The following is a 139,396-nucleotide window of genomic DNA, read 5'->3' on the forward strand; positions in this document are numbered from 1 at the left end:
TTAACTCCTGGAAATGTGCTGGAAATGGCCCACCTTGATTATCACTTCAAAAGATTTTCTCTCCCCCCACCCCACTCTCCTGCTAGTAATAGCTCATCTTAAGTGATCACTCTCCTTACAATGTATGTTTTTTCATGGTCTGTGTGTATATAAAATCTCCTCACTGTACTTTCCACTTTATGCATCCGATGAAGTGAGCTGTAGCTCATGAAAGCATATGCTCAAATAAATTGGTTAGTCTCTAAGGTGCCACAAGTCCTCCTGTTCTTTTTGCGGATACAGACTAACACGGCTGCTACTCTGAAACCCAGACTCTGTCTGTCAAAAGCAGTGGATCTCAACCCGAGGTATGCATACCCCTGGGGGTACGCAGGGGTCTTCCGGTGGGTACATCAACTCATCTGGATATTTGCCTAGTTTCACAACAGGCTACATAAAAGCCCTAGCGAAGTCAGTACACTCTACAATTTCATACAGTGACTGGTTTATACTGCGTTATGCACTATCCACTGAAATGTAAGTACAATAGTTATATAATCCAATTGATTTATTTGATAATTGTATGGTAAAAATGAGAAAGTCAGCCATTTGTCAGTTTTGTAATACTGTGCTGGGACACTTTTGTATTTTTATATCTGATTTTGTAAGCAAGTAGTTTTTAAGTGAGGTGAAACTTGGGGGTACACAAGACAAATCAGACTCCTGGAAGGGATACAGTAGCCTGGAAAGGTTGAGAGCCAGGGATCTTTGTAGCAGTGGTTGTCAACCTGTGGTCCTTGGATCCCTGTGGATCCACAGACTGTGTGTAAGATTTCCAAAGAGGTCCAGGCCTCCTTTTGAAAATTTTAGGGGTCCACAAATGAAAAAAGGTTGAAAGCCGCTGATCTATAGCCAGGAGAACTGTTTGGAAATGGATGCTGTGTTTCATAAGTTTTTTTAAAGCTCATTTTCCAAATTTTCAAAAATCCACAGAAAATTTTGACCCCCAAAAACCCAAAAATGTTTTAGTTTTTTAGTTGTGAGGGCAGGAATGGTCTCTTGCTATGTGTCTGTGCAGCAGCTGGCACAACGGGGGCCCTGATCTCCGTCAGGGTCTGTGCAGCACCTGTGTTTGGCGAAAGCATGTTTTCTGGAAAGGCATCCACTCTGGATCCGAAGACATCAGAGACAGAGAAGCTGCCCCTTCCCTTGGTAGTCTGTTCCAATGGCTATTCACCCTCACTGTTAAAAATACCTGCCCTAGTTTCTAACTGGAACGTGTCCAGCCTTCCTGTCCAGCCGTCAGCTTCTGTGCTGCCGGTGGGAGTACTTACCCAACCTGATCAAGTCACCACATTTGTGGTCGTGGGTTTGGAGCTGAGTTAAACCAACCTCAATGCCAGGTCATTTCCTGCCCAGTCACCCAGCTCAGAGTTCCCCATCAGAGCACCTGCAAGGAAGGTAGGTTTCTGAGTCACCACAGCAGCAGGGCCCCCAGGGCCAAAGCTCCAGTTCAAAATCCGTGAAACTCCTCATCGCTCACATCTGCCATGCTGAACCTGATAACAAGCTAGGCACGCTGCAACTGCTGCTCCTGTTTGGCCAAGGATCGGGCCCATCCAATTCTTCCTGTAAAACCAACTTCCCTGCCCCCCACCCCCACCCCCCAGCGTCTCATTTGTCTCACCCACCCTATTACCATATAGCTCACCATACATGAGGCAGGAAAGGGATTTTATGTCAATTTCACAGTTGGGGAAACCGAGGCATAGTCGCACATACACTCCCGCTATAGAAAAAGGGGAGAGCAGAAGCAACTTTGCCAGGGCTGCAGACAAAGTCTGTGACAGAGCAAGGAATTGAACCCAGTCTGCCTTAAACCCCAGGCTAGTGCTCTAACCATTGGACCACTCTTCCCCTTTCTTTTCTGCTTTGTCTACTTGAATCAGAAGCCCTTCGGAGTGGACCTGACATTTTCTATGTTTGTCAGCACCTAGCACAGCTGCAGCTCTCTGTGGTACTGTTTACTGTTTAAAAATTTAATAAACAACAACATACTCTGGCATGTGAGAGGCAGTGGGGTCTAGTGGCTAGGGCATGGGCTAGGGACTGAGAACCTCTGGGTTCTAATCCTGCCTCTCCCGCTGTCCTGCCAGGTGGCCTTGATAAAGTCACGCCCCTCTCTGTGCCTCAGTTTCCCCTCCCTTTGTCTGTTTGGAAGGGGAGCCCTTGGGGGTGGGGTCTGTGTGTAAGTGCCGCATTGAACTCCCTGGAGTTCAGCTGATTTACACCAGCTAGGGAGTTGGTCCCCAGGTCAAGGCTGGCGATTGCAGCCCCCGGGTGACCTAATAGTGACAGCATCATCCTTCCTGACGCAGAGATTACTCATGGCCCCGGACACGGTGCTGCTGAGATGAGAGTCAGCCAGCTTCTCTCAGCCTCAGCTCTGTTCCAGGCTGACACAGTCATGGTAACAGCGGGGAAAGCTGTCAGCAAGCACCAGCCACCTGTCCAAGAAACTCATTGGAAAAGTCAACCCACTCCTTCCAGACCCAGCTGCCACCAGCCATCTGGCCCGTTGTTCCTGCTTCAATCCTTGCTGGGCTCCTACTTCCAGAGTCTTTTATAAGGGAAAAGCTCCTTTATAAGGCCGTGATCTGATCTCCCAAGCGAGGTCGGGCTGGATCCGACCTGGGATGGGGAACCTTGCACTAAAGAGAGTGGTGAGGGTGGTTCCGAAGGGGGCGCTCTCCATTCCGAGTCAGCGCTGGCCCCACTACCCCAGGGCAGCACTAGGGGGCGCTGTGCTGCAGGGAGCAGAGTGGGTGGGTGGCTGGCTCATTCAAGGGGGCTTTCCCCTCTGAATCAGTTCCGATCCCAATCCCATAGCCTGGTGGCAGGGGGGGCTGTGCTCCAGGGAGCGGGGTGATGACTCAGTAGGGGGCGCTCTCCCCTCTGAATCAGTTCCGATCCCAATCCCATAGCCTGGTGGCAGGGGGCGCTGTGCCGCAGAGAGCAGGGTGACGGCTCAGTAGGGGTCACTCTCAGCCTCCACACGGACCGCAGTGCTGCGGCATGGTGGCAGGGGGCGCCATTCAGCTTCACACAAGAGATGGGAAGGGGGGATACAGGGAACCCGTTGACCCAGAGGGTGGGAAGCAGTTCTGGCTGACACACAGCAACAGGCAGTGTGGGATGGAGCCGAGGGGGGCTGTGCACAAGGCCCTGGTGACAGGAGGTGTTTCGTGCACTGGCACACACATTCACACTCAAGCCGACACCAACCCATAGTTACATTCACACCAACAGTCCTAGAGGAGTGGTCACATCTACCGCACAAACAGCAGCCCTCGCCGTGGCTGTGCTTACACCCTCACCCCCCATCACACCCACACCAGCTGCCCCTCCACAATCGGACTCACAATAACTCATAATCACGCAGGCTCCCAAACACACTTCTCACACCTTCAAGGCTACACAAACACACTAGCACCCAGGCACACTCGAAACACAGACTCACAAAGACAACCCAGCTGACACCCACAAGCCTACCCGAGGACACTAACGTGCCATTACACCAATGTACACCCAGAAATCAGTCAGACTCACAGACATACCAGCTCACACTCATACTCTTCAAACTCACACCCAAAACACACAACCAGACTCACCATCTCAGTCACAGAGATACACTCAAACTCACACCCACTATCACATCCAAAACACAAAACCCAACTCACCATCACACAGATACATTCAATCTCACACTCACTAACACACCCAGAATACACAATCCAACTTAGCAACGCACAAACTCAGTCACATACACTCCAGTCACACCCAAAACACACAACCAGACTCACTTTCTCACAGTCACAGAGATGCTCTCAAACTTACACCCACTATCACCCCCAGAATACACAACCCGACTCACCAGCTCAGTCACACAGATACATTCAAACTCACACCCACTAACACACCCATAATACACCAGACTCAGCAACACAAACTCACAGTCACAGAGATACACTCAAACTCACACCCAGAACACACAACCAAACTCACAGTCACACAGATACATTCAAACTCACACCCACCATCACACCCAGAACACACAACCCAACTCACAGGGATACACTCAAACTCACACCCAGAACACACAACCCAACTCACAGCCACAGGGGTACACTCCACCTCACTCCCAGACTCACAAGCGTTCCCCACCTCACATCGTCACCCCCACAGCCCCTCACCGTTGCACGCAGCCCCGCCCACACCCACAGGCTCGCAACCCCCCCGGCTCCGGCGCCCCTGCCTGCTCCCGGGCTCCGCTGCTCCCGGGGGTGGGTCCGGGCCCTGGGCGGAGCCGCTGCCGGGCGCTGGAATGTGCGGAATGGGGAGAGCGGCGAGCCCGGGGCTGGCGGGGACCTGCCGGGGCTGGAGGGAGCCGGAGCCGCGCACGGGACCCCCAAGCGCAGCGCTGCGCCCCAACCGCTCAGGTACGGGAGAGACATTGGACACCCACCCCTGCGCCTGCCCTGGCTGGGGGTGGCCAGGAAGGGGGAGCCCTGCGGGGGGGCGGGGGGTCTGCAGGGGACCCGTTGCTTCTGTTTGGGGGAGCGGCTAGAATCGGGGGGGGGAGGTGTATCCTGGAGGTGAGATCTGGGTGGGTGCCCTGCCCTATAGGAAAGGAAATGAGCCAGATCGGGGTGGGGGACTGCCCGGGAGGTGAGATGCGGGGGGAGGGGACCTTGCCCATAGGAGGAGATCCAGATGGCGGGGGTGTCCTGGAGGTGAGATCTGGCGGGGGGAGCCCTACCCTATAGGAGGTGGCCAGGGTGGGGGGCAGCTATCCAGGGCGTGAGATCTTGAGGGGATGCAGCCCAGTAAGAGGTGGCCAGGATCTGGGAGGGGGGAATCTCCTCTGGGGACCCCTGCCCTGGCAGTGACATGGGAGACGTTCCCACTGGCTCCTGCCCTGATGGGGTACCCAGTTACAGGGGTGGGAGGAGATTTGTTTGCGGGGAGTATGTTAGCAAAGACCTTCTCCCCCACCCCTCAGAGCCTAGGAGGAATCTTATCTCTGTTCCCCACTGCCATTTTTCAGACTGTTTCCCCAGAGAGACTGGAGCTCTCCCTAAATCCCCTGCATACCCTGCCCACACCCCAACACCCTTTGTTTGTTCGTTACCCCCCAACACACACACAAACACACACACACACAACCTACAGCTGGCTTAAAAGCACCACCCCCCTTATCTAGCCCTTGGAAGAGGGGCTTTGGCTGCACGATGATCTGTCTGCGGGCAAGATAATTGGGGGGTGTAGGGGCTGGTTCAGCCCCGACCCCGTGGCAGTCGGAGGGGGACCCTGGATTTACTCTGGGGTATCTGAAATCAGCACGTGGCCAGCATGTGTCCTGCCTATGCTGTGGTCAGGTGGCCCACGGTGCCCACGGAGCCCTGGCAGAGGTGAGTCAACAGGCTTTGCTGGTGGCGGTGGGCCGTGGCTGATCGGAACAAATACACGTGTCACGTCACTTATTTGGGGTGACCGGCTTCCTTCCCCGGCGGTCGTCCAGTCGTTGGTGTCCATTCCCTTTGCCAGTTTTCCTTTTGGCCCCGGGTACATGGGCGTTGCTCCGCGGGAGTTGATGGGGCCAGATCCCCGGCTGGTGTAAACTGGCTCCGCTCCTTTGGAGTCGTGGCTGATTTACACCGGCTGAGTTCCCCGGGGAGTGTGGGAGGAGGATCCAATCCCTGAGCCTGCCTCAGCGCTGGTGGTGTTCCAGCAAACCGGGCCTGCAATGGCCGGGGGCGGGGGGAAGCACGCCAGGGTGGAGGATTTCCTCCCCATTGTGTGGCCGCCCAGCCCTTTGTGTTTGGATTCCCAGGGATGGAGCCACAGGGCCGGGGTTTCCATCTCCTGAGCCGGGCGTGCAGCTCCCGTCCAATGGGGCTGCGCTGGGGGATTAGAACGGTGGTGAGAGCCAGGAAAACTACAGCATCACCAGGCCCCTGCATTGCCGCTCACCTAGTGCCATGGAGTTCAGGGGCCAGGACTCAGGGACTGTCCTGCAGGATCAGGCCAATGGGCCCATCTACCCCGGTATCCTGCCTTCTCCCTCCCCGCCCACACCATGGTGCCAGGTCAGGCCAATGGGAGCATCTAGCTCAGTGTCCTGCCTGCCCCACCCTGGATCAGCTCCATGGACCCATCTAGCTCTGTGTTTCCTCACCCTTGATGGGCCCATTGGTCTGAGCTGTCACAGCCAGCCTGGTATCCTCCCCCCTCCGCCCCCCAGTCCCTGTTGCATTAGATCCAGACAATAGTGTCAATCCGGGGATGTCACTGAAGTGACTCTGGATTTACACCACCCTAGCCGAGGCCAGAGCCCGGCCCTGCGTCTCCCCATTCTCCGTGGAGCTTGGCTGGTGCGCGCGCCTGGCTTAGCTGCTTATTTGGTCTGTCCCACGGATAAAGATCAGGACCCAGCATGTGCCATCATCTCCCTGTGATCTTTTATCTGTCTCTCTAATTCTTTGCTGATGAAGACACCGGGGCTCCGGGTCTGGGCCCAAGAGCTTGGGAGCCGCCCCTCCTTTCATCTCACTTGACTTGCCATTCAGTTTCTTCCCAGGGGGCTTTTGATCTGAATCTCATACCCTTTTAGGAGGAAGCATCTCTGTGGGGGGTTGGCGTGAGCCCTGGAGGGTGGAGACCCAGTGGTGAAAGGTCCTAGTGGGTTGGATGCCCCGTCAGACTGGGCATCCCCTCACGTGAGGCCCCGGAGTTGCCTGTACATCGTAGATTCTTGTATCCCTTGATCAGAGTGATTCAAACCGGCCTGACTCTGAGAGAATTAAGCAGCCTGATTTATTTCGGTTAAGAGGTGACTTGATCAAAGCCTAGAAGCACCTATGCTAGGCAGCTCTGACATTTAGCAGGAAGAGATGCAGCGGCTGGAAGCTGAGGCCAGACAAATTCATGCTGCAAATAAGAATCACATTTTTAACAGTGAGGGGGAATTAGCCGCGGGGGAGGTCATGTCATATCTGGGCTTGTGATTTACAGAGCTGGGAAGCTGCACTGGCTGGCTCTGGTGTAGGGGGCTCAGCCCTTCTGTAGACGGGGGCCTGTCCCTGACCTTGGCAGGAATTTTGTCTTGGCAGCTCTGCTGCAAGGATCAAAGGAAGCAGAGGGCTGGCTGGCTGAGCAGGGGATATAATCAGAGCTCTAACACGGTGCTTTTCACAAGCAGATCTCAAAGCCCTTCACCGTCTTTAATATATTTATCCTCCCAACTCCTCATCTGAGGCAGGACCCTGCTGGTACCCCCATTGTACAAATGGGGAAACTGAGGCTCAGAGAGGCTACGTGATTTGCCGAAGGTCACCCTGGGAGTCTGTGGCAGAGCAGGGATTAGAACGTGGGTCTCCCAAGTTCTAGGCTAGGGCCCAAATTATTGGAACATCGTTCCTCTTGGAGCCTTTTCCTCTCTGATTCCAGCGCAGGTCTGTAGCAGCTGGTGCCCACCCTTGGCAGCTCAGCAGCACCTGTGTTGAATGAACGGGTGGGTCTGAGCCCTGTTCCATATGGGCTTGTGTCCCTCCTGTGGGAACCCACTGTCAAGATTCAGGGGGGCAGAGCATCCTGGCATCTGCAGGATGACGGCCCAGGGGGTGAGTCACCGTCCTTTAGGTCTCCAGGAACAGCCTGAGGTCCAAATTAGGACTGTGGGGTCCTAAATTGCAGGCCATTGTGCCACATGCTTGTGCCCATGTGGGAAAATGCTCCCTCCCAGTCCCACGTGTGAGTGGTGTGGACGGTCGGGTAGCTAATGCATGGGGCTGGGAGTCAAGAGAACGGACCGCTGCCCACACTCAGGGCCTGATCCTAGACCTGTTGCCATCAGCTGCAGAATGCCCACGAGTGGGATCAGGGCTGGAGGTAGAGCTTTTCTGATGCCAGAGCTGGGGGGGGTGGCCCATGCTGCAGCACCCCACAGCTGGAGGTGGGATACCACGGGGACCGGTGCTCTAAGGAAGTCCAGAGATGTCTGGCTGGTGGGTCTTGCTCACCTGCTCAGGGTCAAATTGATCGCCAGATCTGAGGTCGGAGAGGAATTCCCCCCCTGCCCCGGCCCAGATTGGCGGGGACTTGGGAAGTGACGGGATTTGCCACCTTCTGCAGCATGGAGCGTGGAATGCCTGCCGGGGTCACCTGGGCATGTCCCCATGCCCTGATCATTTTGGGCCCCTAGCTTGTCGGGCCGAGGAAGCGGGTTAAACTGCAATCGCTCCTCTTTCGCCCAGCAGGATCCTTGTGCCGGATGGGCCTGTCCTCGTTAATTGCATTCGAGGCAAGCAGACTTTGCGGGCGCCTAGTCCCCTGCGAGGAGGCTTCAGACCAGAATCCCAGTCGGCGGCTGTCTCACGTCATCTAAAGGGGGCAGAGCGTCCGTCCGGCTTGGGTGTGGTACCTGCAGGTGCACAGATGCGCTAAGCCTAGACAGGGGTTCTCAAGCTTTTTCTTTCCGAGCCCCCTTCCCCTCTCCCCCTGCCCCATGCTATACAAATTCCACGGCCCACCTGTGTCACAATGGTTTTTCTGCATATCCAGTAGATTAAAAGCCAGGGCGGAGGTCAGGGGGTAGCAAGCAGGGCAATTGCCCGGGGCCCCACGCCCCACAGGGAAGCCCCCGTGACGCTAAGTTGTTCGGGCCTCGGCTTCAGCCCCAGGTGGTGGGGCTCGGGCTTCGGCTTCCTGCCCTGGGCCCCAGCGAGTTGAACGCCGGCCCCTCTCTGGTTCGTTTTGGCGGGCCCCGCTGAAACCGGCTCGCAGCCCCCCGAGTAGAGAACCACTGCTCTAGGGTTCCCGTCGTGGAGACGCACCCAGGCCACAGGGAAGGACGGTGTTTGGGGCCAAAGGGGCTGGGTGAGCCATGTAGCCGTGGCACCGGGAGCTCAGAGTCTCAGTGACCCACCGAATTTGGGATCCCTCTGCTGCCTCTGTTGTAGAAGTACCAAGGTAGGAAATGTAGGCTACCCCAGCCCTGGCCTCTCCCAGCAGGGGGCGCTGTGGGGAGCGGGGCAGGAGAGCTGGCTGTCGTGGGAGCTCCTGGCTACTCCAGTCCCAGTCTCTCCCAGCAGGCGGCGCTGTGGGGAGCGGGGCAGGAGCGCTGGCTGTGGGGGGAGCTCCTGGCTACTCCAGTCCCAGTCTCTCCCAGCAGGGGGTGCTGTGGGGAGCAGGGCAGGAGCGCTGGCTGTGGGAGGCACTCCAGGCCACTCCAGTCCCAGCCCCTCCCAGCAGGGACTAGGAGCCCCAAGGTGCAGCCCCTAACTGGAGGGACCACAGCTGTGAAGAGTCATGTGACTTATTGGGGGTCTCTGTAAGTAGAAGAGGCTGGGTGTCCGGGGTGGGTGGAGGAGACGGGGTGCTTGTGGGGGCTGGGGGAAGTCACAGCAGGAGCAGGGGCAGGAGTCCAGCAGCAAGGCTAGCAGGGGGTCCTGATCCGAGGGTGACCGAAGCCCTGGGAAAGGACTAGACGGACGTGGGGATCCTGGATCCAAGGGCTGAAGGTGACTGTTTTCTGTTCAGTAAGATGAATTAACCAGGCTCTGGGAGGGCAGTGGGGTGTAGTGGTTGGTGGGGAGACTGGATGAGAACCCAGGAGTCCTAGCTCTGGAAGGGGAGTGCCAGGCGCGCTGGGGAGTAGGACTCCTGCATTATGTTCCCAGTTGCGTGGCCTCTGAGTGCCACCACGGTGAAGGAGGAGGGGAAACTGAGGCACACACGCAACCAGGGTGCAGTGACCTTGTGGGGCAGGGCAAACCCCCAGCTCCTGCAGTGCCCTCTCCCTCTCCTCCGTAAGCAGGAGCGCAGACTCGTATCGAACGGCCCCGTCCCCTGTGCTGAGGGCTCTTGCATGCCAGCCGGTTGGAGCTGCACCACGGGGCCCGCTCGCTGGGCTGGAACTCTTCCGGCCTGCCAGGGTCACGGGCTGCTGGCGGGCTCCCAGTGCCGCTGACTCAGAGCCCAGGCATCCCAAGGTGTGCTCGGCGTCTGATAACCTGCCTAGGCAAGGAGCTGCGTGAACCGGAAGGAACCGCCCCGAGCAGGCAGTCCGGAGGAGCCAGCGTTGGGACAGGAGGATCTGATCCCGAGGACTAGACTCCTCCGGGTCCGGGTGAACAGCCAGGCTCCTCGCAGGGTAAAGGGATCGGAGAGGGTTACATGCCTCGGCTGCTTTTGGCACTTTGCTCTTTCCACTCCCCCCCGTCTTAACGTCTTCCCCTCGTCTTCCCGCTCTTTGCACAGCCATCCCGGGCCCCACCCGCAACGTTAGTGGTGATCTGACCGTAGGTTCTAGAGCAGTAGTTCTCAGGAAACCACGGGGGGGCCATGGAGTTTTTATAGCATGTTGGGGAGGCCTCACAAAGGAAAAAGTTGAGAACCCCTGGTCTAGAGGCCCCGATCGGGATTGGCTCCCCCTGCCCCCCGCCATCGGGCTGGGTGCTGTGCAGGCCCCAGTTGAGACTGGGGATGCCCCGGCCATGCCGGGTGCTGCTCAGCCCTGAAGAGCGTCTCTGCCCTGAAGAGCTCACAGACTAAAGAGACGCAGCGAGAGGAAGGATTGGTATCCTGCATTTTACCATTTTGTCTATTTCTCGTTGTCTGCAGCGTCCGGCACAGCGGGGCCCTGATCTCAACGGGGGCATGGACATGCAGGGGGTGGGACTCGGTGACCTCCTGTGGTCCCTTCCAACCCGAATAGTCTGAGATTCTATGACACTGCCCTGTCCTGAGGTCAGAGGCTGGGAGAGATCAGGCTGCGTGGGTCTGGGGGGGGTGGGCTGGAAGGTCAGAGTCCGGGGGCGGGGGGGGGGCACTAAACCAGTTGCTGGGAGGAAGATGTTGCTGCTGACCTGTGACCCTTTGCCGCCCAGGAGGCCTACGCAGAGGTGACCATGGAGTTGGCCAAGGAGAAGCTCAGGAAGGAGCTGGAGGAGGAGCTGAAGCTCAGCACGGAGGAGCTGCGGAGCCACGCATGGTACCACGGCTGCCTGCCACGGGAGGTACCCACGATTCCGATCTATTAGGCGTATTATGGTAGTGCCCAGAGGCCCCAGCTGAGGTCAGGCCCCATTGCCCTGGCTGCGGCATAGATCCCATGGAGCTCAGTCCCACCAGCCCAGGAGACTCGGTATCCCTGGTTTACGGAGGGGGACCCAGAAGTGCAGGGAGGGGAAGTGACTTGGCCAAGGTCACGCAGAAAGTCAGTGAAAGAGCCAGGAATGGAACCCAGGAGTCCTGACTCCCAGCTCCCTCTCTCCCGGCTCTAACCACTTGACCCCGCTCCCCTCCCAGAGCCAGAAATGGAAAGCAGGAGTCCTGACTCCCAGCCCCCGCTCTAACCACTAGACCCCGCTCCCCTCCCAGAGCCAGGAATGAAACCCAGGAGTCCTGACTCCCAGCCCCCGCTCTAACCACTAGACCCCGCTCCCCTCCCAGAGCCAGGAATGGAACCCAGGAGTCCTGACTCCCAGCCTCCCCCCCCCCCCCCCCCCCGCTCTAACCACTAGTCCCGCTGCCTGCCATCCCCACCAGTGAACAGCCCTTGTCTCCCCAGGAGGCCGAGTCCCTGCTGGGGGAGGACGGGGATTTCCTGATCCGGGACTCAGGCTCCAGCCAGGGGGACTATGTGCTGTCCTGCCGCTGGCTGGGCGAGACCCTGCACTTCAAGATCATCCGGGTGGTGCTGCGCCCTCGCCAGGGCTACTCCCGCACCCTCTTCCAGTTTGAGCAGGACCAGTTTGACAACGTGCCGGCCCTGGTGCGCTTCTACGTGGGCAACTGCAAGCCCGTCTCGGAGACCTCGGGCGCCGTGGTCTCTCGGCCCGTCAACCGGGACGTGCCGCTGCGCTGGCTGCAAGAGCGCTACGGGGCCACCGGCCAGCCCCGTCTGGACGAGCAGGCGCCGGCCGAGGGGGACGCGGCTCCTGCCCACAGACTCGGCCACCACAGACTCACCGCTGGGGAGATGCCGACAGAGGGGAACCTGCTCCGGTGAGCGCTGGGATGGGAAATGGCACTGGTTAGAGCTGGGGCTGGGAGTCCGGACTCCTGGGTTCTCCGCTCAATTCCAGGAGGGAAGTGGGGTCTAGTGGTTAGAGCCAGGGAAGGGCAGGGAGTCAGGACGCCTGGGTTTGGTTCCCAGCTCTGGGAGGGGAGTTGGGGGGGGGGGGGTTTGTGGGTTTGAGCAGGGAGGACTTGGAGTCAGGACTCCTGGGTTCTATTCCCGCTGTACCATAGAGTCACAATGTGACCTCGGGGGAAGCCCGTTCCCCTTTCCTTGCCTCAGTTTTCCCATCAGTGAAGTGGGTCTTCTGATCTTCTCACCTGGAGATGGGTTGTGATGCTAAATTCCTTGCTAAGCGCTTTCCGAACCCAGGGGGATAGGGGCTGCCCTGATTATTAACCCTGTGTCTGCCAAACTGCCCCCCCTGCTGTGGGCTGGGTCTCAAAGGCCGGTCCCTGGTGCCGTGCGTGACTCACACGAGTGACTCGGGCTCCAAACTGGCTTCCCCACGAATGATCACGTTCCATGAAGTTGCCCAGCCCTGGCACAGAGGGCAGGATCCCCGATCCAACAGCTGGGCACATTACTCCGGCATCCCCTTCATTCTGGGCGTGGGCCCTTTGCAGCTTGGGGCTCTGCAGCGGCCTGGGGCTCACGGTGTCGCCGCTTCTCCCTGCAGGGTGAAAGACAGGAGCGGGAGCCAGCCCACCGGGCTGGATCAGCTGGGCCGGCGCCCCCTGCTCTACACTGCGCAGTCAGACAGTAACCTGCCGACAGGTGCGTGGTAGCTGGGGCTGGAGGGCAAAGGCTGCCTCCACTGGGGGGAGGGGTATTAACCCCTTCCGCCACCTGGGGGGGTACAGGGCAGGGGTTGGTTTGGCTGCTACCTTCAATGCAGTTCATCTGGATTTACGCCGGTGTAACAGGATTTGTGCAGCCTCCTAGTGCAATGCTCCCAGGTGGTACCGTAATGCACCTAATAGATAATGTACAGTGCCTAGCACGCTCCTGGTCCATGAGCGGGGCTCCTAGGTGCTACCATAATGCATCTATTAGATGCCTTAATATGCAGAAGGTTTAAAACAAACAAAAGGAAGTATTTTTTCACACAACACACAGTTAACCTGTGGAACTCCTTGCCGGAGAATGGTGTGAAGGCCAAGACTATAACAGGGTTAAAAAAAGAACTAGATAAGTTCATGGAGGGTAGGTCCATCAATGGCTATTAGCCAGGATGGGCAGGGATGGTGTCCCTAGCCTCTGTTTGCCAGAAGCTGGGAATGGGCAACAGGGGATGGATCATGTGATGATTCCCTGTTCTGTTCATTCCCACTGGGGCACCTGGCATTGGCCGCTGTCAGAAGACAGGATACTGGGATAGATTGACCTTTGGTCTGACCCAGTGTGGCCGTTCTTATGTATAATGTACAGCGCCTAGCACACTCCTGGTCCACGAGCAGGGCGCCTAGGCACTACCATAATACATCTAATAGATAATGTACAGTTCCTAGCACAACAAGGTTCTGGACCATGACAAGGGCTCCCAGGCATTACCGTAATACACCAAATAACGGACTCCTTACAAGCCAGATCCTCAAGCTGGTGTAAATTTGCATCTCTCCATTGACTCCAATGGAGCGATAGCCCATTTCTGCCAGCTGGGGATCTGGCCCTGCTGCATATCACCATCGCTCTTATTGCCACCCCGCTGCTTTCACGCCGGTGTAACTCCCCTGTCCCTAGGGGAGCGACTCCGGATTCACACCAGTCCTGGCTGAGATCAGAACCAGGCTCTGTGGGAACCATGTGTCCGGCTGCTCCGCTCCCAGGGTCACGGGCTCCTTCTGACATGGTCCCGTCTCCTTCTGCAGGCAGCCCGGAAGCTCCAGCCGGCACCCAGGAATGGAGCAAGCTCCCGCCCCCCTCGCCCGTCTTCCGCACTGGCAGCGACCCCGTGCTGCGGCCCCCCGCCCCCCGGTGCCTGGACCTCGAGGGGGGTGCAGCCCTGAGCGGCTCGGAGGGGCAGCTGCACTCCAAGGCTCCCCCCAAGCCCCTGCGGGCCCCTTCCATGCTGGTGAGTGACGCCCCCCAGGAGCAGCCCAGCACCTACTGCGAGCTGGTGCCCAAAGCCCCGGCCGGCCTGAGGAGCCACGTGGCTCGGCTGCACACCGAGGAGAAGTGGCGTGGCCGGGCCCGGGCCACGGACACGGCCTTCGGCTTCCTCGAGGACGAGGGGGTGCCGCTCCCCCGGCCACGCCACTACGAGGAGGAGATGGGGGACTTTGTGCGCCCCCTACTGGAGACAGCCTCCTCCTTCCAGCCCCACAGCTTCCCCTCGCTCCTCCTGCCCCCCGACAACAAGCCCCTGGAACCCGGCGCCCTCAAACGGCTCAAGGACCTCTTCACCCGGCATGACTGCCGGACCATGGCCCTGCATGTCCTCTACATGGACTGTCTGGTAAGGGGGAGCTGGGAGCCAGGATTCCTGGGTTCTATCCCTAGCTCTGAGAAGGGAGTGGGGTGTAGTGGTTAGAGCAGGAGGGTGCTGGGAGCTAGGACTCCTGGATTCTGTCCCCAGCTCTCAGAGGGGACTGGGGTCTAATAGGGGGGCAGGGTGCCAGGATTCCTGGGTTCCAGTCCCAGCTCTATTGCCAACTCACTATGCAACTATGGCCTGTGCCTCAGTTTCCCCCATCTGTATGGTGAGGGGGATGATAGTGCCCTCCAGGGCAGTGGGGTGCGGGGAGGTGAGCTGGTTGTGAGGCTTTGAGATCCTTTTTGTGGAAGACCCCACAGAGCCATAGAATTTAAGGCCAGACAGGATCATTGGCCTGGATATCACGGGCTACCAGCGCCACGGTAGCCAGTGACACCCAGCACCCAGACACTGAACCCGACCGGCATGGGTAAGTGGGTGGCATTACCCCCTGCCTCTAACAGCCCTGGACCCCTCGACCCCCTGGGAATGCAGTCGGACCCTGGGGGTAAAAACTGGCCACTGGGGTCTGTGCACTTGTACCCCAGCCATGCCCAGCGGCTGCTCCGCTCTCCCCCGGGAGAAGCTCGTGGGGCTTGTTATCCTGCGCGGGTGGCCCCATCTCATACCTCTCCAGCCCAATTAATAGAGAGCTCCTCTCCTCTCACGCCCCAGCCCCACCCGTGGTCCTCACTCTCCCCCCTCCAAGCCCCCTCCATTGGACTGGCCCTTCCCAGAGCTGAGACCTTGCCAGCTTAGCGAAGCTGCAGCCTGTGGGTAGAAAGGGTTAAATATTGAGGGGAGGGGGGGATTGCTGGGGGGGGCAGGGGATCTCGGGGGGCTATGGAACTGTCCCCACCCCCACCATAAGGGGAATGGGTAGGAGCCCCATAGCTCCGATGGGAAGCAGCCCTGGAGAACAGGAAGTAGGAGATTGGGGTAGTTATAGCGGGTTGGGGTCGGCACTGCCTGTGGGGGGAGAGCGCCCCCTCCTGAGCCCCCCGCCCTGTTCCTTTGTAGCACAGCACCCTCTAGCATAACTGTGTGGGGAGAGCGCCCCCTACTGATCCCCACTCCCTGCAGCCCAGCGATCCTGGAGATGAGTAGGGGGTGGCTTATGGACCGACGGGGACCCACCCTCCCTGGTCTTTGCATGGGCCTGCTTAAGCCTGGCTGGGGGTACTGCTCGCTCCCCAGCGAATGTGGAATGGGGGGATTGGAGTATCCATGGGCTCTCAGTGTAATAAGACAAGCCCCTGTCCCTTGGGGGACCCAGTGACCTCGCTCCCCCCCCGCCGGCAGGAGGGTCCCTTTGTCCCGGCAGATCTCGGGCCCTCACCCCTGCGCTTGTTTGTTGCTTGCACCAGGTTGGCAGGATCACCAGGGTGCCCAGGGAGCAACAGCAGGCGATGGGGGTAAGCTCGGGTCTGGAGCTGATCACCCTGCCTCACGGGCACCAGCTGCGCCTGGACCTGTTGGAAAGGTACCGGCCTGGAGGAGCAGGGTGTGGGGATGGAGGCTGCGGGATGAGGTGTAGCAGTGTTGAACTGCGGCTGCCTCTGGGTGAGGGCGCGAGGGTAGCACAACAGCTCAGCAGGATTTGCACTGGCAGGAGGAGGAGCTGGAGTCTAGTGAAAGCCGCGGGGGACAGTTAGAATAAAACGTGGCCGGGGCATGGCTGGGTAAAGCCCTTTACTGACCACAGAATAGGTTAAGACTGCACTTAAGGGCTCGTCTGCATGAACATTTAGTTTGCGGCAAGCTAGGGTGGGAGCCTACCCCCCCTCCCCCCGGCCTGCACGCTCTGTCCCTGTGCACCCAGGTGACGTGCGACATGCAGTACCAGCTTGTGAATGTGCTTTGAAACACGACTGGATCAACGCACACTTCCAGTGGGCATCAGCCGGGGGGCTGGTGGTGGGGGGCAGTTCACACCCCTGGGTGCCAGAGTTATAGGTGTGTAGCGGAGCCCAGATCTTAGAGCGTGGCCGGCTGGGGTAAGTCCCCAGCCCCAGCTTGCTGGGGACTAAATGTTTGTGTAGACAAGCTCGGGGCCTCCGGTGAAAGATGGCAGAGCGCCTCCTAGCACTGCAGTGTGGTACTGAGGTCTGCACTGGCTGCCAGGGGGAGGGCGCCCCCTGCTGAAAGCCCCACTCACTGCAGCAGACCCCAATAGCACCACGCTGGGGCATTCGGATCTGCGCGGGCTTAGAGCATGTCTACGCTACACGCCCTACGGCTGCAACGTGGCCCCCCCCCCGGCACGACAGAAGGGGTTTTTCCCATCGCCAAGCCACCCCCTCCAGCGGCTGTAACTAGGGCAACGGAAGAATTCTTCTGTCACCCTAGGGTGTTTGCACTGGGGCTTAGCTTGGCTTATCTAGATCATAGGGGGAATGGAGGGGGGATTAATTTCTTACACGTAGGCGGTTAACCTATGTTTTAAGTGGAGACCAGAGCTCAGCGGGGAGCGCTCCCCCTCCTGAGCCCCTCCCCACGTTACGCAGGGCGTGTTTCCCTTGCAGGTCTCCCATTTGACACACGCCCAAGCCCAGACCTGCTTAGCTTGCCCCAGGTAACGCCAGCCTCCCTTGAGCAGCTACAGTCCCACCGCCCGCCCTGCTAGCGAGCGGTAGGGCTCAGCCCCTTGCGGTGTCTCTGCCCCTTCCAGGCACCATCTCATGGCCCTGGGCATCACGGTGGACATCCTGGGCTGCACAGGGGGCGTGGCGGAGCGAGCCGCCACCCTGCACAAGATCGTCCAGCTGGCCGTGGAGCTGAAGGGCTCGGCCGGGGACCTGTTTGCTCTGTCGGCCGTGATGAAGGGCCTGCAGCTGCCCCAGGTGAGGGGTGAGCCGGGGGGGGGGGGTGACTTAGCTCCTGCTCCCCATGGAGGCCGGCCCTGGCCCCAGCCTGTAAGGCAGCCTTGATGAGGCCGACAGAGAGGGATGGTTCGGGCTGGCCCATAGAGAGGGGCGTATGGAATTGTCTCCTCACGGGATGGGCTGTGAGCCCTGGAGCTTGGGTGGTTGGATGGAGCCCTGGGGAAAAAGACGGGAGGGAGCAGAACTGCCTTGGTCCCCATTAGTGGGGAGGAGAGGGAGGGTTACGGGGAGGTAACGTGTTAATGGACTAGGGAGACCTGTGACCTTGGACAAGTCGCTTCGCCTCTCTGGGCCTCAGTTTCCCCTGCCCGCACTGTGCGTGTTCACAGTGAGCTGTGCAGGGCAAGGACTGCCTATGGGTCTGTACAGCACCCAGCCCACGGGGGAGACCCCGATCTCAGCCAGCACCTGAGCAACACCTGGCACCAGGTGGCCCCGACCTTGGTCAGTTGGTCTGTGCAGTGCCCGGTCCAGTCTTGAGTCGCTCCATCGTAATGGGATCCAATAGGCCTTGATCTACCCCTAAGGAACGGGACCCCCATCCATCTGGCGAGCGGCCAGCGTCTGGTCCACGACGCTTGCCCCAAGGCATGGCACCCACCGTAGCCCGCCCCCCAATGTCTCACTCCTGTCCCTGCCCCCGCCCCCCACTCTGCAGGTTGCGCGGCTGGATCAGACATGGCAGAAGCTGCGGCAGAGCCACACCGAGAGCGCCATCGCCTTCGAGAAGGACCTCAAGCCCTTCGTGAAACGCCTCAACCGGGGGGAAGGTGAAGCATGGCCCGCTGGGTGCCCAGTCCGTAGACCTGAGAGGGGATGGAACAAGCTGGGGAGGGATCTGCCTGGGCAAGGAGGGGACATGGTGGGAGCATCATGGGGGTGAATCTCGCCCCGGGAAGAGAGGGCTGCAGGGGGTGGCTGACACCTGGAGAGGTGGGAATTAGGCTGGGGCAGGGGGGTATGGACGGATGGCCTCACCTGGGCTTGTGTGCCACCAGCCTGGGCTGGCTCAAAGCCAGGCCCCCTTCCCCCACCTCTGATGCCAAATGGTGCAGGTCCCCTAAATGTGCTGCTCTTCCCCCCCCACCCCGCAAATACCCTTTTATGCCAGAGCCCTGGCCCAGTCCAGGAGGATGGTTTTCCCAGTGGTTAGAGTGCTGGCCTGAGACTAGGAAAAACCAGCTTCAAGTCCCGGCTCTGCTCCAGTATCCTGGTGGACAAATCACATAGGCCCTCTGTGCCTCAGTTTCCCCATCTGTACAATGGGGATGAGAGCCCTGCCTCTCTGGGGGTGGTGAGGATAAATGCATTAATGACAGCGAGGTGCCCAGCTGCTAGGGTGGTGAGTGCCAGGTCAGTACCTAAGCTAGAGTGGACACCCTTCTTTCTGTCCATGCGGGGGAAGAGGATTCCTGTCTCAAATGGGGTCCGATCCTCTTCTTCTCCCAGCATCCCCTGCACTAAGCCTCAGTGCTGGCCATGGATCCACCCTTTACACCAGGGCTGCATTTCACCCTCCATGGCCAGTCCTCCTTACTCTAGCCCCAGCCTGCAACAGCAAAGCATCATTCAGGTAGAAGGGAGAGAATCAGACCCTCCCCCCCAGGCCCCATACTGACTAACGCTAGGTGTGACGGGTGATGGCTGGAAGCATCTACAATCACGTGGGAGGGCGCGGGTGCCTGGCCTCCAAGGCACAGGCTGGATACGCGACCCTGCTTGGAGGTGGCTCTCTGACCCCTTGTCCCCCTACTGCAGGGAACTCCTCCCCTGGAGAGGTCGCCGTCCCTCACCTCCTGCCTCTCATCAGCCTCATGGAAGGGGAGCAGCTCTGGGACGACCACGAGGAGAGCTGCGACCTCCTCTTACGGACGCTGGAGTCCGCCCGCTCCATCGCCACCAGCGCCGGGGCGTACAAAGCCACCGCAGAGGCCAAGCTCCAGGGTAGGGCTGCAGGGAGCCCTGTCTATCTATTGGGGCAGGCTGAAGGTTTTCCAGAGCCTCAGTGGAGTTGTAGTTCGGTTACCTCGTCATGCTCCCTATTGTCTCTGGGCTGCGTTCCCCAGCTGGACTACATCTCCCATGATGCCCCCCTGACCTGGGACTCCCATGATGCCATTGCTTCACTGCACCATGAAGTGATGCTGTAGTGAATCATGGGAGATGTAGTCCAACGAGGGAGCCCTGCCCCTAGAGGTGGTGGTGGATATGCGGCCACTGCACTGCAACTCCCACAAGGCAGGGCCGAGGCAGATCCAAACAGTAATATTCTCAAACCCAGCTGTGATGGAAATGGTTTGAGTAGCCCCAGTGGATGTAGAACTCGGTCTCGCCTTCAGTAAAGCCAGTTCTTAGTCCCCAGGCCTGCGATTACACAAACAGCATAGGAAGCTGGGGGAGGGATAACTCAGTGGTTTGAGCATTGGCCTGCTAAACCCAGGGTTGTGAGTTCAATCCTTGAGGGGGCCATTTAGGGATCTGGGGCAAAAATTGGGGCTTGATCCTGCTTTGAGCAGGGGGTTGGACTAGATGACCTCCTGAGGTCCCTTCCAACCCTGATCCTCTGATTCTCTATGAAGGAATGAGCCAGAGCTCCAGCCCCAGCCCTCCTGCACCTCTCAGCCCTTCCCTGGTATCTTCTCTCCTCTTGCTAGGATTCCAAGCCACGCCGGAGCTCCTCGAAGCTTTCCAAACCGAGTTTGCACTCCGCTTATTCTGGGGCAGCAAAGGAGCGGCCGCGGACCGGGCCGAGCGCTACAGGAAATTTGACGCCATCCTCACGGTGCTGTCCCAGAAACTAGAACCAGCGAGGAAAACGGAGCCCTGAGTTTCCTCCACGGCCACGGCCCAGCCCACGAACAATGGCTTGCAGAGCTAAGACAGGATGGAGGAACGACAGCGCCCCACTGCCTGGAGATCTCTCCCCTAGCCTGGCCGCCAGTGCCGGTAGCAGGATGGGGGCAGGGGAACGAGCCCGAGCCCAAAAGCCTCCCGGGCCCCACCGCTGCAGAGGACGGTGGGGGGGGGTTACAGAGATTTCAGCAGCTTATGCCCAGGCAGTATTCTACCAGCCCCCGTCGCCCGCCCCGCTGCTGGAGGCGGCTGCTCCGTGTGCAGAAGCTTGCGGGAGTGAGGAGGATTGGTGGACCCATTGCACCCACGGCTTTTTAAATGCAAAATGCCACTGCAGCTGCAGCTTCCCCCGCCTCTTTGCCGGCGTGGGAGGGTGTGAGATGGTGAAAGGGAGCAAAGGAGCAGGGGGGATTCCCCCGCCCAGCAAAGTGTGTGTGGGAGGGGTGGTGGTTGTAGCAATAGTAATAAACCAAAGCCTTCCAGCTGGTTTTGGTAACGGCTGCAAAGGGTTGCTCCAGGCCCTGGGGTGCTGCAGTTACGCAGGGGCGGCAATGCAGGGCTCTGGCAGAGGGGGGCGAAGTTGCAGCCTGGGGCAAGTTGGAGTGGTGCAGGAGGAGCGGGGCTAGAACTCTCAGCCTGGGGCTTGAGGGCTGTTGCCTTTCCCAGGACAGGGCAGGGCGGTAGACACCCATTGGGCCCTTCACCCCCATTCAGGGGGTGCCCTAGCCTGAAGGGGGATCCACACCCTGCCACCTTAGAATGACCACTGGAGGCTTAGAGGACGTTAAAAATCTCTGCCCCTACCCCCTCCTCCCCTGAAATGAAGCGGTTTTGTGCTGCCCTCAATGCATTGGGGGAGCTCCTCTGAGCGGGGGTGGCAGGGGGGCTGTTATCTCTGCCCCAGAGGTGAAGAATTGCCTAATGGTTACAGCAGGAGACACCTGGGTTCAGCAGCCAGTCCTGGCAGGAAGCACCCTGCAGCAGCAGGAGCAGAAGGGGTGAAGACCCAGGAGAGGCTGGCCAGGAGTTAGACTAGGACCCTCGTAGCGTCCCCACCCCCACCCCGGTCCCCCAACCTGAGCCCAACACGCTCCTCAGCCGAGGGGAAGTGAAACCAGACAATACACCACAGAGGGGAACAGTCCGAGCCAGGCTGTGGCATCCCCCCCAAGTCTATGCTCATGTGAGGGGAACCAGCTTGAGCTGGTGCCCCCCCCCCCCCCCCGAGTCTATGCTCATGTGAGGGGAACCAGCTTGAGTTGGTGCCCCCCCCCCGCCCCCAGTCTATGCTCATGTGAGGGGAACCAGCTTGAGGCGGTGCCTGTCCAATGCCCTAAGGAGCGGCTGACCAGGAGAGTTATGCCCATGAGAGCCTAAGCTGGGAATTTAAAAGGAGGGTAGTTACAATGGGGCTTAGCCCTGTGTGGATGCTCTGAACTCAGGCCAAGCCCTTGTCTATGGGGGAAGCCATACCACTCCAAGTGAGGGTGTGAATTTAAGCCCCCTGCTCTCTGTAAACCAATGCACACTCCAGCTCAACTAAACTGCTCTTCCATTCATGGGGCCCCCTCTCTTCCCCACATCCACTGTGGAGTAAGAAGGGGGGTGGCTAGAGACAGCACAAGTGTGACTGGCCCCCTGCTCTACTCTAGCAAAAATTAGCAATTGAAATGTTTCCTCTAACACACTATTGAGAACTTCCGAATGGAAGTAAAAGTACCATGTCCCTGACGGGGAAACTGAGACAGGCCTATAGTCACACAGCAAAATCAACGGAAGGCAAAGATAGGACTCCACACCTACTTGAGCCCATGCCCCTCCTACAGCTGAGAATAGAACCCAGGAGTCCGGACTCCCAGTCCCACTCCTCCCCTGGGCCTAGCCCTGCTAATGGAACCCAGGAGTCCTGGTGGCCAATTCCCCCTACTCTAAACCCACTAGCACCCTGTGAGGGCACCTGTGTTCTGGTCTGCCACGGCGCAGCTGGGGGGTTGTCACTGCCTCTGTTTCCCCAAGTGAAAAACAGGGATAATTGTTCCTTAGCTCTGTCCTCACTGAAAAACCAGGATGCATTTCTACTGCCGGGTAGCCGCAGGAGGGCTGGACATCGCATTAGCAGACAGGGTAATTTACCTCACGCGAGGTAGTCCAGAACAACCCTCCAAAGCTGGGGCTGGCCTCAACTAGCTACATAGCATTTAAAAGCTTCCCGGGCCACATCCCCATCCAGGCTCTCCAGCACATGAGCAAAAAAGAAGCGCCCTTAACTCGTGAGCCAACACACTGACGCAAGGCGGAGGTCCAGGGAAGAGCGGGCGTAGCCTCGGAAACCTTAAGCCCCTCCGTAGTTTGTAGCTGGACCTGCTAGGACCTGGGAACACTAGACCCTGCCTCGGCCACACGAGAGCGTCCTCACCTGTATTAGAATCCCTCAGGGTTTGTCTTCGCAGTACAGCTGCATCGCTGTAGTACTGGAGTGAAAACGCTCCTCTCCCGCCGGGAGAAACTCTCCCATCAACAGAGCGCCGTGTACACAGGGGGATAAGTTGGTATAACTGCATTGCTCAGGGGTGTGGATTTTTCACACCCCCTAGATCGACAGAGGGGGCATGGTGTAGACCTCGCCTTAGTGAGGACGAGGACTGGCTGCCTGGCCCCCGGGCCACCACAATGGGGTCCTGCTCTCAGCTGGGGGGCTTCTAGACAGGACAGTAACCTACACAACTAGCCGCGCCCCTCTCCCTAAGAGCAGGGTGGGCTAGGTGGCGCTGGAATAGGGACGAACCGCTCTGCTCCCCTCCCACGGCCGAAACAAACCGAGGCCACAGAGTCTGTACCGTTTTTATAAACTTCTTAAAAACTGCACTGGGGAAGGGAGAGAGAGAAATCAACTATTTACATAAAGTGTAAAAGGCACCAGGCTGCAGTGGAAATACATTCTATGGCTCGGGGGCCACGGGCTCCGGCACAGCGACCCCCCCCCCCCACTTCTCAGAACGGGAGGGGAGACAGGATCTGCCCCTTCCCCCCTCCGTAGGGTGAACAGACGCCAAGACCACTGGGACATTTACACTTATGTTACGGGTTAACTGAGGCATAGGCTAAAACGAGCAGTAATTGGTCACTGTATAAAAGGCTAATATATTAGAGTCCTCTAAAAAAAAAATTACACACAAGGGGTGGGCTGCAGCGCGGACCCCTGGGCTCCCCCCAGCGAGATCAGCCCCCCCACCCCACCCCCCAGGGGACAGATTCATTTATGCAGCAGGCACTTTATGCATATTTTCCCCCCCTTGGCTGGGGGGGTTTTGGAGTCTGGGGAATAAAGTGCATGTCATGGCCCCAGCGGCGGAAGGGGAAGTGGGCTGGAGCTCGGCCAACACTCGAGCTGGTGGCATGAGCTGCAACGGGCACTCGCTCCCCCCCAGGGCCAGGTGAATTGAGACCCACGGGCCCTGGCAGAGAATGGCCGGAGGTTCAGGCCCGGGGGCTCCCGGCCGGCTGGCACCTCTGTTCCATTAACATCTCGGCTGGGGCCAGTCTAAGCGGGGAGCCACAGGTCCTGGGTTCAAATCCCAGAAAGGAAACAACTGACCCAGGATTGAGGTTCGGCATGCTGCTTAACATGCACCTGGAAGACGCCCAGATGCCAGGGTGATGAACGTGGAAGAATCGATGCACTTTCTATTCCATAAGCCCCCCCCCAATGGGCTCTGCCCATCACACCCACACTGAGCCCGGATTCCTTTGCCCTAAACTAGCAGGAGGCGGTGCAGCTCCCTTCACCCCAGGAGACCTCATGCACCCCCCACTCCCCACAGGAGGAAACAACAGGCTCCTATGAGCCCCACCCAGGAGGGGGTGGGGGGTAGCATGGGAACCATGTCCCCATTGAGTATAGAGGGATGGAATCTGAACCATACCCCCTTGTGGACACAGGGATTATTGCAGCCACCCCCCTGGGGGAAATGTGGGGTTCACAGCCCAGGTGCTTAAGAGCAGGGGAGAAGGCGGGGTGCAGCAGATGCTTTTAGGGGGAGGTTGAGTTACTCACTCACTCACGAGGAACTGACAGAGGGGGCACAGTATGGGAGTATGCGGGGCAGCAGCCAGAAACCCAGTCCACCCCTCCCCCCAGCACCCACTGCGACCTCCCCCCGCAAGCCGAGAGGCCGTGCTGAAATGTGAAATGCCACAGAGCTGGGGCTTGGACAGAGGGGTTGGGGGGGGGGTTCTCCTTCCCCTCACAGGCGATCTACTTTGCAAGCGGGCACCACTGCTTGCCCACGAGGGCCACTCGTCTATGCAGGGCCAGGGGCCGCTTCCATGCCTGTACCCATGAGTCCCAACCCCCGGGCTCCAGCAGCGCTGCTCCAATCCCCGCCGCCCCCCCTGCAGCTCCACGAGCCAGCTGCCGCTCTCCAGCCGGGCGGGGAGGCCCGAGCTCAGTTCAGGGTGACCCGCAGGTAGGATGTCGGCACGTAGCCCTCATCGCCTTTGCTCCTCCGCACACGGGTCCAGCCGTCGCCTTTGTCCTCCTCCATCAGGCTCAGCTCCTCCCCCTCCGTCATGGAGATGGTGCCTTCGCTGGAACCTGGGGGGAGAGGGAGGGAGGAAGGGGGTGGGGGAAATCCAGGCAACGGGGTGAGAAGAATCGCTCGTTTCAGAGCTCAGCTAGGTTCCCCTCCCTCATCCCTGTGAAGGGAAAAGGGCCCGCATGTTAGAGCTCCCAGAAGCCCTGGGGGATCACACCTGCAGCAATAGGCCTGGGGGTGGAAGTTTCCACTGGAAGACATGGGTGAATGACACAGACCCTAAATGACCCTTCCTTGTCCCCCATTAGCCAGGAAATATCCCAGTGGACAGCAGTTAGAGGGAAACTTATGCCAAACCCCTACCTGGGGGTGTGGACCAAACAGGGGGTTGGAGATGTAGCCTGCTTGGCGGTGAAGGCTCCAACCCCTAAGCGGAGTTTGAACTCAAGGCCTTTCAGTATTAAAACCTTTCAGTAGGTTCCTACTGTTTGACCTAAAGGAGGAGCTCTGTTAGCAGCCAGCACTAGTAAGACTGTTATCCTCATTGCGCACCAGTCACTGGGGTGTGGAGGGAGGGGGAAGTGGCAAAGGATGGTTAAAAAATTTCCAGCAGAAAATTGGTTTTTGACTAAATGAGATTTTTCAGGTCAAGTAACTGCTTCCCATGGAAATGTCCATTTTCTGTTGAAAAATTACCCAAAAAGCAGAATATTTTTTATGAGGAAATGCTGCCATGATGCCTCATGGGAGTCATGGATCAGGTGTGCCTCATTCTCCTTTCTGGGCCCAACTCCCAAGCGGGACTTCATTTCCCATGATGCACCATGGCCCAAGACTCCCATAATGCACTGCTTTCTCAGTCAAAGAGGGGCAAGACCCTGGTGAATCATGGGAGATGTAGTCCACCCTGGGACCCTGGCTCTGAAGTGTCTTGGGCGAGTACCTTCAAACTGGTACATGGCCACACAGGTGCCGATGGGCGAGGCCAGGTCCTCCTCGAAGTCCTCATCAAACTCTGTGTAGATTGGCTGGTTCAGGGCATCTTGGCTGTCGTCAGAGTGGGTGGCATCAGGGCTGAGGGGGGAATGACACAGGGTGAGCGGTTGTTTCTGGGGGGTAGCTCCAGCCACAGGGAGTCCAGTGTGGCTGTTCAGAAGAAGGAGTGTGGTCTAGTGGTTAGAGCGGGGGTGGCGGGCTAAATTCTAATCCCCATTCTGGGAGCGGTGCAGGATCTAGTGATGAGAACAGGGAGCTAAGGAGCCAGGACTCCTGGGTTCTGTTCAATGAAAAAAATCCTTCCCTGGAGAGACAGACGGCACCCGGCCCAGAGATCCCAAACCACACATGCGGATGAGGATTCAGCAGCACCCACACCTGGGTATTACGGCTGCCTGCTCCCTCTAGCTCCTGGAGGCAGGACATTTCACCTCCTCACCTGTCCTTCTCGTGGGAGCCGTTGTTGTTCAGGGTGGTGGCGTGGTCCAGGTGACGGCTCTGTCTCAGGATGCTGTCCGGCCGGTTACTCAGCATTCTGCTCTCGGCTTCGGCCAGCCATGACTGGGAGGCGCGGGGGAGAAAGAGAGAGGTTCAAGCATTTCATTCCTGCCTCCCCACAGCAGAGATGGCTCGCACACGGGGGCAAGCGTCTTCATTCACATGGGGCTTCCTTCTCTGCTCCTAGGCCTAGTCCCCTGGCAGGGCATGCCCCTCAGCAGCTGTCCCGCTGTGCGGTCTTGGCCCCATCCCTGCCCTCACACTATCTACAGACCCAGTCCTCGGCCAGGCAGTCAGGTGCTTTTCCAGAGCAGCTGCAAGTACCCCGATGGTCAGTTCTGCTCCAGGCTTCACGCAGTCTTTGGGCTCCCCATATTTTGTCTTGCCCGGCCCACCCCGCCCCCAGTGTAAGGTAGTGCAAAATCAGAGCTCAGAACCCAGGAGTCTTGGCTCCCTGCTCTAACCACTAGACCCCCATTCCTCCATGGCGGTGCTAGGCGTAAGCAGACTAAGCAAATGCTTAGGGCCCCAAACGGCTCAAGGGGGACCCGCTTTAGTAATACCCCCAAAATACCATTCACCTTATTTAACAAGCTTATCAGTAATGCGTGTTGGTATATGTGTTATGGAAATACCATTCGTAGTTTTAGCAGGTGGGTGAGGGGCAATGGGGGGGTCCCCCCCTGCCCAAAATATTCCTGTTGAGGGCCCCCAATGGGCTAGCACCGCCTCTGCCACTTCCTACAGAGCTGCAAACAGAACCCAGGAGTCCTGCCTCCCAGCGAGTTTGATACTGGAGTGGGCAGGATGGGATTGTAGCTGAGACATGGGCTATGTATGCACTGTAGGAACAGGACACACCCAAGAGGGTCTGAATCACCGGAGGAAGGGGCGGGGGAAGGTGCCACGACCTATGCTTTTATCAGGTTATGCAAACCCAGCCGACTCATTCATAAAATATACCAGTGGCCGAGAGTAACTTCCTTAGCGAATAAGGAAACTGGGCAGAGCCTTTTAACAGGATTGTCTAGTGAAACGTTCGTCGCTTGAGAAAGAGAAAGCGACTGAAGGCCCAGGTTGTTTCTATGAATGAAACAATACTGGACACTGGGTTACACACATGATTCACCCCAGAATAACTTAGGCCTGACTCAGCTGCTCATAAATCAAACCAGCAGCCTTTGAGTCATAAGGACACCTAACCTGAGAACCAATGCGGTCGTGACACCATTATTTGTAGGGTCTCTGCCTGGTTTAAGATATTTTCTCTTTTGACATTATTCATATTGTGGGTAATGCCTAGGAGCCTCAGTCATGACCCAGGTCTCCGTTGTGCTAGGTGCTGTACATTTATTAGGTGTATTACGGTAGTGCCTAGGCACCCCAGTCATGGTCTAGGTCTCCACTGTGCTAGGTGCTGTACGAACACAGAACAAGATGCTAGTCCTTGCCCCAAATAGCTTCTAATCTGAGTGGGACCCCATTACACCTTAGAGAAGTAGGATGGTGCAGCAGATAGGGTACTAGCCTAGGACTTAAGTCCCAGGTTCAAGTCCCTGCTCTGCCACAGACTTCCTGTGTGACCCTGGGCAAGTCACTTAGCTTCTCCGTGCCTCAGTCTCCCCATCTGTACAATGGGGATAACAGCTTTGTCCTGGGAGGATAAATACACTAGAAATGGTGCGATGCTCAGCTGCAACTGTGACGGGGACCAGATAAGGACCTAAAATACTTAGAATCTCTCAGTAAGACAATGGACAATGAGTGGACCTGGAGCAAGTTGTGCTGGGGACCAGACAGTTTTGACCATGTATTTATGTCGGTTAGGGGTGTGAATTTTTACATTCTTATTGCAATATACAAATGCTTTTGCCAATATCGCTTATTTTGCTTGGAGACCCAGCAGACGCTACCCCACCGAAAGCGCTCCTCTGCCACTACAAACTGCGTCAACTGCATCTACACTAAGAGTAGGCTTCCTAGCGTCCGCTTGCTAGCGTAGGTGAGGCCTTAACAAATGCAGAGTAGCGTGGCCTAGTGGATAGAACACTTAGCCAGGGACTCAGGAGATCTAGGTTTTATTCCCAGCTCCGACACAGGCCTGCTGGGTCAGCCTGGGCAAGTCACTTCCCCGGTGTTTTGCCTCAGTTTCCCCCCCTGTAACATGGGGATAACGCAGCTCCACAGACGAAAAGCACTCAAGAAGAGTGAGGTGCTGTTACAGGGTTCGGCCACTAGAGGGCGATAAAGACCTCCCTTATGGCTTTACCGCACTTTGAACCGGTCCAAAGGAAGGACTGGCCGGACACACGGGGCATCACGTGTGTCTGGAGCCACAGATGGCAGGACAGCAGAGCCGGATGCGTGGATTCCCAAAGGGGCCTGGGGAGCGTGTCAGAGGTAACCCCACCCCGTGACCCCCGCACTCCCCCCTTACCTCGTACTTCTGGATTTCTAGGCGCAGCTTCTCGATGTTGCTAAGGGTCTCCGAGATCTTTGGCTCCAGGCTAGCGGGGTCGCCCATCTGGGGCGTCTTCTGGTACACGTCCTTCATCTTGTTTAAGGCATCTCTGGGGGGAAGCGGGGGGGGGGAAAGAGTTTGGGGAAGGAATTTAAAGGGACAGCACACACAAAATTTCTGCCTTCTGGCAAAGAGATTTGAATGCAAATTGTAGGATGAAAACTGATTGGTTCCCTCCCTTTATATTCTCCTGCATATAGAGAGAACAAGGGGAAGGAGTTCTTCCTAACAGATAGGGCACTGGACTAGGAGCTACATAACATCAGAATGGCCTCACTGGGTCAGCCCAATGGTCCATCTTGCCCAGTATCTGGTCTTCCGACAATGGCCAACGCCCAATGTTTCACAGGCAGTGAACAGGACAGGCAATTATCGAGTGATTAAACCCGTCATCCGCTTCCAGCAAGCAGAGGCTAGGGATGCCCAGAGCATGGGGTTGCGTCCCTGACCATCTTGACTAATAGCCATGGATGGACTTATCCTCCAGGAACTTATCTAGTTCTTTTTTGAGCCCTGTTTAGTTGTGGCCTTCACAACATCCTCTGGCAAGGAGTTCTGCAGGTTGACTGTGCGTTGCGTGAAGAAGCACTTCCTTTTGTTTGTTTTAAACCTGCTGCCTAGTTCTTGTGTTATGAGGAGTAAATAACACTTCCCTAGTCACTTTCTCCGCACTAGTCAGGATTTTATAGACCTCTATCACACTCCCCCTTAGTCTCTTTTCAATTACTGGCTGTGCCCCGACCTGGGGGAAATCATTTCTCCTCCTCCTGTTTTCCCATCCTACCCTGGTCTATTTAGACTGTAGACAAACTGGGGCAGGGACTGGCTCTCACAATGCACGTCCAGCGCCTGGCACAATGGGGCCGCCCATCTCGCTTGGGTTCACTGTACAATGATTATTTGAAGGGGCGATTACAGTGCAAGCGCACACGCCATGTGGAAATAGCATTTCCCTATTGTGCGCAATCTACAGAACTCACTGCAGCAGGAGGCCAGACTGTGGATAAACCCTCAGGGACTAAGAGCCTGGAGAAGGGAGGGGTGGTGCATTGTGGGAGTCCCTGTCCATGAAGCCTCATGGAAGATGTAGTCCAGCAGGTGAGCTGCCACCAGAGAAGGAGAACAAAGACAGGAGGCACCCAAAAGGCACTTGTACCTCTGGTCGATTTCCTTCTGCAGCTCCCGGTTCCTCTCCTCAATCTTCTGCTGCAGCTTTTTCCTCCTCTGCTCTGGCGGCAAGTGGCTGAAATCTTCCGTGATCACAGGCTGGCGGCGGGAAGGGGAAGAAAAGGATACATCAGTTCCCTTCATGATGAAACACCCCCCACCCCCGTGGCCCCCGACTCCTTCACACCATGGGTTGCAGGGGCTGCCGACAGCCCCTGCCCTGACTTGCAAGACGCTGGCCAGTGCCAGGGGAACGTGCGTGTCCCTCTCTGAGGGCCCGGGCCTCCTCAGCCTTCACTGGTCACTGGGAGAGCTCGGTACCTAGCAGGATCGGGACAGCCCTTGGAAGCAGGGCAAGAGGCCGTTCTGCAGCAGTGGCTGGGATCCGGAGATCTAGAGTTGTGCAGCGAAGAGCGCTTGGCACCTAGCTGTCAGGGAGACACCGGCCACGGCCCTGCAGCTTTACACCAACGCGGACCGGATCTCGGCCTCCACCAGCAGCACGGAGGGTTAAGATCCCGGTTCTCTCCGGCTGCAGAACCCTCAGCCCGTGGAGGAGGGGACAGCTCACAGCATCCGCCCCAGCAGTTCCAGCTACGGGGGAAACCCAGCACTGAGCTGGGACTCAGGAGACCCGGGTGGCCTCTGGCAAGTCACTTGGTGGACAGGCCTTGGACAGCGGCGTGCAGTGCTACAGCCCCGCGTAACCAGGCCCAGGCAGAGCAAAGATCAGCCCATCAAGGTCAGGTCCTCGGAAGCATCAGGCGCTGCTCGAGATGCTACTAGCTGGACCGTGGTCCGGCCTGGCAACACTTTTATTCACACGACAAAGTTACTCAGTTGGAGAGCAAGTAATTTCCACCCCTTGCCGAGGCAGCACCAAGCAAAGGCATCTGATTTTTTTTATTTTTAAAAAGCGAAACACACTGGGATCCTGGCACAATAACCACGTGCCCTCAGCCTGGCAGAGTCAGGGCCCCCCCGCGGCATGGAGGGTGAAAGCCATGTGGGCAAGCCCTGGTTTGTGGAGGTGCTCCTATGTCCTGGGAATACCGGAGGTGGCGGGGGGAGAGGGAGAGAGGAGATGAGAAATTGGCTGCTGGATTGGGTCTTTGGTCTCCTGCCTTGCAATGGTTTATTTAGAACAGGAAACGGTTTGATGTTGACTGGGGCTTGACCCCACCCCCACAGAGTCTGTACCCCAAGCAGCAAATGCAGCTTCCTAACAGGAGAAGGCAACAGAAGGGAAGCCTGGAAAGCAAGGGATGGCTTGGGGTTTGATGTGGCTCAGGAGCGGAGGCTGCAAATGCTCCTGGCTGGGGGATGCAAAAGGGGAAGCTCCTGGTTCGGACGGGCAGAACAAGGTGGAATATGGTGCTGTGAGGGGCAGGCGAAGGGCTGGGCTAGGAAGACTGGAAGGAAGGCGCGTGTCTGGGGAGCCGATGTTTTTGAAATGGGTGGAAGCACTGACTGCTGTACCATGCAAGGGAGGCTGGAGCTACGTGGAAAAGAGCGAGAACATGGGGGTTTAAGAAGTGACCAGTAAAATAAGAAATAATTGGGTGCATGCTGGGGCTAGGTGAAAATTCCCATGGAAACTGAATTTTTATGGGAAAAACTTGGATTTGGGGATTTTGGGGAAACGCATCTGCTTTGGGCAGAAAGATCTGATGTTCTCATTGAGCAAAACAAAGACCTGAAACCCAGCGCATTTAGACTTGACTATGCTGCCGCGGTGCCTCCTGGGAGTTGTAGTTCAGTTAGTCTCTGTCAAGCTCCTTCAGCAGGCTACATCTCCCATAATGCACCACAGTCTGCCCTCTTTGTAGGGGGAGGTGGTGCATCATGGGAGATGCAGTCCCATCAGGAGCCGAGTTCACAGCGGAGAACAGGGACATGAAGCAACCGAACTGCATATTCCTGTTCTCCTGTGTGAGCTCGGCTCCTGATGGGACTGCATCTCCCATGATGCACCACCTCTCCTTACAAAGAGGGCACACCATGGTGCACTATGGGAAGTGTTGTCCAACCAGGGAGCCTGGTCCAGAGGACAATGGGCTCATAAGGCACGAGAACTACAGCTCCCAGGAGGCACTACGGTAGCATTTCTGAATAGTTCCATTTTCAGGGGGGTTTTGCCAGAAAGCCAAAGTAGATGCAAAAGGGCCTTAAAAAAAACAAAAACAAAAAAAACCTTTAAGCCTCCTTCCTGCACAGCCCCGCTGTGTTTCTCTCTTTGCAGGTGCCCTTCATAACAGCAGCAACTTCCCCCGGCTTGGTACAAAGCAAAAGACAAGACACAAAACTTACCCCCCGTTTGAGGCTGCGGAAGGAGGCGATGCGGGGTTTGACTGTCTTATTGATCTCATTCAGACAGTAAGACAGAGGGTCCCGGGTGAATTTGGGGGATGGAGGTCCGTTGGTAGCAGACGAGGAGGAAGGAGGAGGGGCAGAGATCACCGGGGAGAGGGGAGGGGGTGGGAGCTAGGGACAGACAAAGGGACAACAGAACACATGGGGACACACAATGGAGAGAACTCTGTAAGAAAATAAACAGGCACGCACACACACACAAAAAAAACCCCAACGCAGCACAGGGAGTAAAGGGGAGAGGGGTCAGGACAAGCTGTACCATCACAACCCACCAGCCGGGGGCAGCGAGGGGGAGGAGAGGGAGGCCCACCACCCATTTTGGCTGTCTCCCATGTGTAGGGAATCCCAGCAGCGAAGGGAAGGGGATTAGGCTCAGAACCCTTTCAAGGCCAGGTATTGTTCAAATGATCCTAAAGGGACCCGAGTCCCATGGGAAGACAAAGGACTTTGGGTGCCTAATTCCCCTAAGACCCTTGGAAATATGCCTGTTTTAAACCCTTGGGGTCCCATCCTGCACCAGGGGTGTGACTGACACCATGGATCGGGCCCCACCCTGCATCCTTGGCCCTTCCTCGCACCCATGTGACTGGGAAGCTTGACACCGAGAAGAGGACCCGGCTTTCGGCTCCCACCTTCCTCTCTTGGTAGAGGGGCACTTTGGTGGGAAAAGTGAACTTTGTTCATGTCTCCCATGGTGCACCACCTACCCTCACAAAGAGGGGAGACCATAATGCATCATGGGAGACGGTAACTTGGGGAGGGGGGGAATGTTACAACAGGAGGTGAGCAACATGAAGGTCCCTTGTCTGCTAAACCAGAGGCTGCTTTGCTCCTACAGGCCTGTGTATAACCCCCCGCCCCACACACACACACACCCCCATCTCGCGCTCTCAGCCTACCTCCCCAAGACCAGCCTGCACCCCTTCCCGTCACAGGCCCCCCCCGGCTAGGGCAGCTTGAAGAGTTTCGCTGGATCCGGGCCTAAATTCCTGCCAGCTTCAGTGCGGACAGTTGGTCTCATTCCCTTTAGTAAACCCCAGCCAGGGTGTGGGGGGAATATCCATTCCCCTACCCCACCCCTTACAGCAAGCTATTAGTCCCTCCACAGGGATCCTTCCATGTGATAACTCCCCCCCCACCCCTTCTTGAGTGCCTTGCATCCCGTGACATATCACCCCATAGAGGGAGCTTTTGGTTAACTGATGCACCCTCACCCCAGAGGTCACCTACCTCAGCTGGATTGGGGGGGGGGGGGGGGGGGGAGGAGAGGGGTGTGGAAATTTGAAGGCAGGAGGATCTGCAGGAAGCATTCATGGGAACACATGGCTAATCAGGGGGTGGGGATTGATGCCCTAAAGTCTCTGCCTTGGATATATGTTCCCTAAGCCTCCTTATCTCGTCACCCTCCTTACCCACCCCTGCATGGCACCAATGCCCCCTGCTTGCCGCATGGCACAATGTGCCCTACCCCCAATGCGGCTCCAGCTCCAGGGGTGAGAAGAGGCGAGATGCTATTTTTATACCCCTGCTGGCAGAGGGGAAATAGGGCCCCAAGCCAGAAACCCCAGATCCAAACCACAGCTTGGGTTTCCCACCAGTGGGCTACCTCCTACAGGGGAGACCCCTTCGGGTTTTCCCCATGCCACCCCGCTCCTGGGCGGACGCAGGGCGCCGAGCATCGATGTCTGCGTGTTGCCAGGTAGGAGTTTTTAGCGCATGCACAAAGCGAAGCAGCAAGCGGCTTGGCTATGAAACAGGTGCGAGACGAGGAGAGCAAGAAGTTCGCTCTAGGGTGGGTGAGGGAGGGAAAACTTGACCCGTCCAGCAGTGCCTGTGAAATGGGCCCAGCACACCCAGGGAGGCCCACAGAGCCTGGGGTGTAGTAGTGGCTCGGCGTGCAGAGTGCTAGAGCCCAGGTCCTTTTCTACAGGCTGCTATAAGCTGGGAGTACCCTTCCAGCTTTGCTGATTGGCCGGGCAGATCTGGAGCAGGGAGGAGTAATTGGCCTACTAACCAATTGGGCTTCACTCAGCCCTTCCCCGCCCCCTTCTCCTGCTCAACTTCCTTCCTGAGGGCCGCTCTAACTTACTCTCTGCTTCCCATAGGTCCCAGGCAGCAGAAAAAGCCATAGCGTGGATCACCCTGGCCATGTCCCCAGTATGCTGGGGGCTAGGCCCTTATGCCAGCTCCATGCTGGCCTGGGAGGTCCCTGAACAGGGTCTTCTCCATCCACATTAAGTCCCCTTTATGCACTGCAGAAAGACCGAGGAGTACTTGTGGCACCTTAGAGACTAATTTATTTGAGCATACGTTTTCGTGGGCTAAAGCCCACTTTATCAGATGCATGCAGTGGAAAATACAATAGGAAGATCACACACACACACTCTCACACACAATGAAAAAATGGTGGTTGCCATACCAACTCTAACGAGACTCATCGATTAAGGTGGGCTATTATCAGCAGGAGAAAAAAACTTTTGTAGTGATAATCAGGATGGCCCATTTCAAACAGTTGACAAGAAGGTGTGAGTAACAGTAGGGGGAAAATTAGCATGGGGAAAATAGTTTTTAGTTTGTGTAATGACCCATCCACTCCCAGTCTTTAGTCAAGCCTAAAGTTAATGGTAAATAGTTTGCAAATTAATTCCAGTTCTGCAGTTTCTCCTTGGAGTCTGTTTTTGAAGTTTTTTTGTTGAAGAATTGTGACTTTTAGGTCTGTAATTGAGTGACCAGGGAGGTTGAAGTGTACGCCGACTGGTTTTTGAATATTATAATTCTTGACATCTGATTTGTGTCCATTTATTCTTTTATGTAGAGACTGTCCAGTTTGGCCAATGTACATGGCAGGGGGCATTGCTGGCACATGATGGCATATATCACATTGGTAGATGTGCAGGTGAACGAGCCTCTGATAGTGTGGCTGATGTGATTAGGTCCTATGATGGTGTCCCCTGAATAGATATGTGGACACAGTTGGCAACGGACTTTGTTGCAAGGACAGATTCCTAGGTTAGTGTTTTTGGTTGTGTGGTTGCTGGTGAGTATTTGCTTCAGGTTGAGGAGCTGTCTGTAAGCGAGGACTGGCCTGTCTCCCAAGATCTGTGGGAGTGAAGGATCGTCCTTCAGCATAGGTTGTAGATCCTTGGTGATGCGCTGGAGAGATTTTAGTTGGGGGCTGAAGATGATGGCTAGTGGCGTTCTGTTACTTTCTTTGTTGGGCCTGTCCTGTAGTAAGGTGACTTCTGGGTACTCTTCTGGCTTTGTCAATCTGTTTCTTCACTTCAGCAGGTGGATCTCTTGTGTGGACTCATCCAGGCTGAGGTTGATGGTGGGATGGAAATTGTTGAAATCATAGTGGAATTCCTCAAAGGCGGAATCATGGTGGAATTCCCCGATAATGTCACAGCAAACCTGGTGGCTGAACTTTGTCCTCACCCACAACTATTTCACATTTGGGGACAATGTTTACCTTCAAGTCAGTGTCACTGCTATGGGTACCCGCACGACCCCATAGTATGCCAACATTTTTGTGGCTGACTTAGAACAATGCTTCCTCAGCTCTTGTCCACTAACACCCCTACTCTACTTGTGCTACATTGATGACATCTTCATCATCTGGACCCATGGAAAAGAAGCCCTTGAGGAATTCCACCATGATTTCAACAATTTCCATCTCACCATCAACCTCAGCTTGGACCAGTCCACACAAGAGATCCACTTCCTGAGCACTACGGTGCTAATAAGCGATGGTCACAAACACCACCCTATACGGAAACCTACTGACTGCTATCCTTACCTACATGCCTCCAGCTTTCATCCAGACCACACCACATGATCCACTGTCTACAGCCAAGCTCTACGATACAACCACATTTGCTCCAACCCCTCAGACAGGGACAAACACCTACAAGATCTCTATCAAGCATTCTTACAACTACAATACCCACCTGCTGAAGTGAAGAAACAGACTTTCTCTACTGTTACTCACACCTTCTTGTCAACTGTTTGAAATGGGCCATCCTGATTATCACTACAAAAGTTTTTTTTTTCTCCTGCTGATAATAGCCCACCTTAATCGATGAGTCTCATTAGAGTTGGTATGGCAACCCCCATTTTTTCATATATGTGTGTGTGTGTGTGTGTGTGTGTGTGTGTCTTCCTACTGTATTTTCCACTGCATGCATCTGATGAAGTGGGCTTTAGCCCACGAAAACTTATGCTCAAATACAGTTGTTAGTTTTTAAAGTGCCTCGTTCTTTTTGCTGATACAGACTTACACGGCTGCCACTCTGAAACCTGTCTTTATGCACTGCGTGACCAAATGGGGCCTCCAAACCATCTTTCACTAGACAGCAGCTCCAGGATCCCCAGCATCGGAGAGACGGACAGCCCTGTGACAGACTGACAGTAATCCCTAATATCCTGGACAAGCCGGACGGAATGAAGAGAAACTTTCCTGAATGAAGCTGCACTTCCCTGTGTTAAGAGTTCATACCTTGGGGGAGCGCTGTATGAAAATGCACCGGGCTGGGTGTGCGTGGGGTGTACCCTCTCTAAGAGGGAGGGGGAATGCTAATTAACTCAGTTGGCCACCTGGGGAGGCATCCATGTCCCTGTTCAAATCGGATTCTCCAGAGCCACATAGACCAGGAAGACAAGATCTGGATAAAAGCCAGGGTTCTAGCTAGATCAGAGCCTTCTTTCTGATCCAACGGACTGGTCCATGGAGGGGCCAGATCCTCAGGGAGCCTTGAAAGGACTTGGCTGACAGAGGCCTCCTAAAGCGGGGGGGGGGGCTGTTGGGAGCCGAAGTGCAGGGAACCGCAAAGGAATGGGTAGGCAGGGTGATACCGAGGGAGCTTGCTAGCGGGCACTTGGGTTCTTTTATTGTTCGTAGAGGCTCTCTCTGTAATGCTCTTTATCTTAAGCATGAAGGTGTAACACAGATCTGAAGCAATCCCTCCGTTCTCAGCAGGGCTGTTCTTGCTAGGAAACGCACAGTGAAGGCAGGGAACCGTGCAGCCTGGGACTCCCCCTGGCAGAAGGGAGCGAGACTTGGGGCTGCCTGCAGAAAGGGGACCGCTGCCGTTGCCCCGAATTGTGACGAGCCTCAGTGAGAGTTATAGAAAAGCCCAGAAAAGCTGAAGGGAGCTGACCGCACCATTGCCCCCATCCCCAAGGATTTCTCCGCCAGAAACGTGTCCCTTCCTCAGAGCAGCAGCCTGCGCTAGCCTCCCACGCAGGCCGGGATGTACAAGGGGAAAGGGGAGAATGCAGCCAGAATGTGGACGCTGGAGGAAGATGGAGCATGCAAAGGACAAACGTGACGCGGGGGAGCAGAGCTCAGAGGACAGCCAGGTCAGCGGTTCGGATCGGGGCTCCGTTCTGGCCTTAGTCTGACCTCCTGTGTCACCCACCCAGCACCTGCACACTAAAGCCAATAGGCCAAATACAGCCCACTAGAGACTAAACTAACACATGCCGCAGGCAGAGAATCGGAGGGACCCCTCCCCTGGGGCCCTGCATCGGCAGGGAATTAAGTGAGAAACCCAGATAAACCGACTCACACCCCACGCTGCAGAGGAAGGTGGAGAAAAAAAAAACAAAACCCAAGGCCGTGGCCACTCTGACCAGTGCGATCTGGGGTGATCTCTGTTCTGCACAGTACAGACGGGACATGGGGGTTAGGACACAGGTAACACATGGGGGAAGAGGACGGAAGAGAAATCCTACAAACACAGACGTGACCCTGGGGGGCGGGTTTCAAAGGGCTGAGACGCATGTGGCTGTGACCTGCTTTTCCTAACAAGCCTCTTGCTAAACCGGGCGTGTTGGGAGACCGAGTTTTTTTTATTATTATTTTGAAAAGGATCCCACACACGAGAGAACTGGCCCGGAGCACGGCCATCATTGATCCTGACCCATTCCACAGGGGAGTGTGTGTGTGTGTGTTTGTGTGTGTGTGTGTGGGGGGGGGGGGGGGGGGAGGCAGGTTATTAATAAACAGCCTCACAGTTATTCAGGGATCCCAGAACCAAGATGCAAAAAACACACCCACCCCCTCCCTGCCCCAAGAGCTCTAACCTGGCGTAAAAGCCAGGTCAAGATTCCTTGTTGGAACAGCATGTTCCCAAGGCTGCTCTCCTGGGGCGCGGGAGGGAGGGGTGCCTTGGACGTGACTCATGGAGGACAAGAGGATTGGGCAGGGCCAGCGGTGGAGGAGACAGAAAGAGAGGGGCTCATGCTGGCTGATTTGCAGCGTGCGCTCCAGAACTGGTTAATTATTAGCGTCTCAGCCTCGCTGGCTCACACCCATCCAGCACTCGAGAAAGACGGGGGCTTAATGCTCTTTTATGGCATCATGCACAGGCAGGAAGATGCAGCCAGGGAGAACGATCACAGACCGGGGTCAAACGGGGGTGTAGCCTGCAGCAAAGGGGGTTGCAGGCACTAGCTACCCGGGCATCTTAGCAGCCCTCGGGCCGGGGGGGGGGGGCAGCAGCTGAGGCCCAGAGCCCCCAGAACTGCATTTGGCAGCTGTTCCTCTACAGTTGATAAGGGATGTGGCCCAGGACCGGCACCTGGTAGCACCTGCCCCTTTGCATAGCTAGTAGGCTAGACAAAGGGGCAGAGGGAGATATGGACGGGCTCATGCCAATTGGTAGTGTAGGAGTGGTGGTGGGGGGGGTGGGGGGGCGCGCGCGGGTCTAGTGGTTAGGGCAGGGAGTCAGGACTCGTGGGTGCTAGTCACAACTCCGGGAGGGGAGTGGGGTTGGGAGTCAGGACTCCCGGAGCTGTGAACGGAACCCAGGAGTCCTGACTCCCAGCCCCCCTGCTCCAGCCACTAGACTCACCCCCTACTCACCTGCCACAGCTGGGACTAGAACCCAGGAGTCCTGACCCCCACCCCTGAGAGGGGACTAGAACCCAGGAGTCCTGACTCCCAATTCAGTGCTTCGACTGCAAGGTCCCGCTCCGAGTTCCAGCCAGGCTGAGCTGCCCCAGCCCGAGCAGTGCCCAGAGCCAGGGACTCAGGGCCTTACTGCCAGTTCCTACCTTATTCTTCTTGCTGAAGAGCCAGCGCTTCCCTTTGTTCTTGCCTAGCAGGCGGGGGTCCAGCCGGCCATCCAGGGTGCCCCGGGGCGTCCCCAGGCTGCTGTCCGAAGAGGTGCGGTTGATAGGCTGGCTGAAGTCTTCGAAGTCCACGTCTCCCGGCCTCTCGAAGCCAGACTTGTGTAATTCGATCAGCACCTGGGAGTCCTGCCGGCAGTGGGGCGAGGGGGAGGGCGTCACCACCGGGAGAACCAGAGCTGCTACCCTCCCCACCTAGCGCCCGCTCCTCCTCGCTGCAGCGTTCCTATCTCCCCAGAAACACTTGCACGCAGGGCTGGGCTCCAGCTCCTTGAAATGGGCTCTTCCCCTGCTCCACATTGATCTCTACAGACCGGACGCCAATCCTTATTCTATCCATGGACACAAGTCCAAATAGGACCCAGGCGTCCTGACTCTCAGCCCTATCCCCCCTCCACTAGACCCCAACTCCCCTCGCAGGGTCCTGACTCCCTGGGTCTGCAAGAGGAGCGGGTGTGGTGGTTAGAGCAGGGTGAGCTGGAGTCAGGATGCCTGGGTCCTTTTCCCATTCCCTAGGACACAAATACCCACAAATCCCTCTGGGTTTGCGATCTGGGGCCAGACTGACTTAACTCCTCCAGGTGAAGTAAAAGCAAAACTGCCCCCATGCTGGCCCGGGGCCCCTAGTGGAGGGGGGAGGTTATGACACCTGGATCCCACCCAGTTAGCCCCGCCTACTTTGGGGGGGGGTCTGCCTTCCTATTGGAGGGCAGGTGCTGTAGCAACTCCAATGGGCTTTCCACTCCTGGGGCACTACATTTAAAGAGACAGCAGGACCCACGTTCTTCTCGTTCACTGAGTCAGCCGCTGCCTTCATGCCATCTAGGCACTTGCCGATGATGGGCATGACTTGCCGCTCAGTCTCGGAGAAGATGCCGTAGCCTTCCTTCAGCCGCACCGTCCGCCTTTCGTCCATCTCCTGCAGCTTCTGCAAGGGGCAGGGAGCAGAAAACAGTGAGAATGATAAAAGCCCTGGAAAAGACTACATTATTAATTATTATTATTAATACCCAGCTCTTATAAAGTGCTTTATCCACAGATCTCCCAGTGCTTTACAAAGGAGGTCAGTGCCATTATCCCCATTTCACGTATGGGGAAACTGAGGCACAGAGAGGGGGGGTGACTTAGAATCATAGAATCATAGAATATCAGGGTTGGAAGGGACCCCAGAAGGTCATCTAGTCCAACCCCCTGCTCAAAGCAGGACCAAGTCCCAGTTAAATCATCCCAGCCAGGGCTTTGTCAAGCCTGACCTTAAAAACCTCTAAGGAAGGAGATTCTACCACCTCCCTAGGTAACGCATTCCAGTGTTTCACCACCCTCTTAGTGAAAAAGTTTTTCCTAATATCCAATCTAAACCTCCCCCATTGCAACTTGAGACCATTACTCCTCGTTCTGTCATCTGCTACCATTGAGAACAGTCTAGAGCCATCCTCTTTGGAACCCCCTTTCAGGTAGTTGAAAGCAGCTATCAAATCCCCCCTCATTCTTCTCTTCTGCAGACTAAACAATCCCAGCTCCCTCAGCCTCTCCTCATAAGTCATGTGCTCTAGACCCCTAATCATTTTTGTTGCCCTTCGCTGGACTCTTTCCAATTTATCCACATCCTTCTTGTAGTGTGGGGCCCAAAACTGGACACAGTACTCCAGATGAGGCCTCACCAGTGTCGAATAGAGGGGAACGATCACGTCCCTCGATCTGCTCGCTATGCCCCTACTTATACATCCCAAAATGCCATTGGCCTTCTTGGCAACAAGGGCACACTGCTGACTCATATCCATCTTCTCGTCCACTGTCACCCCTAGGTCCTTTTCCGCAGAACTGCTGCCTAGCCATTCGGTCCCTAGTCTGTAGCGGTGCATTGGGTTCTTCCGTCCTAAGTGCAGGACCCTGCACTTATCCTTATTGAACCTCATCAGATTTCTTTTGGCCCAATCCTCCAATTTGTCTAGGTCCTTCTGTATCCTATCCCTCCCCTCCAGCGTATCTACCACTCCTCCCAGTTTAGTATCATCCGCAAATTTGCTGAGAGTGCAATCCACACCATCCTCCAGATCATTTATGAAGATATTGAACAAAACCGGCCCCAGGACCGACCCCTGGGGCACTCCACTTGACACCGGCTGCCAACTAGACATGGAGCCATTGATCACTACCCGTTGAGCCCGACAATCTAGCCAGCTTTCTACCCACCTTATAGTGCATTCATCCAGCCCATACTTCCTTAACTTGCTGACAAGAATGCTGTGGGAGACCGTGTCAAAAGCTTTGCTAAAGTCAAGAAACAATACATCCACTGCTTTCCCTTCATCCACAGAACCAGTAATCTCATCATAAAAGGCGATTAGATTAGTCAGGCATGACCTTCCCTTGGTGAATCCATGCTGACTGTTCCTGATCACTTTCCTCTCCTCTAAGTGCTTCAGGATTGATTCTTTGAGGACCTGCTCCATGATTTTTCCAGGGACTGAGGTGAGGCTGACTGGCCTGTAGTTCCCAGGATCCTCCTTCTTCCCTTTTTTAAAGATGGGCACTACATTAGCCTTTTTCCAGTCATCCGGGACTTCCCCCGTTCGCCACGAGTTTTCAAAGATAATGGCCAAGGGCTCTGCAATCACAGCCGCCAATTCCTTCAGCACTCTCGGATGCAATTCGTCCGGCCCCATGGACTTGTGCACGTCCAGCTTTTCTAAATAGTCCCTAACCACCTCTATCTCTACAGAGGGCTGGCCATCTCTTCCCCATTTTGTGATGCCCAGCGCAGCAGTCTGGGAGCTGACCTTGTTAGTGAAAACAGAGGCAAAAAAAGCATTGAGTACATTAGCTTTTTCCACATCCTCTGTCACTAGGTTGCCTCCCTCATTCAGTAAGGGGCCCACACTTTCCTTGGCTTTCTTCTTGTTGCCAACATACCTGAAGAAACCCTTCTTGTTACTCTTGACATCTCTTGCTAGCTGCAGCTCCAGGTGCGATTTGGCCCTCCTGATATCTTTCCTACATGCCCGAGCAATATTTTTATACTCTTCCCTGGTCATATGTCCAACCTTCCACTTCTTGTAAGCTTCTTTTTTATGTTTAAGATCCGCTAGGATTTCACCATTAAGCCAAGCTGGTCGCCTGCCATATTTACTATTCTTTCGACTCATCGGGATGGTTTGTCCCTGTAACCTCAACAGGGATTCCTTGAAATACAGCCAGCTCTCCTGGACTCCCTTCCCCTTCATGTTAGTCCCCCAGGGGATCCTGGCCATCTGTTCCCTGAGGGAGTCGAAGTCTGCTTTCCTGAAGTCCAGGGTCCGTATCCTGCTGCTTACCTTCCTTCCCTGCGTCAGGATCCTGAACTCAACCAACTCATGGTCACTGCCTCCCAGATTCCCATCCACTTTTGCTTCCCCCACTAATTCTACCCGGTTTGTGAGCAGCAGGTCAAGAAAAGCGCCCCCCCTAGTTGGCTCCCCTAGCACTTGCACCAGGAAATTGTCCCCTACGCTTTCCAAAAACTTCCTGGATTGTCTATGCACCGCTGTATTGCTCTCCCAGCAGATATCAGGAAAATTAAAGTCACCCATGAGAATCAGGGCATGCGATCTAGTAGCTTCCGTGAGTTGCCGGAAGAAAGCCTCATCCACCTCATCCCCCTGGTCCGGTGGTCTATAGCAGACTCCCACCACTACATCACTCTTGTTGCACACACTTCTAAACTTAATCCATAGACACTCAGGTTTTTCCACAGTTTCGTACCGGAGCTCTGAGCAGTCATACTGCTCCCTTACATACAGTGCTACTCCCCCACCTTTTCTGCCCTGCCTGTCCTTCCTGAACAGTTTATAACCATCCATGACTGTACTCCAGTCATGTGAGTTATCCCACCAAGTCTCTGTTACTCCAATCACGTCATAGTTCCTTGACATCACCAGGACCTCCAGTTCTCCCTGCTTGTTTCCAAGGCTTTGTGCATTTGTATATAAGCACTTGAGATAACCTGTTGATCGCCCCTCATTCCCAGTATGAGGCAGGAGCCCTCCCCTCACAGACATTCCTGCCTGTGCTTCCTCCCGGAATCCCGCTTTCCCACTTACCTCAGGGCTTTGGTCTCCGTCCCCCGGTGAACCTAGTTTAAAGCCCTCCTCACTAGGTTAGCCAGCCTGCTGGCAAAGACTTGCCTAAAGTCACGCAGCAGGCCAGTGGAAGAGCCAGATATAGGACCCAGGAGTCCTGTATGCTGGACGGGCAGCTAGTTTGATTGAAAAAGGCTAGAGTTGTTTACCCTGGGGATGAGACCCCACAGAAATCCACACAATAATGAGTGGGACTGAGAAGGGAAGATCGGGTAGGGCTGTTCCCACAACACAAGAGCAATGGGATGTGTGTTTTGAATTTTCCACCTTTCAGTTTTAGTAGACGAGGAAGAAATACTTTTCCTCACGTGTGTACTTTGCCATCCTTGAGCAGTGAGTTCTGCAGGCTACGAGACCAGGACCTTCCCAAGATTCACACACAAAAGCTATGTAGTGAAAGCACCACAACTCCGCATAGCGCACAGGCTGTTCTATTCCCATCGAGCTATTTCCTTACTTAGGCTGGAAGCTGTCTGGGGCAGTGATGACAACTTGTTCCATGTTTAGACAGCACCGAGCACAGCAGAGTCCTGGCCCATGGCTTGGACTCCCAACATGTCAAAACCTGGCCTAGTGGTTAGAGCACTGCACGGGGCCTCGGAGACCTAAGTTCTGTTTTTGGCTCTGCCACTGGCCTGCTTGGTGACCTTGGGAAAAATCACTTTCCCTCTCTATGCCTCAGTTTCCCCATCTGTAAAACACGGATAATGATACCTTTTGTGAAGGGCTTTGAGATCCACAGATAAGAGCTAGGCATCATTATTATATTGGTATAACTGGCATGAAGTGGGAAAGAAAAAGAAGGGAAGGACAGAAAGGAGGAGGCAGGGCTAAGATTAAGTAGAAGGGGCTTATATTGATGGGGAGGAGCTTATAGTCAAGGGGAGGGGCTTACATTGAAGATCTGCGGCATCTCCAGGAAGTAGAACTGGCTCTGGTCCCGGTTGAATTTCTGCAGGAAGGAGGCGTATTCGTTCTTGCTCTCTTCCGCCATGTGACTGCGCAGATTGGCCTGCTGCTTCGCCTGCCGGGGTTAGAGCGATTGTCACACCAGGCCCAGCTCCGTCCCCGGGGGCAGACGCAGCCCAGGGAATCCCTTGTATTCAAACCCTGGGCCGGGGGTAAACTCCCCATCCTCAACAGCAAGCCCTGGGGAGGGCCTCTCTCCCGCCTGCTCTTCTCCCCTGCACCATACAGTTAACCCCCCCGCCCCCCATCACTGCACCCCCTGGTAAGGCTGGGGGGGGGGGGCCTGCATCATGCCAGGTGCTGCAGACACGGCCCCTGAGAGGTCAGCCTGAACAGCCTCGGGAAGGATCGTTAGCTCCATCACAGAGAGAGTGAAACTGAGGCACAGATGAAGTGACTGGCCCAAGGTCACCTGGGGCTGGGGGCGGGGGGAGGGGGGAGGGAGATCTATGGCAGAGCCAGGAACTGAACCAAGATCTCTCCAAGCCTGCACCATCCTCCTTCTCTAATGCAACCTCTCTGAACGCGGCCAGTTCTGGATGGTCAGCTCTTTGGGGCAGAAACCTGGTCTTCATACCAATCTGTGAAGCAGCTAGCAAAACCCATGGACTACATCACCCAATGGGTCCCCTCCTATCCTGCTGCACCCATTCCCATGCCGCCTGATGGTTCCCCCATCCCCAACAGGCCCACGCTAGAGGGATTCAAGCCAAGGAGACAGCAGTGTTCCAACCTTCTCCACGTCCGCCTTGGTGGCATTGAGGTCCTGGTCAAGCTTCTCGGCCGCCAGCATAGCTTTCTCCGCCTCCCTGCAGTCCCGCTCGAACTTGCGTTTGCTCTGTGGGGGGCGGGAAGGGGGGACGGCGGGGATACAAGCCAGCGTTACCTTGCTGGAGCGCACAACTCCTTCCCACCCACAGGATTTGGGGGAACCACAGGGGAGGGGGCTCAGGGACTCTCCCCCGTTACAGAGGAGGAAGCTAAGGTGAGAGGTTTAGGGACTTGCCCTAAAGCATGGAGTGAGTGTGTGGCAGAGGTGGGAATGGAACCAAGGTGTCCTGACTCCCAGCTAAGCCACTAGACCCAACTCCCCTCCCAGAGCTCGAAACAGAACCCAGGAGTCCTGACTCCCAGCACCTCCCATTGGTCTAATGCAGCAGTTCTCAAACTGTGGGTCACGACCCTACTTTCGCGGGGTTGCCAGGGCTGGTGTTAGACTTGCTGGGGCCCAGGGCCAAAGCCCGAGCCCCACTGCCTGGGGCCAAAGCAAAAGCCTGAGTGGCGGGGCACAGGTTAAAGGCCCCCTGCCTGGAGCTGAAGCCCTTGGGCTTCGGACCCCACTGACGGGGGACTCTGGCTTTGGCCCCCGCACCCGGGATGGCGGGACTGGGTGCGGGGGGAGGCGCTTCAGCTTCAGTCCCCCCTCCTGGGGTCATATAGTAAATTTTATTGTCAGAAGGGGGTCATGGTGCAATGAAGTTTGAGAACCCCTTGTCTCATGCATCAGAGCCCACTCCCTTCCCTGAGTTAGCAACAGAACCCAGGAGTCCTGACTTCTAGCCTTCCCCCCACCCGAACCACAGAACAGTTTTGCTGCACATGTTCTGGACTTCCTCTGAATAAAGCCCCTTTCATTCTCCTGAAGGCATTTCCTTCCACCAGCTGTGCTCTCTGCAAAGCACCAGCTGACCCGTGCAGCTGGGTCTCGGCGAGTGCCATCCAAAGCTTCCTCGCGGCCAATGGAAAGGCTCCCGGCGGCTCCAAAGAGCTTGGATCAGGCCCAAAGCGAGCATGAACAGAACGTAAACAGCTGGCCCTGTTCCCCGGGACTCACGTTTTCGAGTTGCTTGAAAGAGTTTTCTAGCTGCTGCTGGGCTCGCCGGCCCTCCTGGAAGTGCTGCAAAGAGGAGGAACGTCAGCAGAACCTCGTGATTTTCAGCCGTCTCTCCGTTCTGTGTTTGTACCGCACCTAGCGCGGCAAGGCACTACCAATGAATAACGTACAGCGCCTAGCACCAAGGAGCCCTGGCCTCTACCGTAATACACCTAACTAATAAATTAGCCAACACCAGAACGTTCTTCATCACAACCAGAATTTGCAGAAGTGGCTAGAGATTTGGAAAGTTTGAGACTCCTTAAACTGACCCTGATTTTCAGACAGCACCAAGCACCCTGCCCCAGTGAAAAAGTCGGGGTTCCTTTAAGAAGTCTCAAGGGCCCCAAATCACTAGGCACCTCTGAAAATTCAGGCTGTGATGAAGAATGCTCTGGTGTTGGCTAATGTATTCATTAGGTGTATTACAGTAGCGGCCAGGGCTCCATGGTGCTAGGCGCTGTACGTTATTCATTGATAGTGCCTTGATGAATGTCCTGCTGTTGGCTATTTATTAGGTGTATTACGGTAACACTTAGACAGCCCCAGTCCAGGGACGCTCCTGAACCCCTATAAGCTGCATTAGAGCAGCACCACGGGGCACGTACACGTCCCTTCTCCTCTCCAGGGAGACGGCAATTTTGGTAGTTCCCCAGGTTCTAAAAAAGCTCCTCAAAAGCAGTGTGACTACTGCACCCTACGATGCGCCCACCGATCCCATGTCCAGCCACGTGCAAACCCTCCAGGAAGGCAGAGGTGGCCCCAACTCCCAGAGGGAACGTCAGTCATTACAGCGAGCTGGCCGAAATTCTCACCCAAGGGACGCAGCATCTGCAGGGACTGAACCTGGGTCCCGTTGGAGCTAAAAGCACCCTCCTCTACCACTTGAGCCAAAGGCCCCGGTACCTTACTTCAAGGCAGTAGCAGGCTGTTTCCCCCTAGTGGGTGGGCCCTGCAAAGAGGCACACTTGGCCGGTACCATTACCCAAGCTCTTCAGGCTCAGTGGGGACCCCACGTATGTAACCCGGCCGCAAAGGATGCTCAGGGCTTAGCTGGATCCACATCCCCCACCCCCCTAGATATTACTAAGCCCTGGACAGTTGCACTGCTAGACAGGGAGGGGGAAAGCGTTACCAATTTCCTCTCCTGCTTGAGCTCCTGGGCATTCTTAGAGAGCTCCATGCAGATCTGCGTCATCAGGTTCTCCGCCACCACCTCCCTCTGCCCAGCAAAGTCATTGAGCTCCTTCACCACCTGCAGGAAGGCCTGGTACTGGCAAAACCTGGAGCATGGGCAGAGTTATGGGGCGAGCAACAAGATCATGTGAAGGTCGTTGGTGCAGAGGCTCAGTACATACACCCCCACCCCTCAACCCCCCAGCTCATCTGCCCCAGGCATCTCCAAACTCAGCCTGGATCAGAACAGGTTTCAGTCTAGGCCAGGATCCCGCCTCTGCTAAGCCCGGATGGGAATCTCCATGACGCACAAGGCCGCTCCACCGTGAGGAGGGGCTCAGTGCAACCACCTCTGGAGGGAATCCTCCGGCCTGCAGGACGCAGGAGGTCACGGATTCTAGGTCAAAGACTTCGAGCGATGGAGGATCCACCACATCCCTCCGATGAGTTGGCCCAAACCTGTACCTGGAGGGGTCTACCTAGCTTCATCTTCCGGCCATCAGATCTCGTTCTGTCTTTCTCTGCTAGAACAAGAGGCCTCAGCTACTGGAAACCTTCTCCCCATGTGGCTATTAAATCATCATAACAGTTCATTCTGGCCTTAATCTAGGAATCAATATGAGCTGCCTTAGAGGATGGTGCAAGAAACTCTCAATTAGTGCATGACAGGATAACCTGCTGACAGGGAAAGATGTCTCCGGCCCCCCGCAGTTAAAGGCTGGGGCATATGCCTTGAATCATGAGGCTTTATATCCTTTCCGAAACATTTTTTTTTTTTTTTAATTATTATTCTAACTCTAGATTTTCTAGATGAGGCAGGGAGAAGAGAAATCCCCATTACTAAAACCGGAGACTTATCTGAGCTTTGAGATGGTTTAACTGTCGATGAAACAGAACTTAGATCCAAAGCCACTGAGACTAGAGATTTTTCAAACCCAGAACCCAGTTTCCTTCATCCACAATAGTGACATCCTCATCTCTCAATACAGCCGATTGCAAACACTCCGGTGCAGTTCTCCAACTGGCCAGCAGGGGGCATCCTACTATTGACAGATCACCTGGCAGCCCTATTAACGCTCCCAGCACTACAATGGTAATGCTGGCCCAGTGCAGAGGCAAGGCTGGGGGGTGGGCCTGGAAAGCAAGCCCCTGCCCCTATCCCCACTCACCCCGCAGCAGCAGCAGCTCGGGCAGCCCCTGTGTCCCGGGGAGCTGGGCTCAGCGCTCGGCTCCGGGCACGGCACCCTGGCGTACAGGATCAGCGTGCTGCTTGGGCTTGGCCCGGCCAGACCTGAGCGGCGCCGTGAGCCAGTGCTCTGGGTGGCGACACCTGCAGCAGGGAGCTGGGTCCAGCCCCACAGGAACCGCTGCTGCAGGGTGAGTCACAGACACAGAAGAAAGCCACGGACAAAACGGGAAAAGTCACAGGGGTTTTCCCCAGCCACAGCATTTATGTTTTGTAGCCAATTTCTCTGTAAATGGAACAGCCACCTGTTTCGTGCAGGCCCAGCAGGGGGAAGACGTTTGGGGTGCAAAGTTCTGGGCTGGAAAGTTCTGAAGGAAGTGGCCAGTCTCGGTATTGGCAGGGGAGCAGAGGGTTGAGGAGGGTGTCTGATGGGCTGGATTAGGGCCGGAGTCAGCGGCTGATCCAGTCTGAAGGTTTGGATCAGCCATGGTCACCGGCTCTGGTGGGCTGCCTGGCGAGCTAAGCGTTCTGCCACTTCTGGCCGATCTCACGAGAGCAGCGGATCTCAGTCAATTTCCCCACCATCCAAGGGCAGAGCCCGGACCCAAACTGGGGGGCAAACAACAAGATCAAATCCAATGGCCCGACACGCCTGACGTTTCTGGGGTCTGGCTAAGAGGTTCCAGCCCATCTCTGCACCCTCACAGAAGCCTTTCCAGTGCTCTGCGCCAATCAGAAGTCATGGGCCTGGGGCAGGAATACACCAGACTGCATCAGACAGGCAGTCTACTCCATCGAGTCCAGGATCCAGACAGTGCCAGCACTAGACTGGATCTAGACTGTTCTCAGTGGTAGCAGGTGACAGAACAAGGAGTAATGGTCTCAAGTTGCAGTGGGGGAGGTTTAGGTTGGATATTAGGAAAAACTTTTTCACTAGGAGGGCGGTGAAACACTGGAATGCGTTACCTAGGAAGGTGGTGGAATCTCCTTCCTCAGATATTTTTAAGGTCAGGCTTGACAAAGCCCTGGCTGGGATGATTTAGTTGGCGATTGGTCCTGCTTTGAGCAGGGGGTTGGACTAGATGACCTTCTGAGGTCCCTTCCAGCCCTGATATTCTATGATTCTAGATGGCAGGTGTAAGAACCCCGCTGTATCCAATGTAAAATAATCTGCTCCCCGCATTAAGTGCCATCCTGGCCTCTAATAGTTAGAGAGCAGTTTAAATCCCAACGCCTGAGGTTTAATAACCCTTCCAGAATAGTCGTTAGCTGTAATTGTGATCACTCTGGATATTCCTGCTCCCACATAAAAGTGTCCAATCTCTTTTTGAAACTTATTAAATTCCTGGTTTCAACCACTTCCTGTGGCAAGGAGTTCCAAAGGGTGACATTCTCTAGCCTTTTATGTACATCAGGCTAGAGGACAATGCTCCCTTCTGGCCTTTAGATCTATTAAAGAAACTTGAACCATTGCAATTCATAGAGTTTAAGGCCAGAAGGGGCTATTCTGTTATCTCCTCTGACCTCCTGGAGGGCACGGGCCAGAGAATTTCACACAATTACTCCTGTGCCAAGCCTGATAACTTGCGTTAGTCCAACACAAATGCACCTTCCAGAAAGGCAGCCGGCCTGGATTTGAAGATCAAGGGATGGAGACTCCACTGCTTCCTTGCGGAAGTTGGACCAATGGTTTATCACCCTACCATTAAAACATTGTGCCTTATTTCTAACTTGAAGTTGTCCGGCTTTAAACTTAGAATCATAGAAACGTTGGGCTGGCAGGGACCTCAAAAGGTCATCTAGTCCATCCCCTGCCACACTGAGGCAGGACCATTTATACCTAGCCAGGCTTTTGTGTCCTTAAAAACACCCAGTCTTTGGTTCTCATTCTGTCTCTCTCAACTAGCTTAAAGAGAATGACGCGCCGAGATCAGATAGACAGAGGCACTTACTTGGATTCTGGATCTTCTCTTGTGTTCCGTTTCGGAAGATACTTTTTCACCAGATTCCTGCAAATGGGAAAGAAAAAAACCCACAGGAGAGTGGAGGTTTCCTGAGAAACAAGGGTAGGGGGTTCCCTGCATCAGGAAGATTCCAAGACAGTTACCAGCCAGAGAGAGGCCATCAGGCTAGAAGGCCCCGGATAGATAGAAACCATCGTAAGAAGTCGTCAAGGAACCCCGAGTCCCAGTTACAGCACCAGAAATCTACCAGCCCCACCCCGAGGACAACGGGAAAGCTGCAGACTTTTTGTGAGAGCGCAGCCCTGCCCCAAACTGTTCGTGAGCTAATTCAGGCCAGCAGTGTGAGGGGCAGCTGAGGCAGGGAGAGAGGTAGTGACTTGCCCAGGGTCATCGGCAAAGCTGGGAACAGAATCAGCTCTGCCGAGTCTCAATGCAGTGTCTGATTCACTGGACCCAGCTGGAACTATGTTGTAAAGTCCTTGGAATCCCTGTCCGTCGTAGTTACCTGGTACTGTAACGTCTGAGTGCCCCTCAAACTTTAATATACTTCTCCACACAGCCCATCAGGTAGGGCTGTTATCCCCACGTCACAGATGGGGAAACTGAGGCAATGAGCGAGAAAGAAAGAAAGACGGACAGACTTGATCATTTCCATATAGTGAACCAGTGGCAGAGTTGAGATGAACCCAGGAGTCCTGATTTCCAGGTCCCCTCTGCTTAACCACTGCACCTCACTCCCAGAGCTGGTCACAGAACCCAGGAGTGTAGTCTACTAGCCAGAGCAGGGCACAAGGAGCCAGGACTCCTGGGTTCTGACCCTGGCTCTTGGAGGGGAGTGGTATCTAGTGGTTTGAGCAGGTGGGACGGGGAGTCATGACTCTTGAGTCCTACTCCCAGCTCAGAAGAGAAGATTCTGTACTTCCAATTTCCCCTCTGATGTAGCACTAAACCACGATAAAAACCCAGGAGTCCTGACACCCGATCTCCCACTGCTCCAGCCATTCGACCCCACTCCCCAGAGCCAAGAAGAAAACCCAGATCTCCCCCTGGGGCAGTGGAAGAAAGAGGGCATCATGGGAACGGAAAACAAAACAAAACAAAACCCTTTTCTACACACAGCCATGACGGGAAGGTGCTTTTTGGTGGGATTTCACCCCAAGGCCCGACGCAAGCGGTCTCTGAAAAAGCTGGGCAAGAAAAGAGAAACGAAACCAAAAATCTCCTCTGCTAGGAGCTCGGAGAACCCCCCGGAGTGGAGGGACAGACAGGCAGCCTGGTGTGAAATGGGCTCGAGAGGGAAGCTCCCCGTAATGTGGTTTGCAAGAAAAAGGCAGCGTTCAGACTTCTGTGCCACATGCCTGCTCTTCTTGTCAGCTACCCCGGGGCTGAGCCAGCCTGGATGGGGCTCTTCCTTCCTCCTGCTAAATATAGGCCAGTGGCTTCTGACTGGCCTGTGGCAGAGACCTGCTTAGCAGAAAGGCTAGTCTGGCCTGGCACTTGCCCACAGCGTGAACAGCGGCTGCTGCCCCTTAAAGGGGACAGGACGAGGTGGCTGCCTTCACCACCACGTTGGCTTCCGCCCGGGGGGGGGGGGGGGGGGCCTGCTGCTGCAGAGGAATCCCCATCCCACCCCAAAGGAAAAAGGAGCTCCCAAGCCTGGAGCATGGCAGGATCCACAGCGTGGGGGGAGCCAGGATTCACAGCCACCACCACAGCCTTGGAGAAAACCAGCGCCAAGATTCACATGCAGCCGAGAGCGCGACCAGGATCCATGCCCCGGTGCCAGGATCCACACCCACAGCCTCCCTGGGCACCGGCAGGACCCATAGCGCATGGAGGCTCGGGCCGAGCCTCAAGGACCATGCATTGTTCAGCCCTGCTCCTTAGGGAGGACAGAAGAGGCATTTCCTTCCCCACCAGCCACGCTCCTATGATCTGAGAGCCAGGATGCCCAGTGCCTCTGGGATCCATCCTGGAAGGGCTTCCCCAGGCGTGCATGGAGAGAAAGCATGGCCTATTGGGTAAAACACTGAGCTGGGAGTCAGGACACCTGGGTTCTATTTCCAGCTCTGCTGTGCCCTTGGTCTGATTTCCCTGCTCTGTGCCTCAGTTTCCTTTCAACCCCTAGTCTGTTTAGACTGTGAGCTCTTCAGGGCAGGGACTCTCTGATCCGCCCCTGATCTCAGCTGGGGCCTCAGGTGCTGTCTAGGACACACCCAAACTGCACGCTCCGCTCTTGGCTGCGGATGGGTTCCTCTCCTGACACTCATTTCCACCCCACTGCTTTCTGTGGGGACAGGCTCAGCGCTAAGGGGGAGCAGCTCATAGGGGACTTCGGAAGGGGCTAGAGGTAGGGAAGAGCACAGCGTCAGCAGGAGGTGAGGGTCTGAGAAGCAGGTGGTGGGGATGAGGTTTTAAAGGAACAGGCCACCCCCTTCCCACCCACCCATTGGGCCCAAGCCTCTTGATCAATAATAAAGCACATTTCACCCACAAGCCTTCAAGCACTTCATAAAAGCATCACAACCCTCGTTTTAGAGATGGGGAAACTGAGGCACAAGAGGCAGCAGCAACTTGACCCAGGACACCCAGCTCTGGCTGCCGGCAGAAACAGAGGCCCAAGCCCCGGCACATCCATTCCCAGATACACACAGCCCACCCTGCCTGCTAGCACGGAACCAACCATTGTTTATTACAGTCACAGCTACAGGGCCCCAGCGGAGACCGGGGTCCGCCATGTGCTGGGTGCTGCCGAGACACAGGCCCTGCCCTAAAGAAATTAGAGAAGAGTGTGTCCTAGGGAAAACTGAGGCAGGGAGTGGGGACACAGAACAGGGGAGGGGCAGAGCTCAGAACAGAACCCAGGTCTCCCAGCCCAGGGCTCTACCCACTAGGCAATGCTGCCTCTGCTGGCTGGTTAGTTCAGGACAGACTTAAATGGCACGACCCCCTCTGCCTCAAACAGAGAATTTCCTAGCCCTGGCAGGAAACTCCCGGCCTCTCTTACATGATGTGGCCTTCCTAGAAACCAGAGCCACGGAGAGAGCCAGGCAGCCCACGGTTTCACTTGCAAGTTTGGGCACAGCCCCTCCCAAAAGCTGGGAGTTTCTTTCCTGGTTAGAAAGGAGATGGAGCCTATGAGATGAGAAAGGGGGGGGGGAAAAAAAACAACAACACACCCACTGGACATCCAAGCAGCACCTTGCAAACAAACCCACACCACACTGCTGAGCTGGCAAGATCTAGCTCGCTCAATTCACCAACAGACGAAGCTCGGCAGGGCTGGCCACGAGCCCCCGATACTGCCAGACGCTGCCTCTTCCGGCTTTGTCTGCCGCTCTTTAGTCATGATCTGAAGGCGGGGCTGTTGCATAGCAAAATCTTGTCCCCTCGCCCTGAGTTTCACGTTGGGTCTTTTTTTTTTTAATTCACCTACTGGTGGGGGCCGGGGGGGGGGAGGGGGGCGCTTTTTGGTTTGTTTTTTTTTTACTTCTCAGGTCAGTTTCAAGCTTTTCCCGGCAGCCACAAGGGCTAGAAATTTACATTTTAAAACCATCTTGTCAGCAGAGATGCTTGCGTAGACACCTGCGGCTAGGAGCTGAAGCGTTCGGAGACATGCTGTAAGTCGCGAGACTCGCAATACAGTGACAAGAGTTGGTTGCCCCCTACTTGAATTACGCCTTGCGTGTGTGTCCTCCCAGGCATAACGCTGCCCCCAGCTGGCAGGGTGGATCACAGTACCACCCAGCTCTGCATGTGTGTATTTACAGCCCGCTGACCGACCACATCCCCTCCTCCCACCTCATCCGCCGTGGCGCTTTTGCGCCAAGGCCAGCAATCATCATTGCCGCTTGGCCCCGTTTAGACAGGGGAGCAGCGGATATGGACAGTCGCTCCTCTGCTGCATTATTGACCGATCGGCGTCCCAACTCAACACTCACCCACAGCGACTGGGATCTGAAGTAGCCACTAACCACGGGCCACCGAAGCCGACGTAACACGACTAGATCGGTTCTGTGGCTGGATGGGTCTCGCCTGCGAAAGTTTGTTGGTAAAAGACCAAGGACTGGGCCAGGCTGGAGAAAGACGCCGAGACAGATCCCTCTAGGGCAGGGGGTGGAGGTGGACCAACAGAGGAAGGGGCAGCAAGACACTTGCTGTACAGTAACTCCTCACTTAATGCCCTCCCGCTTAACGTTGTTTCCAAGTTACGTTGCTACTCCATTAGGGAACGTGCTCCTTTAAAGTTGTGCAATGCTCCCTTATAACGTCGTTTGGCTGCCTTGTCTGTCCACTGCTTGTACGATTCTGTGGAAGAGCAGCGACTTTACAAGGGAGCATTGCACAAGTTCCTCTTCTCCGCCTCCTCCCCCTCCCTCCCAGCGCTTCCCCCGCCACCAAACAGCTGTTTCGCGGTGCTTAGGACTTTCTGGGGAGGGAGGGAGCAGGGAAGCTGCCCTCCCCCGGCAAGGCAGTGACATCCAGAACTCAGGGGCATTAGGGGCTGCAGGGCCCTGGGCTAAGGGGGTCCCGGGGCCCTGCCTGCAGCTCTAAAGCCGCTTTCGGAATGTGGCGGGCCAGAGGAGCAGGGGCAGCTGCGCAGCCAGCGGCCGGAGAGAAGCTGTGCTTTCCCCTTCAAAGCGCAGCTTCTCTCCGGCCGCCTGGCTGCATGGCTGCCCCTGCTCCTCCCGAGTCCTCCGGCCCGTGCTTGCAGGGCCGCATTCCAAAAGGGGCTTTAGAGCTGCAGGCCAGGGCCCTGCAGCCCCTGCGTTCCAGGTGGCCCTGCCTGGCCAGGGGGGCAGCTCCCAGAATCACGGCCATGGGGGCGGTGCCTCACTGCACGGAGCCATCTGCACACCCCCTGCCCCAAACAGGAGCTGCCCCAGGTAAGTGCTCTGCACCTCCTGCCTGCCCCATCCCTGAGCCCCCTCCCACACCCTAACTCCCTCCCAGACCCTGCACCCCCAGCCCCAGGAGGAAAATGGAGAGAAAAAATGAAATATGGGGGGGAGGGGCGATGAGAGAATGCTCCCCCTGCGGGGTGGGGGTGGGGGGTGGAATGAAGCTGAGCACAGGGCCCCACTAACTCTAAATCTGTCACTGGAGGGAGGGGGAGGAACGGGGAAGTGCCGCGTCCCCGCTCCTCCCCCCCCTCTCTCCCAGAAAGTCCTAAGTGCCGCCAAACAGCTGTTTGGCGGCAGGGAAGCGCTGGGAGGAAGTGGGAGGAACAAGGACGCGGCGTGCTCCGGGGAGGAGGTGGAGTGGGGGTGGGAAGAGGCGGGCCTGGAGCAGAGCAGGGACGGTAAGAGGCAGGCCTGGAGCATCCCACAGCAAAGTCAGCGCTTGTTCTTCTGGGGGAAGCTGCTGCTGCACAAGGTACTTCCCAGCGTCCTTGCCTGCCTCATTGTCTGCAGCGGGCTGTGCCTGTGTGGGATAAGCCAGGGGCGCATCCCCACCACAGTACAGTACCGTACAGTATATAATGCCAAAACAACTTCCTTGGAACCTAACCCCCCACATTTACATTAAATCTTATGGGAAAATTGGATTCATTTAACATAGTTTCACTTAAAGTTGCATTTTTCAGGAAGAGAACTACGCTGTTAAGTGAGGAGTTACTGTATCACTACTACTCCTAGATCTTCCAGAGGAGCTTTTTTGAAAGCCAGTGGGGCAATGAAACCTTTAAAGGGCCAGTGACCACTTCAAAGCACTGTTCCCTAGGCCGGGTGGAGACCCCCAAACAGCCACCTAGAGCGAGCATAGGAGGACCCAAGTATGAAAGTGACACAGAGGGAAAGTGACTTAAGGCTCCCTGGTGAAGAAAGCATGTAAATAGGGAACCGGCCAGAGAGCAGTCCTTGAGGTTTGTATAATTAGTCATCCCAGTGCACCGCAACCGTGGGGTGGGGGAGGGAGAGAAGAGGAGAGTTCGTTTTATTTTTAACACTATTTGAATTTATTGTCTGGCCAGCATCCCTGCAATAATAGGCGGTGATGTGGGGTTGGGCGGAGCAGGGGGGAGAGTGTGTCCGTGTACCACTCGCTGCTCTCTGCTAGATGGAATCAGAATGACTTGATTCTGTGTCATAGGCCCTGTACTGCTAACAGAGATTCTTCTGGGGAGGACAAAAGAGCGGGATGTGTGGGGATATTTGGGGTCGATCCCAGCTGCTCTTATCTGTCTAGCTAAGGAATTTATCTAACACCCCTGCCCCCCCCCCCACACACACAGTGATACCCTTCAGGGCAGGAACACTTTACAGGTGGGGAATGGAGGCCGGGAGAAGATAAGGGCCAGGTTTTTCAAGGTATTTAAGTACCCAGTTCCTGTTGATTTCAATAGGAATTAGGCATCCTAAATACCTTGAAAAATCTGACCCTAAGTGACTTGCCCACATCTCCCAGGGGTTTGGGGCAGAGCTGGGTATAGAACCCAGATCTCTTACATCTGAAACAGCCAGTCCCCTGCCCGCTGAACCACATGACCACCCAAGGCCCATGCTAGAGCCCTAGTCACCGCAATGTCCAGGCTTCCTCGGGATGAAATGCCCAGCAGCCGTGCTGTGTCACATAGGGGCAGTCGTGCAGCATACGTGGGAATCATGGAGCCCCTAACTCAGAAAGACTCAACTCTGCATCCTCAGAGTCCCCCCTGAACAGCACAGTGTGCAAGGGGGAGCAGCAAGTTGCTATCTTCCACCCCAGAAGCAGCCGCATTCAGCCAGCATCCATCCCTCCCCACATGCTCAAGAGAAACGTGTTACCCAGCAGCCAGGTCAAGAAAGCACCTTGCGTTTCCACGCTGCGTCAGCTCAATGGGGTGGGGAGGAAACCCCGAGCAGGGCAGAGGGACTCGGCAGACAGAGGTTAGAGGACAAGGCTGGGACCCAGGTGACCTGGATTCTGTTTGGGTTCTGCCACTCATCTGCTGGGCAAGTTGCCGCCGCCGGCATTGCAGAGGAGCGTTAGGTGCTTTCCAGCTAGGCTCCCTCCACTTTCTCACGCAGTTTTTGGTTCCCTCCCTTGGAGGTTGCTAGGATCCCTGACTGATATCGTCAGCTCCCTTGCCCCGGGATCTGAACACCCGATTCCTCTTAAATTCTAACAGGAAGGGAGTGTCTACACCCCTTCGCCAGCTTGGGAGCATTTCCCTGCCATCCTCTGAGCCGTCCAGTCCCCCTTGCCTGGGTGGGCCTGGCTTGGCCTTCTCTGCAGAGTTAACTCAAGCGTTGTCCCGAACACGGGTCCTGCCGGCGCACAAACCCCTCCCCCCTGTGCTGTGGGGCTGCTAACTGGAGCCAGTTGGCCCAAGACGGAGTGTAGGCTAAAGCCGGAGCGAGCACATCTCATCAGCTGCTAACACAGCCGCCTTGTAGTGTAGACTTGGCCGCAGGCTCGTGCCCCTTGGATGCTGCTAGCCTTCCCACCATCCCCCACACGAAAGGATAGCCAAGTTCTCCCAGGATGCACTGGGAAGGAAGTCACAGAGGGGCTCAACTTAGTGCAGTGCTAAGAATCATGGGACACGCCCCCAGAAGCCCCAGCAAGCACAAAAACTGGGGCAGTGATGAACACTGAAGAGGTCAGGTCCCTCACACAGACTGATCTGGGCGGCTTGGTAAAATCAGTGGAAGCAAACCACGTGTGTTTTAATACAGTTAAATGTAAATGTGTACATCTGGGACACCCAGAACGCACGCCATGCTTACAGGATGGGGGTCTCTAGCCTTGGAAGCAGTGACTCTGGAAAGGATCTGGAGGTCATGGTGGATAATCAGCTGAACACGAGCTCCCATTGTGAAACTGTGGCCAAAAGGGCTAATGCGATCATAGAAGATTAGGGTTGGAAGAGACCTCAGGAGGTCATCTAGTCCAACCCCCTGCTCAAGGCAGGACCAACACCAACTAAATCATCCCAGCCACGGCGCTGTCAAGCTGGGCCTTAAAAACCTCTAAGGATGGAGACTCCACCACCTCCCTAGGTAACCCAGTCCAGTGCTTCACCACCCTCCTAGTGAAATAGTGTTTTCTAATATCCAGCCTAGACCTCCCCCACTGCAACTTGAGACCACTGCTTCTTGTTCTGTCATCTGGGACCACTGAGAACAGTCAAGCTCCATCCTCTTTGGAACCCCCTTTCAGGTAGTTGAAGGCTGCTATCAAATCCTCCCTCATTCTTCTCTTCCGCAGACTAAATAACCCCCGTTCCCTCAGCCTCTCCTCATAAGTCATGTACCCCAGCCCCCTGATCATTTTTGTTGCCCTCCACTGGACTTTCTCCAATTTGTCCACATCCTTTCTGTAGTGGGGGGATCAAAACTGGATGCAATACTCCAGGTGTGGCATCACCAGTGCCGAACAGAGGGGAATAAGCACTTCCGTCAATCTGCTGGCAATGCTCTGACTAATGCAGCCCAATATGCCATTGGCCTTCTTGGAAACAAGGGCACACTGCTGACTCATATCCAGCTTCTCGTCCACTGTAATCCCCAGGTCCTTTTCTGCAGAACTGCTGCTTAGCCAGTCGGTCCCCAGCCTGCAGCGGTGCATGGGATTCTTCCGTCCTAAGTGCAGGACTCTGCACTTGCCCTTGTTGAACTTCAGATTTCTTTTGGCCCAATCCTTCAATTTATCTAGGACCCTCTGGACTCTATCCCTACCCTCCAGCATATCTACCTCTCCTGCCAGCTTAGTGTCCTCTGCGAACTTGCTGAGGGTGCAATCCATCCCATCATCCAGATCATTAGTAACGATGTTGAACAAAACCGGCCTCATGACCGACCCCTGGGGTACTCCACTTGATACCGGCTGCCAACTAGACATCAAGTCGTTGATCACCATCTGTTGAGCCCAACAACCTAGCCACCTTTCTATCCACCTTATAGTTCATTCATCCAATCCATACATTTTTATGGATTGGATACTGGCAAGAATACTGTGGGAGACCGTATCAAAAACTTTGCTAAAGTCAAGATATATCACGTCCACCGCTTTCCCCATATCCACACAGCCAGTTATCTCATCATAGAAGGCAATCATCTTGGTCAGGCATGACTTGCCCTTGATGAATCCATGTTGACGGTTCCTGATCACCTTCTTCTCCTCCAAGTGCTTCAATATGGATTCCTTGAGGACCTGCTCCATGATTTTTCCAAGAGACTGAGGTGGGGCTGACCGGTCTGTAGATCCCTGGGTTCTCCTTCTTCCCTTTTTTAAAGATGGGCACTATATTTGCCTTTTTCCAATCGTCCGGGACCTCACCCGATCACCACGAGTTTTCAAAGATAATGGCCAACGGCTCTGCAATCACATCAGCCAATTCCCTCAGCACCCTTGGATGCATTAGATCTGGACCCAGGGACTCGTGTATGTCCAGCTTTTCTAAATAGTCCTTAAGCTGTTCTTTCACCACTGAGGGCTGCTCACCTCCTCCCCATGCTGTGTTGCCCAGTGCAGCAGTGGGATGTGTAAACAGGGGAATCTCGAGTAGGGGCAGAGAGGTTATTGTCCCTCTATCTGGCACTGGTGCGACCGCTGCTGGAATCCTGCATCCAGTTCTGGTGCCCACAATTCAAAGAGGATGGGGAGAGGTCAAAGAAGAGCCATGAGAATGAGGAAAGGGTTAGAAAACCTGCCTGATAGCGAGAGACTCCAGGAACGCCAACTTCTTTGCATATCAAAGAGACGGTTAAGGGGTGACTTGATCACTGTCTATACGTACCTACCTGGGGGACAAATCTTTTATAAGGGGCTCTTCAATCTAGCAGCAAAAGGTCTAACACGGTCCGATGACTGGGAGCTGAAGCTAGACCAATTCCGACTGGAAATAAGGCATACATTTTTTAACAGGGAGAATCACTGAGCACTGGAGCAACCTGCCAAGGGCCACGGTGGATTCTCCATCACGGAGGTTTTAAATTAAGGTTGGATCTTTTTCTAAAAGCTCTGCTCTAGGAATTATTTGGGGTCAGTTATCCAGGTCAGACCAGATGATCACAATGGTCCCGACTGGCCTGGGAATCTGTAAATGTGGGCAGGAGGTGGGGGGCAGCCTACCCTGCCACTGCCCCATGCCATGCGCCAGTTTCTCCTGATGCCCATCACCAGGGATCTGGGAGGCAGCAAGCATATCTGTTCTGGAGCTAGGCAGAAGACGGTCTCCAGGGCAATCCTGAGCGGATTCACCAACAACTCCCCACAACCAAGGGCCAGGGCACAAAGTGAGGAGTCACTGGTAAAATCCAGCCAGCAACCTGGGAAGGAGTCAAACAAACTTGGACAGCAGCTCCCAGATCTCACCCTCCCCCCCGGCCCCCGGTTCGTCTGTATTCCAGGCTGGAAGCGCCAAGGGGCTGGCTGCCCTGCTGGCAGAGCAGCAGCTTTTGCGGGGGGGGAGGGGGGGGGGAGAAAGAGGTGGAAAATTAACTAGGAAACATTGAGTTGCACCTAGTTAACCCTTTGCTCCCTGCTAGGCCAGGCCAAGCAGGGATCTTGGAGCACAATGCAGATAAAATGGCAGACATGACACATGGGGGGGGGGGGGGGGGGGGAGAGGGGAGACGCGATGCATGCAGCATTATGTGCCTCCTCCCCCCATTTGCTCTTTGGCTTGTACTGAGTATGCTCAGTAACACTGCTGAAGCCAGGAGCCCTCACTCTGCTGCCGCCCCCCTCGCCCCCACTGACTATCGGCAGGTATGAGTGGTCTCTGCCAGAAGGCATGGACAGGTCAGGGGTGGGGGAGAGACAAGGGAAGGACAGAGCTGTGAGTGGGGCCTGGGATCCAGCCATCCTGCCAGCCAGTTCCCTGCACGACTTTGGGCAAATCCCTTCTACTGCCTTTGCCTCAATTTCCATTTCACAGATGGGGAAATGGAGGCACAGAGGGTCTATCTACACTGCAACGAACCCCCACCGTGGCAGGCCCGGGCCGTGGGACTATAAGATCGCAGTACAGACGTTTAGGCTCAGGCTCTGGTACCCACGTTACACAGCTCAGGCTCCAGCCGGAGCATCAACACTGAAAATGTTTAGCCCCGCATCTCGAGTCAGCTGACACAGGCCAACCCCGTGGGCGTTTTACTGCAGTGTAAACATACCCAGAGAGAGGAGACTGTTTGCTCCAAAGGTACCAAAGGAGGAGCTGAAGAGAAAGAACCCAGGAGTCCTGGAACCTGGCTCCATCCTCTAACCACTAGACCCCATTCCCCTCCAAATGCAGGGAATGCGACGCAGGAATCCTGCCCTGCCCTAGTTCTGGGAGGGAATGTGACTAGAACCCATGTGCCCTGACCACTAGGCCCTTGTGCCTTAAGCAGCAGTTCTGGCCTTTGTCCCCTGCCCTCCTACCTGAGCTGCTTGGCGTAGGCCTGCTCGATCTCCGTCCGCTCCTTCACGAACTTCACGTACTTCTCCATCAGATCCAGCCCCCACTGGGTGTGACGCTCTATGTCGTCAAACTGGTCCTGGGGGGGAAGAGAGGTGGGAGGTGTCACCGCACAGCTGGAAACAATACAGCGTCCTTCCTACGCCCAACCGCCCACTCTGATGCCCCCCCCCGAACGCTGGGCTCAAACCGCAGCGTTCCCCACCCTGCCCCTCGCAGAACCCCGGGTTCAATTCCCAGCTGTGCCAACTCGCACCCTTGGCAACCCACCCCTCTTCCGCCCGAAACACGGGGCTCAATCTCCTGTGGTCACACAAACACCCCCCCCAGCTCATGCCCACTAATCTCAGACCACCCCCCACCTCCTCAGTACAGTCCCTCACCCCTTGTGGCCTCTCTTGATCCTGCAAGCAAGCCACCTACAGACTGGGCCCCAGGAAAACACAATGGTAGGAGTCCCTAGTGCTCCCCCCATACACCCCCCCCATTCCCACCCCTCTCCACATCCCTGTCCCCAATTCCAGGCCACACACCTTCTCCCCCAGATCACCAGCCCTGACCCCCAACCTCCCCTCCTCCCAGCTCCCCACTGATCCCAGCTCCCCTGCATTCCCACACCTTCCCCTCCAGACCCTCATCATCCCTAATCCCCAAGGCCTCCCTTAAGATCCCCAGTCCTAATTCCTGCCCTCCCAGAGGCTGGGAAAGGAGCCCAAGTGCAGCAGCTCGCCTTCTGCAGGCAGTGGAGGAAACGTCTGCGTTCCCGTGGGCCCCCCCACGGGCTCGCCTCGCTGGCTGGCAGCCAGGCCCATTTAGAGCTTGGAGGAGAAAGACGCCAGGGCGGGGGGTGTGTTTATAAACCCAGCCACACAATGCGGCCTTGTTTACAAGAGCAGCTTTTGCCAGGGCTCAGGCAGGTTTCACATGGAGACCAGATTCCCCTGCCCAACGGCTCTTCTGGGCAAGGGGGAAATCCCTGGCACCAGACCCGTGCCCTTCCCACCCCGATGCCAGAGCCACCCACCAACCCAGCTGCAGCCCAGTCAAAATGCATCCTTACCCCCGCCTGGCCTCCAGCCCCTGTCACAGTGCCAGTCGTCCACCCCCAGCCCCCTCTGTCCCTTCTCCATGCCACCTTGGCACCATGGGTGCAACCCTCCCCCGCTGCAGGTGGGCAGCGCCTCTCAGGCATCGTCTGCAATGGGATTTTAGCCACTGGTGCCCCTGTGCAAACGGGTACACCCCCTCCCCCCCACCCCACCCTGGGGCAAAAAGGCTGCACTGTCACTAACAGGGGTTTCGGCCTCAGCTGAAACATCCGAGTTATATTAGTCGTAAGGCATTAAAGTCAACTCAACCCAGACACCCAGTAGTATGAACAGGATAAAACCCTCATGCTCCAGAGCCAGATGTCAGGAGGAAAACATTCCCATGGGGGAAAAACCTGCCTCTAACGGCCACCCACAGAGTTTCTTGCACCATCCTCCGAAGCATTGGATGCTGGCCCCCGTCAGAGATGGGATGCCGGACTAGACGGGCTCCCTGCTCTGATCCGGTGTGGCAAATTCATACGAAGACACATTCCCTGGCCTACGCCCCTTCATTTCTCTCTCCAGTGCTCTGTGTATTATGGCAGTGCCTCGAGGCTCAAACCATGCCCCATTGAGCCAGGTGCTGCAGACACATAGTCCCTGCCCTGAAGGCACAGGCAGAACAAGAACTGCCGGGGTTGTGCATTAACTATTATAAAAAAAGGGATATAAAACCTCAGGCTTAAAGCAATCTCTGTTAGTAATTGGCACAAGACTTCACAGGAGCCTGAATTAGGAGACCCATGGGTGTCAGCTAACATTAGACACACTATCTAGATTCACACGCTGAAAGGCCAGAAGGAACCACCATGATCTACTGAGCCTAACCTTCTGCGTAACACAGGCCAGGACGAAATAGACCCAGAAAGGGTGGAAGAGGAACACAGCATCTGGGGCACAATTTTCAGAAACCATTAGTGGTTTGGGTCCCAGCTAGGGCCCACCTTAACGCTGTGTTGGCTCAGTTCTCGGGACCCCGATCCTCAGAGGGCAGGTGCTCAGAATTGTGACCCACGTCTCTTTAAGGAGCCTCAGATCATGCACTTGGTGGCTTCTCCAAACACTTGAAGCTGTTTAGAAAGAGAAACCCGGGCTTGATCTAAAGGTACACTCTCTAGCTCAACCACCAGACGTGGGCTGGAGGCAGGATTCTCTGGGTTATAAAACAGGTCAGGTTCATCCAGCGTTTCTCAGCCCTTTCAGCTTGGCAGCTCCTTATTCAACATCAAACATTCACGGCAAAGGTCCCTGCTGGGTCCTGGGCATAAAGCCAGCCTTGGAGACGCAGCTCACAACACACTGCTTTTGGGCTGCCAAAGCCACCCCACAAGGCTGGGGGCCTTGCTCCCCCACAGGAGCCAGCACTGGGACCCCAACAAGTTACCGTCAGCCCCCCTCCCCCCATCCATGGGGAAGAGCACACTTACCCTGCTGTCCCAGCACTCAGCAGGGCATCTCTCCCCTGCTCCCGTCCTTATACAAATAAAGAGACCAGACCGGGACTCAGGAGATCTTAGCTCACTTCCCAGTTCTGTGTCTCACTCCACATGACATCAAGAACCTCTTTGTCTATTTCGTTATTACCATAGCGTCTCAAAGCTCCAGTCACGAACCAGGACCCCACTGCGCCAGGCGCTGCACAAACAGAATAAAAAAAGATGACCCCTGCCCCAAGGATCTTACAATCCAAATAGAAAAGAAAAAGATGACAGCTGGATATGGACAGACATACTTATCCCCCCATAGCACAAGGAAACGGACTATATTGGTCAGCCTGTCTCCCTCTCTCTGTGTGTCTGTGCAGTGCCCAGCTGTCTTGGTGCAACTCTAACAAACACTGAAAGATTTTGTTCAAAATATTAGATGCGAGATTCCAAGCGAAAATAAAGGTGGAGGGGAGAGGTTTAAAACATGGCCTGTTAGTGAGGAGAGCTCAGCAAACAGGTAGGAGCAGGGAGAAAGGAAAAGTCATGACATGGACTAGAAATAATGTGAAACGGACCCATTTTAGGCCCAGATCTCTCTCAAGAAGATTTGCTCTGCTGCAACTAGATCGATAGGGGCTACGGGAGTGCAAAGCAAGAGGGTATTTAGAGAAAGAACTACGCCACTTTTTAAACCCACATCCTACATTTGGCTGCTGTCTCTGGCAGACTAAATCCAATCCACCTTGCATGAAGGAGAAAGATCAGTACTGAGGGATATCTGAAATACTTTGCAAGGCACCTAACGAGCTCCTTCCATCAAAGGCTCTCTAAGCCCCTTGGAAACTTTGCAGTAACCCTCCCAGCAACTTGCTAAGTAGGGAGCTATCCATGTGTAAGACTAGGGGGGTGGGAGGGAATGACCCACAAGGAGGAAGTGAACTTGCCTTAGGGGAAGTTCTGTTGCCTCTTATACAAGAGGTCAGACTAGATGATCACAAGGGAATGTTGGAGTCTATGAATCCACAGTTAGTGCGGGCCCACAGGGCAGAAGTGGCGGAGCTGGGGGGTGGGAGGCGGAAAGAACCCAGGAGTCCTGCACTTCCACCCCACAATCATCCTTCTCCCCGTCCCCAAGTAAATGAGGATTAACGAGAGACAGGCTGAGATTTCAGGCCTGCACTCTTTGAAGCTTAACTAATGGGACCATTCTCCCTAGCGGAGTTGTCAGAGAGGAAGGCTGGCACCGTGGTTAGGGTACTCGTCTAGATCTTGGGAGATCCAGGTGTAAGGCCCTGCTCTTCCACAGAGACCTCAGGAGAGTCACTTAGCTTCTCTGTGCCTCAGGTCCCTAAAAAGGAGATAGCCCCGTGAGGCAGCACATCACTAACGGGAGGGTGAACAGACATTATGAAGTGCTCAGCTACTAGTGACGATGGGGGCCAGAGACGTGCAATAAACGGTTCCGTTTGCGGAGTCCCGACAGGATGCGACTAGAACAGTCAATTCCCAGAGTCAGGGCACGTCTTCACTAGACAACAAGGCGGCCCCAGAACACGACCTCGGAGTCACCTTAACGAGCACAATGTCAAACTACTACTTTGCAGATCGTGTAGACGGGGGAGCGAGCCGGGTTTAACATCCCGTCAGCTGGTCAGGATGGACTAAGAGCTCACCCCAGCCAGCTGACGCAACGTTAAACCCAGCTTGCACCCGTCCACACAGGAGCGTTTTAATGTCCTACTAGTTAACATGACTCTTCGAGGTTACATTCTAACACTGCCTGGGGAACCCATAAGGCCATGGGCCACCGCGCTGTTCAGAGCAGGGGGAAAGGTGACTCCTATTGCTTGAAGAGTTTAAGGCCCCCATAAAAAGAAACTTCACTGATCTAATCACCTCTGTAACCCCCCTCCCCCCCCCCCAATGCGACAAGAAGAGCCGAGCCAGCCGCAGAGGGGAAGGCAGGACTGCCTGTGACAGAATAGGGTGTGGCTTTATGGGCCTCACCTCGCATAGCTCAGAGCAGGCTGGGAATGGGGCCGTTCAGATAACGGACACCACGCCTGTCACCTGAGGATCTCAAATGCTTTGCAGAACGTCCAGCAGCATCCCTGGGAGGGATTTTTAAAAGTTTTTAGAAGGGGGGAAAACAGGCACAGAAGGGACTGTCACCTGATCGACTAGTGAGTTACTGGCAGAGACAGGAATAGAACCCAGGAGTCCTGACTTTTCACTAGACCCCACCCCATGCTCTAGCCACTGGACTCCACTCCCTCCCCATACCTAGGGATAGAACCCAGGAGTCCAGGCACCTGGGATCCTGTTCTAACCATTAAGCCAAAGTCCATCCCACAGATGGAAACAGAACGAAGTTCAGACGCCCCCCCTCCTCGAGCCAGGAATAGAATCCAAGAGTCCCGACTCCCAGCCTGCCTTGCACTAGTCATTCGACCCCACTCCATCTCTGGTGGTAATTGCTATGCAGCAACACTGAGGGGCATGTTCGCAATCAGAGTTACAGGGGAAGTTGAAGTAGAAGATTTACCCAAGATAAAGCCATTATATTAGGGCTAGTCTCCACTGGACTGTGTGGTCGGGGCACAGCGCTGGGAGAGAGCAAAAAACCCACCTCCTTGAGGGGTGTAGCTCCCAGCCCTGGGGCACTGTCTACACTGGTGCTTTACAGCGCTGAAACTTGCTGCACTCGGGGGGGGGGGGGGGGGGGGGGGGGGGGGGGGGGGGGTTGTTTTCTCAGACCCCTGAGCAAGAAAGTTGCAGTGCTGTAAAGTGCTAGTGTAGACAAGCCCTTAGTTTCTCCCGTAGTGAGCACAAATTTTTTATTTATTTATTTTTTTAAAAACAGACATTTGACACAGGATTGTCAGAATCCGGGAGTCCTGGCTCCCAGCCCCTCTGCTGCTCTAACCACTAGACTCTACTCCCCTCCCAGAGCCAGGTATAGAACCCAGGAGTCCTGGCTCCCAGACACGCCATGATCTCACTCCCCACTTTTTGAATACAATCCAGGCATCACCTCCCCATCTTCACTGCTCTACTCAGAGCACACTCCCCCTCCCAAAGCTGGGAATAGAACCCAGGAGTCCCAGACCCCGACACCGCCGTCTAGGAGGCTGTCCTTCCCTAAGGAATCAGCCAGGCACCCTTCCCCAGCGACAGTTACACGCTAGCCCTTTCGAGTGGAGTTGGCCCGTTTGCCATCGGACTGGGGCCTTGACACCAGGGCTCTGAAGCTCTCAGCACCACTCACAGGCTTCCCCAGCCGGCGCCAAGCGTGACTCACCAGCTCCCTGCCTTCCTGCCGTGCGTCGCAGTTGATTGTAATTAGATGCCAAAGAGCTACATGCCAGGTTAGATCAGCCTGGGGGCAGAGGCACCCGAGTGTGAAGGGGAAGGCAGCTCTGTATCACCCGGCATAAAAAGCCACAGGACGCTGGTTCTCAGTTACCTTGACCTTAATGGACCGTCCCTCTGCACCATAAAAGGGCCTTAGTTAAGGCAGCAAATCTTCCCCATGCAAGGGGCACCTCCGGCAGTGCGGAGCTGACACCTGGGTTCAGTAGTCAGCACACCATGTATTGGGCATAGCACGGTGCCTACTCCCTGCTCTCACCGGCCGTGGCCGTTGCTCCAGCTCCCATCCATATAGTGTGACCAGATGTCCCGAGTTTATAGGGACAGTCCCGATATTCGGGTCTTTTTCTTACAGAGGAGCCCCCAACTACCTCCCAACCCCTGTCCTGAGTCTTCACACTTTCTATCTGGTCAGCCTACATCCACACCAGCACAAGCGATTACATATCAGGCTGGGGCTGCCAGAGCAGCTAGGATTCAACTTCCTTGTGTTAGGCAGGGTCGTGAAGGAGTCCAAAAAGCTCAGGTTCTAAGGCCACCCTCCTCAGGTCTGATCTGGTACAAACACAGGCCACACGACTTGCCTGGATCCCTTCCTCTTTGAACTGAAGCAGATCTTTTAGGAAAAAAAAGCATCCAATCTCGATTTAAAAATTGCCAGCGATGGAGAATTCACCACAGCTGTTGGTAAGTTGTTCCCATAGTTAATCACACGCATCGATGAAAGTTTACAACATATTTCTACCCTGAATTTGTCTAGCTTCAACTTCCAGCCATTGGATCACGTTAGACCTTCCCCTGCTAGACTCAGGAGTCCTCTTATCAAGTTTCTGTTCCCCATGTGGGTACTTATAGATCAAGTCACCCCTTAACCTTCTCTCTGCTAATCTGAGTAAATTGAGCTCCCCAAGTCCCTATTTGCCAATCCTTTAAATCGTTCTCATGACTTCTCTGACTCCGTCCAATATCTTGACATCCTTCTTGAATTGTGGCCACCAGAACTGGACACAGTATTTCAGCAGCGGTCGCACCACTGCCAAATTCAGATGTGTAACCTCTGCTCTAGATTCCCGTTTACACATCCCAGGATCGCATTAGCCCTTTTGGCTACAGCGCCACACCGGTAGCTCAGGATCAGCTGATTATCCACCATAACCCCCTAATCTTTTTCAGTCACTGCTTCTCAGGAGTGAGTCCCCCACCCTGTAAGCATGGCCGACATCCTTTGTTCCTAGTTAGTGTCACATCACAGTTAGTCTGATGGATCTATTTTCCATAAACTCATGTTGATTAGCATTAGTTACCTGCCTTTAATTCTTTATTATCTTGAGTCCCAAATCAGCTGTTCCATTATTTACCCTGGGATCAACATCAGTCATCCTGTTTAGCCTTTTAAAATATTCTTCAAATAGACCCTTTCATCCAGACTTATAGATCTTCCACAATGATCAAAGAGTTATTGGGGGGAGGGGGAGGGGGGAGGGGGGCGGAACAATGCAAATGGTTCAGGAAGCTCCTCGCCTAGCTCTTTTATAACTGTTGGGTGCAAAAATACTCAAGGAAGGTTGACTTTGCACAGAATCTAGTACAACAGGGTTCTGGTTAACGCCTGGGGTTTCCAGCACTACTGTACCCGTGGCTCTTCTATGGTGCCTTCCACCCATAACCGCAAAGCACTTTACAAAAGGTGACACATCATCCTCCCTCCCATTTCACAAATGGGGAAACTGAGGGACAGAGACACAAGCCCAAGGGCTCACACAGAGAGCAGACTCGGGAACAGAACCCAAGCCACCTGCCTCCCTGACTGGTGCCCGATCTGCAGACAAGACCTAGAAGTTTAGCCCAGCATTCCACGTAACTGTGGGCCTGATCCCAGCTGTATTAGCATGGAGGGTGGAGAATGAGGTCAGAGTGCCAGGACTGCCCTCCCCAACCCTCCAATAAGCCCTCCAGCAACTGAGACAGGGTGCGGTCATATCTTTTATTGGACCAACTTCTACGGGTGAAAGAGACAAGCTCTCGAGTTAACATGCAAGCCACCAAAGGTACATCTACACTGCAGTTAGACGCCAGCCGACTAGGGCTAGAGCCCAGGCTCTAGGACCCTGAGAGGAGGGAGGGTCCCAGCGCTCTGGCCCCGGGCCCAAACATCTACATTGCAATTAAACAGCCCCTTAGCCTGAGCCCAAGTCAGCTGGCAGGGGCCAGCATGGGTTTTTAACTGCAGTGTAGACAGACCTGGTAAACGCAGCCTGGAACGGATGCTGCGGCACAAACAATGTGCCAGGTTCTGCTCCCATTTACGCCATCATAAAAAGTGATTGCAGGCAAAAGGAGTCACTCCGGATCTACGCTGGCAAGCAGAGATCAGGACGTGGCCTGTAGCCTAGTTCTGGGATTGGAGCCTCCTTCCTGAGCAGCGGACCTCATGTGACCTGCAGCCGTTCCAGATGCCTGGTTCTATGGCTCTCGCTGAGCCTTTCCCCAGCCAGGAGGGTTACGATCTAAGCTGCAAACTATTTATCCTAGGGACTCCCACTCCAGCCAAGTCTGCCCCACCCAGGAAACAATGACCCCCAGCCCGGGCAGAGTTAACTCCTTGAGTGCCAGAGCCGTGTCCCCCTTGATAGACCCCCATCGTGACAGCGGCACTGATCCCTGCAGATGGCTGAAATCAGCCCAGACTTCCGCCCCCGTCCGTTATCTGATGAGAGACAGATGGCAGCAGATTGGGTTGGAGGAGAGAGGCTTCCCAGTGGCCCAACTTTCAGGCATCGGTGCCCAAAACCAAGAGCAACATAAAGCACATCAGGAAATCTGGCTCGGGACAGGGGCCTGGCATGTGTATCAGAACAGAGCAGCCCAGCTGGGAGCTAAGGCGACAGACACCGATAGATGAAACACCCTAGAAGATCAGTCTTGTTACTGACCCAAAACGACCAGCCCACAGAGCGTGTACAAAAGTCTTGCAACAGGCGCCTATGAAACTTCTGGGTCTTTTTCCATTTACTTCCTGGCTTCCAAGCCTTTGCAGTCAAGTTTTGAAGGTTTCCCCCACAGCCCTGAAGGTTAGAAACTTAGCAGAGACTATCACATTCACATGACTCCAGAAGCCTCTGCCTTTAAGAAAAAAGCAGCCATCAAACGCCATGAGAGGCGTCAATAGGTGGCGAAAGAGGGCAAGTTCCCCTTAATGCAGAACCCCCACCCAACTCATGACACCTGCTTACAGAGAACTAGCCTCCATCCCACCGGGGGGGGTGGGGTGGGGTGTGTGTGTGTATCAGATTAAAGGATGTTCTCTGCTGTGGGTTTCCCCAATCCGACTGGGGAGTGTCCGAAGTGATCCTATTATTTCCAGCAAGAGGCCAGGATCTTATGGATCTCACTTTTCTCTTGCCCTTGGTATCCAGCCAAGATTCAGTTCCAGGTTACACACTGAGGTAAGGCCTTTACTATTAGCGGTTACAGATTGAGATCGGGCCCCCATTGGGCTAGGAGCTACACGGTCAGTCCCTGCCCCGGAAAGGGGAGACAAGTCCTGAGAGGTGAATGACTTGCCCCAGGTCACACCAGATGGCAGAGCGAAGTCTGCTGATTACCAGTCCAGTGCCCTACTCCTGGACCACCCTAAGCACTGAGGAAGGAAGATGACCCTCCCTGCACAGACTCCTTTGAGCTAAAGGAGTAACTCCATTAGCAGGCCGCAGCAGTAGGCTGTTATCTTTCAGAAGGCTGGCCACCAGAGGGAGACATGAGTGGGTGCATTAATACCACCTAGCTCTTACATACAGCCCAGTTCATCCACAGATCTCAAAACACTTGGGGCCAGTATCATTATCCCCATGTTATAGATAGGGAAACTGAGGCACGATGAGGGGAATGACTTGCCCAAGGGCACCCGGCAGGCCAGTGGCAGAACCAGGAACAGAACTCACATCTCCCAAGTTCCAGTCTTGTGCTCTGTCCACTGGGACACACTGCTCCTTGCTTAGCCAAGCTGGTTAGTTCTCTTACCCTCTGATCCCCCGCATCCAATAGGATGCATCCTCATGTCCCTAGTTGCAATGCTACGTCTTGACATGCTGCAGAGACACATCACAGCTTTCCTGATGGGGGGGGGCGGGGGGGGGGGGGCGAGAGAGAAGAAATAGGACTGTGAATTTGAAGGGCAATTCACGGTTAAGTACCAGTCCTGTAGAACAGGAATGATGGAGCCTTCTCTCCTGGGAGCTCCCTCGATAAACGGCCAAGACACCCTCGCAAAGGATGGAGCTAGAAGCTGAGTTGATCACATCTATGCTGCACCTAGAGCTACCCAGCTCCAAACTCCTGTCCCCAACGGGCACTGGGCCAGGATGGGTTTTCCACGAGCCAGCATTCTCCTGCCTGGTGGTCCCGGCCCGGAGTCAGGATTTGGAGGTGGATGTTCCCCATGGTACGCTCCGAACAGGAGCCACGCGAGTGCAAGAGACACCCCCCACCGCAGACGACAGAGAAACAGAGTCAACATGTCTTATATGGCCTGTTGACTGTTCTGACCTGGCCGCTCTGCAGGAAACATAACGGGTAAAGGCAGGCAGACCTCTTGCCTTACAGCCCCAGCAAGCTCAGTAATCAGACGCCAAAGCCAGATACTACAAACCCACCTGGCCTTTGCTACCGAGTGATACCGACGCCACCAGTTTTGAAACAGGCTTGGAGGGGAGATATGCCACCGAGGACAGACAGAGGCCTCCTAGAGCCAGGAAGCTGGGCCAGAAAAGCGGAGGTTGGCTCGCTCAGATCAGCCGAGGTTCGGCTGTAATAGACCGAGACTTGCTCTCCAACCGCAACCCTCCCGGAGCACAGACCCTCCGAGGGCTGTCATGGAAGGAAATGCCAATCCACCCACGGACTTCGGTGTCTTTCAGTGAGACGGGGGTGGTGGGGGAGGAATGTAACTCAGGGAGGTTTGTTGCAGAAGGAGTTTCCAGAGTCTGAAAGAAAAGCTACCCGCAGGAAGACAAGTCCTCAAGTTGGATGGAGAAGGGCCACAGGTAGAGAGAGATGGAGCCTATCAGACAAGGCCCATTTTGCCATGCAGTGGAAACTCTGAGGTTCTCTTGGCCAGCTCTTCGGTTAGGATCTGGAGCACCACGGGAGACATGCGGACGGCCGGGATTCCTGGGGCTAAAGGGGCGCTGTGCTGCAGGGAGCAGGGCTCAGGAGAGGGTGCTCTCCCTTTACATTCAGTGCGGACCTCAGTGCAGCGCTAGGGAGCAGGGTGGGTGCTCACGAGGGGCAGCTCTCCTCCCCACGCAATCCGTGCGGACCCCAGTGCTCCACTAGGAGGCCCTGTGCTGCAGGGGGGCTCAGTAGGGGGACTCCCAAGTCCTGGGCTCAGATCACTTTCCCCCAGGACATTCTTCACTTCCCATCCTGAATGGGGTGGATATTAAACAGTCGCTGTGCCCCACTCCAGAGCCAGCTACATCTCAGTGCCAGGTGAACGATCCCCGCACAAACAACTGCCATGTGCCACCCCAGAGGCAACTGCACCCCAATGCTGGGAGCAAGGAGAAGATGGTTCCATGGTTTGGGCATTAATATGGGACTCAGAAGACCTGCCACAGACTTCTTGTGTGACCTTGGGCATGTTGCTTATCTCCATTTTATGGCTGAGGAATTAATACCGCTGCCTTCTCTCAGAAGGTGTGTGAAAGGCACTGTTTAGGAATAGGGCATTCAAACTTGAGAGGCACTCTGATACTGTGGTAATGAGAGCCGTATCAGACATAGAACGGCCCGTGCTCCACCCCAGAGCCTGCTGCATCTCTGTGCCAAGCAACTGCACAATCCTCATGCCCCACCCCAGAGGCGGCAGCCTCTCACAGGTGGCCTTAGCTATCCCTGTGTAGCTTGTGAAGTACTTCGGTCCCTTCAAATCTATGAATCCTGTCGAATGGCACTGTGATTATCTAGTGTGGCTCCCTGTAAAATACAGGCCATAAAACTTCCCCAGAAAAATTCCTAGGGCAGATCATCTTGAAAAACTTCCAATCTTGATTTAAAAATTCCCAGTGTTGGAGAATCCATCATGACCCTGGTACAGAGGCGGATTAGGAGTGTGTGGGGGGCCCTGGGCCAGAGCAAGTGGGGGAGGCCATCCCTACCCCTTCTGGCTGCAGCCCCCGCCACCTCCTGGAGCGCCGGGTGGGTGGAGCAGGGCAAGCCCCCGCTCCCCACCAGGAGCGCCGGGTGGGTGGAGCAGGTTGGAGTGCAGGGGCTTCCATTTTTCCAGGGGCCCCCCCCCCAACTGGGTAGGTCCTGTGCCCACGGGCCCTGTGGCTAATCTGCCACTGCCCTTATAAATTGTTCCTGTGGTTAATTACTCTCGCCATTAGAAACATTTGCCTTTTTTCCAGTCTAAATTTGTCAAGCTTCAGCCTCCAGGCATTGGACCGTATTACACCTTACACAAATGTTTATTCTGCCAACGACCTGCAGCATGCAGGTACGGAGCAATCCCTGCCTTCGCGATTCCCTTTTCACTCGCCCAGTGATCAAATCCATAGCTACTGGCGTCGAGATGCAGCTGGCTCTGGAGTGGAGCACACCTGTGGCGTAACTCCACCACCCTTCAAGATAGGCAGCTACCATCACCACCCTACCTGCTTCAACCCTCTAAGAAGCAGCGCCCCAAGACAGCAGCTCCCCCTCTGCTGACGGGGTCAGGCAAAGAGTTCTCCCCCGCACCCCACATAGCTGGATCCAGACTCCTGCGGCCATTCACCAGCTGGGGGAACACAAAGAAGGGAGTATCACAACAGACTCCCTGGGGATCTTCTGGTTGTCAGCTTCCCACAGCGAGGTGTGTGTGTGCGGGGGAGGGGTGGTAGGGAGTCTCCGAGCGACTGCGCCCAAGGATCCAGCTTGCTGGCTCACGGAGGGTTCATTCCTCCCTAGCCCCCAGCTAGCGCTTCTGGAGTTCACATTAGGGCAGAACGCTGCGGCTGGCTTTTCCTGGCTCAGGGCGACGGGGAGAGGAGCAGAAGCGGCAAACAGGAGAGCGTCTCCGTGTTTTGCAGAAGGCTGTTTGGAGATTTGGGGGGGCGGAAGCGGGAGGCGGGGGTGTTGTCAGCAAGGGAGGCATGGAAAAGAGATTTACCATCCCTTCTACCAGGGCCCTGCCCCTATGTTAGGGCCAGGTAGCATATGGCACAGAGCCACTAGCAAATCTGGGAAGCAGTTTAGCCTAACGGTTAGAGCAAAGGGAGCTGGGAACAGAACCAAGGAATCCCAAGTTATTCGCACCTCCACCCTGCCTACGTGCACGACCTCACAGCTCTACACACTGGACCACACTCCCCTCCCAGAGCCAGGAGGGGAATCTGATCCACACACGCTCTGCTCCAGACCCCACTCTTGCCCATCACTGGAAACACAAGCCAGGGATGTTGCCTAGTGGTTAGAGCAGCAAGGCTGGGACTCAGGACTCCTGGGTTCTACTTCTGGGGTCTAGTGATTAAAGCAGGGGGGGCTGGGAGCTAAGACTCCTGGGTTCTACTCCCAGCTCTGGAAAGGGAGTGGGTTCTAATGGTTGGGGGCGGGGGGAGGGGCTGGGAACCAGGGGACTGGGTTCTGGCTTGGGGAGTCGGGTCTGGGGTGGCAGAGCCAGCATGAAGGACTCCTAGTTCTCTTCCCAGCTCCGGGAGAGGAGTGGAGTCTAGTGGTTAGAGCAGGGGCTGCTCATCAGGACTCCTGGGTTCTATTTCTATGACTCTCTGTGGGACTTTGGGGCTGGGGGTAGGAATAACCTCAGCATCCCCCTCTAAAGTGGGGGTAACCAGGGGCGCTGGAACTAGGGGTGCAGCAGCACCCCCTGACTTGAAGTAGCAACAACAACAAAATACATGGTTTCCGCTTTAAGTACTTGCACGATACAAATTGCTCCAGCACCCCTGGGGGGCAACTCCTATGGCGGGGGTGGGGGGCAGAGGGTTAGCTAACAAGTGTTCTTTGAGATCTTCCAACGATAGGCAGCAGAGCAGGATAACACACGGGCCAAGATACTCATCGGCACGATGAAGTTTTAATAACTCTCTCCAATACACACACCCCCAGAGCAGCCCAGCACGGCCAATGCTCCCCCCTCGCTGCTTCACCTCACCACCCTTAGCCACGTGACCATCATTTGACTATTCAAACCAGACGACCCCCACATCGGCCTATTTGCCTATACAGAGGAAGCTGCAGCCTCATTCCCAGGCAACGCCTTTGGCGCGGCGTGGAAGCTCAGGCAGAGAGACTGGTAGAGCCAGCCCCGCCAGGTGGAGGATCAGCAGGGCCGCGGTTAACGCTGTTAAAAGGGCAACGGTTGAGTGTCTGTGAGAGAGAGAGAGAGAAAGAACGAGAGACTGAACTAGTTAGAGGACTAGGGCCTGCTTTTTCATCGATCCCAAGGCCACTGTGATCCTCCGGTCTGATCTCCTGCAAAACACAGGCAGAGACCTGCCCCCAAACAATCCCTGTTTGCACGAGAGCAGATCCTTCGGAAACAAGCCAGTCTTGATTTTCAAATTGCCAGTGAGGAGGACCAATGGTAAATGACCCTTGCTCTTAAAATGCACACCTTCGCTACGGGCCGAGTTTGTCTAGCTGCAACATCCAGCTGTTGGATCTGGTCATCGCCCGCCCCTTGCCCCCCCTCCCCCCAACTCTGCTCTTCACAAGCAGAAAGAGACCATGCACATTTCATGATTTAGCTGCATTCTCCTCCCCCACACACACACACTGTTCTAAGCAAAATAAACAGACCAAGTCCCTTCTCAGGACTTATCCACATGGAGAAACTGACTGGAATAGCTCCCCATTTGCGCACACTACTCCAGAACAAAAAGCCACTTGACTGCAGTTCTTCCCCTCCCATTTATTCTGCCCTTCTCTGCCACAAAAGCACAAGAGAGTCAGCACAAAGTCACTAGCTCGCCCTCTGCAGCTGGTACCTCTGCCCTCTCCTCCCCATGAATAGAACCCAGGAGTCCTGCCTACCAGCTCCCCAGTTTAACCCACTACCACCACAGCTGGGAATAGAACCCAAGTGGTCCCAACTCCCACCCACCCTGCTCTAACCCTACTCCCCTCCCTAACCTAAAGTGCCGACTCCTTGTCCACCCTGCTCTAGCTGCTAGACAGCACTGCCATTTGGCCAGGATGGAGAGCTACAGAGAGGGCACGTTTAAGAGAGGCCTCTCCCCTTAGAGGGAACAATTCTCCGGCCCTCCTGACCAGCTGTAATGGATGCAAATTTAGTATACAATGCCAGAAACATTTCATGCAGGTGGGGAAACCTCCCACCCCATGGTAGGCAATGGTGGGAGTAAGCCAGAGAACGCAGGAAACCTGCAAGTTGGTACCACGTTGGACTAAGATCCCAGCTGATCAAGAAGCTAAAGAGGGTCAGGCTGGGTCTGTGCTCGGATGGATGACCAACACCTGAAAGGGTATTAGTGACACTCTCTGTGGCCCCAGTGGGTGTTTAAATAGCCCCAGCGGACAGATAATTCTGTCCAAATTCCATCTCAGGTGACTCATTCTGCTGCCTTAAACCTCCCCCTAGGTACAAAAATCACCGGTGCAGACTTCAGGTTTTAGCTGCTGAATACAAGTCGGTCTAGAGCGCCCCGATGCGAGAGAACTGGGTCATTATCCAGCAGCACAGCCCCGACCCGGCTCCAGCCACGGCACAGACTGCCACCCAGGATTACCGCTAGAAGACGGTCTAGCGCATGGGCAGCGCTCCCGCTGCTGGCACTGGGCTCCTTGGACTGCTGGTCACAAAATCAGTTTGCAATTCACAAGGAGTCTGCAGAGATCTCCACTGGAATCCAGGGTCTAGGGTTCTGGGAGCGGAACACAGCCCCCGTTTTTAGAAACTAGGTGCAAGTTGTTGTTTTTTTAAAACAGCGAGGGTGATGAGCCACAGAAAAAGCCTGCCTATGGCCGGAGTAGATTCTCCATTCCCTGAAGTCTTTCAATCAAGGTGGGGTATTTTGGTTAAAAAGCAGCAACAGCTCAAACAGAAGTTACTGGCTTGATACAGAAATCATCAATCCCCAGCCTGGGCTATGTGGATGTCAGGCCATAAATGTCCCTTCTGGCTTTCAAATATATCAGTCACCAGCAAAACGTGTGGGCTTCATGGCAAACTCCCCACAGCCCAACCCACCACGAGCGAGGGCAGAGAAGTTTCCACATCAGCAGGCTGCAGGTTATTAGGTGTATTACAGTAGCATTTAAAGGCCCCCAGCTGAGGTCTTGTCTACATGGGGAAGTTGCACAAATTTACCTTAATTCAGTTCTTAAGCAGATCTCCTTTGACTGGTGCAAACCCCAGCGTGCATGTTCCCATTTTGGTTTTACTCAAGTAGATTCAGGCTTTTTTTGGTTGAGCACAATTCAGCTGGGAACAGGATTAAACTAAATGGAGAAAAAAGCATCCAACATGGGAGTTCGCACCCGTTTTAACTACATCGGTTTAGAGTCTCACCTTAGTTAAATTGGTGCAACTTTCTCACGTAGACAAACCCAGAGATTTGTCTCCACCTCCCCCATGCAGGGGTGCTGAAACAATGTGTATAGCGGGGTGCTAAGAGCCATTGAACCAAGCGGTCAGCGCTGTATATGACGGAAACCACTTCAAGCCACGGGGATTCTGCCACACCCCCAGCACCCATGTCTCCACCATGCTTGGTGCACAGACAGTGCAAGGCAGTCCCTGCCCCACAAAGGGTTTATGATCTAAATGCACAAGACAAAGGAAGGACTGTGATCCCCATGTTAGAACTGAGGAAGTAGAGCCCCGGAGAGGACATGATGGGCCCAAGGTCATACAGGAGTTAGTGGCAGAGTCAGGAACTGAACCAAGACCTCCCAAGCCCCACCCACTAACCACAAGGCCACCCTCGATCTTTGATGAGGTTACACCACTGGCCTTTGACAGGGGTCTCTGCAAAAAAAAAAAAAAAAAAAAAAAACCACACACACCCTCCTGGAAAAAGAAAAGGAGGACTTGTGGCACCTTAGAGACTAACCAATTTATCTGAGCATGAGCTTTCGTGAGCTACAGCTCACTTCATCGGATGCATACTGTGGAAATTGCAGAATATCATTATTATATACACAGACACCATGAAACAATACCTCCTCCCCTTTTTCATGGTGTCTGTGTATATAATAATGATATTCTGCAATTTCCACAGTATGCATCCGATGAAGTGAGCTGTAGCTCACGAAAGCTCATGCTCAGATAAATTGGTTAGTCTCTAAGGTGCCACAAGTCCTCCTTTTCTTTTTGCGAATACAGACTAACACGGCTGTTACTCTGAAACCCTCCTGGAGAGTCTAGTGATTTTTGCAGCAGCCGATCAACTTTTCGGCCTGCCCTCTGGGCGGAAGGGTCTGTGGACTCTTTACAAGTTGATTTACCGCTGGCCTGTCAGACCTGGAGTCTGGAGTACTCCTGATAACAGATCAGGTAATAAGGTACAACTCCCACCCACCCCCATCCACACCCCAGTGAGTCGCTGCCCTATCCCGGGGGGCAATACAGGGGGAGGAGGAGTGGAAGGGGAATTCTGTCTCCAAGGATCATTCTGTTCTTGCTGAGATCTGCAGCGGGGGTTGGGGGCAAGGCACCCCACACATGGAGTGAGCTGTGGAGTCTCAGCACAGTTCGCAGAACACACGAATGGGGTGTGATTGTCCAAGACTTCCTGCAATCAGCTGGGCTGAATCCGAGCTAGGGAGAAGAGCGAATGGGCTTTGTGTCTCATCCCTGACCTCCACCCCCCAACTAGCGAGCTCCCGCCCCCATATAATCACAGCCAGGTCTCCGTCACCAGCCCCTTCCCATCTCCAATTTCCAAGCCAGCCAGCCCGCCCCCCCAGCCCAGCTCTTCCACGAGCCACTCCCAGGGTTTATGCAACCAGTACGGTGGCGTGCCAGCTCGACAAAGAGCTGCGAAGCCCATTGTGCAAAATCGAGAGCCAGCTCCAAACCCCAGTGCCATGGAGGGGCATGCACGCTAAAAGTGCCCCTGCAGCCCAGCCCAGCCAGGCTGATCCATGGCTCAAGTGACCCCCACAGTCTCCCGATCAGCAAGAGGGGAGCCTGGGGGAACTCCAATCTGGATAAACTGAGCCGGAATTCTAATGAGGCCACGAGGAGTGAGTCACTCCCGTTCAGAGCCAGAGAGCTGCATTGTTTGAGCTAATCAGCTCAGCAAACCCGTGGCTGGTTTCTGGACTGTCTGCCCCAGCCCTGAGACGCGAGCCAGCCTGCAGCAACGAGCGCCCAGTTTGACAAACAGCGGCCGGACGGCGTGGGGAGATCACACAGCGAGTCGCACGGAGCCGGGAATCGGGGTCTCAGCCCGGCACCTTATTACAGCAGTGCCTACCCGAGAGCAGGGGCCTATTGAGCCAGGTGCTGTCTGTACCCCAGCTCTCTGGGGCAGATTGTCTCCTGCTTACAGGCTTAGCTGACAAGAAAGTTCAGGGATGAGAGCAGGGAGGTCGGCAGTCAGGACTCCTGGGTTCCACTCCCAGCTCTGGGAGGCAAGTGGGATCTAGTGGGGTCGAGTAACGAGGTCTGGGAGTCAGCGGGTAGAGAACAGAAGAAGGTAAAGAGGTTACACAACTTGCCGGCGGCCGGGGCACGTGTCGGCGTCCGGATGCTCCTCTGCGAGAGGGATAAGCTAGAGGACGAGCGAGAGTATCGGTAACCCACTGCTGCTCTCGAGTTTCAGTGCCCCATATTTATACACAGCCTTGTCGATCGCCAGGCTTAGCACCTTCCAGCCAAGGACACCGAGTGCAAGTACAAACGCATTCCAAGCTGGGAGCGGGAATGGTCAAGTGCCATTTTAATGGCTCCAAAACTGGGAGACGCAGAAGAGAAGTGATTTGCCTAAGGTCACCCAGCAGGTCAGTTGCAGAGCCACGAATAGAATCCAGGAGTCCCGACGCCCAGCCCCCTCCCCCAACCTACTAGACCTCACTACCTTCCCAGAGCCCGCAATAGGACCAGGAGTCCCGACTCCCACTACCCCCACCAGACCCCCCCGCTCCTCTCCCAGAGGTGGGGGGCACAAGGCAGGCATCCTGACTCCTGAGCATAGGACCATCTTTGCCACTCCTGCAGTAGGGCGTCTACCAGCGGCAATCTCCGGCCGGCTCACGAGTCTAAGCGGCGGGTTTCACTCCAGGTGTCGTCCTTCCCTCGCCCTGCTTGGTTTCAGAGGACCCCCCCACCCTTCAGGGCCGGGGTGGGGGTGGGGGGGCAGTCTCAACTTCCTGCTGTCTCTCTTCCCCAGCAGAGCAGGAATAAACACAGGCAGGAAGTGGAAATAAAGTCCAGATGTGGGACCTGCAGAAATGCCTGCTGCATCCCGGTTCTTTTCTCTTTAATCCCCTGCCCCCGCGCCCCCCCCCCCCGCCCCCCCGGGCTCGGTAGGGTGGGGCTCGCGAAGGGCTCAGAGGCAGGAAGGCTTGGATTGGGGAGAGAGCACCCCGGCAGCAGCAGTGGAAGAAAGAGGCAGAATTGTCCTGTCTCCTGTCCCGCTCCTCAATGATGCTTAGAGAGGAAATTCGGCCGCCAGGCCACACTGATTAGAAACACGATTTATAATCATCTGTCACAACTCCGGGTGGGGGAGAGGGGGCGGATGATGAGGAGAGACTGATAGGAGTCAGCTGGTACTGAAGTTCCTGAAGCAGATCCAGGCTGGCTCAGATGAGAAGAGACCAGATCAGGCCTAGTGGCTAAAACAGGTGACAGGGGAGACTGGGAGCATCAGCACCAGGTCCTGCATGCCCCAGCCAATCGGGCTTTGTACAAGTCCTTTCCCTGCTCGGTGCCTCCGTTTCCCACCCACTCCTCTCATCCTACGGATGGGGGAGATCAAATTCTGAGCCTTGCTCATTAACATTTGTCCAGGGAAGCTCTAGTCTGAAAGCGACGGGGAGATGCACAAGCTCCATCACTGCGCGGTGCTTAAACACGACCAAGTATTCAAACAGTCTCGCTCTGAGCAGGGGCAGCAAGAGTGGCCTGGTGGTTAAAGCAGCGGGCTGGGTCTCAAGAGATCTGGTTTCAGTTCTTGGCTCCGAACGCCACCATGAGCAAGTCACTGCCTCGCTCTATTCCTCAGTTTCCCCACTGCAAAAGGGGGATGATCCTTCCTGCTCTCTGGGGTAGGGACTGTCACTTGCTAGATGGACATACAGCACCCAGCACACTGGGGTGAAATTATCCGGGGGGTCAGATAAGATGATCATCATGGTCCCTTGTAGCCTGAAAAATCCACTAGTCTCAGTTGGAGTCTCCAGGTGCTACAAATAAGGCAGCGGGCTGGGCCCTGGGAGATGTAGGTTCAATTCCTAGCTCTCCCAGTGCCTCAGTTTCCCCATCAGCAACTATTAGCACTGTCCATTTCCCTACCTAGCAGGGGTGTTTGGTGATGCAACAGCAATGGGCATAAAAGAATCTAGCTAGAGGCCCTGATAGTTCTTTCCTTCCATGACCCCTCTGCTTCTACAGCAAAACACGTCTCTTTGCAAACTCCGCTGGGATTCCTGCCCAATTCCTCTCAGCTGCCCGACCTGTTTGTGTCCTAAAAATAGCCCATGACAGAGTCTGCTTCTCCTGGCCTCTGCAGAGCAGCGCCTCATTGACTGACTGACTGACTGACACACACACACACACACGCACTTTTGCTCCTAACAAACAGGCCCTTGCTCAGCGCAAATAGGTGGCGGAGGATGGAACAAAGAGGGCAGATAATGCTCTGATCTCCCCTGACAAACTGTTTTCCAAGGCGGGAGACCCAGTTCCAGGGCTCTTTCGAGGAAAGGCCAGTGGAATGGAAACCTAGGTCTCGGATCCCCCCCTCCTGTGTCCTACGATCTCCTCCCACACGATGTGGCTGGGAACCAGAACGCTGAGCGCAGACAAACTCACTAGCGGAGGCACAAATGTATCAAGATCATTTATTCCCACGGTTGGGGTCCAATTCTGTGACTGTTCCACCCCCCACCCCTCCATGCACAGCGGATCTGTACCAGATCAGGCATCCTTGGAGTTAATAAGGATGACTTTGTGGTTTAGGCTTGGGAAGCAGGACTCCTGGGTTCTCTTCCCAGCTTTTTTCTTTTGGGGGGGTGGGAGGGGGGAGAAGAACATGCAGGAGTCTAGTGGATTAGAACATGTGGAAGGGGCGGACAGAACTCCTGAGTTCTATCCCTGGCTCCGAGAGTGGAGTGGGGTCTAGTGTTCACAACAGGGGGCTGGGAGCCAGAACTCCTGAGTTCCATCCCTGGCTCTGGGGGGTGTGGGGGGGCAGGGTCTAGTGGTCAGAGTAGGGGGCTGGGAGCCAGGACTCCTGGGTTCTATTCCCAGCCCTGGGAAGGGAGAGGGGCCTGAAAGCAAGGTAAGTCAACTGGACCACAAAGATGGGAACAGAATCCAGCAGTCCTGACTCCCAGACCTGCTGCTCTAACCAGTCGGAGTCAGGACTTTTGGCTTCTATATTACACAGGTAAGTCTGCTGAACTGGGAATGTTAAACAAGTCGCCTCCCTGTTCTGGGCCCCAGTTTCTCCTCCCATCCTTTGTCTATTTAGACTGAGCTTTTGGGGCAAGGACTGTTCCTCACTCGGTGTCTGTGCAGCACCATGGGCTCCTCATCCCAGGTGTGGCCTCCAATCAACACAGATAATAAATCTCTCCCCCAGGATCAATTCTAAGGTCCACTCATGGCAAACTGGGGACCCCACCAGGCTGAGTAAGTGACTGCTTGCATGCCCCTTGACCAGCCCCCCCCAAACGCACCCACATCCCACCGCCCTGCACCCAGGACCAATGGTTGCTGCATAGCGTGGGCCCACAAACTCTTACAGGCATTGTTATCTTTCCAGATAAAGCCTTTGTTACACAGCAAAGATCGCTAGGCCTCACAATAGACAGGGCAATTCGGGCCATTGTGTTGGGAGTTGGTTATCGACAGGGAACACAATGACTGGCCAGATTAAGTTGAAGCCCAGAGATTAACAGAGCAAAATCGGCAGGGCCATGGCCAGGAGGAGGACTGCACAGACTGGGATTTTAGGCACCAGTTTAACTTGCACCAGTGCAAACCACTGAGCGCAGATGTGACTTACAAGACCCGAAGAAGAGCTCTGTGACATTCAAAAGCCTCTCTCTTTCACCACCAGAAGGTGGTCCAATAAAAGATATCACGTCCCCCACCTTGTCTCTCCTATCTCCGGAGACCTGACCGAGGATCGTGGTGAATTCTCCATCTCTGGCCATTTTTAAATCAAGCTTGGATATTTTCTAAAAGTTCTGCTCCAGGAATTATTTGGGGAAGGTCTATGGCCTGTGAATTACAGGAGGTCAGACTAGATCATTCGAAGGCCAGAAGGGACCATTATGATCTATGAATTTATGACCCACCCACCATTTTGTAACTAGGGTAAACCACAGCATCGTTTATGTTAGGTGCAAAATGGTGTATTGGTGTAAATCATGTCTATGCTAAGGGGTGGCTGAAATCCCAACATAAACAAGGCCTTTCATGAGATCTGGTCTATTTCACAGGAAGGAAGGATGGGCCCAACGGTTAGGGGCACAACCGAAGACCTGGGGCACCCAGGTTCAGCACCTGCTCTGCCACAGACTCCCTGTGTGACCTTGGGCATGACCTATGTGATTTTTGAGGTGACACATTGGATATGTCTAGGCTGCAGTCAAGAGATGTCTTTGTCTGAGGGATTGGAGCAAATTCGGTTGTATTTTAGGGAAGGAGGCCCTTGAAGAATTCCACCTGGATTTCAACATTTCCACTCCACCATCAACCTCAGCTTGGATCAGTCCACACAAGGAGATCCACTTCCTGGACACTACAGTGCAAATAAGTGATGGTCACATAACCACCACCCTATACCGGAAACCTACTGACCGCTATACTTACCTACATGCCTCCAGCCAGGACACATCACACGATCCACTGTCTACAGCCAAGCCCTAAGATACAACCAAACTTGCTCCAATCCTTCAGACAGAGACAAACACCTACAAGATCTTTACAAGCATTCTTAAAACTACAGTATCCACCTGGAGAAGTGAGGAAACAGACTGACAGAGAGAGATGGGTACCCAGAAATCACCTACTACAGGACAGGCCCAACAAGGAAAATAACAGAACACCACTGGCCATCACGTACAGCCCCCAGCTAAAACCTCTCCAGCACATTATCAACGATCTACAACCTATCCTGGAAAACGATCCCTCACTCTCCCAGATCTTGGGAGGCAGGCCAGTCCTCGCTTACAGAAACCCCCCTCAACCTGAAGCAAATACTCACCAGCAACCACAAACCACACCACATAAACACTAACCCAGGAACCAATCCCTGTAGCAAACCTCATTGCCTACTCTGTCCCCATATCTACTCGAGTGATAACATCAGAAGACCCAACCACATCAGCCACACCATCAGAGAGGCTCATTCACCTGCACGTCTACTAACGTTATATATGCCATCATGTGTCAGCAATGCCGTGTACATTGGCCAGACTGGACAGTCCCTACGTAAAAGAATAAATGGACACAAATCCGACATCAGGAATGGTAACACACAAGAGCCAGCGGAGAACACGTCAATCCTTCTGGGCATTCTATAACAGATTTAAAAGTAGCTATACTTGAACAAAAAAACTTCAAAAACAGACTTCAAAGAGAAACAGCAGAACTAAAATTCATTTGCAAATTTAACACCATTAATTTGGGCTTGAAAAGGGACTGGGAGTGGCTGGCTCATTACAGAAGCAGCGTTGCATCTCCTGGAATTGACACCTCCTCATCTATTGTTGGGAGTGGACACCATCCACCCTGATCGCATTGGCCCTGTCCACACGGGTTCTCCACTTGTGAGGTAACTCCCTTCTCTTCATGTGCCAGTATATTTACGTCTGCACCTGTAATTTTCACTCCATGCATCTGAAGAAGTGGGGTTTTTACCCACGAAAGCTTACGCTCAGATAAAGCTGTTAGTCTGTAACGTGCCACCGGACTCCTTGTTGTCTTCACTTTTTTTGGTTAATCTCCAATCGGTTTAGATGGATACTTATTCCCAATTACAAAAAAGGCAGCTGAACTATTAACTCAGAAAAAGGCAAATCAGAGACACGAATTCTAAAAAAACCCACATGCACGTCCCCACCATGCAGCCATTCGTGCTGGAATATCTGACATTGCCTATTCGTCAGTCAATCAACCAGCTTGCCAAGCTCACCTGAGCTAGCTTTAAGCATGGGCTCCCTCTTCCCCGAGTCTATAGCCAGGAAGATCCCGGATGGGCTTGCACTTGAGCAGCTAAGCACATGCTTCCACAGCTTCAATCACTATTGGTAGCGGAGCTGGATTCAAGCTAGCTCGGTACGTCTATACACGCTGCAATCAGACCTCTGACCGCAGCATAGCCACACCCTTACGTGGGGCCTCTCTCATGTGGGGACAACAGCATGTCCCTCCCTCACTAGAGGGTTGTGCAGAAAAACACATGAACAAGGGAGATGATCAGATACCATGCTGATGGGAGCCACATCTGAGACAGACATATCTGCGAGACTCACCTTACGGACACAAGTCTCTGCTCCATCAACTCACCAGTGAGTCTATCCATCCCGATTTCAAAAGCTGCCTTTGCCAGACGCTTCAGAGGAAGAAATCCTGTGGTTATGATTTGTCTTACTGTGGTGCCTCAAAGCCCCCGGTCATGGAGCAGGACCTCGCTGTGCTAGGTGCAGTCACAGAACAAAAAGACACTCCCTGCCCCAAAGAGCTTGCAGTCTAAGCAGTGAGGGGACAACTTGCCCCCAGGGAAAGTTTCCACCTAAGCCCAAGAGAGTTACATGCCACAGCAAGCTTCCTAGCCCATAGAATATCAGGGTTGGCAGGGACCACAGGAGGTCATCTAGTCCAACCCCCTGCTCAAAGCAGGACCAATCCCCAATTTTTGCCCCAGATCCCTAAATGGCCCCCTCAAGGACTGAGCTCACAACCCTGGGTTTAGCAGGCCAATGCTCAAACCACTGAGCTATCCCTCCGAAAAGCTTCCTTTTAAAGCTCCTGGTTATTTGTTCCATTCTCACACATCTGGCTTCCATGAAATCTTGTGGCCAAGGGTTCCACTGGCTAGTTGGGTGGGGAAGAGCGTGGTTTCCTTTCCTGGGAAAATAAGGGAACATGTAGAAACCCTGGGAATCTAGGGAAATCTAGAGTGGGGAAAGACAACACAGAGCAGGAGTTAGAGATAAACGTTAATGCTCCTTTTACTGTGACAAGCCAGACACGCTAATTTTCAAGTGTTGGTTTTACGACTGTTTGAGAGGGGGGAAATTACGACTTAATTCTGTCCCCACGCAGAAGGGATCAAAGCACCGCCAGATCTATACTCCTACATACAGAGCTGTAGCTCCAAAATCCATCCTGGTGAGATTTAAGGGGGCCATTGGCTCCCCTCTCCCCACACCTAGCTGTCCCAGTCCCCTGGGGAAGTGCTAATCAGGGATGATGGTAATCGCATTAGCAGCAACACACAGCACAAGGGATTTTAAAGGAAGCAGGGAAATCTGGACTGGGGTATTTAATCTCAGAGTCCAAGCAATCAACACCTTGGTATTTTCGCTACCTATTTCTCTCCCCCGCAGTCAAGAACAGTGTCCAAGGGGGCGTCACCTGAGAATGATGCAGCATTAAACTTGATGCTATTTATGCGGCTTCAGACAGGATGCACCCCCCCGCCCCAACACCGCAAATCTTCCATAGCCCTTTTAATGGCCATTACCCAGGAGGGCGGGAGGCCAGACAGCACCTTCAGGCTGCCATTTAGAAAACAAAAACCACACATCAAGGTTAAACAACGATTAAACCACCAATAATGAGAGTAGGGGCACTGAACACACAATCCTATTTACTGCACCAAAAGCAGCTGTTTAACGGGACAGAGCCACCTTTGCTGGTGCAGGGCAGCACCCAGGTGTAAAACATTTTCCCCAGCTCAAAGCCGGGCGATTAAACAGGTGGCTCCATTTTCAGGTCATCGCCAGGGTGGGAGTTGGAGGCTCGACAGCTACTTGGGTGCTAGAAGTTTTAGCCCTAAGGGCCCTTTTCTGCTTTGGGAGCCAGACACCCACACAAACACAGACCGCGTCAGTGCAAACAGGCAAAGCAGATTTTTGACCTGGAAGAGACTAAAGCAGAAGCAGCAAACCGTAGTGCTGCAAAGTCCAGTCTAGAAAATCTTACCCTGTCTACCAGTAGTGGGGCCTAGTGGTTATTTCCTGTCACCTCGGGAGACAGGTTCTGTTCCGGACTCCGCTACCGACTTGCTGGGTGCCCATGGGCAATTCACTTCCCTTCTCTGTGCCTCAGTTTCCCCTCCCACCCTCTATCTGATTGTGAGCTTCTTGGCGGGGGCAGGGACTGTTTCTGCAGAATCTAGTAGGATGGGACCCTGATTTCAGTTGAGGTCTGTAAGTGTGGCTCTCCTACTATCACTAATCATGTTTCTTACAGTAGTTCCAAAAGACCAACTGAGATCAGGGCCCCTTTGTGCCAGGCGCTGCACAGACACACAGCAAGAGACAGTCCCTGCCCCCAAAGAACAGAGAATCTTAATCCCAACCCCTTGTTTGATGCATCTACATAAGGGACTAGACACTGAAGGCTGTGGAAGTGGGGCAAATCCCCATTGCAGATAAGGCCTCCATGGCTCAGCTCTGCTCAGAGGCGGAAATTCCCCATGGGCCCCTCCTCACAGCTGCGGGTGGGAAAGGACCTTGAACAAGGATGGGGGTTGCGTCAGAGAGCCATTTATCTGGTTGGAGAGCATTTAAAGCCCCTAGCAAAGGAATGAGGACAGGATCAGATCCAGAAAGCCACAGCCCCTTTGTGCCCTTACATATCAGCTCCTCACATCTCCATCTCCAGCGTTTTGGCGGTTTAGATTGCAGTGCTGACAACAGCGGGAAGTTAATTGTTGCCAGAGCTGTTATAGCCTGTGAAACAAGCCATGGTCCACTCTGCTACTATCAAAGAATGTCCACCCTGCTGCAGGAGAGATGTCAGACCCTCCCCTCCCTAGCACTGATTGCCAGAGAGCATATGCCCTGTGGCAGTGAAAAGACTCAGGTGGGGGGGAGGAAGGGGAGGACATAGAAAGGTTCAGGGGCTGACAGAGGGAGTGCACCTTGGGGGGGGCGGCTGGGGGGGAGAAAGAGGGTCAGTCTGCCCTTGGAGAGGACAGATAGAGCAGGGAAGAGTTGTATAGTTCCAAGCAACATGGTCAAGTAGATAAGATCAGAGGGAATCAGGACTCCTGGGTTCTTTTCCCAGCCCTGCCACCGACCTTGGAAAAGTCACATCCCCCTCACCTGGCCTCAGTTTCCCCTCCCTTTTGATTTATCTGTTTAGAGTGTAAGCTGTTTGGGGCTGCCTCTTAGGCTGTGTCTTCACTAGGAAATCGGCATACTACACTGGCACCGCCCTCCTAGCGTGGATGCAGCAACACCCGCAAAGCTGCACCTGGTACCACTATATTAAAATCCACCCTGAGCGAACCAAGCTGCGCCAGTTTTGCCGACATAGCTGCGTCCACACTTGGGGCTTCTGCTGGCCCAGTGGTCGATCAGGGGATCACACCTCTTCACAGAGCTGACTGACACAGCTTTGCCGGCAGAAGCCTGTTGTGTAGACACAGCCTTATCAGGAAGTCTGATCTCCCAGTGTGACAGTAATACAAATAATCATAATAAAATCAGGGTTTCAGGTATAAACACAAGTGACAGGATTTCTTGCTTAAAGGGCTGCCATCAATCTAAAAGCAGCGTCCTTTCCATCGGAATTCCACCCTCCTGTTGTTACAAGTCACACCCAAGGGTTCTTACAGTTTAAAGGTAGAAAATGACACACACACACACTGCTGCTACTTGATGCATCTAAGAGTACTTGAATCTGGTCAGTTTCACCAGTTTTCGCCTGCAGCTGCCTTTTACACAGCAACAAGGGGAAGGGAAATTCCTTTTTAAAAAGAGAGGACAAACAAACTGTAAAACCACAGTAAACAGCAGGGAGAAGCTTACAAGTCCCTGAAGAGGTGAGGCTTCTGTTAACACTGAACATTGCCTCAACTACAAACTGGGGATAGGAATCGCCATGCTGGATGAAATGAACCATCCATCTCGCCCAGTGGCAATCTCTGCAGCAGCACCAGATGCTTAGAGGAAGGCGCAAGAAACCCCAGAGTTATTGGGGACCCGAGCGAGAGGTCAAGAGGAGCCTGGCCCTGGGGGGCAGGAAGTGTCTTTGCTGCAGAGTTAACTACTGTGATCAGCCCCCCGATCTGAGCAGCCAGCCAGGGTAGCCTAGGCCTGGCGTGGGCAGCCACCCTGCACAGCCCTAGCGTCATCCCCGCTGCTGGGTCACTAGGCCATCTGGGGGGCACATCCCATTATCCTCCGTGCTGCAGTACACTCCATGATTCTTCCCCTGGTGAATGGTGGGAGAACCTGTTGGTCCTCCTGGACACGCAGAGGAATTGTAGGCAGGTACCGCAGGACCAGCGACACTTGGGTGATTTTTAGCCTGTATCCCTCTGCACACTGGACGGGTTCTAGGCCAAGTGAAAGGTGTACCACCAGGCAGACCAGCTTGCCTGGGGCGAGATGATTATGTGTGGATAAGAAAGTGGTGGGAATAACACCCAAGTAAGACCCTAAGTTAACTCTGCAGAGAAGAAGGTATCAGCCATCCTAAGGCAGGAGGATTCATGGCCCTACCTAAACTTTGGGGGTTTCGTTTTTTGTTTTATTATAAGCCAGGATGCTCTCATCCATATACGTGCCTTCTTTTAAATCCTGCTGAGGTTTCAGCTAACAGTGTCTTGTGGCAATGAGTTTCACATGCCAGCTACATGTAATCGGGGTGGGGGGGCACTTCCTTTTATTGGCTTGAACTCTACCACCTTTCAAGACATCCCTTAAAAGGGAAGCTCCTACATAGTTTAGATCCAACATTTATAACTACTTAAAAAAAGTTTCACAGCAATTTGGCAGAAATCAATCTTTTTGTGACAGTTTGTGCACATTTTGAAGGGGTGGCGGGGGAAAGAGGGGGTCTTCCCATGCATGGTCCGCCACCAAGCTATCCCAGCAGGCACTGTTAACTAGGAAGCGAAACAGTCTAGAAACAGTAGTGAAACTGACTAACACAACTTCAATCTTCAAGCTGAGTGAATGTAAACTAGAGCTGTAAGAAACCGGATTTTAAGTAAGAGATTCAGGTGTCCTCACCTCCAGTGTCTCTAGCACACTTTGTTTTACAGGTGGGTGGAGAAGATTAAATGGACTTGCCCGAGGTCATGCAGCAAGACTGTAGCAGAGCTGAGGATTGAACCCAGGAGTCTGACTCGGAGCACAAAACCACACTCATCCAGAATCCCGACTCCTAGCTTTTCCCCCTCCTTCAGCGGCTACAGATTTCTGCTTCCCTTCAGAATCGTCTATTTCACCATACTTATAAAAAGCCAGCCGAGAAGTTCTTTTACCACTCCCTCCAAATGACTTTCAAGATTTTGGATCAAAGATAAGACAAAGCTTCAGAACAGGATTGATCTTGCATGCAGAAGATTTAGGAACCGAAAGCAAGAGGCCAAAAAGGTGTGGGGGGAGAAGGACACACATTTTAAGTCAGAAACGTGTTGCAAAGTTTCCGAGTGGACTTAAAATTCAAAGCCAGGGGGATCATCAGCTAACACTCAGAGAGGTTTGAACTGCTAGGCACCAATTGGGTCTGCTGAGATTTGGAGAAGCCAATGCAAAAGGAACGCAGCACAAAAAAAAAAAAAAAAGTTCCCTGAAAACTGATCCTGCTTTGCTGGAAGCTGAGACCTTGCAATAGCTGCTCGAATTGATTGTTCAGATGGCAGCAACCTGAAGTGACCCCACTTCCTCACCTCATCCCCTCTCACAGCATCATCTGGGGAAAGTAACCCACCTAGTAGTATCCCCCGGGATGGGGGAGTACTTCGTGTTGCAATGCTCCCCTGATGGCTCCATGGGCTTGGACAGACTTTAAAGGGCCAGAGCTTCATTTACACTAAGGTCCCTTTTACGCCTCTCAGGCGGCCAAACGAAGCCTTAAAGTTGGCATCAATGTTAAAAGAATTTGGCGTGAGAATCACATCCAGATTTCTCTTTAGCTTTCAGATCCAGGCTTGGGCCACATCGGGAATTAGCTGCGTTGGTGTTGCCAGGTCAAAACTGCTATTAGCCCAGTGGGTGCTGACCCCCACCTTGAAACCAAGGATTAGTCAGCACTGGCAGCAGCCTCAGCGTTTGGCTTCTTACCCTGTCCCGAGGCTCTGCCGAGGGTGCAGCTGCATTGAAAGGATAGGTGGCTTCCAGCCAGCTGGACCCCGGGCCAGTAGCGGCTTCGCAAGCGGCCTATCTGGCTGAGCTCGTGGGGAACTGTGGGATAGTGGCGAAGGACCAGCCCCATTTGTGTGTGGAAACACGACCCAGCCCCACACTGGCACCCTGCAGCACAACCCTCCATGCTATTGAACGGGGCTCCCAGGGAAGTTATTCCAGAATGAGGTACGATTTGGACTTTCAGTGCTCTAGCTATCCTGGAATCAGAGCACGCACATGGGGAGTTTATCCAGATTAGCTATTCCAGCCAATTTCATCATGTAGACAAGCCTTTAGTAGTAAATTACAGTAGCACCTAGAAGTTTTAGCATAGATCAAAGCCCTGCTGGGCCAGGCACCATCCATGCACCTAATAGAAAGTTCCTACCCCAAAGAGCTTCTCAAAGGACACAAAGGAAAGATCCTTATTTTACAGATGGGAAACTGATGCACGGAGCAATTAAATGACTTGCCCAAGGTCACACAAGTATGCGGCAGAGCCAGTAATTGAACCCAGGTCTCTCTCATCCCAGCCCAATGACTTAACCACCCTTCTTCCCCACCCACCTCCCCCTGTCCTCACAAGCCTCGTAAGACTGGTACTAACCTCACTCAGCAGGGCTGGTTACTAGGTTGCGTTTTGATACAGTCCCTTCCGGGAAGGCCCCTCCCTGGTGTCAAATGCAACCCACATGCCACACATCACAGAGGCCAAGGACAGGCTTAGTCAGGGAAGAGGAAGCCAGCAATCCTATCCATCCGTGAAGTTGCACAACAAACAAGGGACACTAGGATGCAGCAGTCCAGCGCCTGCTAGAGAGGCACCAGAACAGACACAGCAGCAGGGCTAACTCCAAAGACAGCCCACCCCCTGGGCCGGGACCAGTCCCCATGGGCCATTCAGACTCTGCTGAGGGAGGCAACAAGAGATGGTGCTAAATAGGAAAGTGGTGGGGGAGGTTGTATGAAGCAGACACCTGGGAACAGAACCAATTTGCCTAGTCACACGGCATAAGCCCTCGCCCCCCTACCACTACCCACGGACTCTGGGGGCACCATGGGGATTGTTCAGTCTGACCTCTTGCAGAACACAACTTGCAGAGTCCCACCCAGCTGTGGGGCCTAGTGGGTAGAGCACTGGACCAGGTCTCAGGAGCCCTGGGTGCAATTAGCTCTGAGATGGGCCTGCTGGGTGACTTTGGGCAAGTCATGTCCCTGCCCTGTGCCTCAGTTTCCCCCTCTGAGAAATGAGGGTAATCCTGTGGCCCTTCCTTTGTAAAGCACTTTGAGGTCAGCTGATGGAAAGTGCTGTAGACCGGCTAGGTGATATTACTACTCCTGAGCGAAAGCCACCCCTTCATCGCCACACGCAGGGCTAGTTCACTTCTTAGCAAAGAGACCCTCTGTGCTTCTAGGGCACCAGGGACAGTCTCAGGTTACCAGCCACAAGTTACAACAGTAGCTTCCCCGTGCACAGCCTGTCCTCCAAACATAGTCCCCTTCACAAATGACTAGACCCAGAGCTTGCATCCTTCGCTTCCTCTATACCCCCTTCCCCAGATGCATTGTTTTCCTGCCCCCAGTCAGCCTCTGATCCACACCCACCGCTTGCTTGAGCCTACAAAGTGTGAGACAGTCTCCATGGTAACTGGGGCTAAGGCTTCTCCAGGCAGAAGCCAGATTCAATGGGAAGGGAGCGGGGAGCTCAGTGGGTTCTGCAGACACAGGAGAGACCACGAGACTTGCAAAAAATGTACCATTTGCACCAAGCGGAAGACTAGCCCCTCCACTGCCACCAGCAAAGGTCTGGGGCAGGGCCCTAGCAAAAGAGACACACGCTGCTGGGAAAGGGGCTCTTGCTGGGATTCCTCCGCTGGAAGGATATCATCTCATGTCAGCTTAGAAGAGGAGCTCTGCAAAAGTGCCTAGTAAATAGGAGAAACCCCTCCCCATTTCCCCCACCCCATCTTCATGCCCTTCAAAACACAGAGCTGTCCCATCGCAAGGCATGGCAGGTTTGCTATGCGACCCTCTCCTTCCCGCCTCCGTCTGTTTGGGGTGTGGGGAGACTCCTCTTTCCCAGCAGAGGGAACTGTTGCCTTTCAGGGATGAGAAACTCCCACAGGGCCCCCCCCCCCCCCCCAACAGCAGCTGCAAAACTTACCAGTCTTGTTCATTTCGTTACAGCTGCTGTGGGCAGAGACGCCCTCCCTCCGCCGCACCAGGTCTCCTTGGGCTACAACATTTTTAAATCAAAACTCGTCAACTCTGCAAAAGTTGATGGCTCAGGGTCATTCCACCCCCTGCAAACCTTCCTCAGGAATTTCCTACTTACTTACTCACCTGGGAGTGGACTTTCCCCAAATGTATTCAGAAAAGCAAGTGGGGGGGAGGGGGGATTCCTTCAGCAGAGAACTGGGGGGGCCGGGGGGGGGGAGGCAATGCACCATTTCCAAAGGGTGTGTCAGTCAAGGTAGCCACATCTCGAGACATACTAACTGCGGAGAGCAAAACATCACCTTTCCCATTCAGAGCAGGCGAATTGGGTTTCTTAGACTTTCTTCTCAAGCATCTGGTGCTAGCCACTGTCAAGACACTGGACTAAACGGATCCCGAGCCAGATCTGGGATGGCAATACTTTTGTTAACCCCTTCGCCTTACACTTTGAGGGTGCGAACTTGTACAGAAGAGTCCATAACGCCAAGATGGACAGATGTGTGTGAGAACACCCCAGCCCCAAGGAGAGAAACCAAACACGCTGGTGAACCCAGATGCAGCATTGCCAACGAGCAGAGTTTTCTCAGGACTGTCATGATCTCTGAGGCTTTTTTTTAAAGCTCCAATGTCTGGAACCAAGAAACTGCATGAGAATAATTCTTTTTCCCCATTAAAATAAAAGAAGGGTTCTAGCCTCCAGCTGCAGATAAAAGCCTGGAAATTTGAAGCTAATGCACCCTAAAGGCTCAGAAACTGGCAGGCAAACAAAGTGGCCCCACAAGTTATTTTTTTTAAAAAAAGTTTTTTGGGGGGTTAACCCTCAGGGTTAGCAATGCTGCAGATGCATTGTTTGCAAGTGGCAATCCAGACTGGAGAGCATCGTACACAGCTTCCTATGGGAAGAGAGGAGAACATTGATCATATCTGCGTGTAGGAGGAGGGGTCAGAAAAGCCTGGCTTATTACACATTCTTCCACAAGAAGTTCTGGCCAGGCTGTAAACATGGAACATGCTTGATCCCGCTCAACTCATTAGTTGAAATGGGCTCCCTTCTCCTCCCCCTCCCAAAGCGCACAGATCCACAACTAAGACAGCCAAACAGAATACAGTAGGCCCTACGTAAACGCTGGATAGAACTGAGCAATGGATTAACAGATCACCCAGCGCTTTGCAGATATGAAGCAATTATTACTAGCAGGTATAGGTTCCATAGCCTCTTTCAAACACGGATTCAAGTCGTTTCAGGAGTTAAGCCGCATCATCCTTCTCTCCTCCCCAAGTATTAGCCGCACGTTATAGACAGGGAAACTGAGGCAAAGAGGTTACAGGACTTGTCTTCCCCAAATCTCATGGCAGAGTCAGGAAAAGAACCCAGGAGTCCTGGCTACCAGCCCTACCACGCTAGCCACTAGAGGCACACGCCCTCCCAAAGCTAGGGAGGAAAGGCAGGAGGAGTCCTGGCTGCCAATCCCCTGCACCAGCCACAACTCCTCCTAGAGTTTACAGTAGAATCCAGGAGTCATAGCTACCCCCTCCCCTGTGCTCACCACTAGGCACGTCACCTCCCAGAGCTGGGAAATAGAACCCAGGAGTCCTGTTCTAACCACTCCTGCACTGCTCAGGCATGCATTATAAAGGTGTCCCCATTTCATATAGGCAGGAGCAAGCCAAGATCTGTATGACAGACAGACATGAGCAACAAACATCTGGGAGTCTCCATATTCCCCCCTCGCCCAGGGCAAGCACTCCCAGCCACAGTCTGCTTTTGCCCAGGCAGGGGTGGGCATTGAGAACTCCTCCCCAAAAAAAATAACACAGGAGATTTTTTACTCAAGTGACCCAGCTCAAAGTAGATCTGATGCCTGTAGAAAAATTTGAGATTAACCAGATTAGAGGCAGACCAACTCCTTTCAGAGGCCAAGGGCAGTTTTTCAAATGCTTCCTACCCACCCACCCTGCCCCAGTGGCATTTGAACACTTTTGATAGCAGGGGCACTGAAAACCATGGATAGAAACTTCAAGCCAGGGGGTGCTACCGCACCCCTAGTTCCAGCGCCTCTGCTCCCACCGCCCCCTGGCCTAAGGGAAGCCATGATCCCAAAACGGCAGAGAAACTTCTGGAGCTTAACAACAAAAATGCTCCGGGGAGAAAACTACACAGTAGAGTTACACACACAAACTCTTAGCCCAAAGGACCACACAGAGAAGAAATTGACACACACAGGCTGGGGTCAGGAAGCCAAGTCTCCACAGAAGCTCCATTACAAACCCATCACAAGGAAGGGGTTGAACCAAAAGTGTGGTGCAAAAATGGATCGCAACCCCCCCACTACTGAGACAACATCCCCCCGAAAATAAAGTGCTTGCAGAAATGTATCCGTGTGAACACTTAAGATCTAGACTAGGTATGTTGCTTTAAAATCAGGGTGAGTCTCCATTTTTGTGATCTGGGGGCCACTGACAAAGGGGGTTCATACAGGAGGAATGGGGGTGGTGGTAAAGTGCATCCCAGCAGTGTGCAACTCCACCACCCCAGAGGCTCTAAGGGGGGTTGGGTTGGGGGGATAAGTTACATGACATCACATATACACCCCAACCCACATGCCCCATTACAAGACTGGGGAATTCCATACCCAGGAAGTGTGTCCATCCACTGGGGGAGGAAGGGGAAACACCCACCCCGCCACCGAGAGCTGGACAGAAATAAGGGCTTCCCCCCCACCACCACCAGGGCTGGGAGAAAGTCAGCACTAAGCTGGGCCAGGGGAGGGAGAAGCAGCCCCAGTGGAAAGGGGGAGAGGGGAACAGGGAGGTAAGAAGAAGGGAAGGGAAGAGCCAGAGGGGTTTGGGGGATGATCACAAGGAAAAGGAAATGGGGCTTAGACGGGGGAGAGAGAACCAGGATAGAGGGAACAGGCTCCCAGGAACTGGGGAAGGGACAGAACTGGAGGAAGAGGAAAATAATGGGGAGCCCAGACCGAGGATATGGGGGGACAAAGACAGAAGAAGCCTAGCCCAGGGGATGGGGGCGGGGGGGGAAGAAAGCCAATCCCAGGGGATGAGCGGGGGACGGGGGGCAGAGAGAGAAAGGGGACTGGGCAGGGGCGAGGAAGCCCAGCCTAGGGGGAATAAAACTGGGGGGCTTGCCCAGGGGCTCAAGGGGGGAAGGAAGCCCAGCCTTAAGGAAGCAGGAAAGAGAGAGGGAATTGAGGCAAGGGGAGACCAGCCGTGGGAGGAGAAGGGGAGTTGGGGGGCTGGCCCCGAGGGGGGAAAGGGAAGGGAGGAGAAGGGGAGTTGGGGGGCTGGCCCCGAGGGGGGAAAGGGAAGGGAGGAGAAGGGGAGTTGGGGGGCTGGCCCCGAGGGGGGAAAGGGAAGGGAGGAGAAGGGGAGTTGGGGGGCTGGCCCCGAGGGGGGAAAGGGAGGGGAGAGGAGTTGGGGGGCTGGCCCCAGGGAGCCCTGCCCGGCGCTGGGGTCCCGCAGCCCGGTCCCGCAGCCCGGCCCCACTCACCCACAGCTCGGTGCCCCAGTCCATGCTGGCGGCGCCCGCTCCCCCCGCTGCGGTCAGAGCGCGGCCGGGCCCGGATCCGCCTGCGCCGCCGCCGCCGCCGCCGCCTGCTCCGGGCTCACAACATCGCAGCGCGGCGCTGCCTCCTGCCGCGGGGCCGGGCGGCCCCCGCCCCCGCCCCCTGCGCCTTAAAGGGACAGGGACCCCGCCCAGCCCCGGCCCGGGGACGCCCCACAGCGAAGGGCATCCCCCCCCGTGTCCCCTATAGAGAGAGGGGAACCCCCCCACTGTGTCCCCTATAGAGAGTGGGGAACCCCACACACTGCCCCATAGCGAAGGGCGTTCCCCACTGTCCCCCATAGAGAGTTGGGGACCCCACATTGACCCTTATAGAGAGAGGTGAAACCCCACACACACTGCCCCTAGAGAGAAGGGCTTTACCCCACTGGCCCCAAAAGAGATGGGAGCCCCACACACTGCTGTTATAGGGAAGGGCGCCCCCCACTGCGCCCTATAGAGAGATGGGAACCCCACACACTACCCCCTAGAGAGAGACGGGAACCCCACACACTGTCCCTATATAGAAGGGGATTTCCCCACTGGCCCCTATAGAGAGAGGAGGACCCTACACACTGACCCTATAGAGAAGGGCATCCCCGCCCCCAAATTGTCCCCACAACCCCCTATAGGGAAGGGCATTTCCTACACCCTCCTCTGACACATCTGGCTCTGGCCATGGGATACCACCCACCTATCATGCTGACCAGGTTTGCCTCACCCTTTCCTTATCGTGCCCCGTCTGTCTGGGTCCATCTGCTATCGCCTCTCTTATACTTGGCCCTGCTGTGCACTTCGCAGCTACAGCACTAAGGGGGCTGCTAAATCCGCACCCCCGAGCGCCGTAGCAGGGCCGACCCAACCCCAGGTGTAGACGCAGCTCGGCAGGTGGACGACCGCTTCTGTCGACCGAGCTGTCGTCGCTCGGGGACGTGGGGGCCCTACCCCGATGGGAAAACCCCATCCGTTGCCATCCTCGGCCTCTACACCGTGGAGTTATGCCAGCATAGCTGTGGCACCATAACTATGCCGCTAGAGAGAGCGCCCAGAGCGTAGACGTGGCTTGGGGTTGTGAGCTCTCCAGGGCAGGGGCTGTGTTTTTAGTCTGTGCCTCTACATCACCGAGCACTGCGGTGTCCTGGATCCCAATAGGACTCGGGCCGCTGGTCACTGTGATAATACAAAGAACACATAACAGGCCGCGGACCATCAATTATGTTCATCTATTGTGGCAAATTCCTTGGGACTGGGATTCCTACCGGTCAGCTAGAGGCAATTAGATATATACCCCATCCCTACTCTCAGACACCTTCCAACTGCTCCCCTCCCCCAAAAGGGTAAAATGACCCTATGGGTGGCAAATTAGATACGAGTTTGCATTGTGATACAGCAGGAATTTAGTACTTGTGGCACCTTAGAGACTAACCAATTTATTTGAGCATGAGCTTTCGTGAGCTACAGCATGAGCTATGAAAGCTCATGCTCAAATAAATTGGTTAGTCTCTAAGGTGCCACAAGTACTCCTTTTCTTTTTGTGAATACAGACTAACACGGCTGTTACTCTGAAGCAGGAATTTAATGGCCAGTGTGATCTGTGCTGTATAATGTAACCTGCTGTGTGGGTCTAGAGCCCCCTCTCGTGGCCGGTTCTTGTAAGAGGTTTAGGAGTCTGCTATGGTGTCCAGTCCGGTAGCTCAAGTGTTCCTGGTTCACCTGTTTCGCGGTGAAGGTGCTGGGTTCAAATTCTGCTGTTGGCCTGAGGCACATAGATAGAAACATCACCACAAAGATCAGGGAGTTAATGGCCTCTGTACGGCTCGAGGGAGATCTAGCGCACAGGAGCTTGATTCTTGGGGTGGGTTTGTCTGTTAGCTTGCTTGCATGCTTGAAGATTATAGTGTGGTCTGTTTTGAGGGCTCTGTGCTGAGTCAGCCAGCAGGCTAGGCTAGGCTGAGAGCTTCCTAACGAGGCTCTAGCCTGATGCTATCCCTTGGTCCATGACCCCTTTCGGATCCCTTGACAAGGAGGTGGGGCTAACTCTGGGAGAACAGGAGTTTAAAAAGCCAGCTCCTAAGCAAACAAGGGAGTTTTGAGTGGGAGTATGAGAGGCCTTCCTTCCGGGTCCGGTTTTTGAGCAGCGAGCGCCTCGTGACAGGGAGCAAGATGGAGTGAGCTACCCAGGTAAGGAGAGTTTAGCAGTGGGGCGGGAGGCCGACAGACTATAAGCTAACTACTAGAAGGGTGCTAGCAAAGCTTCCTCAAAAAGAAATAGGGGTGGGAGTAAGGAGAGAGAGAGAAACCCAACCCACCTAACAAACATATGCTAAACTTCAGCCAGTAATGTTCTCCCCTAAAAAACCCACAACCCTCTCAAGAGTAAAAATAATGCAGCCAGAAGTCCAGCCACAAAGCAGTTTATTGCATGGAATGCAGCATGGGCCGGTGATGTGTGTGTGCACACGGGACAAGCAGCTCACGGCCTGCAGAGACACAGTACGGGCTCTTGAGATCTATGTGGCTGAACTGGAGGAGCAAAGGGAAACAGAGAGACACCCAGAGGACACTTTTAAGGGACACAATAGAGTGGTCGCACCCCCAATCTGACAGCTTCTGTTCTGTTATGGAGAATGAAAGTCTCAGGGAAGGAGAATATCAAGCTGGAGCAGAGGGAAACAATTCCATATTGGGGACCCTCTTCCAGATGAAGTTGTGGTATCCCCTTGCATCAAGGGTACCCCTCTGGGGGAGGGGACCCCAGTTACTAGGAAGATCCAGGTAATCGTAATGGGGGATTTGGTAGATAGTTGAGTTTGTGATGGCCAGGAGAACCACGTGGTAAATTGCCTGCTGGGTGCAAAGGTTGCTGACCACATGAGACATCAGTGCTGGTGAAGGTGGTACCAATGACATAGGGAAAGGTAGGACAGAGGTCCTGGAGGCCAGATTTAGGCTGCTAGATAAAAGATTAAAGTCAAGGACTTCCCTGGAGCCATTCTCTGAAGTGCTTCTAGGGTTTATTTAGTGGCATTATATTTTCTGTCTTATTATCCATCTCCTTCCGAATGGTTCCTAACGTTGTGAGCTTTTTTGACTAAGATGGGTGAACTAGAGTGCCCGGCATTACATGAGGATATTGATATAATAGGCATCATGGAAACTTAGTGGAATAGGGTTAATCAATGTGTCCTGGTAAGACCAGGGTACAAAATACACAGGAATGACAGAGTAGGTCATGCCAGTGGGAGAGTGGCACAATATGTGAAAGAAAGCATAGAGTCAAAGAAAGTGGAAATCTTAAATCAACGAAGCTGTACCACAGAATCTCTATAGATAGAAACTCCCTCCTTGAGCAGTAAGAGTATAACAGTAGGGCTATATACTACCCACCACCTGACCAGGATGTTGATGGTGATTGTGAAATGCTCAGGTTGATTAGAGAGGCTGCAAAGGCAGAAAACACAATAACAGTGGGGGGACTGGCCATATGTCACCCCGAAGGCATGAATCCAGATCTTGTACCACCCTGAGTCTTCCCTGCGCCCAGCAGTTTTTCAGCCACTGCACCGTTTAGCCATGCCTCAGTTTCCCTGCTGTCAGTGGTGGTGTGGCCCAGAGCTTTCCTAGCTGTGCCAGAGTCTCACCACACTCTGCAGTCTTCCCTGCTCTCAGCAAAGGACTGGCCCACAGCTGTGTTAGTGGCTCACCGCTCCCATCAGATTTTGGCCCACAGCATCTCTTAGCCGCGCCACAGACACACTCTGCACTGACTCAGTTTCCCCAGTGAGCGTTCACCCCCTCGATCACTGAATCTGGCCATGGCAGGCTTGTACCTGAGCACCCTTGAGATCAACTCTGTTATATCAGCACAGAAAATAACAAACACCAAAAAAAATAAAACCCACTTCCTGCTTTCCGAATCACAGAACAACCTTTAGGGCCCACAATGATCCAGGCTACAGGCAAAGAGATGGGGTCCAGCATTCCCACATCTGGTTGCTGGCTAGCCCCTGATCCAGCACATCACTAGGCCTTCCTCCTCCTGGGTCCCACGGGCCTGCTTTGACCCTCTTCTGCTGTTTGTGCTGCCTGCATTTGTCCTGGTCAACAAGTTTCTATTGCTCCAGGTCAGCCTCCTCGCTCTGACACATGGCCTTGCGTTCTAGCCATCTCTCCTCCCCTAGCAGCCTCTGGCTAAACAAGACCTCTGCATTCTCCAGCTTCGTTAGCCGGAGGTTCCATCTTCCATAGATACAAAGTGCTGGCTTCTTCGTTCTCCCAACCGATGGCTCTTTGCTTCTGTTCAAGTTTCCCAAAACTCACGGTTTTATCCCCAGGGTCAGGATGACCTTCCTGTTGCCTTCCCATCTCCCTGATGCTTTGATGGTGTGACCACTCTTGTGATTCCACAATGCTTAATTTACATTGGAGACAAGTAGGTAGCTGCCTTTCATAGAATCATAGAATCATAGAATATCAGGGTTGAAAGGGACCCCAGAAGGTCATCTAGTCCAACCCCCTGCTTGAAGCAGGACCAATTCCCAGTTAAATCATCCCAGCCAGGGCTTTGTCAAGCCTGACCTTAAAAACCCCTAAGGAAGGAGATTCTACCACCTCCCTAGGTAACGCATTCCAGTGTTTCACCACCCTCTTAGTGAAAAAGTTTTTCCTAATATCCAATCTAAACCTCCCCCATTGCAACTTGAGACCATTACTCCTCGTTCTGTCATCTGCTACCATTGAGAACAGTCTAGAGCCATCCTCTTTGGAACCCCCTTTCAGGTAGTTGAAAGCAGCTATCAAATCCCCCCTCATTCTTCTCTTCTGCAGACTAACAATCCCAGCTCCCTCAGCCTCTCCTCATAAGTCATGTGCTCTAGACCCCTAATCATTTTTGTTGCCCTTCGCTGGACTCTCTCCAATTTATCCACATCCTTCTTGTAGTGTGGGGCCCAAAACTGGACACAGTACTCCAGATGAGGCCTCACCAGTGTCGAATAGAGGGGAACGATCACGTCCCTCGATCTGCTCGCTATGCCCCTCCTTATACATCCCAAAATGCCATTGGCCTTCTTGGCAACAAGGGCACACTGCTGACTCATATCCAGCTTCTCGTCCACTGTCACCCCTAGGTCCTTTTCCGCAGAACTGCTGCCTAGCCATTCGGTCCCTAGTCTGTAGCGGTGCATTGGGTTCTTCCGTCCTAAGTGCAGGACCCTGCACTTATCCTTATTGAACCTCATCAGATTTCTTTTGGCCCAATCCTCCAATTTGTCTAGGTCCTTCTGTATCCTATCCCTCCCCTCCAGCGTATCTACCACTCCTCCCAGTTTAGTATCATCCGCAAATTTGCTGAGAGTGCAATCCACACCATCCTCCAGATCATTTATGAAGATATTGAACAAAACCGGCCCCAGGACCGACCCCTGGGGCACTCCACTTGACACCAGCTGCCAACTAGACATGGAGCCATTGATCACTACCCGTTGAGCCCGACAATCTAGCCAGCTTTCTACCCACCTTATAGTGCATTCATCCAGCCCATACTTCCTTAACTTGCTGACAAGAATACTGTGGGAGACCGTGTCAAAAGCTTTGCTAAAGTCAAGAAACAATACATCCACTGCTTTCCCTTCATCCACAGAACCAGTAATCTCATCATAAAAGGTGATTAGATTAGTCAGGCATGACCTTCCCTTGGTGAATCCATGCTGACTGTTCCTGATCACTTTCCTCTCATGTAAGTGCTTCAGGATTGATTCTGTGAGGACCTGCTCCATGATTTTTCCAGGGACTGAGGTGAGGCTGACTGGCCTGTAGTTCCCAGGATCCTCCTTCTTCCCTTTTTTAAAGATTGGCACTACATTAGCCTTTTTCCAGTCATCCGGGACTTCCCCCGTTCGCCACGAGTTTTCAAAGATAATGGCCAAGGGCTCTGCAATCACAGCCGCCAATTCCTTCAGCACTCTCGGATGCAACTCGTCCGGCCCCATGGACTTGTGCACGTCCAGCTTTTCTAAATAGTCCCTAACCACCTCTATCTCCACAGAGGGCTGGCCATCTCTTCCCCATTTTGTGATGCCCAGTGCAGCAGTCTGGGAGCTGACCTTGTTAGTGAAAACAGAGGCAAAAAAAGCATTGAGTACATTAGCTTTTTCCACATCCTCTGTCACTAGGTTGCCTCTCTCATTCAGTAAGGGGCCCACACTTTCCTTGGCTTTCTTCTTGTTGCCAACATACCTGAAGAAACCCTTCTTGTTACTCTTGACATCTCTTGCTAGCTGCAGCTCCAGGTGCGATTTGGCCCTCCTGATATCTTTCCTACATGCCCGAGCAATATTTTTATACTCTTCCCTGGTCATATGTCCAACCTTCCACTTCTTGTAAGCTTCTTTTTTATGTTTAAGATCCGCTAGGATTTCACCATTAAGCCAAGCTGGTCGCCTGCCATATTTACTATTCTTTCGACTCATCGGGATGGTTTGTCCCTGTAACCACAACAGGGATTCCTTGAAATACAGCCAGGTTTTCTCCTGTCCGGGAGAAAACCTGTGTATCTCTATGTTTGGGCACAGACTTGAAAGCCTAATAGCCATATGTATCCATAATTTGTCACATGAGTGTTAATACAGACATTTCATTGTCATATTAATCACCAGCGTGTCACTAGCTTTCATAAAAGACTGCCCTCGATACACTTTTATAGTACAGTAACAGTGTATCTGATTCAATTGCTTATTATTCAGGGTTCAGACCCCCAATTGTCCCGCTGGGGTGTTTGGACCTTGATTGTCACAAAGGTCCTTCAGCAAAGACTCTTAAGCAAACTAAGCAGTCACGGGATAACAGGGAAGATCCTCTCGCGGATCAGTGACTGGTTAAAAGATGGGAAACAAAGGGAAGGAATAAATGGTCACTTTTCACAGTGGAGAGAGGGAAATAGTGGGCCAGGGAGCAGTACTGGGTCCTGTGGTCTTCAGCATATTCATAAATGATCTGGAAAAAGGAGGTGAACAGTGAGGTGGCAAAATTTGCAGATGGCACAAAATTACTCAAGCTAGGTAAGTCCAAAGCTGATTGTGAAGTGTTACAAAGGGATCTCACTGACTGGGCAAGAAAATGGCAGATTAAATTCAGCCTTGATAAGTTAAAAGTAATGCACGTTGGAAAATGAAATCCCAACTATATATAAAACAATGGGGTCTAAATTAGCTGTTACCTTTTAAGAAAGAGATCTTGGTATCATCAGGGATAGCTGACTGAAAAAATCTGAAATCTGCTTTATGTGTAGCCTCACTCAAAAAAGCAAACAGACTGTTAGGGACCACGAGGAAAGATATAGAAAATGTCATAAAGCCACAATACAAATGATAGAGGTTTCTAAAATCATTACTGGTGTGGAGAGAGTGAATAGGGAAGTGGCATTCACCCCACCACATAACACAAAAACTAAGGCTCAGCTGATGGAATTATTAGGCAGAAGGTTTAAACCAAAACAAGGAAGTACTCCTTCACACAACACACGGGAAGCCTGTGGAACTTGTTGCCAGGGGATGTTGTGAAGGCCAAAAGTCTAAATGGGCTCAGAAAAGAATGAGATATGTTCGTGGAGGACAGGTCCATCACTGGCTATTAGCCAAGATGGTCAGGGACCGAGCCCCATGCTCTGGGTGTCTCTAAACCTCCGACTGCCAGAAGCTGGGGCTGGATGACAGGAGATGGATCACTCCAAAATGCCCTGTTCTGTTCATTCCCTCTGAAGCATCTGGCAGCGGCCACTGTCAGAAGACAGGATTCTGGGCTAGATGGACCATTGGGCTGACCCAGTATAGCCATTCTTATATCATTATGATCCCCCTACCCTTTTGATCCTAAATATATTTCAACGGTCTTATTTATAGGAAGGGTTAAAGAGGGAGAGGAGTTTTTTTAGGTGGTGTGACACAGTTAAATTAAACCTTAACTAGGTCTCTTGTCAACTGTCTGTAATGGGCCACTCTCTTACCACTTCAAAAGTTATTTTTCCTCCCTTGGTATCCTGCTGTTGATTGATTTCACTCGTTAGACTGACCTCACACTTGGTAAAGCACCCCACATCCTTTCATGTATTTATACCTGCTCCTGTATTTTCACTGCATGCATCTGATGAAGTGGGTTTTAGCTCACGAAAGCTTATGCCCAAATAAATATGTTAGCCTCTAAAGTGCCACAAGGACTCCGCGTCGTTTTTGCTGATACAGACTAACACTCTGAAAGTGTACAGTGCTCACTTTATATTTCTTTTTGATTACAACTATTTGCACTGTAAAAGAACAACAGAAATAGTATTTTTCAATTCACCTAATACAAGTACTGTCGTGCAATCTGTTTACCATGAAAGTTGAATTTACAAATGTAGAATTATGTAGAAAAAAAACTGCATTCAAAAATAAAAACCATGTAAAATTTTAGAGCCTGCAAGTCCTACTTCTCGTTATGCCAATCACTCAGACAAACAAGTTTGTTTACATTTGCAGGAGATAAAACTACCCAGTTCTTGCTTACAATGTCACCTGACAGTGAGAACAGGCGTTCTCATGGCACAGTTGTAGCTGGAATCGCAAGATATTTATGTGCCAGATGCACTAAAGATTCATATGTCCTTTCATGCTTCAACTACCGTTCCAGGGGACATGCGTCCATGTTGATGATGGGCTCTGCTCGATAAGAATCCAAAGCAGAGCGGACCAACACATGGTCATTTTCATAATCTGAGTCAGATGCCACCAGCAGAAGGTTGATTTTCTTTTTTGGTGGTTCGGGTTCTGTAGTTTCTGCACTGGAGTGTTGCTCTTTTAAGACTTCTGAAAGCATGCTCCACACCTCGTCCCTCTCAGATTTTGGAAGGCACTTCAGATTCTTAAACCTTGGGTGGAGTGCTGCAGCTATCTTTAGAAATCTCACATAGAATCATAGAATATCAGGGATGGAAGGGACCTCAGGAGGTCATCTAGTCCAACCCCCTGCTCAAAGCAGGACCAATCCCCAAGTTTTGCCCCAGATCCTAAATGGCCCGCTCAAGGATTGAACTCACAACCCTGGGTTTAGCAGGCCAATGCTCAAACCACTGAGCTATCCCTCCCCCCAATTGGTATATTGGTACCTTCTTTGCGTTTTGTGAAATCTGCAGTGAAAGTGTTCTTAAAATGAACAACATGTGCTGGGATATCACCCAAGATTGCTATAACATGAACGATATGGCAGAATGCGGGTAAAACAGAGCAGGAGACGTACAATTCTCACCCAAGGAGTTCCGTCACAAATTTATTTAAAGCATTATTTTTTTAACGAGCGTCATCAGCATGAAAGCATGTCCTCTGGAATGATGGCCAAAGCAGGGTGGGGTGGGGCCTATAAGTAGGGGCATAAGCAGCGTGGGGTGGGGTCTTGGGGGAAGGGGTGGAGTGGGGGCGGAGCCAGAGGGAACACCCTCCAGCAGATTAAAAACTCGGCGTCTATAACATTTCCACATTTTCAAAACGAAAGTTTATTTTTTTTTGGTTCCAAGCAATGTCTCATTTTGAAATGTTCATGAATTCATGAGAGAAAATGTAAAATTTATTTTTAAAAGGTCAACATTGGAACGAAACGCTGTTAAATTATCAAAGCAAACTGTTCTGATTGACTCAATGGCTCAATATTTTTCAGCTTATCCCAAGAATCTTCGAGATTTTGACTTTTCAACTTGATTCAAGATCAAGATGTGGAAAAGATTTCAAAATCTCAAACCCTTGCAGGACAGTTTCCCACCCAGCTCTAGCTGTGATCCCACCGGCTTTCAGCTCAGCACTGCTTTATTGACATAACAAACGAGAGGAGTGTTGTCAAAGTGAGAAAGCTAAGACACTAGTCTTCATTTTAACCCCTTTCCTATCCCCACCCTACCTATCATCTCTTATATGTATCAAGGTATCACATCCACACCAAGTCCCTCCTCTTTCCAGAAATGATGGCAGTCTTAAATGTTCATTTAAACTTTTCCCCCCACAAGCATCTTTGAGCATTCTCCAAGCATTTTCTCCTTCCAAGCCTTCCTTAAAATGCTTCTCCGCTGGGACACTCATAAAAAGCTTGATGGGGTAAGGCTACAGATTTGAGATTTTCACTGTTTTTCATGCTAATCAGTATCATTTTATTGTTTCCTTGTGTTCCCCTCACTAGACAGCTGTTTATTTTATCACCTGCTGTCTTTTGTCTTGGTCTGTAAGTTCTTTGGAGCAGGGATTGTCTCCTTGTTATATGTTTGCACAGCACCAGCAAAATGGTTGGGGCCTCCAAGTGCTATTGCAAGACACCTAATAATCATGAAATAATTAAACGGGGTTAGGCAGAGGTGTTGGGCTGTAGTAGGAGGTGCTCTCTCCTATGACTCAGCTGGAAGTCAAGGCTCCAGTGTGGCGTGAGGAGGGTGTGGTGAAGATGCAGCTTTGAGACATAAAATTTCAGCGCCGAGCAACTGTGGTTATGAAAAAGCCCCTGCTATTTTCGCAAGTTGTGATGAAGTATTCATGTTCACAGTTCAGCTGGCTCCAGCAGCGTCTATCCCAGGGCCTCAAAAGTTCTTTACTGACATGCCTGTACTGAGCCTCAGAACCCCACTAGAAAGCCCCACCCCTCCCTTGGGAAATCTAATGGGAATAGAACCCAGGGGTCCTGATTCCCAGCTTGCCACTGCTCTAACCACTAGACCAAACCTCCTCCTAGAACCAGGATAGAACCCAGGGGTCCTGGCTCCCAGCTCTAACTGCTAGACCACCCGAATCCATCCCAGAGCTGGGCCTAGAACCCAGGTGTCCTAGCTCCCAGGTCCACCCCTTTCCATTGTCTTAGAATTCAGGGGTTCTCAAACTTCATTGCACTGCAACCCCCTTCGGACAACAAAAATTACTACATGACCCCTGGGGCGGAAGGGGGGGAGCCAAAGCCTGAGCCCCACCACGCCAGGCAGGGGGGCTAAAACAGAATCCCCAGGGCTTCAGCCCCAGGCAGGGGGGGCCTGTAACCTGAGCCCCGCCACCCCGGGCTGGGGCCCCAAGCGGTGGGGCTCAGGCTGCAGCAAATCTAAGCCAGCCCCGGCCACCCCATTAGAACAGGGTCACGACCCACAGGATCTCTGCCCCCTGTTGCTGCCACACCCCACCCCAGAGGTGCCCCTAAGCTAAAGGCCCCAGAGCATCCTGGGAATTGTAGTTCCAGCCAATGAGCTCCAGGAAGGGGAAGCCCTCTCTGGCTAGGCATCATGGGAAATATAGGGTTCGCCCCCCTCGGGCTGATGGGAAATGTAGTTTCTAGCGCTAGGCAGCATAGGAAATGGAGTTCCAGCCCAAGGCAGCATGGGAAACGCTGCCATTGGTGCGTTTCCCTGTCAGCCTCAAGGCCTGTGGGCGGGGATAACGGATGTCGCGCTTGTATTGGTTGACCTTCCCGGCAGGGGGCGGGTGCAAGCGACGAGGTGGGCGATGATTAGCGGCGAGGCGGGGTCGCGGCGCGCCGATTGGCGGACCCGGAGGCAGGCGGGGGGCGGAGTCTGAGTGGCCGGACCGGGACGGGACGAGGCGGGGCGGCCAGCCGGTGCCCAGGGATGTTCGGCCGGAGCCGGCGGGGGCCCGGGGCCTCGCGGGGGCTGGGGCGGCTCCTCCCGCTGCTGCTGCTGCTCGGGGGCGCCGCGGGCCGGATCCACCGCCTGGTGCTGACGGTGAGCGCGGCCTGGGGAGACCGGACCGGACCGGACCCTCCCCCCTCCCAGCGATCAGACCGGACCGGACCCTCCCCCGTCCTGCGACCGGACCGGACCCTCCCCCCTCCCAGCGATCAGACCCGACCGGACCCTCCCCCCTCCCAGGGATCAGACCCGACCGGACCCTCCCCCCTCCCAGGGATCAGACCGGACTCGACCCGACCCTCCCCCCCGTCCCTGGATTGAACCGAACCGGACCCTCTCCCCGGGTACCGGCACCGTCTTCTCCCACCCCTTGGGAAAGGACCCACCTGAAATCCCTGGGACTGGACTGGGCTGATACCCCCCTCCCCCACGGATTGCCCCCCCCCAACCCGGGGTGAGACCAGCCCCTGAGCTGGGAACCCCTTCCCCTGGGACGGGACAGGACTGGACCCCCCCTCGGATGGGGATCATAATCCCAGGATGGGACTCCCTGACCCTCAGGACTTGACCAACCCTATCCAACCCTGGGAAGGGACCGACCTACCTTGGCTTTGGGGACTGCCCACAACCCACACCTGGCATGGGACTGACACCCCCCCCCCCGGCTTTGAGCTGCCAGCTTCCCTTCCCCCCGCCCCCCCCCCACTCTGAGGCCTCCCGTGCATGATCCCCCCCCTCCCGCTTGTTGGGACTTGAATTACCCTTGGGAACACCCCCGGGAATCTCCCTGAGTCCTTCCTCCCTCCCTGACTTCCCTCGCCTTCTCCCCAGCACCTCATGATCCCCCGCCCCCAGCCTTCATCTCTCCCCTCCCTGTCTCAGTTACGCCTTCCCCATCGTCCACCTCGGCCCTTCCACAAACCCTCTCCCCTCTGCCACTCCTCCCCATGGCGCCTAGCCCTGACCAACTTCCCAGACCACCTCCTCTCTTGGTGGCCCCTCACGCAGCAGCCCCTGGACTTCCAGGTGGAAATGCTCTGAGAGCGCAGTGGTGGGGGAGTAGGGGGTCTGGGTAGCTGGGGGGGCCTGATGTGGACAAGGTCATTGGTGTTTGGGGGATCCCCAGATGAGGCCTGGGGGGAGTCCGGAGCGGATCTGAGTTTGCAAGGTGTTGAGACAATGTCACACGAAGACATGGGCTGCGGTTTGGGCAGTCCAATGTTTCCGGGGTGTGGAAGCCCAGAGAAGTAACAGGGGGTTGGACCCTCAGGCATGGGCGGCTGAGAAGGGCGTCAGCCAGACTTTCCAAGCTTTCTGTTTTATTTCAGTATGTGGATGACGTTTATTTAGCAACTGAAACGCAAATAACACCGGGACACTAGATAACACAATTAAATGATCAGATGAACTCGTTGGCTACATGGGGGGTTGCTTTGTTTCCACATGTTCTGCTGGATGAAGACACCGCCCTGCTCTCACCTCGTGTCCCACCCCTGGCCACCCTCCCCCATTCTACTCACCCAACACCTTAGCCCCCCCGCCCATTTCCCCCAACCTGTTCTTCTCCCTCCTCTCCTCTCACATATCCGAGTCTGATCTCCTTGGGGCAGGAGATCTATTATTTTAATTACAAACGGGCCAGAGCTCCGGTCTAACGTTTGTGTGCGCTTGGAGGGGGTGCTGGTGTCTGGGATTTGCTTTGCCCGCTTAGCAGAGATTGGAGCTGGCTATGGATTCAGGTGTGAGCTTCCCTACGGGCTGGGAGGAGGGCTCAGTTCTCAGGCTTTGATTTAGGTGGCGTCACAGCTGACTCCCTTCTCCGGGAGAAAAACATGGCTCAGATCCTGGGCTCAGTACCGCTCTGAGCCTGTCTGGTGCTGAGCAATGAACTCATCTTCTTTAAGCAACTGTGTCTACGGGAGCAGCCCATCGCTGTAGTATGTGGGCTGGGTTAGATTTGGAGCAGTCCCGTCCCTGTGGGTCACCATATTGCCACATCCCAGGTGACTCCGTGTGACGAAATGGCGCTTGGCTGATGCAGACACGTGATCTGGATCCGAAACCCTTTAATCTCACTCCTGTGCCAGCCTCTGCCCCCCCTGCGCCTCCGGAGTCACTTCCTCTTCTGAAGGGGAAGCAATTCTGATGCCTCTGCAGCTCGGGCGGTGAGATTAATCTGGCTCGCCAAGGGTGGAAGAGGCGTTCTGGGCCCCACCTCTCTGGCTGGCTGCACCAGAGTGACTTTAAAGGGCACCTTGAGGCGCTGCCATCTGGCTGGAGGCTGCTGTGTGGGGCTGTCCCTTGTTTCCCATCCCTGACCCCTGGAGCCTTGGGAGTGGCGTGGAGCCCTGCCTTGTGTTCTGTTGCTGTTGTAAGCCAGTCTAATGGGCTTGGTCATGTGATGGCTTCCTGCCTCGTCTATTTCAGGGCGAGAAGAGGGCTGACATCCATTTGAACACCTTTGGCTTCTACGCGAATGGCTCCCTGGAGGTGAACGTGAGCCGGCTGCATCTTGGCCTTGGCAGCGCCAAGCAGGAGAAGCCATGGGTAAGCGCAGCGGCTCTTCCCAGGAGGACGGCAGTCACATAATAGTTCATGGTGCATGCCAGGAAGCGAACCCCCCCCTCCCCGCCCGTGATTCCCAAGGGGACAGCAGGTGTGGGTGTGAATGGCGCCGCCCCAGGGTGGTTCACACCTGTGGGACGCTCCTGCAATGAATCTAGCATTCTCTCCGCTGGGAGCAGAGATGGCTGGGTTGAGCTAAACTTCAGGTCTGAGATACCTGCTGTCCTGGGTTCAAATCAGGCAGAGGAAGAATGGCCCAGGTCCCTAGCCTACAACTGGGAGATCAGTTCTGTGCTCTGCCACCAACTTCCTATGTGACCTTGGGCAAGTCACTTAGATGGAGAATAGAGGCCCAGAGAGATACTTTTAAAAAAAAAAATGTTAACAGCACTTGGAAGGTTAAATACATGAAATATTGTGTGTGTGTGTGTAGGTCATTTAAGTACCTAAGATGGATCAGATTCCTGGTGCTAGCCTACACCCTCAGCCAGGCCAGCTGGGGGAGTGTTTTGTATGTGGATGGGGAGCGGGGGGGGGGGGTAGAGGCAACCACCTGAATAAGAGCCCGAGTTACCTCTGCGACTGCGGTGAAGACATACCCTAGAAGCAGCCAGCAGGGCTCCCCCTCCAAGGGGCTGTCCCTAAAATTCATAATGCATTAGGGGCTGGGTGGGTCCTTAGTTGGGCGGGTTTCAGTATTCCAAGGGGGGGTGGGTCTGAACACATTTTTTGAGGATGGTCAAGTAACTTATGGACTTCCCCCAACACTCAGTCCATCTGGTAAGAAATCCAAGTAGCCGGATACCTTCGGGCCTCCTGAAGTTGATCAGTGAGCTGGTCCGGAGGGCCGTAACTGTGTATCATGGGGCATCTTGATGCCCTGTATGGGAGACACCATGGCTGGCTGCCTCTTGGCAGAGTTTCTGTGCCCTGCCCCACCTGAGCCTTCCCCATCTGCGAAAGGCTTAGGGATTTGCCCCTTGCTAATGCAGAGAAGGGCTTGGTTACAACAGATGAATCCTTTCTCTTTCCAGGTCGGCTTCAGCTTGTCCAGGACGAGGATTCGCGAGGCCCTGTCCTACCCAGTGAGTTGCCATTCTCTGTGTGTGCATGCAGACTCTTTTGAGTTTTTCGGAAACGCTGGTGTTCTGGAGGGGGAGTCCTGCTCAATGGGTGATGTGTTGCTGTTGAGTGACCCCTTCTGGCCGATCCCCTGAGCAGCGGTAACTGGCTTCACCGCATGGAACCCAGATGGGTTCTCCAGGGCTAGGCTGTTGCAAAGGAATCCGGAAGGGGGAATGTCCGGAATCTGCCCTCAGTTACCTCTGGGAGCCACTGGAAGGACTGGCTGTAGGGGAAGTGAATGTGAATCAGTCCCTTGGAGAGGCAGCAGGGCCTAGTGGGTAGAGCTCTGGACTGGAAGTTGATAGGACCTCAGTTCTATTCCCAGCTGTGCCACTGACCTGTTGAGTGTCACATCCCCTCCCTCCCTCCCTGTCTTTTGGCTATTTAGATTGTAAACACTCTAAGGCAGGGACTGTCTCTTACTATGTACAGCATCTTACACAGCAGGGCCCTGATTTGGGGCCTACTGTAAATCCAGATGGTGGTAATTAGTTAGCTTGTACATGGTTTTTTTTTTTTTTGCCCGATCTGATGCGGGGCAGTTTTCCTCTCTGCAGGGGAAGGAATCTCATAACTGCACCTTGGAACAAAACGGAGCGGAGTCACGAATCCTCTTCCTCATCGACGTCAACCAGAAAAGGCAAGTGAAATTCTGTCTGCGCTTATGTGTATTTCATTGGACTCCTCATCCGGCCTCCCGCTAAATCTACTGGAGCCGTTAACGGCAAATTAGCCTAGTTCCTAGACTCTTCCGGGTCCAGGGATCAGAGCAGCCCCTAGCAAATATGCAGACAGCTCATGTCACCATCACTGCCTGCAAACACCCCTGATATCAGGTGGTGTGTGAGAGAGGACTAGGATTAGACAGGGAATAAATAAGGAGATGTGATGGTGGTGTATAAATTAATGAGTGAATGGTAGACAGAAGATCAGTCAGGTGCTCCTACGTATCCTCTTGTTACAGGAGGTTACACAGTGAAATGGAAAAGGCAGCAGAAAAATTAAACTGCCACTTTTACTCTGAGCGCTGGGAGTAGAACCCAGGAGTCCTAGCTCCCAGTTATAACCACACTAGACCCCACGTCCCTCTCCCAGAGCTAGGAACAGAACCCAGATGTTCTGGCTCCCAGTGACCTGAAACAGGAGGCATCCTTTAGTAGAGTGTGTTGGGAGAGCGACCCTTTGCATTACTGATCCCGCCCCCTCTCTCCACCCCCCTTCCGACTCTGGGGGGGGCGAACCCATCTCCATTGTGTCACGCCCTCTGTATTGACGCTTGGTTCTGTCCTTTCAGGGTCCAAGTGCGGAAGCTGGGAGAGCAGAAGAAGCTGCAGATTTATTCCGGTCTGATCCCCGAGGTGCAGAATGGGGGCTCAGATCCGAAACCAGCCAACGATAGCAAGGCCCAGGCTGCTGCCAGTAAAGGTGAGGGAGACTGGAGGCGGCTTAGACACCCAGGTCTTGCTGTCTCCTACTTGCCCGGTGTGAAGCAGCCTTCTCCATGCTGCTCAAGAAGGGGCTAGTTTTCTCCCTAACGAGAGCGCTGCAGTTAATTGCTTAACACGGCAGGTGCATCTGATCCCGCTAGCGTTGCCCTATGCACTCAATATGTAACTCTGTGTGCTTCTGGGGTACCTTTGTTCCAAGGATCTCAAAGCGCTAGGGGGAACATGGCCAGATTACAGATGTAGCGGGGACCCTAGTGCTTGAAATGCAGCCATCTTTGGGGTGGAATGTGGCAGCTATGTAATAGGCACCCAGCACTAGTTCTCGTGTTTAGGGTAGGAAGTTGAGGCTACTATGGCAGCTAATGCCAAGGAGGCAGGTCATCGTTGTCGGAGTTGGCCCAACGGATGGCTGGAGTTAATGTCAAGTATCCCATAGTATGTGCTGTATAATCATATTAGTCCTGTCCCAGCCACAGCTGCGATTGAGGCCCTATTGTGTTGGGTGCTGCATAGACACATAGTAAGAGACGGTCCCTGTCTTGGAGAGCTCCGTCTAAACAGACATGGGAAGGCTTTTCCCCAGGGTATAGATGGGGAAACTGAGGCACAGAGCTGGAGTGACTTGCCCAAGGTTGTGCAGAGCCAGCGATTGAACCCAGATCTCCTCAGTCACGGTGCAGTGCCATAACCGCAGCCGATCCCTCCTGTCTGGCGCTGGCTTGGAAGGGAGTGTGCCATCCACTTGTTCGTTGGAGGTCTCTCCTCCGCGTAGTAACCCATCGTGACTCTGCTGAGCTTGTGGGATTGAGCAGCTGCACAGCACATGGGGCAAGCCAGCAAGGAGTCTGCCTGGTGCAGGGTGGTTTTTGGGAAGCAGCTGATGCAAGGGCCTGAGAGGAGGTGGGGGGCAGGGGTGGCTCCCAGCCTGAGCCATGCCAGCAGGAGCTGGAGTTAACGCCATCTAGTCCTTGACGAAGGGGCGTGTTCATTCTTCCAGGCACAGAAACACAGCAGGAAGTGCCTGGTAAAGGGCCCAATGCGGGAAGCCCCCAGAAGAAGACAGAGGGCGAAGCCAAGCAGGTACATGCCCTTCAGAGACTGAGCCTAGGGCGGTTCCCAGGCCGCTGTACCAGGTCACCAGACTTCTGCTGGCACCTGCTGCCTCCCGATTCCAGCGCCATTCTCTCAGCAGAGCCCAGGGTGCCAACTGCCCGTTGTGGGACAGAGAGGCTGGGGAGAGGGGCAGGCTTTGGGGAATCGGGCTGGGTGGGAAGCGGGGAGCGATAGAGTCCTGGTCGTTGCTTGCGGCGGTATGACAAGCAGCCCTCGCCCACGGACCAGCAGCTGGGAACTGTAGCACGGCTGAGCCGCCGGCGTGGTGGTAAGCCAGGCTCCAGGCGATCCCCAGGCAGAGCAAGCCCCACTCTTTCCTCCTCTCCCACGGGCGGCAGGGGACTCTCCAGCTCTGTGCGCGTTGCTCCTTACTGGCCTTTCTTGTGCAGCAGGATTCCGGCCACAGAGTGGAAGATCTGGTCCTGGCTCTAGGGAACGTGAACGACTCCTACAACTTCAGCGTAAGTATCGCCCGGCTGGATGGAGGAAGGGCGCTCCTGGAACAAGCCAACAGCTCGTGTTCTTCCCCTGTGTTTCCCCCGCCCCCAAGCTCAGACCTGTGGGCCCATCCGACCTGGCATCTCCCCACCCTCACTTCCAAGGCAGGTCAGCCTGGCCCAACTATCCTGGTATCTGCTTTCCTGTAGCCTGTTCCCCTCTCCTCCCTGACACATCAGATCAAATAAGTGGCCTGGTCCAATGGCATCCCACCTCCGGCTGTGTGGGACGAGCCCCTTCGGTCAGTCTAGTCTGGTATCCCTGATCATTGCTGAATGGGGCTGGACCCAGCTGTCTCGCTACAAGGCCTGTCCTGGCCAGTGAGGGCTGCACACTGCTCCTTAGAACTGCTGCTGGGTTGACTTGCTCCCCGCCCTTCCTGGGCCAGAACGGGCTGCAGCCCAGGGAGGGAGGGGCAGAGCCCCTGGAGTCTTGACGTGTCTGTAATGGGAACTCCACTGAGCAGGGGGGATCCTCAGCCTGTCTCCTGCAACGAGTCAGGCTGGATACTTCCGATCAGAGCCCTGACCGGTAACTCGGGTCTCTCCCCCTCTGTCTTTGCAGTTCCACGTAGTGATCGGCTCGGAGGCGGAAGGTCTGTACAACCTCAACTTTCACAACTGCCACAACAGAGCCCCGGCAAACCAGATGCCTTACGACATCACCGTGAGTGTGCATGCGGGGGACAGTAGCCCCCGCCTCCCCCCCGCAGAGGCACTAGAGTTCTGATCCTCTGCTACAGACTTCCCCTCTCTGCCTCCGGGCGGATTAGAAAGCAGAGTAAAGCACTGGGACTGGGACTCAGGAGACCTGGGTCCTATTCCCTGTGTGCGCCACTCCCCCCCCCCCCCCCGTGCCTCAGTTTCCCCATCTGTAAAATGGGGATAATGACACTGACCTCTGCGAAGTGCTTTGAGATCTGTGGCTAGAAAGTGCTATGTGAGCTAGATATTTGTATTGCTGTAGTGGCTAGGAGCCCCAGTCCCGGCCCAGGACCCTCCTGTGCTCAGCAATGTACAGACACAGAACGCAAAGCCAGTCCCTGCCCCAAAGACCTGACCACCTAAGTAGAAGCCCAGGCTGCTCAGATTCCCTACACTGAGCCCCAAACGCTTGTCCTGCTGCCATCGACAGGATGAATGGGCCATGAGGGGTCCTTACTGGGCTGTGGAGTACAAGTGCCTGGGATTTGAACCCAGGTCTTCAGTGTTCCAATCCAGGGCTTTATCCGCAAGGCACGGCTAGTCTAGAGCAAACTGCTGGCATGCCACGCATTTCCAAAGCCACAGCACGCGGTGGGGTTTGTCATACATCCTTGGTCTGTGTTCGTTGCTCCCAGTCCCATCTAGCCTCCCGCTGCGCCCCTGCTTGTGGGAGATCAGACTAGCTAGCCCCTCTAGCCTGGTATCCCCCTCTGCATGTTGGATCAGATCAGTGGTCCATCCAGTGTTTCCCCCACCACTCCAGACCAAAGCAAAGGGCCCCTCTAGCCTGGTGCTCCCCTGCCACCCTGGATCAGACCTCCTGGCGGTGGCATCTCCCCTAGCCATAGCTCCCACTCTGCACTGACTCCGTCTCTGCTTTGCAGGTGATGATCCGAGAGAAGAACCCGGACGGGTACCTGTCGGCTGCCGAGATCCCCCTCATCAAACTCTACCTGGTCATGTCCGCCTGCTTCCTGGCCGCGGCCACCGTGTGGGTCTACTTCCTCTGCCAGCACAAGTGAGCCCCGCCCCTCTGGTCGGCTGTGTCCACACTGCTTTCCCCGGGCAGGCAGCCTTCCTCTCTGTTGTACCCCACCCTGCCCTGCCACGGAGCCGCCATGGGCACCCGCCTGATTGTGTCTCTCTACCTGCAGGTTCAGCGTGTTCAAAATCCACTGGCTTATGGCTGCCTTAGCGTATACCAAGGCCCTTTCTCTCCTCTTTCACAGTGTAAGTAGACAGCTACGCCGATGCAGGTGGGCCCAGTGACAAAGGGCTTGAGAGACCTGGGCGCTAGCCATTGGCCTGCTGGCTGATTTCAGGCAAGTGGCTCCTCTGTGCCTCAGTTTCCCCATCTATGAAATGGGAATGATGCTGCCAGCCCTCCTTTGTAAAGTGCTTTGAGACCCATAGATGAAAAGCAATCTGTGAGCTAGGCGTTTGTAGTATGGTTGCTCTTACGAACCCCAGTCATGGACCACGCACAGAAAGCCGGTAGAGCCTGGTGTTATTGGACAGCAGCCATACCTGGGTTCACTGCAGTCGGGCTCCCGCTGACCCCCATGAGCCTCGGCCTCAGCCTAGTTGGGGTGTCTCTGTCTAAGAGGTGACATGTGCCCAGGGCCTGCTGGCTCAGGGGATTGGGTAGAGGAAGACGCTAGCCTGTAAGGTGTTAGCCTGAATCCAGCGTCCCTTGAAAAGCTTCGGGGCAAACCGAACATGATGGCCTGCCTGGTCCCAGGGTCCTCTCTGCTTTCACCGTGCTGGCTGGGACAGTGTCCCCCTCCCTCTAAGCCTGTGTCACCCCTGCTAAGAATCTCTGACCCTTCTCGGGGAAGGGCTGATCTATCTCCAGGAAGACAATGGTGTCTCTCTGGCATGCGGGGCTGAGACCCGTTGGACTCCTCTTGTGCACTGGCTGCCCGACAGCTGTCTCGCGATGGCTGTTACCCGGCCGGGGCACGGAGGTGAATGGCTCTGAGTCCCCTCGGCTTTGCCACCAGCTCCCTAACAAGCGGATGGCCTTTGGGTGGCTGTGGTGGGCGCTCTCCCAGCCTGTCTAGCCTGAATCGGGAGGCTCCAACTGAGACCCCGTTCTCTGTCCTCTCTCTCAGATCAACTACTATTTCATTAACACCGAGGGTCACCCGATCGAGAGCTTAGCAGTCATGTACTTCGTGACCCACCTGTAAGTTCAGAGCGTCCGGTTACGGGGCCTACGCAGAGGGGACATGGATAGCCCGGCATCACGGCTGGCTCCAGGGGTGGGAGCCCTGGGGGAGCCACTGGATAATGGGGGAGCTTGCAAGTATTGTAGTCCCAGTTTCTCTCACCAGGGGGCACTGGCTGGGGGTGCTGCTTGCCACCGCTGGGAGGGTTGCTGGGGAGGTCTCGCTACCACAGTCCTCCCAGCATGAGGGGCCTGGAGGGTGTCGTAGGACACTGACTGCGTGGAGCTGATAATTGCAGGGGATGGTGTAGGAGGGCTGGCTGTGGGCGGAGCTTTTAGCCACTCCAATCCCAGCTTCTCCCAGTAGGGGGCGCTGTATAGAGCAGGGCAGGAGCGCTGCCTGTGGGGGAAGCTCCTGGATACTGCAGTTCCAGCCTCTCCCAGCAGGGGGCGCTGTGAGGAGCAGGGGCAGTTGCGCAGGGGAGGGGGGCGTGTCCCGGTTTCTTCAGTCCCACAGCCCCTCTGTGGCTCGCCCTGGGCCCGCCCTGCCTCCCAGAACAGAGCGCCCGCCTGAGTTGCCTCTGGGTCCCTTGCAGGCTGAAGGGCGCCCTGCTCTTCATCACCATCGCACTGATCGGGACAGGCTGGGCCTTCATCAAGTACATCCTGTCGGACAAAGAGAAGAAGCTCTTTGTGATCGTCATCCCCTTGCAGGTGAGGGGCGCGACGGCTGGGGCGGGGAGCTGCCACTTCTGTGGGCGGCCACCTCCTCGCCATTCCGCCTTAAAAGCCAGAGCTGTGCTGGTTGGGGACATTGGGCTGGAGTCGGGGTGGGGTCGCTTACGTCCACCCTGAGGTGCCCCCTCCCCACCTCCTAGGGACACCACAGCCGGATCTGTCCGGGCTCATTTTGGACTCCCGGTGCGGAAAGTGAACGATTTGGGGAAGCGATTCCCTCAGTGAAGCCCTGTCGGCTCATGGACAGAGCCCTGGGCTGGACCTTGGGGGACGTGGGGTCTGCTCCCCGCTCCGCCCCTTGTCAGCTGGGTGACTTCAGCCAAGTTGCCTCCCCACCCCCCCTTGTGCCTCAGTTTCCCCACGTGCGAGATAGGGATGATGGTACTGCCCTTCCTTGTGGAAGCGCTTGGAGATCTTCAGATGAAAAGGGCTAAATAAGAGCCAGGTGGTAGCGCCCTGCTCTGCCCTGGCGTTTTGGCAAGCGGGGGGAAGATACAGGGCCCACGCTGGGGTGGCAGGTGTTTGGGCAGCGACGGCTAGTGCCTGCCTGCAGGATGCCCACCTGGGGCTGCGAAGTCCCTTCACCACCCGCCTTTCCCATTGCGCAGGTGCTGGCAAACGTCGCTTACATTATCATCGAGTCCTCGGAGGAGGGCAGCAGTGACTACGCCTCCTGGAAGCAGATCCTCTTCCTGGTGGACCTGCTCTGCTGCGGGGCCATCCTCTTCCCCGTGGTGTGGTAAGAGCCGGGGGGGGAGGGGGCGCGGTTCTGCCCCGGAGCCCATCTCAGCGGCGCTACTGCCTTGGGTTGGGAACCTGCCAGGTCTTGCAAGCTAAGCTGCGTCAATGCTTGGATGGGAAATGGAGGAAAACTGCAGGGTGGGGGGTCTGTAGGGGGCTCTCTCCCAAGTCAGCTGTGACCCTGATGCTGCTGTACTGCAGGATGAGGGGGTTAGTAGGGGGTGATCTCCCCTTGGAGTCAGCGCTGACCCCACGGTGCTATGGGGGACCGTCATGGGAGGTTTTGTCATGTCCGTCTCTCTGGGGTCATGGTGGTGCCAATCACTCCCCACCCCCCATACGCCCCCATGGGAAGTGTCCGGTGCAGAGGGGCATCCCGGCTGTGTGCACTAACCTGGGCGCCCGACACAGTGCTGGGGGAACCATTGAAGACTTCGTGGGGTGGGGTGAAGGGTGCAAATCTTCCCACAATCCCATGGGAGTCATTGCTTTGGCTTGGCCATGTCCCCACGGAGGTGATCTCTGCATCCTGCCCCTGTGAGCCACGGGCCCAGCAGGCTCGTCTGCTCCAGGTCGGTGGAGTTGCCCCTGGGAAAGGCAACTCCAGAGCCAAGGGCGGGAACCGCTGAGCATCTGTTTGTCCATCCACAGGTCCATCCGCCACCTCCAGGAGGCCTCCAGCACAGATGGCAAAGGTGAGTCCATCTCGGCTTCCTCCGGAGAAACCCAGCTGCTCCTTCCACCCCCTCGCTCTGGGGGGGACTCTGTCCCGCTCCGTCCCCCCCCCCCGATGTGGAACCTGCTCCCAGTGCCGTTTGACAAACTCCCCTTGTTTTATTTCCAGCTGCCACAAACCTGGCGAAACTGAAGCTTTTCAGACATTACTACGTCATGGTAGGTGCCCACAGCCCTGGCTCCTCTCTCGGGGACACTGGCAGCATCAGCACTGTGTGCGTGACGGGAGCGGGACCCTGCCCGTGGCCTCAGTCGCTCTCTCTCTCTCCCCCTCTTCCAGGTCGTGTGTTACATTTACTTCTCCCGCGTCATTGCCATCCTGCTCAAATTCACCGTCCCCTTCCAGTGGCAGTGGCTCTACGAGGTGAGGCTGAGGAGGGGGGGTGGGGTGGGAGGCAGGATTCCTGGGTTCTATTCCTAGCAGTGTCACTGATCCACTCTAAGATCCAAGACGGGGGACATCTCCCTCCCTCCCAGCTGGGCTCTGGACGTGAGTGGTGGTGAAGTGCTTTGAGATCCATTGGTGAGGTGCTGTATTGTAAAGACGTGTATTATAGGCCGAGTTTTCTTGCCTCTGGACTGGAAGTGGCGACTGGGGATCTGCAATGCAGGTGCCTCTGACCGGTCCCCAGCCTTTGCTTACCCTGCAACCCACCCAGCTGGGACTGGGCCAGGAGTTGGCTAGGAGACCACCAAGGAGAGCCCAGCTGCTTCGGGGGATGCTGTGAGCTGTGGCACTCTTCCCACTGGCTGCTGGTGCTAGGGGGCGCTATGCTGCACTCGGTCAGATTTCATGTAAATCCAAGGGTCTGAGATAGCTGCAGACATTTCAACAGCCCCCCTTTCCCAGGTCAGTTTTCTGCCCAAATTCCAGGGTGGGCAATACACATTCAGGCCTCATTGTTTTTTTTTTTCCCTATCACTCATTGTGTGATTCTTCCCTTCCCATCCTAAACTGTTGCTGTGTGCTGTTATGTCACACCCCAGAGCCAGCTGCATCAACAGCAGCTGCACTGATCTTGGACTCCAATCGCTAGGCCTAAGGACCCTTCTTTCCTTCCTTGCAGCTCCTGGTCGAAGTATCCACCTTGGTTTTCTTCATCCTAACGGGATACAAGTTCCGCCCGGCTTCGAACAACCCTTATCTACAGCTGCCCCAAGAGGACGAGGAAGAGGGGGAGGAACTGCAGATGAATCAGGTGTAAGCAGCTGGATCTCTGGGTGGGGCTGAGAAGAGGGAAGTCAGGCTCATTCCCAGTGCTACTGGGGCTGGTGTAGACTGTGAGCAGGGAAACTCACCCATCTTGTCTCTGTAACAGCCTGGGACCAACAGGGCTACACCCAGTTTGCATACATGGAATAGCTATTTGGGCCTGAGTTATGCTCGTTCAGTTTCCCACCTGTGTGTGAACCTGATGAGTAGGCTTGGCAGAATTCGATGTTTATGGTGTTTATCGTTTTGAGGGATAATATCAATATTTATTTTAAAATATACCCCTCCCCCCCAGCCCCCCATTTTTATCACTTTTCAATTTTCACAAGGAAACTAGAAGAGGATCCGGCAAGGGGGCAGACAATAATTAGCTAATGACGGTGGCCATTGAAATTGTCCGTTAAAGTTTTAAACACCAATTGGCAGTGTCCCATGGCAAAATGTACTAAGTAAATAGCCTTCGATCAAACACTGAGGTCTCAAGTTGCATTTTTCTTACTTTGCCTCTCAGTTATCGATGGAAATATTTGTGTGTGTGGGGATGTTGGGTGAGATCCACCTTCCACATTTACCAGTAAAAATCAAATTCTTCCAAGCTCACTGGTGGAGGTCAGACTAGATCAGTGGTTTTCAACTCTTTTTCTGGCAACCCAGTTGAAGAAAATTGTTGCCCGTGACGCAACAGAGCTGGGAATGAGGGGTTCAGGGTGTGGGAGGGGGCTCTGGGCTGGGGCAGGGAGTTGGGGTGCAGGAGAGGGTCAGGGCTGTGGGGGCAGGCTCTGGTGTGGGGCTGGGGATGAAGGGTTTGGGGTGCCAAAGGGCTCCGGGTTTCGTGGGAGGCTCAGGGCTGGGGCAGGGGATTGGGGCACGGGCTTACCTCTGGTGGCTCCCAGTCCGTGGCACAGCTTGGGTGCAGAGGCAGGCTTCCCGTGCTGCACCCCGGAAGTGGCCAGCAGGCCCGGCTCCTAGGCGGAAGTACGCAAGTGGCGCTGCATGGCTCTCGCCTACAGGCACACACCCCTCCCCCCTCCCCCCCCCCCACATTCCCGGCCAGTGGGAGTGCGGAGCCAGTGCTTGGGGCAGGGACAGCGCACGGAGCCCTGTGGTCCCCCTGCCTACAAGCCGGACCTGCTGCTGGCCGCTTCTGGGGCGCAGCGCGGTGTCGGAACGGGTAGGGACTACTGGCTTTTACTGGCCAGCTGCCAGGGTCCCTGGGAGCTGAGCAAGGCGACCCAGTGCCTTGCATTCCGCGACCCGAACTTTGAAAACCACTGGACTAGATCGTGAGGGTCCCGTCTGACCTTCAAGTCTGAGTCCTCTTGCTCCTGCTCCACAGCACCCTCTGTTGCTTGTCCGGGGAAGTTCCAGGTGTTAGGTGTAGCGGGTGTTGTTGCTTTCCATAAGGGAGGGAACTTATCCCTGCAGTTCCAGGAGCTGCAGGACCCTTGCTAGGGCTGTAGAGGAAGCACCCAGATCTGATCCATCCCATCTGAGTCTGGGGTCGTCTGTCTCGCTTTCTCTCTGCAGGGTCACAGAAGCCGGCGTCCATGAGGGTCTCTCCAAGCTGAAGAAGAGCAGGGTTGCCCGTGAGGCAGTGTGAGGCCTATCCACCCAGACTGTTGCTAGCACTCGGACCCTGGGGAGGCCGCCGGGTCCCACCCTGTGGCCCGGCCGAAGACTCCCAAGGGGGACAGAGAAATCTGGGGGTTTGTGTTGAATTCCTGCCTCTCTGCTCCCCTGCCCCACCTTGTGGCAGTGCTGAGAACTGCATGGCCCCATGCAATTCCAGCCGCTGTTCCCAGAACCAGGCCTGTTCTCCAGACTGCAGGAAGATCAGACGAACTCCGGATGGCTGGGGGCTGCTGTCTCTTGTACGGGGCAGGGGGGGACTTTGGCCAAGCTCTGCTCTTCTCCTGCAAGAGCGGTTTCCAGACCCGCTTCCTGATCCGTGCATCCCTGCTGCTGGCTTAGATGCATCCTCCACCAGCAGCCCCCACCCTCACCAGCTCTCCCACCCCCTTCTCCTTCACTCCATTGACTAGCTGGGGCCAAGCAGCAAAGGTGGAGCTGGCCTTAAGCACCAACATCTGGCTGGGGTCACAGAGGTCCTGTACCACTGGGGTGAGGCGATAGCCACTACTTCTCCGCCCTGGAACGATCTATCTTCAGCTGAGGCCAGGAGCTCCCCAGCCCCACTACATGCTGGTGGTGCTGAGCAATAGGCCAGGATCTAGACAACAACTGAGCAGTGACGCTTGGCTTACGCTCGTCGGGATCTCCGTGGCACCCCGAAAGGTGTGGTACCCGGTTAGCTGTGGGCCATGGTTTTCACTCGAGCATTGGTGGTCCCTCCTTCCTGGGAGAAGCAGGTTTTCAGGGGCATGCTGCCCCTGGCTTCTTGCTAGACCCTGTCGGGTGGTAGGTTCGGGTGTGATTCTCGCACCAGCTGGGACTGCAGGGCTTGCGTCTTGGTTGCCTCTCTGTGACTCCAGCGTGCTCGCCTGCCGCGTCTGTCTGCTCTGCCCGTCTCCCCGGGAGCCGAGATTGGAGCTGGCTTCGTTCCTGCTCAGACCCCGGCGCTAGATCCTGCCCTTGGTGACCTGTGCAGCGAGGCGGAAATGGGGGTTCCACCCTTAAAGGGAATGAGCAGGGGAGAACCCAGCTTAATTTTGCTCCCAGCCTGCCCCTGTGAGCTGGGGCAACCAACCACCTCCTCCCGTGGAACAAGCCTCTTTGACCCCAGACACAGAGTAGGTGGGACCCGCTCATGCACAAGGCCTGTACCCCTGCTGGGATTGGCCCAGCACCCCTGAAACAGCAGGCCCTTAGCTGCTGTGCACCAGGCCAAAGGCAGGAGCAGGAGCTAACAGTGTGAGGCCACGGAGGAGTTTGGGACCCGGCCCCTGCTTGTGACACTGCTGGAGTTCAGGCCAGGGTAGAACAGCCAGCGTCCTGATCCTCAACGCAGGCTCTGTCTGCATTTATGCGACCTGCTCGGGGGCCGCAATGCGGGGGAGGGGGCCTCCCCACAAGGGAGATCCTACTGCCGGGGTGGGGGTGGGTGCTACCACCCTCTCTCTGGCTGCCTCTGTTCTCTACCGAATAACTCTGCCCTTGGCTGTGATGCCCTTGTAAGTGCGGGCTCAACACTTCCCCCCCCCCACACCCCTATTGATTTAAATTCCTCATTATTCCTGGGAACTGTGATTATCACACTCCTAACCCCTGGGTGGATCCCCCTAATTTCAGCAGGGTTGGGTCAATATGCCCACATGGTAAGGAGTTCCTTGGCTTAATTGTAACTTTCTGCACAGCCTGGCGTGGGAGGTCTCCGGCTTTGTCTTAGGGGGGGTGGGCTCTGTGTATAGAGGGCAAAGCCCTGCATTCCATGCTGGTGTATAAATGGCCCTTTCCGTATCTTGGCTCTGGCTTATTCATTTGGGTAAAACAGCTGCTCTGAGATTGAGGCTTCTCGAGCATGGCGCGTGTGACGGTGGGGGCCCGCCCGGTGCGAAGTGTCGTGACTTGAACCTAAAGCAGTGTTCATCCTAACGCACGTGGTATCCAGTTCTCAGCTGGGCTCTAGGATGGAAGGACCTGATCCTGATCCATCAGCCCTGGGGCCTACGTGGGCATGAGGGCTGAAGACTCAGCCCCTGCCTCTATTGCACAGGCATGGATCAGCGTTCACGTCACGCTCCCCGTCAGTACCTGGCTCCGGCTGGAGCAGCTACTGATCCAACCAGCAGATCAACTTTGGTGAGGAATCCTGGGCGGGCGGCTTGTTGCGTCTGTGCTAGGAAGAAGATTGCCCTGCTGACGCTGGAAGCTATTTGACTGACGTGGGCAGGCCTTAGGTCGGGCGGGCAAACGTTTTGGCCTGAGGGCCGCATCGGGTTTCCAAAATTGTATGGTGGGCCGGTTAGGGGAGGCTCTGCCTCCCCAAACAGCCAGGCATGGCTTGGCCCCCATTCCCCCCCCCCCCCGCTTCTCACCCCCTGACGGGCCCCCAGGCCTTCTGCCCCATCCAACCTGCCCTGTTCCCTGACTGCCCCACCCCCAGATCCCCCGCCTGCTTGCCTCCTGCTGCCCCCTTCAAACCCCCGCTCCCTCCTGACTACCCCCCCCCCCCCCGGACCCCTGCCCCCATTGAACCCCCCTGGTCCCTGCCCTCTGACCGCCCTGACTGCTATCCACACCCCTGGCCCTGACCACCCCCCAAACTCCCCTGCGCTCTATCCAACCCCCCCTGCCCGCTTACTGCGCTGCCTGGAGCACCGGAGGCTGGCGGTGCTGCCGTCACACACCATGCAGCACAGAGCACCGGGTCAGACTGGGGCTCGCAGCCCTGCCACCCTGGAGCTCGCAGCCCCCCCCACCCTGAGCACTAAGTCGGTGGTGCAGTGAGCTGAGGCCGTGGAGGAGGGGCCGGGGGGCTAGCCTACTGGGCCAGGAGCTCAGGGGCCGGGCAGGAGGGTCCCACGGGCCGGATGTGGCCCCCCCTCTGCCTTAGGTGATGCTTGTGTGGATGCAGTGGTGCTGGACCAGAGAACACAAGGCTGCCGCTGGGGTGCAATGGAAGCAATTGATTATACGTAGGGACTGTAGCCCTGCAGGATCAGCACGGTCTAGGACGTCCAGCATCCACCCCAGCACAGCCCCCATTGTGGGTTATGGCCCTGAGGCCTCCAGTCCTGGAGCTGGCTTATTGCTCAGGCTCTCAGCTCTGCCCCCTCCCCTTGATCTAGGCCAGGGGGCTTCCACCAGGTTCCCCGCTTGCCGTGTCAATTCCATCGGCTAAGATGGAGTTCCTGGCTTCGTGGCTGTTGCTCCAGGCAAGGAGCCAGGTTCAATGCGGAGAGTGGAGGGTGGCTGTTGGGGGCAGGGATGGTGCTCTCCTCCTGCGGGTAGAGCCCCAAGCACAAGAGGGCTTCTCCAGGCAACCATGATATTGCAGGGGTTTGGGCACAGCCGCCCTGATCCTGCCTCTGCCACAGCCTTCCTGCATGACCATAGGCACCTCACTTAGCCCCTCTGTGCCACTTAACCCCTACTGCCCCAAGGGGGTGGGAGACTAAATACACTTGCAGTTGTGAGGGGCTCAGCTACTACTGTAATGGGGGCTGTAAGTACCATGAATGGGGGGGGATAACTTAAGGGGCAGCTGTAGGGCCCCAGCTGTCCTGCCTCTGCCCTTCCCTCTGCGGACTAAGAAGTGAGAGTTCCCACGCCCCTGCCGGGCAGCTGCCATTTTCCAACAACTTAAAAATTGACCCCAGCCACCAGGCTCCAGCACCTCTGTTTATTGAGGGACTCCTGCACCCCGGCAGGTTGATCGGATGGGCTGCCCGGGCCCTGAACAGCTGCTGGGGGAGCGTGTCATTGCACGCACTACAACACAGGCACATGCTCCCAGCGCTACCGCAGGTGCTGGGCAGGGGGCAGCGGCCCCCCGCAGGGGGAGATCGAGGAGAGGGGGAGATCAGGAAACTGGCCTTTGGAGGGTGCAGGGCCGTGAGGAAGAGGCTGCAGACTAAACGCTCACCCCCTCTTGGGAGCTGTTGGGGCCCCCAGGGCGTGCCTAAGAGATGCCAGCTAAATTGCTTTGCTGCCCCCAACCGGGCCACTCAACCCACTTGAACCCAGGGCCAGGAGCTGCATCGAACCCTAGCTGAGAGTCGGCCAAGTCTGGTTGCACTATCACCCTCCCAGCCTGCCGGCAAACACGGTGCCCCTAACTCCAGCAAGTGCAGTAGTCATCCCCTCCCTGGACGAGCCAGCCCGGCCATCTTCCTACAGGCCTCCCCGGTAGTGTCAGGGGGACACAGCCTGATGCCCCATGGCTCCCTTCACCCAGGGCTACAAGCCCTGGCACACACCTGCTGGGCTACCTCCTCGTGGAGGATGTCTATCACCCCCCCGGTGGAAGCACAGCTGGGTCCACCCTCACAAGCTGGCCGGGGGGGAGACAACTTACTACATCCAGGGATCTAGCCCCAGCTGTGGAAGGAGAGTGGTGCCTCGTGGTTAGAGCATTGGGACAGGCATCCGGACTCCTGGGTTCAATCCCTGACTCTGGGAACGCCTGGGTTCTGTCCCCACCTCTGGGAAGAGGTTGGGACCGGACTCCTGGGTCCTATCCCCAGCTCTGGGAAGGGCCGGGACTCCTGGGTCCTATCCCCAGCTCTGGGAAGGGCCGGGACTCCTGGGTCCTAGGCCCAGCAGGGCCTCCTTCCTCTACTTTTTGAAAGGTTTTTTTTTTTTTTAAATCCTTTTAACACCCCAAATTTACTTTAAAAAAAAAAAAAGATACAAAAGAATCAGCTGGCTAAAAAGAGGGTAAAGCGGGGGCATTGCTAGCCCCCTCCTGGATTCATGCTCCTAAACACCCTGCCCTCCCCCCGGCCCCTCCCATCACCCACCGTGCTGACGCCCCCCCCTCGGTCCAAGGATTCGTGCTTTTACAGTGGCTGTCCACACTGGAAGCTACAGAGCATGGGAGCGGGGTGGGATCTATAGCTGGAGCTGTCTGTGTTGTCCAGGGAGGAGGAAGGGGACTGGTGCCTTCGTCTCAAGGAGACTTGTTATAGGACACGTCCCTCCTCTTCCTCCACTGCAGCATCTTGAGGAGGCTGAGGCTGGCTTTGAAGAGCCGGTCATGCTGGAAGATCATCTGGTGGAAGGTGTTCAGAGGCAGGTTCCCGGTGGGGTCGGCGTGTTTCAGGGTGGTCATGGGCGTGTAGAGGCTGTTGGTCTGGTAGCGAAAAGGCGGCTTCTCTGCCATGATCACCTTGGCCGTATGCTGGGGAGAGCGGAGGAAGGGCCTGCCCGTCAGACGCTCGACCGACACGCCCTGGGCTTAACCTGCACGGGGCAGATCCCCAGTTGGCATGAAAATCAGCCACAGCTCCACTGGGGTCAATGGGCCACGTCCCCAGCTGGTATTTGTACAGCACCTAACACAGTGGGGTCCTGGGCCATGGCTGGGGCGCCCTAGGCTCTACCGTAATACACCTAATAACGTACAGCACCTAACACAGTGGGGACCTGGGCCAGGGCTGGGGCTCCCAGGCACAACGATAATATAAATAATCATGGCTCCATTGGACTCAATGGGCCAGATCTGGGGTAAATCAGCACCACTCGGATTAGCACTTATTGCTGGTCTTGGTAGCGCCTACGAGCCCCAGCCATGGCTCAAGCCCCACTACACTGGCCACTGTATGTTATTTCTTAGGTGTATTATGGTACTGCCTAGGTGATTAGAGTGGGGGGGCTGGGAGCCAGGACTCCCGGGTTCTGTTCCCAGCTCGGGGAGGAGAGTGGGGCCTGATGGTTAGAGCGGGGGGCTGGGAGTCAGCACTCCTGGGTTCTATCCCTGGCTCTGGGAGGGGAGTGGGGCCTGATGGTTAGAGCAGGGGGGGCTGGGAGTCAGCACTCCTGGGTTCTATCCCTGGCTCTGGGAGGGGAGTGGGGCCTGGTGGTTAGAGCAGGGGGGGCTGGGAGCCAGGACTCCTGGGTTCAATCCCAGCTCTGCAAGTCCCTTCCCTTTTCCATGCCTCAGTTTCCCCCCTCTGTAGAACAGGGATAGCTGTGCCGAGCTCAACAAAAATGCTTTTTATCTATTGATCTCAAAGGGCTGAGCAGTAACATACTTGCTTCACCACTGGTCGCCCTGCCCTTACACAGACCCACACCCCACCCCACCCCACGCGGCAGATGGCTGGGACAGAGGCTGAGCAGCATCTGAAGGTTTAGCCCAGAGCTGATGCTGACGGCCCCGGCTGTTCCCGGTGCCACCACTAGATTTGGGGGTGCTGAGAACCTCTGGCAAGCAGGCCCCTAGGATCTAACTCCCCACCTGTCCCCCCTGGGTCCCCAGTGCCAGTGTGGTTAGAGCCGAGCACTATAGGGCTAGGAAGGGGGTAGCGGATCAGCGCGGGGGGGGGGGGGGGGAGATGGCTCCCTACCTCAGCCACCTCGTCTGGCGACTGCCCCAGCACCGTGAAGACTTCCTTGGAATAGGCCATGTAGAAGCCTTGGAATATGTCCAGTGTCTCCTGGTCAACGGCGGACAGGTCCATGCAGGCGGCTTCTTCGTAGAGTTTCCTTTCGAACTCGGTCACCACCGGCCCGGGTTCGATCAGGCTGATGCTGGGGAGGAGCAGGAGACGGTAACACATCACAGCTCATGTACCCAGCCAGGGCCTGGCTCCGGGCCCGTTAGGGCAAACGCAGATAGGAGCTGGCACGCAGGGGCAGAGCACTGGGTTGTACAGGTTGGTGCAGCACCTCCTTAGGCCAGTGGGCCCTCTAGTCCAGCACCCCACCTGCTGCCCTTCCCATAACAGACCACCCACCCCTCCCTCCTTCCAGCCCTTCCTCCCTCTACCCACCCACTGCTCCACCCAACCATCCATCCTCCACCCTCCCACCTTCCCCCCTCTACTCACCCACTGCTCCCTGCCTCCCGCCACCTGCTTACCTCCATCCCTTCCTCCCACCAACTCTGGAGTCCCACCTCCTGGCATTGCCATCTCAGACGGCTGGGCCATATAATCCAATATCCTTATACCTGGTGCACCCAGCCTAAGATCCCAGCACTGCAGTCGATGCCTCCCCTTCCATGCACACACGATGCACTAAGCCAGTGATCTCCAACCTTTTTATGCCCAAGATCACTTTTTGAATTTAAGGGCAACCCAGCATCTACCCCGCCCCTCCCACGAGGCCCCGCCCCTTCCCCAAAGCCCCACCCCACCCACTCCGTCCCCCCCTGTCTCCGTCCCTTGCTCTCCCCCACCCTCACTCACTTTCACCAGGCTGGGGTAGGGGTTTGGGAGGGGGTGCGGGCTCTGGGCTGGAGCCGAGGGGTTCGCAGTGTGGGAGCGGGCTCGGGTTGGGGTGGACGAGGGGGCTCCAGGCTGGGGCAGAGTGTTGGGGTGCAGGAGGGGGTGCGGGCTCTGGACTGGGGCAGAGTGTTGGGATTCGGGGGGGGGTCAGGGCTGGGGCAGAGTGTTGGGGTGCAGGAGGGGGTGCGGGCTCTGGACTGGGGCAGAGTGTTGGGATTCGGGGGGGGGTCAGGGCTGGGGCAGAGTGTTGGGGTGCAGGCTCTGGGAGGGGGAGTCAGGGCTGGGGTTCAGGGTGCAGGAGTGGGCTCAGGGCTGGTTCGGGGTGCTGGCTCCGGGAGGGGGCTGAGGACTGGGGCTTAGGGGGCAGGAGGGGGTTCGGGGTGCTGGCTCCAGAAGCCCTTACCTCTGGCGGCTTCTGGTCGGCGGTGCAGCCGCTCCCAGAAGGGGCCAAAGCACTTCCTGTGGCCCCGGGGAGGGGGAGCGTGCACGGCACATGGCTACGCACTGCCCCTCTCTGCAAGCATCAGCCCCGCAGCTCCCACTGGCCGCAGCTCCCCGTTCCCAGCCAATGGGAGCTGCGGGGGCGATGCTTGCAGGCAGGAGGGAGACCCCCCCGCCCCCGGGGCCGCTTCCGGGAGCAGCGTGGGGCCAGGGCAGGCAGGGAGCCTGTCTTAGCGGCAGCCCCGCTGTGCCGCCGGAGATTGCGATTGGCCGGTTGGTGACCACTGCACTAAGCCAACAGTGCTAGGATGCCCATGGGGCAGAGGGGAGGGAGAGGCCTTCTGGACCCCACCCCTCACAACCTTGGTGGATCCGTCCCCCTTTTCTGAGCACCAGCAAAGTCAGCCCTGGTGGGGGCTGCCCAGTCGGCCTAATGGATCAATGGAGCGACCAGGCACCTCCCGTCTGCTCCCTGCAGCCACCTGCCTGCAACCCCTCCGAGCTTCGGACGGGGGGGACGGCTGGGAATGTCCACTGCCCCCCTGTAGCACTGGGGCTCATCTCCCCTACACAGCCCTGCCCCCCCAGACTTACTTCACACCAAACTTCAGTGCCTGCAGGGCCAAGCTCTCACAGAAACCCTCCACAGCGAACTTGGAGGCGCAGTAGATGTCATTGAAGAGGAGGCCTGGCGAGCAGAGGCGAGAGCGAGTCAGGTCAAGCAGAGAGAGGGGAAGGAGCTGGGCCGGCAAAGGGCGAGGCTCTGCTCTGCCGGGAGGGCCTGCCCAGAACTTGACGAGGGGTCGGCTGCCGGAGAGCGGAGACACCTGCCCGTGGTACTGACCAGAATTGTCCCACCAGCTCCTGGGGCTCCCGCGTCTGTCTCCTGTTTTATATCTCGACTGTAAGGTCTTGGAGGCAGAGACCAGCTTCTTGCTCTGCATTTGTACAGCGCCTAGCGCAGTGGGGCCCTGGGCCATGGCTGGGGCTCCTAGGGGCTACCGTAATACACCTGTGATGCATGGCTAGAAAGGGTTAAACATCCTGCAAAATAAATAACCCTCAAAAGACAGGTGGGGAGATAATGTTTGTGTTCTTATGTATTTACATATGTATGAGTACGGTGGACAATATAATCAACAGTCCCTGTCTGTGCTGTATTCTAATAATTGAGGGGTCAAAAGAACATCCTATCATTTAAATGAATTGTAAACGGGATATCTCGGTATTCATCTCTCTTTGAAATGTACTGTAAATGGTGGAGGAACAAGCAAAAGGCCTTATGTTAATTCGTATAGCTAAGTATCAGTGATAGACCTCCTTCAAAGTCATCCTAATTACCTTTTGTTCCCCAAGGAAATCCCAACTTGTCAAAGAGGACATGAAATTGTATAAAAGAGCCTTGGGTCCTGATTCTGTGATCTCAGATCTGCTTAGACTTCATCAGGGGAAGTTTGAGTCACAAGACTGAGGTCCCAGTTATGCAGGTACACCCTGAATATGAGATTTGGACATTGGACTATCACCTATGAACTATTTCCGAAAGAACTCTTTGCCACTACAAAGCTCACCGTCTCTGCTGTGAATCTGCACCTCAATGGATTGAACTCATGTCTGTCTGTATATTGATCTTTTAACCAGACTCTCTCTCTCTTGTGTTTTAATACATTTTAGTTTAGTTAATAAGAATCGGCTGTAGCGGGTGTTTGGGTAAGATCGGAAACATGCGTTCACCTGGGAGGTGATGTGTCCGATCCTTCGGGATTGGGAGAACCTTTTCTTTTATAGGATGAAATAAGATTTACAGAAATTTTCATCATATTTGACGTGGGTACCTGGATGGAGGCCGAGGCTGGATCACTTTAAGGGAACTGTGTTCTTTGGACTTCTGAGCAGCCAGTGAGGTAATAAAGAAGCTGTTTTAAGCTGGCTTGGTAAGTATTGGAATATCCACCAGCTTTTGGGGGTTTGGCTGCCCCATTCTTCACAGCTCACCCTAATTGAGTGACCACAGCTGGCTCCCCATTAGGGCCCCGGTCACAACACCTAATAAATAACACGCAGCACCCAGCACACTGGGGTCGGTGTCTCACGGGGGCGGGAGAGCCCAGGGCTCAGGGTCCCAGCAGGAGAGTGGGGAAGTGGGGTCCCCTGGGGAGGAAGCCCGGGGCTCAATGAGGGGTCCCAGAAGGGGAAAGGGGGGAGGTCAGTGTCCCACGGGGGGGGGCAGGCTGCGGCTCTGGGTGGTTTCCACACAGCAGGGGCCCCATCACCTCCAACAGGAGCCTGGACCTGTCCCCCTCCCCCTCCCCCACACCAAATCAGCAAGGTGCAGCCGGTCCCCAGGGGCCACAGCCCTCCCTGCCCCGTCCCCCGGTCTCACCTTGCAGCCCCAGCACGCTGCTCATCACCACGATGTGGCCCCGGCGCCGGCGCTTCATGTCGGGGAAGACTTCGCGCACCAGCCGCACCAGCCCGAAGAAGTTGGTATCGAAGAGGCTCTTCATGGCAGCGACGCTCTGGCTCTCCACCGGCCCGATCATGCCCAGCCCCGCGTTGTTCACTGCAACAGGGGGAGGTCATGTGAGCCCCAGGAACCCCCCAGTGTATGGCAGCTACTGGGGTGGGGGTGAGCGCAGACTGGAAGTGGGGAGCCCCACGGAGACAGGGGGCAGCCGGGATCCTCTTTTCCCCCCAGCTCCGATCACCAAAGACAGGGGCACAAATGGCCCATCTGGCTCTCTGGCTGGCCCACACCATGGGGCTCCCTATCCTTTCCTTCGGGCAGGGCGACCCCACAGGCCTCATGGCCTGACATCCTAGATGGGCCCATCCAAGGTAGTAAGGCATGGGGGCTGGGGGACGCCAGGCTAGATGGGCCCATGGGTCTGATCTCATATGGCGTTTCCTATGCTCTCCCTGAGCAGGGGCTCAGCTCTGCTGGGGAAGGCATCAAGAACCCCACTTTACAGAGCGTCCCCTTCCCTGTTCATCCGAACCCTCCGCTGGGTCACCACCCAGCAAGGCCAGCCGGGCGCACGTGCGTGAGATCCGGTGTCAACTGCCCCCCTGCCCCACACAGCAACCTTAGCGCCGAAGAGCTCTCGCATTTGTGGCCGGATTTTTAGCGGGGCAAATGAGCAGGGCAAAGCCACCCAGCTCCTCCAGTTCCCCCAGCCTCCCCTCTGAGCCTCACACCCCTTTACCAACGCGTGTGTGCGCACAGGGCGTGCCACTGACACACCCAGGAGTCGGGAGTAGAGACTCAGGGGGGCAAATGCAGCAGCTACGTGTAAGGGGCTGTGTAAGTTACAGGCGAGAAAAACGGGAGTGTCTAAGTGGGCGGGGTCCAAGGCACCCAAGACAAGAAATTCCTTAGACTCCCTCCCTGGAGGAACCCCCAGCTGCTCCGGCACCCACTCCCACGGTGCGTCTGTGGGGCCAGGGGGTAAGGGAGCCACACTGCCTGCAGGGAAGAGCGCAGCGGTCCCCCAACCTCCCCCACCGGGCGCGTTCCAAGGAAGGCGGCCCACGCAGCCCCGAGCGGCCGGGCCGGTTGTCCTACCCAGCACGTCCACTCTCCGCTGGGGAATGCCCTCCACGCAGCGCTGGATGGATTCCTCGCTGGTCACATCCATCTGGCGGATTTCCAGGGTCTTGTCCAACGCCGGCCCCGCCTGCTTCTCCAAGGCCTCGCGCTTGTCCAAGTTCCTCATGGTGGCGATAACTAGGCAGAGAGATGGGGGGTGGCCAAGAGGGTTCAAACCAGCCAGGAAGCTCAGGGCTCCATTCCTGGGCTAAGCAGGCTCAGGCCTGGCCAGTGCTTGGATGGGAGACTTCCAGGGCAAAGATGGGTGCTGCAGGGTGAGGGGCTCAGTAGGGGGCACAGAGGGGTTGGGGGGGGCTGTCTGTGCAGACTCTGATGCATAGGGGGAACTGTGCTGCAGAACCAGGGTGGGGGCTCAGTAGGGGGTGCTCTCTCCTCGCAGGCTATGCCAGTGTGGCACCAGTGGGTGCTGTGAGGCAGAATGGTGCCATTTAATGGGGCAGGACCAGAGGTGGCTGCATCTCCGCAGTGGCTGAGCAATCTCTGTATTAACAGCTGCTGTGGGTGAGCATAAACTGTTACCACACCTCAACCCAACGGTGGCTGCATTTCAAAACTGGCTGAACAATCTCTGTATTAACAGCGGCCACATCCCACCCCAGAGGTGGCTGCATCTCAGTGGTGGGAGAAGTGATTCGGCACATAGGGCTAAAAAGCCCCTGGGGATAAAAGGCCATAGAAGTAGTAAGATCATTATCATTTCCCTGCCCTATGCCCCATGTTCCTCTTCTTCTCCAGCTCTTTGTAATTCCCATCCCGACCTTCTCACCTCGGAATCTCTTCAGCTCATCTTTAGCCAGCCGGACGGCCAGAGCCAGCCCTATCCCGGAGGAGCAGCCAGTCAGCAGCACGGTCCTGCAGGACATCCCTCTGTCTGTCTGTCTGTTACAAACAGGCAAGAGAAGTCAGGTTCAAAGAGGGTTGAGGGAGTGGGGTCTTGTGGTTAGAGTGGGAGGGTTGCAAGTCAGGACCCCTGGGTTCTAGCTGCAGCTCTGGGAAGGGAGCAGAGCACCTACAGGGGAGGGCGGCATCAAGACTCCGGGGTTCTATCCCCAGCTCTGGCGGGGAGAGTGGGGCTTAATGGGGGCTGGGGGTGTTAGGCGTGAGGCATAGAATCATAGAATATGAGGGTTGGAAGAGACCTCAGGAGGTATCTAGTCCAACCCCCTGCTCAAAGCAGGACCAATCCCCAATTTTTGCCCCAGATCCCTAAATGGCCCCCTCAAGGATTGAACTCACAACTCTGGGTTTAGCAGGCCAACGCTCAAACCACTGAGCTCTCCCTCCCCGCACTGATCTACTCGGTTGTGCCAGTCCCATCTCCTGCTTCACTGATCTGGTTGCCCTCTGCATGACACCCCCCGATCCCGGTCTCTTCCTAGGAGAGGATTTCCATCAGGTGAAGTGGCGCCAGCCTCAGCCCATCCCCCTCCCACGGGAGCACACGTGGTTCTATTCTGGAACCGCCTCAGCCACTTATCCCTGGGCCCGACTCCGCCCGTCAAACGGAGGCCGACGTGAGCGACCGGGAGCAGGGCAGCAAAGAGCCCAACCCCCGCACGCCGTAACCAACCACCCTCACCCCTGGTGTAGACGCAGCTAGGCAGGACGCTCCCGTCGCCCGGGGCCGGGGCCGTTCTCATGCTGCCAGAAACCCGCTGCTGCCCGGAGGCTGCGTCTACACTCCAGGGCCCCGGCACCCGCGCCGTGCGGCCGGAGCACTGATGCGGCCGCGTCAGCATGCTTGGGAACGGGGGCGGGGTGGGGGGGGAAATCAGGGCTTGCTAGTGACCCAGCTCTGCCAGGAATCCACAGCACGGGGGGCAGACGAGGGCAGTGGTTCTATTTCCCGGCTCGGCCTCTGGGCGAGCTTGGGCAAGGCACTGCCGCTCTGTGCCTCTTTTCCCTCTCCCCTCCTTGGTCTATTTAGGCTGCGAGCTCATTGGAGCACGGGACTGACTCTCACCCGGCATGACGGGCCCCCGCCCCAATCGCAGATGGGGTCTCCAGAGGATACCACAACACCCCCTAATAACTCGACAAGTTGGCAAACATCAGGTTTCGTCAGCGGATCCGTTTGACGGGCCAGAGACGACAGAGGGCCCCGAGCCAAGGCAGTCGGCAATTAATAATTACCAGGCAACAGCTCCTCATGGCAACTCCTGCCCTGGATCTCAGTTATTCAAGCCGGACCCGGGCCTTGGGTCTCTCCCCTGACCCAGTTCAGACTCAGCAAGGCTGCTCTCCGGTCGGCCTCAGCATCGGGTGGGGAATTATAACCAAACAAAGGACGGAAGCTGGGCTATTATTGATCTAAGCTTTGATTTCTTTGTAGACGAAAGGCCCATCCTGCTGATCTCACCCGGCTGAGACTTCCCTCACAATTGGGTAGCACAGGGAGGCACCCAAGCGGGCAAAGGGGCCAGGGGACGATTAACGAGGGGGTTGGGCCTGGAAGGAGGAGATCCTTCTCCAGATTTATTCTTGTTCAATTACGCTCTGTTATAAACTGCATTTATATTGACCGAGGAGATAAAAGGGAGCCCGAAGTCCACAGCCGACTGCTGACCAGGTGGGATATGCACAAAACAAGCCCAGTCGCTCATAGAATGAAAGGCCCTTTAAATGCAACACTTCTAGGACTGTAATTTTGTACTTTGGGGCACCTACAAGCCAGAGCTGAGATTGGGGTCCCCCATCACGCCAGGCGCTGCACAGAGTAAGAGACGGTCCCTGCCCCAAAAAATCTAAAGTGACAGGCAGACAAAGGAGAACTGGGATCAGTTTCCAGCTCTGCCCCACGCAGCCCTGAGGCAAGTTACGGCCTCAGTTTCCCTGCTTGCAAAATGGGGACAATAATAATTCCTTATACCCAGCCTTCCTCTGTGTATACTGTAAAATCTCCAGGGCTGGGACTGTCTCTCACTATATGTCTGTGCAGAATCTGGCATGATGGGGGCCCGTGTAGTGCCCGGCACGATGGGGTGGGCCCTGATCACGGCTGGGGCTCTGTGCAAGGCCCCAACCTAGGTGTTTCTGTAATACCAACACTGATGAAATGCAGAGGGCTTGTCAGTGTTTCACCCAGGCCTGCAGGTCAGAGAAGACACAGAACCCAGGTGGGTCACCCCAGAACCCAGTGAGTACCAAGGGTCGGTACAAATTTTAACTGACCACGGGTACGGTCCAGAATTATGGGCCATGTGACTTAGGGGGACTCCGGGGCTGTGGGAGTCTGATCCAAGTGGGGGAAAGGAGGGGAGATGGTCAGCACTCCCCGCTCCCTGGAAATTCGTGGTTACTGCTCAAAATGGCACCAGTCTCAGAGCTCTGTGTCCGTCCCTGGCTCTCCAGGAAAGAAGCAGACACAGCAGCTGTAGCCAGCCTGACTAATCTTGGCTTATTCTGGTGCTAGACCCTGCAGGGTCAGGCTATATATAGAAGATGGG

General features: G+C 55.1%; 4 protein-coding genes across 15 annotated transcripts in view; 2 read left to right on the top strand and 2 right to left on the bottom strand.

The window, feature by feature from the left end:
• Positions 1-4,265: 4,265 nt before the first annotated feature.
• Positions 4,266-22,998, top strand: SH2D3A (SH2 domain containing 3A). Of its 5 annotated transcripts, XM_043532654.1 has the most exons (12): positions 4,267-4,478; positions 8,298-8,467; positions 9,857-10,192; positions 10,929-11,057; positions 11,612-12,048; positions 12,741-12,838; positions 13,933-14,519; positions 15,905-16,020; positions 17,209-17,380; positions 18,081-18,192; positions 19,181-19,366; positions 20,077-22,998. In XM_043532654.1, exons 4-12 carry the CDS (start codon positions 10,950-10,952, stop codon positions 20,247-20,249), a joined length of 1,989 nt encoding a protein of 662 aa, XP_043388589.1. In that variant the 5' UTR covers positions 4,267-4,478; positions 8,298-8,467; positions 9,857-10,192; positions 10,929-10,949; the 3' UTR covers positions 20,250-22,998. The 5 variants fall into 5 exon arrangements, with proteins under 5 accessions (XP_043388587.1, XP_043388589.1, XP_037743642.1 ...); XM_043532652.1 differs by lacking the exons at positions 8,298-8,467; positions 9,857-10,192 and adding an exon at positions 10,663-10,788 and having other exon boundaries at positions 4,266-4,478; XM_037887714.2 differs by lacking the exon at positions 8,298-8,467.
• A 104-nt stretch (positions 22,999-23,102) lies between these two features.
• On the bottom strand, positions 23,103-98,466 carry TRIP10 (thyroid hormone receptor interactor 10). 3 transcript variants are annotated; one of them, XM_037887717.2, is made up of 16 exons: positions 98,306-98,405; positions 64,690-64,897; positions 62,135-62,250; positions 50,771-50,827; positions 47,592-47,739; positions 46,418-46,480; positions 45,317-45,421; positions 44,510-44,638; positions 40,278-40,424; positions 39,422-39,625; positions 32,303-32,476; positions 29,982-30,091; positions 28,742-28,874; positions 26,246-26,367; positions 25,754-25,884; positions 23,103-24,869 (listed from the first exon to the last, which is right to left on the bottom strand). In XM_037887717.2, the coding sequence occupies exons 3-16, from the start codon at positions 62,200-62,202 to the stop codon at positions 24,721-24,723; spliced, it is 1,740 nt and encodes a 579-aa protein (XP_037743645.1). In that variant the 5' UTR covers positions 62,203-62,250; positions 64,690-64,897; positions 98,306-98,405; the 3' UTR covers positions 23,103-24,720. The 3 variants fall into 3 exon arrangements, with proteins under 3 accessions (XP_037743645.1, XP_037743644.1, XP_037743646.1); XM_037887716.2 differs by lacking the exon at positions 64,690-64,897 and having other exon boundaries at positions 98,306-98,466; XM_037887718.2 differs by lacking the exons at positions 32,303-32,476; positions 64,690-64,897 and having other exon boundaries at positions 98,306-98,466.
• Positions 98,467-109,931: 11,465 nt separating this feature from the next.
• Positions 109,932-126,464, top strand: GPR108 (G protein-coupled receptor 108). Of its 5 annotated transcripts, none has more exons than XM_037887922.2 (18): positions 109,932-110,090; positions 112,425-112,544; positions 113,597-113,647; positions 114,230-114,327; positions 114,982-115,112; positions 116,133-116,215; positions 116,638-116,709; positions 117,311-117,412; positions 118,335-118,468; positions 118,605-118,680; positions 119,565-119,638; positions 120,217-120,334; positions 120,967-121,097; positions 121,751-121,794; positions 121,944-121,993; positions 122,115-122,198; positions 122,902-123,035; positions 124,575-126,464. In XM_037887922.2, the coding sequence occupies exons 1-18, from the start codon at positions 109,977-109,979 to the stop codon at positions 124,645-124,647; spliced, it is 1,689 nt and encodes a 562-aa protein (XP_037743850.1). In that variant the 5' UTR covers positions 109,932-109,976; the 3' UTR covers positions 124,648-126,464. The 5 variants fall into 5 exon arrangements, with proteins under 5 accessions (XP_037743850.1, XP_037743851.1, XP_037743852.1 ...); XM_037887923.2 differs by having other exon boundaries at positions 116,641-116,709; XM_037887924.2 differs by having other exon boundaries at positions 114,245-114,327.
• Positions 126,465-128,335: 1,871 nt separating this feature from the next.
• The window catches only part of LOC102939470 (retinol dehydrogenase 8), an 11,821-nt gene continuing 760 nt past the window's right edge, over positions 128,336-139,396 (bottom strand). Inside the window, exons 2-7 of one of the 2 annotated variants that reach the window (XM_037888046.2) lie at positions 136,717-136,829; positions 135,906-136,067; positions 134,724-134,903; positions 132,935-133,028; positions 131,018-131,201; positions 128,336-129,849 (exon numbers count right to left, since the gene is read on the bottom strand). In XM_037888046.2, the coding sequence (XP_037743974.1) occupies positions 129,619-129,849; positions 131,018-131,201; positions 132,935-133,028; positions 134,724-134,903; positions 135,906-136,067; positions 136,717-136,813 (948 nt within the window). In that variant the 5' untranslated portion in view covers positions 136,814-136,829 and the 3' untranslated portion in view covers positions 128,336-129,618. Of the gene's footprint in view, positions 129,912-131,017; positions 131,202-132,934; positions 133,029-134,723; positions 134,904-135,905; positions 136,068-136,716; positions 136,830-139,396 lie in introns of both variants that reach the window. The other variant, XM_037888047.2, reaches the window with a different exon arrangement.

Source organism: Chelonia mydas, chromosome 20 (genome assembly GCF_015237465.2).
Source record: "Chelonia mydas isolate rCheMyd1 chromosome 20, rCheMyd1.pri.v2, whole genome shotgun sequence".
NCBI classification, from domain to species: Eukaryota; Metazoa; Chordata; order Testudines; family Cheloniidae; genus Chelonia; species Chelonia mydas.

Coding starts and splice junctions, on each gene's coding strand:
- GPR108 (XM_037887922.2), top strand. CDS start 109,977: ATGTTCGGCCGGAGCCGGCGGGGGCCCGGGGCCTCGCGGGGGCTGGGG. Junction 113,648..114,229: donor GCGAGGCCCTGTCCTACCCA/GTGAGTTGCCAT, acceptor GATGCGGGGCAG/TTTTCCTCTCTGCAGGGGAA. Junction 116,710..117,310: donor ACGACTCCTACAACTTCAGC/GTAAGTATCGCC, acceptor CTGTCTTTGCAG/TTCCACGTAGTGATCGGCTC.
- SH2D3A (XM_043532652.1), top strand. CDS start 10,768: ATGACACTGCCCTGTCCTGAG. Junction 10,789..10,928: donor TGACACTGCCCTGTCCTGAG/GTCAGAGGCTGG, acceptor TTTGCCGCCCAG/GAGGCCTACGCAGAGGTGAC. Junction 16,021..17,208: donor CGCCTGGACCTGTTGGAAAG/GTACCGGCCTGG, acceptor TGCCCCTTCCAG/GCACCATCTCATGGCCCTGG.
- TRIP10 (XM_037887716.2), bottom strand. CDS start 98,329: ATGGACTGGGGCACCGAGCTGTGG. Junction 45,422..46,417: donor CTTTCAAGCAACTCGAAAAC/GTGAGTCCCGGG, acceptor CGCCCCCCACAG/AGCAAACGCAAGTTCGAGCG. Junction 39,626..40,277: donor ACTCAGTGAACGAGAAGAAC/GTGGGTCCTGCT, acceptor CACTGCCGGCAG/GACTCCCAGGTGCTGATCGA.